General features: G+C 42.9%; 3 protein-coding genes across 4 annotated transcripts in view; all 3 read left to right on the forward strand.

Moving 5' to 3' along the window:
* Positions 1-16,974: 16,974 nt before the first annotated feature.
* Positions 16,975-47,245, forward strand: Vps4b (vacuolar protein sorting 4 homolog B). The gene is made up of 11 exons (XM_070028990.1): positions 16,975-17,228; positions 27,034-27,145; positions 28,655-28,811; positions 31,573-31,640; positions 34,186-34,305; positions 37,079-37,235; positions 37,592-37,740; positions 38,267-38,348; positions 39,899-40,118; positions 42,574-42,714; positions 45,810-47,245. The coding sequence occupies exons 1-11, from the start codon at positions 17,202-17,204 to the stop codon at positions 45,909-45,911; spliced, it is 1,335 nt and encodes a 444-aa protein (XP_069885091.1). The 5' UTR covers positions 16,975-17,201; the 3' UTR covers positions 45,912-47,245.
* Positions 47,246-49,727: 2,482 nt separating this feature from the next.
* Kdsr (3-ketodihydrosphingosine reductase) lies at positions 49,728-76,527 on the forward strand. Of its 2 annotated transcripts, none has more exons than XM_070028992.1 (10): positions 49,728-49,790; positions 54,759-54,848; positions 56,893-56,949; positions 60,833-60,898; positions 61,337-61,432; positions 63,806-63,997; positions 68,811-68,894; positions 71,407-71,490; positions 74,954-75,055; positions 76,340-76,527. In XM_070028992.1, exons 1-10 carry the CDS (start codon positions 49,755-49,757, stop codon positions 76,457-76,459), a joined length of 927 nt encoding a protein of 308 aa, XP_069885093.1. In that variant the 5' UTR covers positions 49,728-49,754; the 3' UTR covers positions 76,460-76,527. The 2 variants fall into 2 exon arrangements, with proteins under 2 accessions (XP_069885093.1, XP_069885092.1); XM_070028991.1 differs by lacking the exon at positions 49,728-49,790 and adding an exon at positions 50,530-50,875.
* A 12,625-nt stretch (positions 76,528-89,152) lies between these two features.
* Positions 89,153-144,179, forward strand: part of Bcl2 (BCL2 apoptosis regulator) — a 167,242-nt gene continuing 112,215 nt past the window's right edge. The window contains exon 1 of the mRNA XM_070028993.1: positions 89,153-89,744. Coding sequence (XP_069885094.1) covers positions 89,166-89,744 — 579 coding nt within the window. The 5' untranslated portion in view covers positions 89,153-89,165. The remainder of the gene's footprint in view (positions 89,745-144,179) is intronic.

The raw sequence follows: 144,179 nt of genomic DNA on the forward strand, positions 1-144,179 counted from the left end.
TTTTTAAATCTCATCAGCTGATGCCCAGCAACAATGATTATCAGGGAACTGTAGATCCAAACCACAATGAGATATCACCACTTACTCCTTGGATTGGCAGCCATAAAGCAGATGGACACATCCATTGCCGGCAAGGATATAGAGCAACTGGAACTCTCGTTCATTGATGATTGAAGTATATTTTTTTAATATTTAATTGGTTTGGAAAGCATTCTGGCAGTTTCTTGTAAAGGAAAACAAACATTAAGCATATGTTCCAACAATTCTGCCCAAGAGAAATGAAAACATATGTCCTATCTACAAAAATGTGTGTAACAGTTTTATGCATAATAGCCAAAGAGAAAAGGGAAACAGGCTAAATGTTTATCACAGATAAATTTTAATAGGTTCATGCAAGAGGAGAACAACTCTGAAGTTTAAAAATATGAACAACAAAAAACACAATCTCAAAACATACTAATCTGAAGGAGCTGGGCACAACAGAGTATATATTGCATAATTAATTTCATTTGCACAAAACTCTGAGTATGGTTGGAGGTTGGAAGAGACTTGATGTTTATGTTAGAAACATAGAATAAAAAGCCATTATGGTGAAAATGAGAAAAACATTCTTAGATACTGGAGGAAAACTGAATTTCATTACATGTAGTGTCAAAGATTTTGGCTGAAATGCGTTTGTGTTCTAGTGTTTTGTGGAAAGTAGAGCTAGGGAGTGATGAAATCAGACATTTAGCTGAGGAGATTTCTAAGTGACGCGTAAAAGGAGCAGTTTGGTTCTCCTTGACTCCTTACAGTAAAATGCAAGAAAAGAGAGGTGAACCAAGTAAGGAACTGTTAAAATTAATTAATTAATTAATTAATCAATTAATCAATCAAACACCAACAACTAAACCAAGAAAAAACCAGAACTTGATGATTTGGAAAACTGTCCATTGATTCATATTGCAGAAACTAAGATCATCTCTGGAAAGGATACCAAAGGTATAACCAAGTAGTCATCCAAGTAAAAGCTTACAGACATAGAGGGGTAAAAATGCTACTAGTTTGAATTGAAGGGGTAGATATAATGTGAAATGAAAAAAGTCTATTGAGGGTGTGGGTGGAAGGGAAAACTGGGAAAGAGCAAGGAAAGGGGTGACATTGTCCAAAAAGAAACATACTCACTACCTGACATATAACTGTATGCCCTGTGTATATAAATAGAATATAAACAGAATATAAATATAATAAAAGTAACAAAGAAGGCTACTGAACTCTTAAATCTGGTTAAACAAGACATAGAACTATTCGTCTCTGGAAGTGTGCTATTCTTCAAAAAGAGGGGAAATGATCCCAAAAGTGGTCCAGTGATGATCAGAAACACCATTCCAGTTTCAACAGCTCAGATACCTTTTTCCAGAAGACTTGGGGTTAAGACCAACCTGTCGAGCCCTGAGCTTTGGACTCTACATCCCATCAGATACAAAAAGTAAGTGAAGACACATAGGGTTTGACTCGATTTAGATATGACACCAGAATAGGCAGATTAGTAGGGACAGAAAGCAGATGAGTGGTTTCCTGGGTTAGAATGGATGGGAAGGTTTCTTTTAATGGACTTGGGAAAGTCCGAACTTGGATAACCGTGGTGTTGACTGCTCTGTGAATACATTTGGGGGGGAGGCGGTTATTTTGAAACAGTGTCTCACTCTGTAGCAGGCTATCTACAAGCTCCTGATCCTCCAGCCTCTGCCTCCCAAATGCAGGGGTTACAGATATGCACCACCATGCCTATCCGTGGGCATTGTTAAAATTGAAGTTGCATTTTATACTTTTAATAGGCAAATGTTATGATTACATAAATTACATCTCAATAAGGACAGAAAACTACAGGAAAAACCACACAAAGACTAGTAGCGACCTAGCTGCCAGTTGGAGGAAAACCGAGCTTGCTGGGCACTCGTTGACAGAATTGTGGGCTATTTGGAAGTTCTGGGAGAAAAGAAGAGATATGAATGGTGATGCAGCAGAATGGACACCCAGTGTCGGTGATGACGCAATAGCTTTAGGCCGTGGTGAGGGAGCACAGGAGGTCTCAAACCCAGCATAGAGACACATTTGTTACCCATCGAACCCCAAATTAAAGTGCACTGCTCAGTAGCATCCTATTTATCATTCTGGGATTCCATTAAAGAATCTAAAACCCAGCATTAGTTCCTCTGTCAAACTCAAATCTTACCTGCAAAATCAAAGTTGACGTGTTGTGACTGAGAACAAGGTACCCACCCACGCCTCATAGGACTGCAGAAAACATAGACGGTTCCTATATTTAACTGCAAAGAGACTTTGCTTGATCTGTGGTTTCCTGGAGCAGTGGGTGGGGCAGTTAATTACAGCGTCCAATCAGCCTGGCCATTGGGTGCAGGCAGTGAGTAAGCATGAGTCTGCCCAAAGTCACCGCCTCGCCCAAGACCAAGGAGTCACAGGCAAGGGAAAGGAAAAAAGGATGCGCTGGTGTCATCCCCTCAATAGAGGTTATGTTAAATGGGAAACATGGCATAGGAGAGGCCTGGGTGTGGGGATCAAACCCCCCACTTTCAATGCTGACTTATAACTGATGTTCACGGAGATGCGAGACAATGATTGAACTTGGGAATTACCTCTTGGTAATCTTTCCAGCTTCCCGGCTGGGTAGGAGGAATCAGGCTTTTATAAAGGAGTCTGGCCACAGCTAATGGAAGTCACTGGCATGACTGGGGGAAACAGAACTTCACTGCCTCTATCTGTCACCAACCTTCCTCGCAGATCAACAACACTTTTTAATCCGTTGACAAGGTTCATCTCAACTGCTTGATCCTTCATCCTGTGTTACAGGTGCAGGGTCTAAGCTTACAATGTTGAGCAATGTTTAAAGACACAGTTCAATGCATTTCTTTTTTCTTTCTCTTCAGTCATTTTGATGACCGCTTCATTGGAATTCTTACATTGAATCCAGAGACGTTGTTTTTCCAGAGGGGTACTCAGAGGAAGGAGCCATTAAACTATTCAGAGGAGATTGTTGGCTCCCCAAAACCAACAGTGCTTCCAACAGCAAGAAGATACGTGTCCTCAGATTACTGATACAACTTTTCTGGGCCACCGTTTTGGTCATCTGCAAAATGGGGATAGTAACACCGAACTCGGTGAATTGTCAGGTTTTACAAAATAGCTTTGATTGTGTAACAACACCACATGTACACTTGAATGTCTCCATTGCTTTACACTTTCCATTGTCTAGCAGAAATCGTCCTGTCCCACTGTGGGTGTGAACCACCTGAGAGCACTTAACAGGTACAGTTACTGAGCTACGCACCCACAGATTTTGTGTCATTGATCTGAGATGGAGTCCAGGGTCAATATATAAAAAAACAAACTTCCAAGAAATTCTAAAGAGAATAATTGAATAGGAGAATTGACTCCATTTCAGCAAAAGCACATGGATTGACCATAAAATAAGCATTCTAGGATTCTAGGATATAACAACTGTAACCTAGAATCCTAGGCTGTAGCAACTGTAACCTGCCCTATGCCAATGATTCTGAATATCTAGAAGAAACCCTAAAGTCTCCATGTTTAACAAATGCAGGGGAAATGTATACCAACATTTAAGACTAGGAAGGAAAGGAAAGGAAGGTGGGTACAAACCAATACTTCCTTTATCCAGTGGAAAAGAGAGTTCTTGAAACACATGTCCAGAAAGGATGCATAATTTTTATATCTCTTCTCAGACAAGTTGTTCCTATTTCTACCTTTGCCATTTTTCAAATGATACAGGTAGATTCATTCATTGGCACTCTGTGTGTGTGTGTGTGTGTGTGTGTGTGTGTGTGTGTGTGTGTGTGTGTGTGTGTGTGTGTGATATGACCCATAACAAACCAGCTAGCCTCTTCGGCAGGAATGTTAATGGTACATGTTGAGTTCTCCGCTTCCAATTTTGAACCTCTTCTTTGAGGAGAGAAAGGACAAATTTTGAAAGGTATGTTGTCATTGCAAAATAAAAAAGAATGGGGCTGGGAAGGTGGCTCAGTGGTAGAGCACTTGCCTTGCATGCCTGAGGCCCTGGGTTCGATTCCTCAGCACCACATAAGCAAAAAGAAAAAAGCCGGAAGTGGCGCTGTGGCTCAAGTGGTAGAGCGCTAGCCTTGAGCTGAAGAGTTGAGGGACAGCGCCCAGGCCCAGAGTACAGGCCCCATGACCGGACCCAAAAAAAAAAAAAAAAAAAAAAGAATACCTCAAGAGCTATATCCATATACTTGGAGGAAAGGATAAACTCAGGGAAGAGCTACCCTTGGAAATGAGGTATTTGGTTGAAATAACTACATAGCACATTACACAGAGTCGCTATTGCACCACACTTACGTTGTGGACTCTTTTCCTGAATTTGCTAAGCTTCCCCTTTCTCTACAATAGACCTTTGGGATACCTGCATTATTTTTGGTAGGGTAATGTTTTGTTTTGTAGCCCAAAAGCCAGCAAGGATATAGAACACAGGCCTTCATCCATTGCTACTGGAGGTGTAGAATGGTACAGCCATTCTGGACAATAATTTGCCAGATTTTTCAAGACAATAAATGTACATTCAGCATGAGATGTGAGAACTGAACTCCTTGGCTTTCACTTTGGATAAAAATAAAAAATATTTGTCTGCACAAACAAACTGTAGATGAGTAAATGACTTCACAATCCATCTGAATAGGAACCAGCCAAAATATTCTTCTGTGGGTGAATGACTAAACCAACCATGGTATGTCCATACTATGGGGTATTTCTCAGCAATAAAAAAGGAAGAAACTCTTGATGCTCCTAAAAACAAGCATGTATCTGCAGGGAAATGCACGCAGTGAAAAGAACTAATCTTGAAACATCCCATTCTGTCTGGTTTCTATTGGAAATATGTGCAAAATGACAAAATTACAGAGGTGAAAAGTAATTTGTAATGCCAGGACTTAAGAGACAGTGCTGTCTGTCCATGGGGAAGCATGCTTTGGAAGGGCGGTCTTGGGAGTAGATGGACCAGTTATGCATCTCTACTGTCATGGTGGTTCATGGATCTACACAGGTGCTAAGTAACTCAGAACTACACATCCATTGCTCCAGTGTCTATTACTCTGTACTGTGGTTTCTTAAGACAAAACCAACAGAAGAGACTGGATGAGCACTACTCCTCTGTACTATCTTTGCAACTTCCTCTAATCTGTGATTTCTCCAGTTCAGTAGTTTAAAAAAAGAGACCCAGTGGGACGTCTCTGAGAAGTGCTATGTGCACTGATCTGCACAGGTTATACACATACTAAGGTATATCTGAAGGTACTGCTAAAGGTTCTTAATCTTTAGGGATTAAATTCAGTACCTCACATTTGGAAGGCAAATCACTTGAGTGACACTTCTATTTTTTCTTTACTTTTCAGTTTTTTTGTTGTGGTTTTGTTTTGTTTTCTTTCAGATAGGGTTTTGTACAAACCTTGTTCTGGATTGGCCTTGAACTATGATCCTCCTATCTCTACCTGTCAAGCAGCCAAGATTATATAAGTACGTAACCTCACCAAGTACCCATGGCTCATCTGTAATCTTAGCTACTCAGAAAGCTGATAAGTAAATATTGTAGCTCAAAGCCAGCCCAGGCAGGAAAGTCCATGAGACTCATCTCCAATTAACCACCAAAAGGAAGCCACCACTGTGGCTCAAGTAGTAGAGTGCTAGCATTGAGCAAAACAGCTCAGGGACAGTGCCCAGGTCCTGAGTTCAAGCCTGAGGATCAGCACGCACGCACACACACACACACACACACACACACACACACACACACACACAAATAATAACAATAACAATTTACTGTTACTATTTCCACAACTTAGAATTTTCCTTTATCTAAAGTCACTCCCCATCCTCTACCCCTACCTCCCAAAAAAATCCTACTGTGTAGTTTCTCTCTTTCTCCAGCCCTGCCTTCTCAAACTCAGTCAAACCACCCCGTAAGTTCCTCTCATAAAATGTTTAAAGAGCTCATTCATTTCCTCATGAGACAAGATATTTGGCTTTAGGATACAAATGGGATGGGGCAGGTTCTCTGCCCAGGGTCTAGGCACAGTTCCAAGCGGGTTTGTCCCAACAGAGAATCACGCCAACAGGCCCCTACAAGCGGATTGCCAGACTCCAGTTTCTAGGAATGAATGCTCCTCTGTTACATGATAATACCCCATGCCCTGTCATCACCGAAGCTTGGCTCAAAAGGATGAACTCTCACTTTATAAAGGGTAGGGAAGGAATTCTTGGTTTTGGCAGTTAAAAAAAGACTCCCATGTTAGGTCTTTGGTGATCGCAGGAATCATATTACTGAATTGTACCTTTGAGGAATTAATGCTGAATGCTCAAATCTATCATCCTGACATGCACCGGCCTTCGGGATCCAATTTATGTGGTAGTAAGTAACTAAGTCTACGTACATGCATTTCCAGAGATATATTTCCCTCTCACAGGGCTGGAGGCAGAGCAACGCACTCCCCTGGGGACTCTTTCTAACTTCCTGTTGGTGATGGCTTCCCAAGTGTTTATTGTCCATGAGTGACATCATCTCTGCCAGGTTCTGACAGCACACTTGGAGGAGACACTTGGGTGGACCTATCAGACAGAGAGGGGGAGGAAGAAGAGGGAGCGACAGAGACAGAGAGGCAGAGGCATATTCCTGTAAGCTCCCACATGCTTTTATTTCAATGCTTTCTCAAGTGTCTAGGCATTTACTCAAAGTTACAATAAAGTTTTACTACCCAAGAAAGTAAATAAGTCATATGTTTCCAATGACAAACTCTTAACTGACTCATTGAAAAGAGGAAGGGGAAAAAGCAAGTTTTTAGATCAAATTATTCATTGCACAGAGGCAAAGTCCTACTTAGTCTGAATCCCCGCTTTGACACTGGTCTTTACTCAGCTTCCCTCAGTCCTGATTCCTATCAACCCAGCACTCCAGATGGAAAGCTCTGATCAAGATGGAGCCTTTCCCAGCTCCTGCCTCCATCCCCAGAGGCTGTAGCTATCTCTGGATTATCATTTTTATATGGATTGCGTGCCGAAATGGCAGTATTGTGGATATATTAAGTTAAATAAAACTATAGCAGCTTCACTAAAGTTATACGATTGTAATTCATTTCACTTTTCTTTCTTGTTTTCACAGTACTGGTGATGGGAACTCCAGACTACTCAAGTGTTAGGCACATTCTCTGTCCCTGAGCTACACCCCATCCTGGGCTGGGATGATCAGAATGAACACCATACCTGGATATTTTTATGCAAAATGTAGTCAGAACAAAGTTTTAAATTCTATACGTAGCTCACACTTTTTCTACTGAATAGCATGGTTCTGATGAGGAGCAATCTTTTATTTTTTTCCAATTCAGCCCAGAAAGCTGTGGGTCCAGATTTACTTAAGAATTGTTTCCTAACTTGCACCACTCAGAGCTCCTGCCCTAGTGCTACCAGCTCTGACAATTTTCAAGGGACCACAACAAACCACTTACTTTTGAATCCTGTGTCACATCAGTGGAGCAGGAACTACATCTGCAGTTTCTACTCTTCGCCGGTAGAGGGAGTATGTGCTACGTTTAAATTAGAAAACCTAGCGCACTAAAGGTTTGGAATTTCTTTTCAACGTCTGAAATATCATTTCTTTTTTAACCAGTTTAAGACTGTTAATTAACAGATACACTGATTGATCTAAGAAAACTAAGTTAATCCATATTGAGGGACGTAATGTCTTCAAAACTTTACAGATAGACCCAATATTAAGGAATTGTTTCCATAGCCAAAAAATATCATTAAATGGAATAAACTCCTCTTTAACTTTTTTCCTAGAATCCCCCAGATCACATTTTAAAATAATTAGAAATAAGTCAAGATAAATTGTTTGCAACTATGAAAATTGAAAAAGGAAATATGTTGAAATTATTTTGAGATGAGAAAAAAGGAGAAGGCAGAATGATCGAGAGGGTGAAATTGATTGGAATGTATTGCACACATGTGTGGAAATGTAATAACGAAATCACCTCTGATTAACTTGTCCTATATATGTATATGTATAATATACACATTATGTATAATATAGATATATAGATATACAGATATGGTTTTTGTCGGTTATGGGCCTGAACTCTGAGCCTGGGCGCTGTCCCTCAGCTCTTCAGCTCAAGGCTAGCGCTCTACCACTTGAGCCACAGCGCCACTTCTGGCGTTTTCTGCTTATGTGGTGCTGAGGAATCGAACCCAGGGCCTTATGCATGCAAGGCAAGAACTCTACCACTGAGCCATTGAGCCCTAGATATAATTTTTAAAAGAAAAATGATAGAATTTGCGCTCTCAGATCCCTAGACAGTGATGAGTTAAAATCTAGAATTTCCTGGTATACCTGCTGTGTTTATAAAGACTCTTCATCCTGCCATTTGTATAAAAGATTAACAACTAATTAGCAACTTGACAGTCAGTATTTAATGTCCCAACATAATTAATGTTCTTAATAGTTACACATCTGATGCAGATTTTTCCCAAGTTCTGCATTTCCTTGGCACCTTCTGGAAATATTTGGCTAAGGAGTGAAGTTAGTATTGCCATTACTCTGAGGTCTCTACTGCTATTACAAGATGAGGAAATCGGTAGAGAGGCCCAGACACATGGGGAGAACACAGCCTGACAGGGCAAGGGGTGCACAGCAGAGATTGCAGGAACCGGCACAAGAAAGGACCCTTCAGAAGCTTCCAAGGGAGTGTGGCCCAGCCCTCATTCTGACACTGGAATCCCAACCTCCAGAACTCAGCCTGTCGGAGCTGGCCTACACCTTGGGTCTTGCCTGTTAGAACTGACAGTAAGATCTGAATGACAGACAGCAGGCAACATCCAATGCCTGGTTAAGTACTGTGACTCTGTCACTAACTTTTCCTAAAATGTAATACCCAACCACTCACATTATGTGCCACGTCTCCTGTAGTGATGCCCTAAAAAACAATAGCTGCCAAGTCTCTCTTAGTTCCCCCCCCCGCAAAAAAAACACTAATGCTGCACCTTAACAAAGAGCAGCTCTCTGAGGGGAAACAAAAAGCACTCAGTGTGCACTAAGAACTAGACCTCACACCTCATATCTCTCATCTCTGCAGCAGCCTTGTAAAAGAGGTTTGAAAAAATAAGAAAACGAAGTTGCAGGGCTCACAAGCTCCTGTCTTTGGGTTTTACTTCAAAATCTCAAAGACTTACTTCTAAATCTCTGTGCCTGAAAGCCAAGTATAAAAATAAAGCATCCACGGGAATCTGAAGTGCAATTCCATTTTTCTTTGAGGATCTGGTTAAAAGCGACAAACGATTGGAAAGACAGGCAACACACTCAAGTTGCTAAAAGACAAGAGAAGCTAAGGGAGCTTCCCAAAATCAAAAGGCAAGGCTATAGCTGAGTATCGTAGCACACATCTTCAGGTCCAGCTACTCTGGAGGCTGAGGCAGGAGGATCATTTGAGCCTAGGAGTTCAAAGCTAGTCTGCACAACCAAGAAAAACCTTGTGTTCAAAACAAAAAAGACAAAAGAATCCAGGTAGCGTTGCAGCCGATTACAGATTTAGGGTCTTCTGATTGAATCCACATCAACTCTTTCCAACCCAGGTTCTAATTCCCTTGCAAAGGCACTAGAGCTCTTGAATGGACGTCTCCATTCCAGCATTGCACTTCCACACTCTAAGGCCAGAGGGAGCTCTTTCCACCACACCACAGTGTGCATATATCAAATACGCACACACATCACTGTTGGCACTTCCAAAATATATTTGTGTTATAAGACCCATGGGTTAGCCAGTGAATGCACAATGCTACTCTTTTTCGTTGGGGAAATTTAGAAGGACCTGGGCGGGTCAGATGCCTCTCACACAATCCTCAACTCAATTTAGATTTGTTGATTGACACATTGGCCACTTGGATCAATTACATGATACTTTACACTCTGGGGTCTTTGAAGAGCTCCAACTTCTAAATAAAGTAATTTCTCCATCTCCCTCCAAGGTATAGGTTTTCCCTGACCTAAATCTACCCCTTAGGGGCTCTTATAAATAGCCATTTGCTGGAGTTTTTCACTTGTTCCAGGCACAAAAGCACTACTTTGTGTGGAAGTATTTCTTGCCTTGGTAGGACTAGTGTACTTTCTCTTTTAAGAGGGAATTTGAACCTTTTGCTACGACCAAGTTCCACCACTGAAAAAGAAAAATAGGCCTTCCTTCCACCCTGAAGAGTAAAAGCTACACACTTCTGTATTCATATCTTAATTTGTAATGCTCCCATGTGTGAATCTCAATACAATAGCATTTTATATTTGACCAGAAGAATACAAATAAGTCATTTGTGATTAACAGTAGAACTGGCCACCTCCCCGTAGGATTTTTATATCTGTCTCTGTAATGGCATTTGTTATTCACTTGTTCTCGACTCTTTGCATGCTACTGTTTGATCCTAAGCTGTTTCTCCAGCTTAGGTAAGAATTCTCCATTCCTTTGGAGAGTGGGGGCGGGGGCGGGGGATGGAATTTTCCACTGGAAAACACAGCCATTTTGCAACTTTAAAAATATCGCTGGCCAGGAATTGCCCTTGGGAGTCGTTTCCCGGGCGTACAATAGCTTATTTTCCCAAGACGACCTTAGGATATAATTTGGTAATGAGATCATTTGGCAAACCTTGAGCTCTAGTACAGTAAAATTAAATGATTGACTTGGCTGTGATTTTTAAAAATGTATCCTTAAGTCTTCCAAGGTGGAGTTTGGCCGGAATCCACATTTGGATTTTGAAGACATCCATTTTGTAATGATGATTTGGATAATATGGAAAGACAACTCTCTTCAGCAGCACTGAAAGCCTTTATTCAAACAAGTGAGTTCTTTCTTGCATCTAATTTCCACACTATGTGGGGAGTTCAGGGCCTAACTTTTCTATGATTGCTAAAGCCAACAAATTCTTGCTATTGATTTCCCCTAAAGCATTCATTGTTATTGTCATTCCTTTTGACACAGATTGATTTTCTGTTTGTTTCTGCCTTATTTTCCAAGTTATGGATTTTCATAAAGAAGAAACCATGCTTGAGTTCTGTTGCAGATTCTTTTCTGCACATCCCATTCAAATGCTGCATAGCTGGTAGAGTCTCAATAAACACAGTTGATCGAGTGATAGAAATGTAGTATTATTGGCAACCTATGATTTCATCTTCCCTTGAGACCCAAGGATTGTACCAATTTTTTATGTGAATAATAATTTCACTCCACAAGCTGTGATTCCAAATCCAACACTGTGACAGCTAGAGTAGGGACAGGAGTAATGGACATCCAACCCAGTTCACGTATTGACTTTGCAGTGATCTCCAACAGCAGTAGCATTAGGGTCTGGCCATTTCTGGCTCTTTACCTTACCATTGAACTACATCATTTCTAACTGCAACTTTAAGTATTAAATAGAGGAACTTTCACCTCACAAAGCAGGAAGTTGCTAGCAAGGTTTCAATTAGGTTGATCTTTTTACTCAGGAGTCCCCCATGGACTCCCCAACACCCCTCCCCCCATCTAAAGTATTGTGTCCGCACAGAAATTGACCAATGGGCTAGTTGTTAAACAGCTAGTCAGTCAATCATGATCTTTTCTACACCAAAGTACAACCAACTGTGTGTGTGCATCTATGTGTATATCATGTGTATGTCTATAAATATACACGTATAAATAATTCTTTCATCACACTGGCAATGTGGACTATGAGGGCCGCCCCTGCCCTCCCTCACATGGGGGGCTGACATTGATGGCCTGATTACCAAGACCATGTCTCAGCTTAGAAACTCTCCGTGGCTGCCCCTGAATCCAACACAATCACAGCACTGAGTGGGAAAAGGCAGGGCCTGCCGGGTGACTGAGCACATTCACACAGGCATGCCACGCCCTCCCCCCACCCTCCTCATGGCTCAACAGGCTTTCAGCCTAACTCCCGGTGACTGTCAGACCTGTCAGCACTGGCCTGCCCCATGACGATGATTGTATTCCAGGTCACCAAGGAAATGGGGACACCACAAGCAGCAACTTGACTTTGGGTGCATGCAGACAGATGTGTAGGACACGGTGAGGACACTCCTAAAAAATGGTCTGTCAAACAGACAGATTGAGCCCTGGTTGCGTTGCATGACTGCCTCCCCCTCACCCCCCCAAGGCTGAATCCCCAAATACAACCTGTGAGTCTCCCGGAACCCCGACATTTCCAGAGTCCCTGACCTCAAGTGGGGAAGGAGCTTCTTTGTGTTAAAGTATCCTCGATTGCTTTTGCATTTGTTCTGTGGCTATAGCGGGGCGACAGAAGGGCAGAGGGAGCTACAAACATGAAACCGTGAAATCTTTGCCTTTGAGATTTTACCGCCTACCAGGGTAGAACACTCTGCAAGCGAGATCACCATTTTGAAACATCTGTTGTGCACTCGGCACTGCACCATCTTAGCTGCTCAGCAACACATTGTCTAAAGTCAAGACCCAAAGTGTGATGAACGTTCCGAGAGATGCCGGTGATTTCTTGAGGAAGTGACATTGGATCTGGCACTTGGAGAACAGGTGTTATTTCATTGAACAGAATTGTGAAGGCCACTGAGAGAGCTGATGTATTCGTCAAGCCCATGAGGCAAGAAAATAGAGGCCATGCTTCCTGAATGGGGAACATCTGCTTTTCCCCAAATGCAACAGTGTGGTGTTCACCCAAGTCTTGACTTTCTTGCCTACCTCCTCTCACTTCCTGACCCATTCTACAATCCATGGATAGATCATCTTTCCAAAACCCATATCCTACCAAATGACAACTCTACCAAGGAAGGAAGTTAAGAGGGTCAGAGACGGGGATCATAAGGCTAGGTGGTAGGGACTGGGGTCAATAAATACCATTGCTTACATAATAAAGTCCAAACGCCTTATTAGGCAAAGCTCTGAGCACCTCGCAGTGCCAGCTGGTTCATTTCTAGTTTCATCTCATGCTTCTCTGTCCCCGGAGTGCTCTTGCATATCAGTCTCACCTAAACATATTGTGTACTTTATTAGTCTGTGCCTTTGTTTCTCCTGCTCCTAATGCCAGAAATGGCCAGGTCTCATTGGAAATCCGTGTCATTTTTGAGATTCCATTTAAATGGCACCTTCACTAAGGCATGTCTAATCATTTGTCCAGAATGAAGTGCTTACTGCAAAGGCCATGAGGCACCCTTCCTCTATCCCAGCAATGGTCATCTGAGATAGGACCTGGAGTCACATGACCTGGTCCAATCTAACCCAGCTGCTATGCAAGAGCTGCAATGAGCTTCCTCATTTGTGAAAATGGAGATTTCCAATGTACCTTATGGAATCTTGTATGATAAAATGTAAGTGGAAATACTTTGTAAGCTATTACACAGGTAACCTCTTTCCATTTACATGTTAAACATATAAAATGTAAAGGCTCTCTTCCCCATTCACATAGAACAGGAATATTTAAAAAAACGTACTTAAAAATAATTACATTAGGGCTGGGAAGGTGGTTCAGTGGTAGAGTGCTTGCCTAGCATGCATGAGGCTCTGGGTTCAATTCCTAAGGACCACATAAACAGAAAAGGCCGGAAGTGGCACTGCGGCTCAAATGGTAGAGCAGTAACCTTGAGCTGAAGAGCGGAGGGACAGATAGTACCAGGCCCAGAGTTCAGACCCCACAACCGGCAAAAAAAAAAAAAAAAAAAAAAAAAAAAAAAAAAAAAAAAAATTAGAGTTGTAAAGGTTTACAGAGAATTCTCATGTACTTGCTACCCTACTTTTCTCACTGCCAATATCTTAAGTAACCATGCTACATTGATTAAAAGTAACAAATTCATAACCTAGTACAATACATTAGCTAACCTATAGATTTTATTCTCATTTTTTATCAGTGTTTCTACTGATGTCCTTTTTGGTCTGTTCCTGGATCCAATCTCAGCCAGCATTTAATTGGCATGTCTTTTGTTCCCCAATCTGGGACCGTTTCGTACTTGTTCCTTGTCTCTCAGAATCTTGATATTGCTGAAGAACTGTTTAGCTAAGTTGTAGAAGTAGAAAAGGCCCTCCATGTGAATTTTTTGTGCTATTTTCTTGTTCACGGAGGTTATAGATTTGGCATCAAATGGGACAGAGGAAATGCACGTTCTTTGTACTGCACATGGGGGTACCTCACATGAACATTCTTGGTGACAAGAAAGGGAGTTTGTTGTTGTTGTTGTTTTGCAGTACCAGGGATTAAATCCAGGGTGTCATGCATGCTAAACAACAGCCTTGCCACTCGAGCCATGTCCCTAACCCTTTCATTTTTGTATTATTTCTGAGATTGTCTCACTAACTGCTCACATTGACCTTGAACTCAGGATCCTTCTGTCCCCTCCACTCAAGTTACTGGGATTTCAGGTATGTGCATGGTAATGATTACAGGTACCTGTAATGCCTAGCTAAGAGAGAGAGTTTTTGAAGGGTTCATATCTGGCATTTGCAATAGATTTGACTCATGGTATACTCAATGAATCTCAATGAAATTGAATTATTCTGTCTCTTGCCAAGTATTACTTGTGGATTAGTTAGCACTTGTATTTATTTTCAGTAGTATATAGGGATTGAGGGGCTATAGTTCAATTGGTTCAATGGTAGAAGATAGCTCAGTAGTGGATATAGCTCGGTGGTAGAGTGAAAAAATGAAAATTAGCTTAGTGATTGAATAGAAAGATAAATTGGAGTTTGGCTGTATTTTATTCAATATAATTAGGGGCCCAGTGACTGGTTTTAAGCATTCAGTTGAACAGCTTAGTAATTATTGTTTTCACACTTTCATAGTGCTGTCAGCCCTTCTTTGCTTTAGTTAATTTTCAGGTAGGATCTTGAATTTTTTAAACAAGAAATCACTTTAAAAATAACAACAAAGAAAAACCTCTTATGTTCATGTCTTGGAGTTCATTTTGCTTAGCATCATCTTACATGGTCATATTTACATAGCTACTGAGCTATTCTGCTCATCTGTTAGGAATATCCTAGATATATACTAATTATTATGAATGAGGGAAACCATAGGACTTATATTTCTGTGGGTCTGGCTTACTTCACTTAATATGATGTGTTCCAAGTCTCTTCATTTCCTTACAAATGGAGCAGTGCCATTCTTTCTGATGGAAGCATTTTCTTGATCCATTCATCTACTGAGGGGCATCTGGTTTGGTTCCAAACTTTAGCTATGGTAAATAATGATGCAATGAACATAGTTGTGCTGGTAGCTTTAGTATGGCCTTGTTTGTGGTCATTTAGGTAAGTTCCCAGAAGTGGGATTGCTAGGTCATAGGGGAGCTCCATGTGTAGTCTTTTGAGGACACTCCATACTACTTTCCACAGTGGTTGAACAAGATTACTCTCTCACCAATAATGTAGTAGTATTCCCCTTTGGCCACATCCTCTCTAGCACCTGTTAATAGATTTCTTGATTATAGCCATTCTAACTGGGGTGAGATGGAATCTCAATGTTGTTTTGATTTGCATTTCTTTTATGATCAGAGATGTTGAGCATTTCTTTGTCTATTGGCCGTTTTTATTTCGTCTTCAGAGAAGTCTCTCTTTTAAGTGGTTAGCCCATTTATCAATGGGACAGTTGTTTCTTTGGGGATTTGTTTTTTGAGGGATTTAATTTTTTGAGTTCGAAGTATATTTTAGTTATGAGGCCCTTGTCGGTTGGTTGTATGCTAGTGAAGATCTTCTCCCAATCTGTGAGCTTTCTATTGATTTGATCCCCACCACCACCCCTGACGTAGGCCTCCCTCATAGCTAGAGTTACCGGCAGGTATCACCATGCCTGGCGGAGATCCCTATGACAATTGAGTGAAGAGAAGTGAGAAGAACTAAGATGCCAGTCGGAGAGACAGTTGTTTTTATTGTCTTGCTTTGAGTCCATTGCTACCGATTTGGCCATAGCATTATAAAAAGGAACACCTGGAGAAGAAAACTTGGGTAGAAGTCAATCAACTTGGGTTTGTAGATGCTGAATTTGTCTCCCACCAAAACACCCTGTGAAGGTGAGTGGGAGGCAGTCATAACGGCTGGGCAGAGGGGAGGTTGGCCTTGAGATCTCGATCTGAAAGCATTTCTAGTCAAGCTAAAGAAAGGGAGCCAATGGACGGGGCGGGCGTCACGGCGAGAGATGTCAGACACTTACAGATTGGTTAGAAGCGGGAGTCGGCCAAGGACAGGAGTAAAAACCCTCGGAAGCCCCACAAAGACGGAGGTCGAGAGCTGTCGGGTGGCCGTCGGGGGGCGGGGGAGGGAGAGCGCTTCACTACTTAGAGGATGCAGATGGAGGGGAGGCTTAGGGAGGGGTGGGAGACGAAATGACGGGGTGACGGACGCCCCTTTTGCCTCTTCAGTGCGAGGGCTCGCAGAAGCAGAGGCTGGGAAGCGGTGTCATTTCAGTGCGGCCACTCAGCCTGACCGCGGCCTGGCACAGAGCCCTCCAGCCTCGAACCGCTGACTCCCCGGCCACGGCCGCTCGCTCCGCACCGCAGCTTCAGGAGCCGGGCCGGAGCCCCGCGGCGCTGGCCACACAGACCGTATTTATAGCCACATTCCCAAACCTCCTAAGGCCACCACAGCCGTTGATCCAGACGGACAGCGCGAGAAGTAGGCGGCGCCGGCTGCCCTGACTCAGATCTGACTCCTCACCAAGAACAAGGCTAGACGAGGGGGGACACAAGGGCGCTACCCTTCTGCGCTTGCGCTCGGTGTGGCTCTCCACTGCGCCCCGCCCACTCGAGCCTAGTGCGCAGGCGTAAAAGGTAACTTCCGCCAGGCTTCGCTTAGCTTCACGATTTCCTCCGTCCCGTCTCGCCGAGAACCCGGCTGTGGCGCGGCGCGGCGTAGGTGAGTAAGTCGGGCGCGTACCGATGACGAAGCGGAAGCGTTCCGGAGGGAGGCGGTGGCAGCTCCGGCGGGTCTCGGGATTGCGGAAGTTTGTGTACGGAGGGGCCCAGGGCCGGCGGAGCTGTGGTGGTTTACAAGTTCCGGGACGGAGGCCGCGGCTCCGGGTCCGAGCGCCACGAGCCTCCAGAGGTGGGTCACACTGGGTGCGATTGGGCGTCGCGGCCTCGGGCTTCCTCCGTTCCTCGCTCGTCCCCGAGGAACCGCCTCATCTCCACCATGGCTTCCACCGGGCCCAACCTCCAGGTATGGCCGCTCGGTGCCCCTGCAGGCCGGGGCCGGGGCCGGGGGCGGGGGGAGGCGGGAAGTGAGGTGGGGGCGGGGAGGAGCGAGGAGGGGCCGCGCCCCGGAGGGCGGGGCCGCGGGCGGGAGCGGCGCGGGGAGGGACCCCGGGGAGGGACCCCGGGCTGGGCCCTGCGCGCCCGCTCCCCGCGCCCGCGGAGGGTCTGCGGCCCGGCCCGTGGATCTGCGACGGCACTGGGGTAGAGCCGCAGCCAGACCGCGCAGACCCCGCCACTCGCGGCCACCAAGGCAAGTTTTGCAAAGCACCGCCCTGAGCCAGTTACAAGCCGGGTGGGCTCAGTTCACTCCTTGTGCAAAGCTCTGCTCGTCTTGCTGCCAGGTACTTGCAAATAAGAGCCTTGGCGGCTGTGGTTAGAAAGCCGGACTACAGAGTCTGCCAGAATTCACTGAGTGTGTATGTGCTTCCGTACAGTCTCAAATTATATCAAATCAGAGACTGAAAACTCCTTTGTGACTCCACCCCCATCGCCATGAGCACGCCGGCCGTGGGGTGCATCAATCGTGTGGAACCCTAAGATGTTAGGCTTGGGAAAGGATCTGTAGTCCCTTGTGGAGTGGAATTCATTGGGTATGAAGAAATGTGTGTAACGGTGTTTCCTCGCCTCAACGTCTGGAGCTTTGGAGGGGGTTAAAATGTGAGTCGGTCGCCAAAATTCCCAGCCTACCGCGTCAGTTTGGGACCAAAGAGTAACGTGAAATGCCTGTCTATATTGAATTCTTATTTTGGACTTGGGGGAGTTTGTCAGACAGGTTCTTGTTGACAAGAACCTGGTACTTGTTATCAATGATAATGGCAGATTGCCTTATTGGGTTAATTGATCCTGAAGAAAGACCACTCAATGTAAACCTATTTAAACAGATCAGATAGTCGTTGTCCATCCCCATACCCCACCCACAAAATGAAATGATAGGCTTGTTTATGGTTCTTATCTCAAAAGAAAATCAACCTGTAGGTTGTAAAAATACATCTTTTTATCTTTCACAAAATGTTACAATGCAACTATGACACATTTCTTTAAAATGTTACATGTTGACTGGTATGTATATCTTTTCTACTTAGGTGGTATTAAACTAAGAACACTTCATTTAACCTCATAGCTTTTTGCAATACTATTTGGAAAAGTTTTTTCTTTCCTGTTTTATGTCTTGGTAAACTTATCTTGAAAGTATTTTTCAGTTTGTAAAGGTATTGTTGTGAATATTATAGGTGATTTCTTTTGACATGCCATCTTATCCTCTTCATTGGTTTGTCAGTTAGCTGATTTTGTTTCATTGCTTTATTTGTCAGACAGTGACTTTAGAGGGGACTTGGTCATTCTCCAACATAGTTTCAGTCCATTTCCTCGTATCTTTCTTCTTGTAGACTTGTGGTTGTTGTTCTATAACCAAAATGCATAAAGACTGAATTGGATTGCTGTATGTTCTTCAGTGAAATACCTAGAGGTTGATCAATGTTAAAAGTCATAGTCACAAATGATAGCAGGAGTAATGTTTATTGGTACTGGTTGGTTCAGGTGAGCTTTCTCATCCAGTCTTTTCAGCCTGCTGGCCTCTAGGAAATTTGGATGAATAGATAACGGATGACTGTCCCAGTGAACAAAGCAGAAGTCCCTGTTGCCAAATGCTAGTAATCTACTAAAAAACAGAATTACAACATAATTACATAAATGCTGTAATGGTATTAGAGGTTAATGTGAGGAAAGGCAGATCTTACTCTACCAAGGACAGGTGGGAAATGTATCACAGAGGAGATTATCTAATCTCAGGTAAAGAGGAGCACTATTAATTGCTCAGTCTTGGAAACAACTCTTCAAGGTGAATATTATTCCCATGTTATAGTTTTAGAAATCTAAGCTTATTAAGGTTATGGATATGGTATACCCAAAGACATGCAGTTAATTAGTGCTAAGGTTAGTTTTAAATCCAGATCTCTCTGTTTACAAATCCATGATTTCCTTCACTGCAAAAATTCTGTCTCCTTGAATAAGAAAATTGAGTGTTTACCAAGGAAGGAAAAAACAACTTAGGCTTTAGTCCCAAAGTGTAATTAACCTTATAGAAAATGTAGAAAACAGTAAGGAATAAAGTATGAAGAAGAACTTAAAGTTTACTCGGTCCTCAATAACATGACATGCATTATACTAGGTCTTAGGAAATAAAATTGCGTGCGCGCGCACGTGTGTGTGTGTGTGTGTGTGTGTGTGTGTGTGTGTGTATGTATTTCTTACTATAACCTCAGATGGCTTAGGTTCTTACATGAAAACAGACATATATAAAGTTACTAATATGATATAGAATGGACAGGAAACAATAGAAATCTAGAGGAAGCACAAGCTGGCTGCTCTAGTGGTGTTGAGGAGGTCTTGTGGCCACAGAGCTGTGACTATACTGAGTCCTGGGAGTTTTATGGAGAGATAGTGGCATGGTGCCTTTTCTGAACATACACACAGGGAACCTTCTCTGTGTACACTAACATAGCATAGCTATGTATACACACATAGCTGGTCTGGGGTGTGCCCAGAGTTTGGTATGACAGGAACTGAGTATACAAGGTGAGAGTACCCGTGTGCCACCCACAAATGATGGGTCCTCATTCTGCTGTAGTGGAGAGTTGGAGGGTTTTACACATGGAGTAACATGTTCACATGTTTGTTTTAGACCCAAATTCTCATTTGTCTGTATAGGGAGAAACCTGGTAGAAGAATACCAGTTAGAAAGCAGAGGCTTGTCTGATGGGAGATGGTAACTGTCCAAATTATTGTAGTAACAATTTGAATAAAGAATAAAAGTTTTGAAGAGTAATCAGATTCGTATTTGTGTTTCAGAATGGGGGAGGAGGAGTCTTGAGTTTTCTGCTATGTTTTTAGTTTGGATATCTGATTGATTCTAGGGATTCTCTCTCTCTCTCTCTCTCTCTCTCTCTCTCTCTCTCTCTCTCTCTCTCTCTCTCTCTCTCTCTCAATCTGTGAGCAAAATATTAGTTCTGCCCTTGAGTGTGAAATGCTTCTGGGTACCATCAGGTGGAAATGCACATGCAGAATGAGAGTGAGTGAGTGGTCCAGACTAGAAACACGGATTTAGGAGTTACTAGCATAACAGTGGTATAGAAATTAGAAGCCCTTCTGAGAGTTTACACAATGGAAAAAACAAGGACCATGGACCCTGTGGAGTATTAACATTTAAGGAAAGAAAGATACACTGGAAAAGGATTATTGGATAGTTGAGAGTAAAACCAGGAGCACATGATACATTGAATGCCTAGAAAGGAGACCATGTTAGGATATTGCTACGAGTGTTAAATGCTCCAGAGAGAGAATTAGGTAAGCAGGAGATCTGATAATCATGAGGCAGAACACAACACTGTGGGAGGAATAGGGGACCCAGAAAACATGATGAATTTGTGGACTCTTGATTTTACTGTGGTGATAAAGAGGGAAATGTGGAGCTAGAGAGAAACCCCGAGGTGGCTGGGGCGGCTGTTCTCCTGGCACAGGAAATGGTAGAATTTGCCATTCCCCAGGGCTTTCTAGGGTGGACACAGCATGCTCTTCCAATCTGTAAAGACACTCAGAATATTCCCAGCCTGTACTTCCACACTGATGACTAGTTCTTGCTTAGTCTGTGGTAAAGAATCCCTAGGTCTTGTGCCAGGGCAGCCAGGGTACTGACTCAGGGCCAATGTGCAGCCAACAGGAACAGCCCTGGTCCTTAGGGAGTTTACATTCTAATGGGAGAAATAGGCAGAAAACCAAGCCAAACCACCCCCCCTCCCCAGAACTGAAACCCACATCTGTTCACAATCTGGAAGGGTGTGTGTATGTGTGCAGGCGTGCATGCATGCGTGTTTGTGTGTGTGTGTGCACGCATACACGCACACGTGCACTCACACATGGTAAGGGGGATGAAACGTTCCTTGAACTTTGTAGGCAAGGCTCTTGCACTTGAGCCACACATGAGTCCATTTGCTTTTCAGATAGGGTTTTGTGCTAACTGCCCAGGCCAGCCTCCAACCATGATTCTCTTACCTCTGCTTCCTGAGTAGCAGGGATTATAGGCATGCATTTCCCTAGAAGTATTTTATACACAGGAGTAATGTGAACAGCTGTGTTTGAAAATGGAATCAGTTTGAGAGTCAGCAGACTAAAGATAGTTTAAATCATTGAAAACATCATGTGTGGGGAAGGAATTAACAGTGAAGTGAATCCCAGTCCAAACCTTGAGGAACATATTTCAGTGGGATATCCAACGGGAGAAATGAGCAAACCTACGGGGAAGGAGCTGCCTGAGACGTAAGACAGTAAGGAAAACGGTATTTGGGGCTCAGCAGAGGACAGCATCAAAAAGGAAATGATGGACTTTGTAGAAAATTGTCAGATCAACATGAAGGCAGAGCTGGTCTTTATATCCAGCATCATACAGAGCCTTGACATGAGCGTTTTTATTGATGTACTGTTGTCAGGGCAAGGCAGAGTGTGATCCACGGCAGTTTGGGCTCTGAGGAAGTTTATGTTAAGGGAGGCTTATCAGAATGACAGAAGTGGAATAACCAACCAGTAGGAGGAGGATTTTGATGTTATTGGAGATGTTTTTACCCCTGTGGTTTGATTGAGTACCCATTATATGCCAGCACCCTTCTAGTCAGGAGTGTCAGGGTAGGCCCTGTCCTCAGAGCTTTCTGTAGACAAGGAGATGGCCAGTGAGTGTAGATACAGGTAAACTTAATGATAATGATGGCCTGAGTGAGTGTAGGGGTGTTGCAAGAGCTGAAACAGGGATCACAGCAGACTAAGGATTTATTTGGGAACTTGCCATCTGGACCACGTCCTGAGTATTCTAGGGAGAGCTTTCCACAGTGCTTTCCACAGCCCGAGTGAACAAGGACTAGATGGTTTCAGGTGAGATCCAAACATAGCCATGCACAGGTCTTTCAAGGCCTGTGGAGATCATGCTCTGACATTTGGATCTTATCCTTTGCATAGGAAGCCATCCAAGATGGCTGTGCGTGCCCTGTGGTGGCAAAGGTCTGCCCACAAGACTAGGAAGTAGTTCTGGGAATTGGTAGTGGACTGAAGTAGGGTAGAGGTCATAAGCAGTGTATTCTGAAAGAAGAATCTGCTCTTCAGGACCAACAAGACATGTTTTGTTTCATTTCTGGTGAAGAATGCTAACAAGGATGAAATAACATTTGTTGGAGGAGAATTAGATTATGAGAGATTTAATGTGTCCCAGTGCTGTGTTTGGCTATTTAAATTTAAATAAAACCTCTGCACACACTGGCCACATGTCAAGTGCTCAACCATGTGAGACTGGGGGATTCGCTTTTGGACAGAGCAGATGCAACCACTGGAGAAAGGCCAGTTTAATCCTCGTAATTGGTACAGTGTTTGGAAACAGATGCTTAAATACTAAGTTTTACCTTAAGCATGGTTTGGTAGCAGGTGCCTAGAGTCCCAGCTACTCAAGAGCCTGAGGCTGGAGGATTGAGTGCATGAAAGGGTGACAAATTCAGACCTAATTTTTTTTTTTTTAAGGATACCAAGCCGGGGCTCTACCTTAGTGGTGGAGGCTTATCACCCAGCTTGTGCAAGGCTCAGCACAAAACAGTAACATGTATGTATGACATCACAAAAAGAGCCGACTGTCAATGAGAGGAATGAGCTACTAAAGCACAGCATTTCCAGATAATCTGTGAAGTAAAATAGAGTGGGAATAAGGGAAGACTTTTCTGCTGTGTGACTGAGCCGCTGAGTCTTCAGCATGCATTTTTCTATGACCAGGCTCAGCTAAGCATCAGTTGGCCTCATGCTGTGACCACTTTTCACTTCCTGCCTAGCCTGCACAACTTGAAAATTACTCTTTGCAGTCAGGCTGTTTATTTGAAACATGAAGGTAGTACTCCAGGATTTCAGTTCTACAACAGCACCATTTATCTTCCTTCCCTCGTGCTGCAGCAGAAGAATCTCAATCTCCAGTGGGACCTGTTCTTCCCACTTACAGATTTCCTCCCATTTACCTCCTGTCATGAGCATCTGCTCCCAAGCACAATGTGATTCCTTCATATGATTAATTTGAGGATTGTTGGACTGATTTTATCTTTATTATGTGCTTATTTTTTATTATGGCCTAACCATGATTGTTTACTTTTGTTGACTATTATTTTTGTTGAGTATGATTTCACTATCTCAGTTAACCCAGGTGGACTATCTTAATAAATCATGTTCTTTATTTGTATATGTTTGCATATATATTTTTAAGTCATTGTTATTAATGAAAATTTATATAGTCAGTTGTGGGGCTTGAACTCAGGATTTGGGCACTGCCCCTGAGCTCTTTTGTTCAACGCTAGAGCTCAACCACTTTGAACCACAGCCCCATTTCTGGTTTTCTGGTGATTAATTGGAGATAGAAAGTCTTGGGGGCTTTCTTGCCTGAGCTGACTTTGAACTGCCATCCTCAGATCTCAGCCTCCTGAGTAGCTATTATTGCAGGTGTGAACCACCAGCACCTGGCTTAATGAAAATTTTATTTTGAGATCATTGTAGATTCTTGTGCAATAAGAAATTAATACAGAGAGATCTGTTGTACCCTTCACCTATTTCATGTATCATCACACCAGGATGTTGACATTGAGACATTCTACAGCCTGACTCATACTTCCTCACCTGGCTTGCACTTGCTGGTATCGTGTGTATATGCTTCCGGATGGTTGCATTGCAGTGTACTCTGTATGTCCACCATTGGAGAATAGTTCTCCTGCACAAGGACCCCTCCCACCCTACATGGCCCTTCATGACCACGATCATCTTCATCCTGTCCTCTGGAAAATCTGATCTGTTCTCCATCTCTGATTTTGTCATTTTGAGAGCATTATATAATGAAACTATTATAGTATGTAACCTTGGTGACTGGCTTTTCAGTCAGCATAATTATCTGAAGATGGATCCAGGTTTTTTAGAACAGTAGTCCATTCCTTTTTTTGAGCAATACTACTCCATAGTAGTAATATAATATACTAATATACTACAGTTTGTTTGAGCAAAATCATTGAAGGCTGTCTTGGACATCCCATACAGATTTTCACATGAGCATAAATCTTTGTTTCTCTGGGATAAATGTCCAAGAGCTCAATTACTTGTTCGAATGGTGCATGTTTAGTTTTGTAAACAAAACAAAACTAGCCAGTTTTCCAACGTGGCAGGCCTGTTTCCCATCCCACCAGCAGTAGAGAGAGATCCAATCTCTGCATCCTCATGCCTGATATCACTTTTATTCTAGCCATTCTCCTAGTTGTGTAATTATAGCTCATTATGGTCTTAATTAACACTTCTCTAGTAGCTAATGATGTTAATTAAGCATCTTTTCATGTGCCTATTTGCCATCCACGTAGCCTTTTTGGTGAAATGTTTGTTCCTGTCCTTTGCTCTGCCAGTACTGGGGCTTGAACTTGGGACCTCACATTCTTGTTTATTTTTTTCTACTCAAGGCTGGAGCTTTACTTCTGAGGCACATCTCTATTTTTGTCTTTACCTTCTTTTCTAATTGGGTTGCGTTTAATTGTTTTTGGTCTTTTTCCAAATATGTTTTGAAAATACTTTTTCCAGTCTGTAGCTTGTCTTTTAATCCTTTTCTTTGTTTATGTGCCAGTTATAAGGCTTGAGCTCTGGGTCTGGGCACTGTCCCTCAGCTGATTTGCTCAAGGCTAGCACTCTACCACTTGACGCTTAGCTCCACTTCCAGCTCTTTGTGGTTAATTGTAGATAAGAGTCTCACCAACTTTTCCTGCCTGGGCTGGCTTCCAACTGCAATTCTCCTGAGTAGCTAGGATTGCAGGCATAAGCCACTAGCACCTGGCTTCTTTTCATCCTTTTTAAAAACAGGATCATTTTGAGATAAAAATTTTTAGTTTGACATGGTCCAGTTTATTTGGTTTTTCCTTTTATACTTTCGTGCTTTTGATGTAAAATCTAAGAATTTTCCCTAACCTTAGATCTTGAAGATTTCCCCTGCCTTTTCGTATTTGTCTTTATATTTGTCTTTATTCCACTTTTGAGTCAATTTTCACATAAAGTTTGAAGTTTTATTATTACCTACTTTTTTTAAACTTTGGATGGCCAGTTGATAACAGCACCATCTTTGACTTATTTTGTATCATTCTGAAATACCCTAGGATATATTTACATGGATTTATTTCTAAGAAGTAGTTTAATTTCAATTAGTTTATATCCATTATAACTGTTGTAGGAGACTGAAAAAGTTAAAAGTAAAAACCAGTGAAATCTTCCTTGTCAGAGGAAGGTCTGATAACTGTCCTTTACATCTTTTTTTTTTTTTCCTGTGCTGTTTTATTGGTTTGATTGTTTGCTAATAAAGCTGTACTCTTTCAGCACATCATCAGAAACACGTTCTATGTCATTGCAAAGTTTATCATTATTTTTAATGATCCTTGTAGTAGTCTGTTTAAGTTTCCAAGGTTTTTATTATTTAACAGACCTTTCTGGTTAAGGTCTTCTTAACCCAAATTAATTACTTGGTTAAAAGTTCTGTGTATTTTCCAGATTCTTGGTGTTCCATTTCCCATTGTTCCCGAGGCAGTTTCATTCCCATTAATATTTCTACTCTTCTACTGTTCTGCTATTTATATGCTTTTTCTTTAGCACTTTATGTGTGTGTGTGTGTGCACGTGTGTGTGTGTGCGCGCGTGTGTGTGTGTGTGCGCGCGTGTACGCATACACAAGTCCCAAGTCCCGAGGCGTGAACTCAGGGCTGGGTACTATCATTGAGCTTTTTTTTTTTCAGGTAAGGGGTAGGTTTATTCAGTAGACCTGCTGGGACCAGGCCAGGTTGGCATTCCACAAGGCTGGGAAAGGCCTAGGAAAGTCACTGAGCTTTTTTGCTCAAGGCTAGTGCTCTTCCACAACTCCACTTCTGGCTTTTTGGTGGTTAATTGGAGATAAAAGTCTCATGGACTTTACTGTTCAAGCTGGCTTTGAACTGTGATCCTTAGATCTCAGCCTCTTGCATTAGCTAGGATTACAGGTATAAGCCTCATGCACCAGCCCTGTACCTAATTTTTAAGAACTTCCCTAATTGCTTTTTACGTTTTGGTTTTCATATTATCCCATTAGTGTATTAGCACTGAATTTAGTTGAGTGAAATTATGTGAAAGTTTTAGTTCTTAAAGTAGAATTCAGATAACATCCATATAACAATGTTATTTGCATTTTATGAAATTGTGATTTACAATAAGTTGCAGATGTGATTTCTTTTTTTAAAAAATGGGACTAGGTGACACTAGCTCATGCCTGTAATTCTAGCTACTCTAGAGGTTGAGATCAGGTGCTGGTTAAGGAGGCTGAGAGCTGAGCATTGTGGTTTGAAGCCAGCTCCTGCAGAAAAGTACATGCGATTCTTATCTCCAATAAACCAGCAAAAATGGGGAAGTAGACTTATGGCTTAAATAGTAGAATGCTAGCTTTGAGCAAAAAAGCCAAGTGAGAGCATAAGGCTCTGAGTTCAACCCCCCCCCCCCAGCAAAAACAGGACTTGAGTTGTGTCTCACATGGTAGAATACCAGTCAACCCAACCAAGCAAGTTGAGCAAGCACTATGCCCTAAGTTCAAATCTTGGCACCTGAAGAGAAAAAAAAAGCTTTGTTTTAAGGTTTTTAAAAATATTTCAGTTTAATGATTTATTTCAAACGTGCTGTTACATTTGGTCTTAATATTATTATTTTGCCTCCCTCTCACAGAAAGCCATAGATCTTGCTAATAAAGCAGCACAGGAAGACAAAGCTGGCAACTATGAGGAGGCCCTGCAACTCTATCAACATGCCGTGCAGTATTTTCTTCATGTTATTAAATGTAAGGTCATAGTTTATTTAAAAGTAGTAGTTTCTGCCATTTCACTTATAAAAGTGGAAGTAAAAATCCAAGGAAATTCTAATTCATCCTTGCACACACACACACACACACACACACACACACACACACACACACACACACACAATCCTCTTTTCTTACAAATAATTTTTAAGTACTCCAACTTAACTAATAAAGGTGAAAGATATTATAGTTACAACTTTGTATGCCTAGCATCCTAAAATGTTTAAGTCAAGAAGAACTTGATTTTATGAGTGGTATTCCCAAATTGTGTAATCTGAACATACCTATATTCTACCCATATGCTTAGATGGGAGAGATTGGTGTCTTCTACCAACACGTATTGCTATTTGCCATGTGTCAGGTACTGTTCTGAGATAAAGTGAGAAAAGTAGATCTTAAGTTGGAGCAGTTGGTAGTTCAAGGTTTACTTTTGAGCTTTCCCATTTAAGAGGAAAGGGGAAGGTTCATGCCAAATGAAAGGGAAACTAAGAATAAGTTCTAACACATAAGATTCATGCACTAAACCCATGCATTGTATATGTTGCTAAATCCACTTAGTAACTGATGGAGACATTTAGGTAGTAAGATTATTGTATTAATGGTATGCATAACATCTGAGACTCTAACATATTTGAAGTAAAGCTTAAGAAAACATCGAAGTAATTTTGCTTTGCTCCGTTACTCCTCTTATTTTATTTTTATTAATATGTATTTTTCCTGTTGAGTTCAGTGTGGTATTTGACACATCGATATAGCATGCACTGTCTGGCTTCTTTTATTTGGCCTTTCCCCTTTCCCAGCTATAGAAAACCTGTTCTACATTCAGGTTTTCATGTAATTGGTTTCATGTTCAGTAGTCAGCTGTCAACTATCTACAAAATGGAAAGAAAAGTATGAAACTACAGCATATGGTGTTTAACATTAAAGTGCCTATGCCTTGCTCAGGTCACTTTTTTGCTCCAACCCACCTGTGATTTGGAAAGGACTAAGAAAGGGTTGAGGCTGGGCACAGTGACTCAAGCCTATAATCCTAGTTGTTTGAGAGGCAGAGGTTTGAGGGATAGTGATTGAGGCCAGGCCAAGCATAAAATTTTTTAAGACTTTACCTCATCTAGGAATGATGGCATGTACCTGCCATTTTAGTTACAAAGGGGAGCCCCCTGGCATAAAACAAGACTCTATCTCAAAAAATCACCAACAGTGGGCTGGGAAGGTGGCTCAGTGGTAGAGTGCTTGCCTTGCATGCATGAGGCCCAGGGTTTGATTCCTCAGCACTACATAAGCAGAAAAAAAAAGCTGGAAGTGGCGCTGTGGCTCAAGTGGTAGAGCGCTAGCCTTGAGCTGAAGAGCTGAGGGACAGTGCCCAGGCCCAGAGTTCAGGCCCCACAATTGGACCCCCCCCCCCCCACACACACACAAAATCACCAACAGTTATTAACTTTCTGTGTAGAAAACTAATGGAAAAGTCTTTTTCATTCTCATCAACAGATGAAGCACAAGGTGATAAAGCCAAACAGAGTATCAGGGCCAAGTGTACGGAGTATCTTGATAGGGCAGAAAAATTAAAAGAGTACCTGAAGAAAAAGGAGAAAAAGCCACAGAAGCCAGTAAAAGAGGGACAACCAAGCCCAGCTGATGAGAAGGGGTATGTATATAAAATGTTGATTGTAACTTTGCACTTGTTTACACCATTTGTTAGCAAACTATGAGTCATGGGTTAGAGTGAATTTGCTGCCTGGTTTTGGTCAGGATTTTTGTTGGAACAGAACCTCATCCATTTATTTGTTGTCAGGCCAGGCTGCTTTCATACTTTATCAGAATAGTTAGGGGTTGCTGTAAAAACCATATGGCCACAGTCCTCAACCTGAAATATTCATCGACGAGAATTTGCCTATCCATGTATGAAATACCTCAAGTAACTCAACTCCTTGCCTGCTTGCCTCTAATGGGGGAAGCATATGTTGGATGGTACTGATTTGCTGTCTGCCTGCTGTGTAGTATCAAGGGTTGAAGTTGTACAGTGATCTGTGAACTACTGACAGTGTGAAAAAAAGTAAAAAGTAATTCTAATATCGCAAATAATATTTTGTTTCGTTTATGCAAAAATTTTCAATATATCTTTGTATTATGTTGTCACTAAAAAAAAAGGACAGCAAAATTTGTACATATTGAAAGTAGGTTTTGGAATGTCTTTCTAGAAGAGATCTGTTTTGAAGGACATGAGGAATGTAAGAACTAGAGTTCACTGGTTGCTTCAAAGTACCTGGCAGAGTTTAAAGAAAATAACATAGTAAAGCTTTATATTCTCTGTTCAAGACATACTTAGGGAGCCAAGGAGTTTCTGGGACACCCCAAGAATATTTTATCTTCACCTACATCTCTGATGTAACATAACTCAAACCAGCGTTTGAGTTATGATCTTAGGGAAATGTTTCAGTTTAAAGTCTATTGTGAAAGTACATTTAATGTGGGACAGAAACTCAATTGAACTTCATGTTTTATCTATTTATTTTGTTGGTCATGGGGTTTGAACTCTGGGCCTGGGCGCAGTTCCTGTGCTCTTCAGCTCAAGGCGAGGGCTCTACTGCTCGAGCCACAGTGCCACTTCTGGTTTTCTAGTGGTTTATTAGAGATAAGAGTCTCATGGACTTTTCTGCCTGGGCTGGCTTTGAACCGTGATTCTCAGATCTCAGCCTTCTGAGTAGCTAGGATTACAGGCGCCCTCAGACTTCAAGTTTTAGAAATTACTTGACCTCAAGTGTCTGGGGCACTTCCCTCTGGCCCAGGCCTCATTGAGAAGCATCCATCTCCCCTGTCTGTGGAGACGGTGCAGTCTTGCATGGTGCCCTTAAACTTCCTTTGGTGCTTACCAGCAGTGCGGCAAGGGGATGCCACTTTTGATGCGCAGTCTTACGTGGTATTACTGTATTCCTTATCACTAGGAGAAGTGCCCAGTATGTCATATCCAAGAAGGGATTCCCTGCTGCCAAGCACTCCTAGTGAGCCCTCTGTCACAGCTCCTCTGCTGTCTCCACTCAGGCAGCCCCTACCTTCTTTGAGGAACCTATCCCCTGTGGAACCTACCTGCAAGAGGCCCTACAAAAGGCAGTTTTTTCCAGATGAGGAAAGCATGATAGGAAGTTGGATTCGGTGAATAAACTTCTCAGCATCCCTCTGATCCCTAAGCTAAGCATCCTTAGAGAAACAAAACCATCCTATTTGGGCATAAACTCTAAAACGTTTTATATCCTTTATATCTTACATACATATTTTTAATGATGTAATACTACTTTAAAAAAAAACATCAGTCTTCCACTCAGCGTTTTATCAGAAACACCTTACTCCTTTATTTCTTTACATCTGTACTTCTCTAACATGATATTTTTGTTGTTGTTGCGATACTGAGGTTTGAGCTTAGAGCCTTACACCAGACAGGCACTCTACCACTTGAATTGTGTCCCAGCCCATTTTGTTTGTTATTTTTTTTAATAGGGTGAAGCTGAACTGGACCTCAGTCCTCCTATTTTTCTTTCCCTCAAAGCTGAGAGTTATAGGCATACACCAGTGAACCTTGCTCTTCATTGGTTAGGATGAGAGAGGGATCTCAGGAGATTAAAAGTTTTGCTCAGGCCAGCCTCCACCCAAACTCCTCCTGATCTCAGCTTTCCAAGTAGCTAGGACTACAGGTGTGAACCACACCACACATGGCTTACAAGATAATTTTTATAAAGTTTGCAGTACATTCTGTCATAAGCTAAAGTTTTTATTTGCATAAAGATTATTTCTGAATTTTGCCATAGTCCAGTGTGAGTATTATTATCCTTGAAGTCAGAATCTTAAATTCACTTTGAATTATTTCCTCAGGATAATTCCTAGATAAATGCTAGAATGACCGTTGCTCTTTGAGTTCGCTTTCCTTTATTAGGAAGTTCATTTATCCTTTGGAACCTTCAGACTAGGTTGGTGTACTTTAGATAACAGACTTTGTACCTTATATGACAGTATGTGATATTTTTCCTTCTGGTATGAATCCTTGTTCTGAGTTATATTTTGTCTGGTCCTGATTGACTTATTTTGTTTAAAGTCTCCTGTAATTTTAAATTATTCATGGAACAATGTGTTGGACATAACTTTTTGAATTTGTATATGCATAAGTATGTCATGGCAATTTGGAGTTAGTTCCTGACTTACCGGTTTTTTTGGTCCTTTTCTAGAAATAATTCCCTATTGATTGATAATATGCCTGTTTCCTATTTTAATATATTCTTAAAAGTAACAAAATAAGCATAACTTCATACAAATGTCTTATTTTGCTACCTAAATTACAGATGTTTCAGGTTTATCTTTCATTTTTGCATGATTTTATACCAGTAAGGTGATTGAATATATTCAACTCTTTTTATTAGGAATGACAGTGATGGGGAAGGAGAATCTGATGATCCTGAAAAAAAGAAACTACAGAATCAACTTCAAGGTGGCTTTAGATTTCTTTTTTTCTTTTTTTGGTCAATTGTGGGGTTTGAACTCTGGGCCTGGGTGCTGTCCCTCAGCTCTTCAGCTCAAGGCTAGCACTCTACCACTTGAGCCAGAGAGCCACTTCCGGTTTTTCTGGTGGTTTACTGGAGATAAGAGTCTCGTGGACTTTCCACCCTGGACTGGCTTTGAACTGTGATCCTCAGATCTCAGCCTCCTGAATAGCTAGGATTACAGGCGTGAGCCACTGGTGCCTGGCTTAGATTTCATTTTTCAATTTCCTATCTCTGTTGAAAAGACTCAGGGTGAATTGTCTCTTCGAATTATTTTTTCTTACCCTCTGCATTTCAGTGAAGGTCAAAACTGACTTTGGTTCTCTTTGGTCACATGATGGCTTTGTTTAGAAGATTTCATGAAGTTTTTCCTCTAGGGTTTTTAATAGTTTGGTTTATTTATTTATTTATTAGCAGTAAAAATAGTGTTTTGTTTTTATACCTGCTTTTTTTTTTTTTTGGATCCGATTGTGGGGCCTGAACTCTGGGCCTAGGCACTGTCCCTCAGCTCTTTAGCTCAAGGCTAGCCCTCTACCACTTGAGCCACAGTGCCACTTCCGGCTTTTTTCTTTTTGCTTATATGGTGCTGAGGAATCGAACCCAGGGCCTCGTGCATGCAAGGTAATCGCTCTAACACTGAGCCACCTTCCCAGCCTCTATACCTGCCTTTAAAAGGCTTAAGACAGCTTGCTCTCTTTCATTTTATTTGTTTTGCCCCATGTAGAGAAGGTAGCTTTTATACTATTAGCACACTATAACATCTGATGGTTTTACAGTTGACTATAGCAAAATAGGCGAGGAGTTTACAGTTGGCCTTTACTGCCACTATTGTGGCTGGTTTTTTGATTCATGGCCACCTGCTCTTCCTTATCTGCTTTCTAATATTCCCACATATATTTCTGTCTTTACATTTTTTTTTCTCTTAGCTGTCTGTTTTACCCACCATACTTTAAAAGATTCTACTGACAAATCTAGAGAGTTGATAAATTATAGCTCTTTGTGTGGAAAAGGCATCTCTTCATGACTTTACTAAGATTGTTTATCATTAAATAACATCTAGTTCTTAATTCTAATTTTAGTTCCAGAATACCATATACACACATGCAAACACACACATGAAAGTACAAATTGACTTTTTCTTCATATTAGACTAACCTTTTAACATGCAAAATATTTATGCTTTTATTTGATTTTAAGAACAAAGGTTTTCATAACAGGTTATAATGACTTAAATTTCTAAAAATATAATTAGTCTTAGTTTAATAGGTGATACTTCCTAACAAAAAGAAATAATCTATAAAACTTAATTTTAGAACCACTAAATTATGTAAGTGGTGTTTTTATTATACCTAAAACAACTGCATGTCATCTTAGAAAGGCTGCTTTAGTAGTTGAGTAATTTCATGAAATATTACCAGAATATTTTTCATGAAAAGCTTTTTATGAAATATTAGAACATCTTTTAAAAAAATTACAGGAACTTTTTCTCAGACTGCTAATGCAACAGTTGTATGGCTTGTTGGATCTATGAGTAGCCTTTTGGCCAAAATTGTTACAAATGCATAGGGATGTGCTTCCTTTGTTCCTGACACCTGCTTCTGCTTCCATTTCTATCCCCTTTTCTTGCTTCTCCACCCTCTGCCTTCAGCTAAAGTTTTCTGGCATCTTCTCTCTGGTTAAGGAAAGCATTAGGTCACCTTTCCTGCTGGTAAACAGGAACAATAATAAATCTGCCCTTCTGAACAAGCACACTTGATCATCCAGAGTCAGTGTATTAAATATGGTAGCCACTTGTTTGGTGCTTATCTAAGCACACATGGTATTCATCATGCCCTATGAAGCTAGCCTAAGTAGTTTGGCCAGGTGATAGTATTTTTGTTTCACAGATGAAGAAGCATAAATGCAGACTCGGAGTTTTATCTGCCACCCAGCCAATTTCCTCACTCTCGTGACTAGTTCCCACAACAGCTTCCTCCTCCTGCTATTTCAAAAAGGTTTCTGGCTAAGGGAAGCTTTCCAGACAGTTTTATAATGCATTTCACTTAGCATCCTTATTTTATGTTGCTTTTTAACTTTGAAGAAAGTTAGTTTAGGTTGCAGTATCAGCTCCTGAGTCTGTGCTGTGGCCCTGGCTGGTCAGTGTAGGAACCTTCTCAATAAAGTTGCTTCTTTATTAACAAAAAAAAAAAAAAAGAAGAAGAAAGTTAGTTTAAAGATGTCATGATTTTTTTTCGGGGTGGAGCCAGGTCCTGGGGCTTGAACTCAGGGCCTGGGCACTGTCCCTGTGCTTCTTTTGTGCAAGAGTAGCACTCCACCACTTGAGCCACAGCTCCACTTCTGGCTTTTTCTGAGTAGTTTATTGTAGATAAGAGACTCTGGGACTTTTCTGCCCAGGATGGCTTCGAACCATGATCCTCAGAGCTCAGCCCCAGCATAGCTAGGCTTGCAGACATTTGCCACCACTGCCCTGCTGACATGATTTTTTTTTTGTAGGTGCCATTGTTATAGAGCGACCAAATGTGAAATGGAGTGATGTGGCTGGACTTGAAGGAGCCAAAGAAGCACTCAAAGAAGCTGTGATTCTGCCTATTAAGTTTCCTCATCTTTTTACGGGTGAGATAACTTTGAACTAGTTTTATATGATGACTTTTCTAAATTACATAAATGGCTAAGGTAAACATTGTGAGTTCTTGTCATATTATGAATTAACTTAAATTGTGACAGTTGTAGGTGGTAATATATCTTCACAAAAGAGGTTTTCTTTCCTATATCTGCATCTATATTTGCAATAGATACTAAAAAATCCATAAGAAATCCAACTGACATTCAGTAGGATATTATGGACTCATTAAAATACAGCATATATCAGTAATAATAAATTCACGTTCTATATTAAGAATGTCAAAATCTCTTGTAAAGACCAAAAATCAAATCATGAGTACAGAGAATGTGTATTAAATAAATGGGTCTACTGAGAATTAAGTATAAGGTCGGCTGACTTAAAAATATTAATATGGGCTGGGAAGGTGGCTTAGTGGTAGAGTGTTTGCCTAGCATGCATGAGGCCCTGGGTTCAGTTCCTCAGCACCACATAAGCAGAAAAAGCCAGAAGTGGCACTGTGGCTCAAGTGGTAGAGCACTAGCCTTGAGCCGAAGAGCTGAGGGACAGTGCCCAGGGCCAGAGTTCAAGCCCCATGACCGACAAGCCCCATGACCGACAATAAAATAAAATAAAATAAAAATTAATGTATGTTCAAAGAGTAAGACTTTAGATGATTTTAACTTTTGCCTTTCATTTGAATTGCTTGCACCAGTCACATTTGAGTATTCCTATTTCTAAATGAAAGAGGAGTCAGAATGATTTAATGGTTTCAGATGAAAAGCAGATGTCCTCTAGGGAGAACAGCTATCATCACTGTGAAGAGAATGTTACTGACCCACCATCGGGAGGTAGCTCAGGTTCTGATTCCAGCAGTAAGTGACCTATCAGTACAGAACCATTCCTTCCCATAGTGCTCTTGTGACTGACAGCCTGTGCCTGTGATGGGGCTATACCTAGCCTTTCAAGAACAAGTGGTCTATGTTGAAATTGACATTGGCCTCAAACTGAACAGATCCAGAAAGTAACGGAGAATAAAGAACTTCTGGGCTTCAGGTAGACTTACACCTAACTTCAGAAATATGAAACTCACAGTATAAAAGTTGACATAATTCTGTGAGGGCACAAAAATATAGTTGAGCCACTGTATTAATGTGCCAGTATTTCCCACATGTAAGTTTTTCTACATGTGTACCTTTTTTTTTTTTTTGGTTGGTTGTAGGACTTGAAATCTGGGCCTGGGCACTGTCACTGAGTTCTTCAGCTCAAGGCGAGTGCTCTACCACTTGAGCCACAGTGCCACTTCTACCCTTTTCTGTTGATGTGGCGCTGAGGAATCAAACCCAGGGCCTCATGCATACAAGGCAAGCATTCTACCACTGAGCCACCTTCCCAGCCCATGTGTACCATTTTTAAAGTACTTTTTCTTCAAATAAAAATGGCATAAATTCAGAGAGACATTTTGGAATCTGCAAGTGTTCAGCTTCCTTAATTTCCACAGAGTTGGTGAGCTTGTGTGTGTAACAGCCTCGAGCTAAGGAATGTGCTACCACCTGAGCCTGCCCATAGCCTCTTCCCGGTTCCTCCTGGTTGTCATCCCTCTGTTGACTTCCAACAGCATAGGTTAATTTGCTCATGGTTGACCTTCAGTCCATCTCATTTGTCTTCAAAGACTGCTTTCTGTCTACTATAAATGAAAAAAGTATTTTTCTAATACATATTAATGGCAATTATTTAAATATAAAGTGTTTGAATGCTACCTCAAAGTGCTTCATGTGGTGATAATACTGCTGTTCTGTTACCACCCTCTCAGAGACATTGACTTCAGTTGGTTAAACTTACATCTTGTGTTGTTGTTCCGTTTTGTTTTGGGGATAGAAATCCTCTGTGTAGCCTGGACTGCCCTCAGTCGCCTAATCCCTAATGCCTGTTTTCCAAGGGCTAGAATGACAAGTATGCCCTGCTCTCCCAGCAATCACATGCATTTAGAGGGGGACAATTCAAATACAAGTTGAGCTTTCATAGCAGTAATGATAGCAAGCCGTGCTTTGTTTTGCCACCAGTGGTTTGCTTAGCGTTTTGTTGAAAATACTGTGTACCATCCACATATACCCAGCACGTTTTAAAAATCTATATTTGATATTCCATTGCCACAACTTACTTTATTCCTCATTATAATTCCTCATTGGCAAAACTGAGCGTTTTCATGTCTTTACCCAACCAATGAGGTTGGTAACTGGGATATTAATTTGTACTTCCTATGAATCAAGAATTCAACAGAACTGGACAAGTTATCCAAAGTGTTAGGCTCATTCTTCCAAAGACAATCTCTCCAGCTGCCCTATCTTCATGTACAGTTTTTCTACAGGGCTTTGGTGTTGAGAAGTATAAAGAACAGACCATCTAGAAGGAACCTTTAATTGAACCCTGTCTCCTTCACTAACTAGACTATAAGCCCTGGAGGGAAGAGATCCTTTTGGATTGGCCTGCACATTATGGTCTCCATATATATTGTTTGAATGAACAAGTGAACAAGTAAATGAATTGCCTACCAGAAGGGCTACAATGATGTCTACTTACAAAGTGATCTTCATTTTTGACAGAGTAGTCTCTAGAAAGAGAAAATAAAGTATATGTAAAAAGTACTTACTTTTGACTTACTTAAAAAAATCTTATGGTGAGAGCTCCAAAGAGAAAACCTTCTCCTAGCATTCTTCACTGTGGATGATTAATGTCTACAGTGACTGATAGTAGTCTTCACATTCTTCTTTTATTATGCACCTGTAGGTAAAAGGACACCTTGGAGAGGAATCCTACTGTTTGGGCCACCTGGGACAGGAAAATCTTATTTAGCCAAAGCTGTAGCAACAGAAGCAAATAACTCAACATTCTTTTCAATATCTTCTTCTGATCTTGTTTCTAAGTGGCTGGGGGAAAGTGAAAAGTAAGTAGTAAATTGTTAATATTTTTAGTTCCTTCTTTGAGTAGATGTCACTGTATCAACTATAAAATAATTTGTTTTACATCATTAGTAATACTCAGAAAAGAGGTACAATATTGGTATTCATTTCCCTCAGTCCCTAATTTGGAATTTACTTTGTAGGGGAAAATAACAGCATACAAGTGTTTCTGTGTATGTGTAATTTAGTAAATTGTAAAATGAATTGTCTACTTGTAGCATTCTTAATTCCAGCTCCTGAAATATCTTAGGCTTTTAATCAATTCAGTTCTGGTAATGTCCATTTGTTGCCTTGTTTCAGTCTTACTTCTCTAGCAACTACAGGTTTTATTTACTTTTAGGTTGGTTAAGAACTTATTCCAGCTTGCAAGAGAGAACAAGCCTTCCATCATCTTCATTGATGAAATTGATTCTCTGTGTGGCTCCCGGAGTGAAAATGAGAGCGAGGCTGCTCGGAGAATTAAGACGGAGTTTCTCGTCCAGATGCAAGGTGGCATCGCTGCTGTGACTGTTTTAATAGAGTTTTTCTTTATTATGAAGCCAATAGTTTAACAGTGTAGAAAAATTAAACCCCATTTCTCCATTTTAACTGTCTCATTTATACCACATTTTCATCCATTTTTTTTTTTCATGTGAATGTGTGATTTTTTTATCCACTTGCAGTTACTTAACAGGGCTCAACTCACTGGTAAAAATAGTGAAGACTTTAATATGACCATCTATAAAATGCCAGGAGAAATAGCAATCAAAGGAATCTTTTGAAAAGGATAACAATAGTATTTTCCACAATCCAGGAGATTTGATTCTTGGGAATATTTACATGATCTTAGAGTAACATGAATACAAAGATTTAATTGAGAGGTTCAGAGTAATTGAAAAGTTCAAAATGTAGTTTCTCCAAGAGTCTCAAAATGAGGCACCTTAATGTTAATAAAGATTTACATTTCTGAACAGAACACAGATGAGTTTTAAAAACACTACAGTGACAAATTAAAGTATTGGCCATTTTAATACAGGGGTTGGTGTGGACAATGATGGAATTTTGGTTCTGGGAGCCACAAATATACCCTGGGTTCTGGATTCTGCTATTAGACGAAGGTAAGATGATAGAGTAAATACCTTGTTTCTAACTATATATGTCACAAGTGAATGATGACTTCCTTTTGCCTAGTGAGGAGGCATTCAGGGAACTGCCCTGTGGCCCTCTGCTTTGGGGGAAGAGGAAAGGCCTTTGCTATGTTTGTTTGCCTGCTGTGTTGCAGATACAAGCTTTCTTAAGTGCAGTCTTTTCACATTGAAAAATATATTGTCACAGGCTTACCTTTAATTTTGATTAAGCTTAGTGAGCATTGATGCTTCCAAAACTTATATAGTTCTGTATGCACATTGTATTTATAATTCTGGTGTGATTCTTTTACAAGGTAAATAAGGTAAGGACAATAGATTTTTAGTAAACAAAAGAAAATTGTGTCTGTATTGTATCTGCCTGTAGCTCATGCCTGTAATCCTAGCTCCTCAGGAGACTGGGATCTGAGGATGGTGATTTAAAGGAGAGGCTATGGGATTTTTATCTCCAATTAACCACCAAAAAGCGAGAAGTAGAGCTGTGGCTCAAGCATAGAACACCAGTCTTGAGCTAAAAAGGCAATGGATAGGCTCCAGTACCAGCATACAAAAAAAGAAAAGAAATGGTGTCTGCAACTTTTTTCCAAACCTCAGTTGTAGGAAAGTTGTGCAGATTCTACTTCTCACTGTAGGGCATGCATTTAGTCTTCCATGGTAAAACTTATAAGCACTTCCCTTTGAGCTACTCTTACTAAATTTACTTGTTGGTTTGCCAACAAGCTGCATTTCTATCCATTTACTAATAAAGGAAATGTGTGAAGAGTATTTCAAACCTGTGTTTAGAGGTAATAGAAACTAATTTCTTAAAATCTCCCAACCCCAGAGAGTTACTTGAAGGAGAACAGTCTGCAAAGACCACTTAAGTTGTCCTTCATTGCTTTCTCCCTACCTCCAAACACTGAAATCCTGAGAAGGTAAATAAGATCGTTAGTAAAACCCAGTACTTTATTATTTTTAGTGTGTGATAATTTGTTCTGAATAAAACTTGGGGCTTTACATAGTAGGTTTATTCTGTCACATTTTGAGTAATTTTACTAGTTTGAATTTAGAGAATTATTGTCATTTATTTTATATTACTGATCATTAACCCATTCATCCAGGATTCAGAGTACAAACTATGGCAAACTATAACCCTGTCAGACTTGCCCTTTTAAGTCATTTATTCCAAATAGAATAAACCCCAAATAAGCCAGAATAACTCCTATTTTGCTGTCATCTTTTATTTGTTTTTAATGTATCCCTAGATATTTGCCCCATATATAATGAATATATGTATTTGTCACATGTTTAGCTTATTTTGGTATCATTGAAAAATATCTAAATACCTGTTTCTTGAAAATGTCCTGATTGGTCTTAAGAGACAAGATCTCTACACATAGCCATAGCTGGTCTAGAACTCAAAATCCTTCTGTCTCAGTCTCTCATGTGCTGAGCTTACAGGTATGGACCACCATGCCTAACCTGAAGAAGTCCTAAGTATATATTTTAACATTCCTGACCTTACGTTATCTTTTTTTTTTAAGATTTGAGAAGCGAATTTATATTCCTTTGCCTGAAGCCCATGCCCGAGCAGCAATGTTTAAACTGCACTTGGGCAGCACACAGAACAGTCTAAAGGAAGCTGACTTCCAAGAACTTGGGAAGAAAACGGATGGCTATTCGGGTGCAGACATAAGCATCATTGTGCGAGATGCACTCATGCAGCCTGTTAGGAAAGTTCAGTCAGCCACTCATTTCAAAAAGGTAAGCAACTTTAGTCTGTCTTTCATATATCTTTTTATTTTTTCTGGTCAGTCTTGCGGCTTGAACTCAGGACCTGGGAGGTGTCTCTGAGCTCTTTTGCTCAAGGCTAGCATTCTGTCACTTTGAGCCATACCACCACTTCCAGTTTTCTGATGTTTCATTGGAGATAAGATGTTTCACAGACTTTCCTGCCCAGACTGGTTTCAAACTATGATCCTCAGATCTCAGCCTCCTGAGTAGCTGGGATTACAGATGTGAGCCCCCAGCGCATGGCCTGTTATTTTTAAGATCAAGTTTAAGAGCATTATTGGTTTGTCTTCAAAAGAGTTGGAATGGACATTTCTGTTTCACTGAAAATACTTCTCCAGTAAAGCTTAATAGTCTTTGTTAGTAGTGCTAAACTGTTTTAACTTTTTCTCTAGATGGTTTTTTAAGTATTCCTGCATTGTTTTGGGGTAAGCATAGAAATATAAATTACATAGTTGCAAAACTGCTTCTGATGTAGTTAGAACTATCCCAAGCAGAATCTGGTACATTAAACCTCTAGAACAAAGTCGAAATAAAACAAGCCTAGTGTCTTTCAGGTGAGCACACTGTCTGGCGCACTGTGCTGTATCCTGACTTGTTATTTTGAGTTCAATAACACCATGAGAAAGGCACGTGGTAACTTCTGGAATTTAATGTGGGACTTGGACACTAACAATTACCCCAGCATATTACAATGTGAAAGTGGTAGAAATGTCATTCATACTACAGAATCTGAATTCAGGTTATTCTTCTGACTTGCCTTCCTTGTGAATGAGTTTAGTATTTGATTGAGATACATTTTTGTTAAAAAAAATTTTTTTACAAGTCTCACCCTGTGGCCCAAACTGGCCTCAAACTCATAATCTTCCTGCCTCAGCCTCCCAAATGCTGAGATTATAACTTTGCCATGGTATGATTATAACTTAAATTACAGTGGATTGCTACTTGGGATCACCCACTGGACAGCAGTGTCTACCATTTCTTAAGGTAATACATGTGAAATTGTAAAAAAACAAAAACAAAAACATAAACCTAATCCCATAGCATGACAAAACTAAAAGATTAGGACTGTTAACATTTATATAACTGTCATATGCCATAATGAAGTTGTGTAAGTTACGAGATTTAATTAAAACAGGAATGAATCATAATTAGGTATCTTCAAGCAGACATAGTACCTGTTTAAGGCTCATTTTTGTCTCTAATGAAGATAACACTACTTTCAAGTGATGTCATAAATAATCATAATAGTCATGGTACCAAAATTTGCCTGCCTTTACTGCTTTTCAACCATTTTATTTCTGAGAGCAGAATGGTCTCAGATTAACTTTAATACCCAAGTCATTACATTTCCTCTTAAATTTTCTTAGCTGTTCACTACAAATTCTTAGGAATTGAATCTTATCCTATGCAGAATTAATTATTCAGTTCTAGATATTATTGCTAGGATTGCCTTAAATGACTGTGAAGCCAGATTCTAGTTACTAACATAAAGGTAACACAACCAGATCAATTTTTGAAATTACAATTATTAATGAATAAATTGTGCAAAACATTAGGCTTCACTGTGGCATTCCCTTATATACATATGGTTTGTGATCAGAACAGTTCCAGCACTAGGACTTTTATAACCAACTTTACTAACCATTGCTACAACTCTTATTCTTGTCTTTGTTTGCATGGCTAATTACTTCAATTAGCATATTTGCCTGTTAATTTTGTTTACTGTATTTTGAAATATTTAAAGTTCTAATCCAGGTTTAAAGTTAAACGAGGAAGTAAACAGCTAAGAATGACAAAGGTATCTGGCCCTGTGTAGCTGAAATTTTGAGGAGGAAAGACAGATGTTCACATAATAAGTAAACGGTATATGTATTTCTTCATCCCTATGCCAACCCCAAAGTAGATCATTGTAAAACATGAAAGCAGTCCCAACCTGAGACACATCTAAATACTTGCACATGACTTTATATCACAGAGGTTCTTTTCCAGTTAATGTTAGAACTTTTTTATTTTAAATAAGTTAGCCGTCATAAGATGGTATGGAGATTATTTGTTGTGTAATTAAATTTAAAAGGGACATAAAGATTTTAGACTAGCACATCCATATATCTCAAGTTTTTCAGCCAAGTAAAACAGCACAACTTAGGATATTTGAATATATTTCCTTTTGGTCCCCAAGATTGCTATACCAAATAAGCTGTAGAGGATAAAAAAGGAACAGATAACTGTTTCCTCTTTTATTTACTCAAATTCAATCAACCAAAATCTATTCACTTACCCAGCGGTACTTATTTTTGTTGCGTATTCTTTTGCAGAAGTAAGCATTTTAATACGTGTAACAGTTAATATATTTTTCGATTTTCTTTAAGAGCCTACATTCTTAGGCCATTTTTCTTATGCTTACTTAAGTTCGTGTTTGCTACAGGTGCGAGGACCTTCCCGAGCTGACCCGAACACCATTGTGGATGATTTGCTGACACCCTGCTCTCCAGGGGACCCTGGAGCCATTGAAATGACGTGGATGGATGTCCCTGGAGATAAGCTTCTGGAGCCAGTGGTTTCCATGGTAAAGCACTATACTTCGTAATTTGCCAAATAGATGAAATCGTAACATTTTTAAACAATTGCTGGGAAGTGTTCCTTTGTTTATTTAGTACTATTGACTCATTCTTAAAGTAGTAAAGGTTAATTGAACTTAAAACACGAAAACTATTATCTTTATTATTTGAGGGAGGTGTTAAATGTTTATTAAACCAGGCATTTAAATTCTATATACACTTAAAGACTGTAAACAAATACAATGTATTTGTAATTACTGTCTTTAAAGTGTTTTTTTTAGGCTGCAAGACGTTTTTGTGTGTATGTGTGCCAGTCCTGGGACTTGAACTGGGTACTGTCCCTGAGTTCTTTTGCTCAAAGCTGCTCTACTCCTTGAGCCCCAGCTCCACTTACAGCTTTTTGGTGGTAAATTGGATATAAGAATCTTAACAGACATTCCTGCTTGAACTGGCTTTGAACCTAGATCCTCAGAGCTCAGCCTCTTGAGTAGCTAGGATTACCGGTGTGACCCCTGGTACCTGGCTTAGGCTGCAAGACTTTTTAAGAGAAAGAATATTTATCTTTTAAAGCACAGTGTTCTGACCTCATATGTTTTAAAGCTAGAATAGCATTCTCCAAATGCTTACGTACGTTCACAAATTATTGCCAAGACTTAACTGAAAAGTAGGATTGGTATGGAGTTCTTCCTCTGAATCTCAGTTTTCAAAGCCACCAGAAACAGTGATTCTGGTGTCATGGGGTTCAAAGTGGTCCTTTCTAGCTGTTTTTCTCCAGGCTCCACAGAAAGTTTCAGCAGTTGAGGTTTTAAATTGTTCCTTGAAAAATAACTTACTTTTTTCTTTTAAAAAATGTAACTGAATTTTATAGCATTTTTGCTGTAAAATGTATTTCTAAGATGGGTGCTTACAACTGTAATCTTAGTTATTTGGGAGGCTGTTAAGGATCACAGTTTGAGACTAACTGAGGCAGAAAAGTGAGACCCCTTTCTCAACCCAAAGCTGGGTACAGTAGTATTCACCGTCATCCCAAGCTACCTTAGAAGTTGGAATTGGGAGGTGGGAGGTTCTTGGATCCAGGCAGTCCAGGAAAGAAGTGCAGGACCTAGTGGTGTACACCTGTCCTCCCAGGAACAAGAAGCTCAAAGTAGAAGAATCACAGCTCAGGTATTTGCCTAGGCAAGGAGCAAGAGCCTTCTTCAAAAATAACGATTAAAAACCTAGGCAGGAGCCAGGCACCAGTGGCTCATGCCTGTAATCCTAGCTACTCAGGAGGCTAAGATCTGAGGATTATGGTTAGAAGCCACCTGGGGCAGGAAAGTCCATGAGACTCACCTCTAATAAACTACCAAAAATAAAAGCCAGAAGGGGAGCTGTGGTGCAAGTGGTAGAACACTAGCTTTGAGCAAAAGAAGCTTAAGGATCATGCCCAAGCCCTGAGTTCAAGCCCCACGACCAGGAAAAAGATATGTGGTCTAGAGGCTTGGCTCAAGGGATAGAACAGCAGCCTAGCAAGCATAAGTCCCTGATTTCAAACCTCAGTACTGCTTAAAAGATAAAAAGGAATATATTTCTTATATTAGAGGAGTAAAATAATTTGTAAAATTTTATTTTGTAACTATTACTTTTAGGATATTTAAAGTTTTCTTCTTGGTGAACACTTTAAGTTTTCAAAATTTCTTCAGCACATCTTTGTATGTGCTATGTATATTGATAGACGGGCACAGATATATGTATGTGTGTATGTGTGTATATACACACACAGTGGTCTTATGTTTATGTGTTAACTATGGTTATTTGAGAAATTATTCAGGAATCTCTCTTGATTTTAACCCTTTACAGATGGTCTCTTTTAAGTGTTTGTATTCTGTCCAGCGCTGAAGAACAACAGTAGTGTAGGAGTGTTCCTTCTCAGTACCTGGCATACAGTTTTGCAAGACATATTCTCTCTTGGTTGCTGTTGTTGCTAAGGTTTTTGTTTTGTATGTATGGTTTAGATTTTTGAGTCTGGGACTCGCTAGGTAACCCACAGTCCTCCCTCCTCTTCCTCCTAAGTGCTGGAACTACCATTCCACAATAATTTTTTTAATGAATCTTAGTGTTTGAGTCATCTATTGTTTTCCTCTGGCTAATTGATTTAAAAATTGTATTCTGCTTCATTTAATTACAAGTGATTTACTTAATTATAAGTGTGCTACTGAGAAGGCAGAGATCACAAGAATCTCAGTTAGAGAGCAGCCGGGCAAAAAGTTTTTGAGGAACAGCCCCCACTATAGGAACCACTATAAAGTTGTTAATATGGTACAAGTATCTGTCATCCAGCTATGTAGGAAGTGTAAGGACCTTATCCCCAAAGAGCCAAGGCAAAAAAGATGGGCTCTAGTTTGAGTGATAGAGTACCTGCCTAACAGTCATAAGGCCCCGAGTTCCAACTAGATCAGCCAAAAAAAAAAAGTTAAATTTATTGTGTTTATTCTTCCTGTCCTGAATATTTGATTTTCAAAATTTTCTGCTTTGCCAGACACGAATGGCTCATGCCTGTAATCCTATCTCCTCAGAAGGCAGAGACCTTTGGATCGCAATTCAAAGCCAGCCCTGGCAGGAAACTACTCAGAAATAGCCCGAAGTGGCACTGTGGTTCAAGTGGTAGAGCGCTAGCCTTGAACACCAAAGCTCAGGAACAGTGCTCAGGCCTGAGTTCAAGCCCACAACCAGTAAAAAAAGAAAAAATTCTGCTTCATAGATTTTTGAACACTTCTGTAGCAAATAACCAATTTTTTGTAGTACTATTAGTGTATTAATTTTGAACTACACTTAGGAAAACTGATCTTATATTTAATGAAAACAGGTAAGACCAGAAATTAGATTGTAACCTTATTGTAGTGGTATTTGTGGTAAGGTAATGAGAAGCCCACTGGAAGGTTTTGATCAGCACAAGGGAAGAAATGGAAGATTTCTACACAAAGGAATGATATGGTCAAAGATACCCATTGGAAAGCATAAGGGAATTTATTGCATTGTTTGTATTTAGCCTTGTTTGTCATAAGAATGCAGTGGCTTATATTTTATTTCATCTATTAACACTCCTCCCCCTCTTTTCTGATAGTGGGATATGTTGCGGTCACTATCAAATACAAAACCCACCGTCAATGAACATGACTTGTTGAAATTAAAGAAGTTTACAGAAGATTTTGGCCAAGAAGGCTAAACCAAAGACAGCAAGGAAGATGTTTACCACATGCCTTTCTTTCTTCCATAGATACGTTTTCTGCCTTTCGGGGATGGCACTGACATTATTTCCAGTGACTCTTACCAGTCTACAAACATCTCACTTCAGAGTTCCTTTTAGTTTGTATTGTACTTTTCCTCCATAACCTACCTTTTAAGTGTTCCCATAGACAAAGATGGTACAATAATGGATTATAAGGAAATAAGCAATATGTGAATGGCGCATAAACAGAATTATCCAGCAAAAAGAGTATTAAAAATTGACAAATACTTAAAATTTTTATGAGTAATGTTCTTTGCCAAGAGCATTTTTCATTTTTTTTTTTTAGTAAAATGAAATAAGGCTTTATATTTTGACAAAAAATGTCTTAAACATTCTTATCAACGTGAATTTTACTTACTTTATTAAAAATGATAGAGTCTTTACTCAGGGATAGGCAATAAAACAATAAAGAGCATTGATTGGTATTGGGAAGATTTTGAATTGTGTCACGGTCAGTGCTCTTACTTTTTAATAGGTTGTTGTTTTGTTTTCCTGTGGAGATTTAATTCTTTTTAAGGTAGAAAGCTTTTATAATTAAATGATACCTTTCACTGTGCAATCTCAAGAGAAAGACTTTCTAAATTAGATGTTGAATTTACCTTGAAGATGAAAAGTCTATTTCAATGTCTTTCGTAGCAAGATTGACCAAAACAGGTGGTAAAGAAATATGAATTTTTTTAAATAACTGTCATGAGATATTGTAATGGGAACCTTTGCTAATAAGAAAATGGCCTCCCTTTGGATTATGGGATGTTTTCCAGTGTGTGAAATGGGTGTGTGTATTGTACATATGTATGTATATATAATTTTTTAAGATACAGAATATAACAAAGGTCTTGCTTTCCACCTTTTAAGTTCAGGGAACAGTTGGTCCTGTCCACACATGTGTTATCAGTGTGACACTTCATGAGGCTTTAAAAATGAACTTATCTCATTGGATAATAAAACCTAAACATGTTATTTTAGTGTTTAAATAAATGATCTGAGGATGTGTTACACACTTTAGCATCGACACTAAGTTGTGCCTTGTACATTTGCATTGACTATATATGCAAAGACTAAGTTAGAATGAGGTAGAGTCCTTAATTACTATAAAGTTCTACCTTACAAATTCTATACAGTAACTTACATTTTAAACTATATTTGCACATTCTACATACTATGCTATATGGTTGCCTTGGGGTTTTCTGTACAGATTGTTGATATTCAATGGAAATCATAGGCCTAAAACATGATGTTCTCATGTGAAGTAAATTGATAATAACCTACAATGGTTGTATGCTTTGTATGCTTTTTTTATTTGGAGTCTTGGTGTGTGGGTACGAAGAAATAACATGAAATTTTTGGACGTATACATGAGAAGACTGGGTATGGTTTAATGTGAAACTCTTTGGCCAATAAGCCAGATTGCTTGGTTACAGGCAATTTAGTGGAGAGAGAAATAATTACACAAGGAGGCAATCAGCCAAAAGAGAATGTAAAATATTTTACAAGACAACTGACCTGGTTTCCTCAAAAACTCAGTTATTTTGAAAACTAATGGTTAAAGGACTCTTCTACTCATCTTGATTAAATGAAATAGAAGACACATAGAATAATTGAACCTTGATTAAATCCTGGTTTGGAAAAATTATAAAACATTTTATGAAACAAAGACATGACTGTGGACTAAGATTATGGAATCGTTGTGAATTGTCTTAGACATGGTAATGCATTCCCTGGGGTTATGTTTATATATGTTTAATTCTACCTCTAGTTGTGCTTCAGATCATGTAGTGTGTCATAAGGATGAGAGGAAAATTACTACGGTGTTCTTAGCTCACACTGTCAGAAAAGTACCTCATACACTCACACACCTACATGAAAAGTACATTTGGTTACGTAAGATTATGAGATGAAGTAAAGTGTCTGGAAGAGGTGAAGCTTGGAGTCAGTTTTTTGTTTTTTTTTTTAAAGCATGTAGCTGTCTCCAGGCACTGGAGGCTCACAACTAATCCTTGCTAATCTTGAGGCTGAGGTCTTAGGATCACAGTTTGAAGCCAGCCTTAACAGCAAAATCTATTAAGATTCTTTATCTCCAACTAACTACCAAAAGGCAGGAAGTAGATTTGTGGAATGTTTGCCTTCCTTGAGGGAAAAAGCTAGGGATAGCTTCTAGCCTCATGAGTTCAGGTCTCTGTACCAGCACCAAAAAAAAAAACAGTTGTAGATTCATAACTGACATCTTGATGTTTCCCACATAACACAGACCTATGAACAATCCTTGAAGGTCATGAAAGTATCCATTACAACTGGACACTACCATTCTGGGCTGTATGCTAAGGCATTTGAATATACATAGGATATGGTGTCTGTGTGTGTAAACAGAGTCTTGTTCCAGAGTGGATGGCCTGGAACTGATCCTGCATCACTTCCAAAATGGTGAGTTGCAGGTGTGTGCCACTATCATGCCCAGCTGGCCAGTATACCCTTAAAGGCTCAAGACCTTATACTCATAAAGTTTAAAACTACATAGGGCACGAAAAGGTACCAAGGTACCTAGGTACTCTTAAGATCTAGATTGCTAAAAAGTATTTGAGCTGAACATGGCAGGTTGTAAGTATGTGAGACTAGGAAGAGTGATGTTAGAAATAACAAGAGATGTAGTGTGGACATAGTACCAGCCAATTAGCTAGCAGTAGCCTTAATTTCCAAGGTGATGTGTTACAATCTTTGTAAAAGCACAAGTGCACCCTTCTTAGCTTAAGTGTGCCAGGTACTGAAAAAATAACAATTCCTGGTTTGAAAACTGGTAGGTAGGGTGGTGAGGACAGGGACGGTTCCCTTCTGTCATCTGAAGTTTCACTGGGATGAACTGGCAAAGGTTAAAAGAAGAAAAGGCATCTAGGGTTAAAAGATGGAACCACAGCATGGGAGTTAATCACAGGTTACCCTCTAGCTCAGCAACCTCTAAGAGGCTTATACACGCTTTTCTACAGAAAAGCTATTAGGGGAATGTAGACAGTTTTGAGGCGTTTCAAATGATTAGCGAGAATGAAACAGCTTGTAAAAGTATCCCTCTGCTGGGGCAAGTGTGTGGGAAGGGTTGGAGCTCACAAGGAAGGTGCATAGGGTGAATATGGTCAGAATAATGGTTTACACCAATGAAGATGCCACAACGAAACCTGCTGCAATTGTTTCAGGAAGGGAAAAGCCAGACCTGGAGAGTAATAGAGTGAGACTGATTGGAAGGCATCATATACATGAAAAAAGTCCAGCTCCCCTGCGTAATTGATATGTGCCCGGGTTTTTCTGTTTGTTGTTCTGAGCCCAAGGGACAGACATCATCTTGTACTGGAGGTCAGTCCACGTGTGGTTATGCATTTTCCATCTTCTAAGGTAAGTGGTGGTATTTTGGATGGAGAGGGTGCTCTGTCTGTGGAAGGAGATAGCTGGTTTTTCTCTTTGTCATCTGGTTTGAATGCAGGGAATTGCAGTGATTCTTGTCATTTCTAAGTGGGCAGAATCAAAACAAGGATTCCCTGGGGTCAGATGCTTACCAGGCCCCCCAAATACCTCTTCTCTCTCTCTCTCTCTCTTTGAGGTATCATCCTGAGCTCCAATTAGGTCAAATTGAAATCTGCCAGGCTGAATAGTGCCATTGTTTTGGTCACGTGACAAGGACGGTGAACTGGACCCTTATTGACTCCAGTTTGGAGATTAGGCTTACCTCTGTACAGTGTCACCCTGGCAGTGCTGGCGAGAGGACAAAGTACCCATTGACATCAAACGTGTTGGGAAATGGAGTTCGAAGCCTGGCCTTTGCCCGACTGCAAGGTAGGTGATGGGTGGTAAAGGGAAGAATTGGCCCTTGTCCGGAGAGATCTAGTCTTTGTCTCCGGCTTGGGGGGGAGGGGGCAGAGCGCCTGTGGTTAGACAGGCTGCTTCAAGTGGAGGTTGAGGGCAGGACCAGCCATTTCCGGGGGGGGGAATGCTTGGTGTCCAGTAGTCCCAATTGACGAAGATCAACCGCTTGAACTCCGTCCAACCTCCTGGGCCGACCCCACAGACGGCGCCTCCAACACCCCCCACCCCGAGGCGCAGGCTGCGCTCCCGGCCCGGCCTGCGGCTCTGACCCCAGCGCTGGTGACACCGGGCTCTGAAAGCCCGGAGGCCGTAATTCGGTGATTGGTTTTCGCAAGTCCCTGTGCGGGTTTTCCGGGTCCATGGAAATAAAGGAGCATTGTGTTCTAGGATCGCGGGGAAAACGCGAAGTGGAACGTGGGCGGGGGGGTGTCTGAATCCCCGGCTCAGGGAGCCGAGATCGGGACGAGATCCGCAGATCCGGACTCCGGAGTTCCCCTCCGCCCTACGCGGCAGCCGGGCCTCCGGGCCGGGCTGGCGGGATCCGGCTCGGGGAGGGGCGGCGCTGGAAACCGGCTCCGCGGGGTCCTAACACCGCCGCAGCAGCCGTCACCCCGCGTCCTGCCGGGCCTGGGCCTGGACGGGGCGCGCGGGGGGCCAAGCCCAGGCTCCGCCGCCGCCGCTCGGCTGCGGGGTACCCTGAGGTTCGGCGGAGCGAGAGTGACGGGCCAAGCTGGTCCGCCCGGGCCCCGCCCCGGCCCCGCCCTGCCGGCCCCGCCCTGCCCGGCTCCGCCTCTTCCCCTCGCCGCCGCCAACCCTCGGAACCCAAACACCCCGGGATCGCTCGGGCTGCGGCCGTGCGCGTGATCGCCCCGCCGCCTGCCCGCGCCCCGCCGCCTGCCTGCGCCCCGCCGCCTTCTCCCCGGCCCCCTCCGGCGCCCGGCCCCGCGATGCTGCTCCTGGCCGCCGCCTGCCTCGTGGCCTTCGTGCTGCTGCTCTACATGGTGTCTCCGCTCATCAGCCCCAAGCCCCTCGCCCTGCCCGGCGCGCACGTCGTGGTAAGCGGCCTCCTGTTGCTGCGGCCCGGCCCGGAGCGAGGGAGAGGGTCGCGGGGGACCTCCGGGGCCCGGGCCGAGGGGGAGGGTCGAGGGGAACCGCCAGGGTCCGGGCCGAGGGAGAGGATCGAGCGGGACCTCCGGGGCCAGGGCCGAGGGGGAGGGTCGCGGGGAACCGCCGGGGTCCGGGCCCGCGGTGTGGGCGGGGGTGGGGGCCCACGGCCTCTGTCCAGCCTGGCGCTGCCCCTCCGGGCCCGGCGTCCGACCTCGGGGACCCGCCGCCCCCCCCGCACTTCTCGCTCCTCCTGATGTGTCCCCCCCCCACTCCCCATGGCACCTGCCGGCCGAGTTCCTGGGGATGCTCCTTAACCCCCGAGCACCCACATGTTGGGGAAATTTGGGTCCTCAGTTTACCCATGCGACCACAGGCAGGCTGAGAAAGTTCGGGGAGCTCGCCGCCGGCTGTGTGTTTGCGGGGAGCAGGTGTGAACACAGGGGAATTGGGGCACAGCGGGAAACGGGGCTCCGGGCGTCCAGGGCAGCCCCGGGACCCCGAGAGTGACCGAGGACCGCGCGCCCGCCGTGCGGGGCCGCTCCGGGCTGTGGTCTGCGTCCCCGCCGCGCCCGCCGGCCTCACACCGCGCGTGCAGGACCCGGGGAACCAGCGTGTAGGGGACAGGCCGGTCCTTGAGCGCAGCTCTCTCTGGTAGAGTTACTGGTGTGCTTCCCACGACTGCCACTGGAGATGTGGAGGAAGGTGAGCACTGTAGGTTCACCACCCCGGGAGAGGAAGACAAGGAACGTTGGGCAGGCATCCTGAGTGCTGCACGATTCGCATCCACAGGAGGACTTCTGCCCCAAAGCAGGGCTTTAAACACTTGAGTTACTTAGAGCCCGGAGCTGATGGCTGGTTCATGTAATCCTAGCTACCCAGGAGGCTGAGATCTGAGGCTGGTGATTCAAGCCAGTACAGGCTGACAGATCTGAGAGCCTCCAGTTGACCAGCAAAAAGCTGGAAGTGGAGGTGTGGCTCAAGTGGTAAAATGCTAGTCTTGGGGGAAAAAGCTCAGGGACGGTGTCCAGGCCCTGAGTTGAAGCTCCAGTACACACACACACACACACACACACACTGCACACTGAATTCTTTAAGAACTTGCATGTGCAAAGTATAACATGGGAAATCAAATAGTTAAAGGCAAAGGCAGAATAAACTCTTTTTTGGCTAGTCCTGGGGCTTGAACTCAGGGCCTGGGCACTGTCTCTGAGCTTCTTTTGCTCAAGGTCAGCATTCTACCACTTGAGCCACAGCACCACTTCCTGCCTTTTCTGTGTGTGTGGTACTGAGGAGTCGAGCCCAGGGCCTCATGCATGCGAGGCAGGCACTCTACCACTAAGCCACATTCCCAGCCCCAGAATGAACAACTTTTGACTCAATTTATGACTGTTCTAACTGACCTGCACACATCTAGCTGTCTCCATCGAGCTCCAGGTCATGGGTATAGAAGTCTGGATCACATTAAATAGGACGGACAGAGGTTTTTTTTTTTATTATTTCCACTTAATACTGTAAATGATGCATCTATGACCAATGATATGTACTGTACACACCTCTGAGTGATGGGGCACGGCAAGAATAGCTCACACAGTGTGCCCATCTCTTTGAACTCCCCCCAAGGAGAGTGAAGTGCAGTACACTTGAGATTTGTCAATAGTGTGTGGCACAGGAGAGAAAGTGCCCTTCCTTCCACCCACTGTGTGGCAGGAAAAACCACTTGGGGCTGTCTCCTGCTTGGTTTGTAGGACAGTTCTGTGCTCCTACTGTCTGCCTACATGCACCAGCGAAGCTTTGCTGCACATCTCACACGCTGGATGCTGCTGATTTCAAGCCTCCCTTTTTTGGATTGACTGGGACCAGCTCTCCTGGCAGGAAGCCAGCTCAGGGTGCCCTTAACAAGAGCTATATGGTGTAGTTAAAGAGACAGTGATATTTGAACAGTATTGCAATGAAGAAGTGGGAAGTGACTTAGAAAAGGAAAAAAAAAAAAAAGGAAAGGAGTGTCACCAGCCTGGTTTCAGCTTATTACTTGTCAGACAGATTGTCATACAATTGCATTGTTTTTTCACCACCATGACCATCTCTGATATTTCTTAAACAACATTTGGAATAACAGCCCAGAGCTAGTCTAATTCTTTGCTGCCTTGTAAGTCTTAGGTAGCTTGATTAGAAAGGAGTTTCATGTGAACCTTGGCCCAGAAGCTCAAGATAACTCCTGTTATGGAGAGCTTTTCAACCTTATGGGACTGTAAACCTTGTTTTCTGTTTTTCAGTAAGTCTTCACTGCCAGTTTTCCCTACATACCCTTTAGGAAAAAAAAGAACAGCAATAATGTCTTTTATCCATATAATACTTTGGATCATACCAGTTTTCTCAGTCATCCCATAACTTCATTAATTCATGGCCTAATATAGAAATTTTAGTTTGGGGCATCAGATTGTTTTTTCAGGGAAATGTGTGTCATAATAGATCATTCTGCAATTTAATATAGACATGTTATTTAGCAACTGCTTATGCAAGGTTGTGTGCTAGGAACGGATGAGATTGGTGGGACTTAGTGTTTGCCCTTAAAGAATGGGCAGTCTGGCCAGGGAGCCACGACATGCCTGTAAGTAACGGATAGACCATGACAGGTGAGGATAGGGCGGCAACAGATTGAGGAGGTTTATGGAGAAGGGTGTGTGGAGCTAGCCTGTGGGGTGAGTCTGGTTTGGAAGTGTGGCTGTGGGGTGCTGTGGGGTGGAGAGAAAGCTGAGGGGTAGTCATGTTATAAACCTTGCAGGGACATTGCTGGGAACCCTTCTGGGTGCTATGGAACTGTAATATCTAGTGAAATCTAATAAACCAAAACAGCCCACGAAATGCTCAGATCTCAGAGACAGCATTTATTCTGGGCAACTAATCTTTAGGAGATACTTGATTAATTATCCACCAAATAAAATCTCTCCATTGACGACAGATTGAAGTTAAAAAGAAAGGAGGGATAACTGCAAGTTAACCTATACACCTTTGTGTAGGAGTGGCTTTATGACATATTATTAAAGTTGTAGAATAGAGGACGTTTCTTACAGCATGAGTTATACGTAATTAGAACATATTTGAAGTAGTCCAAACATCTGCCTAAAGGGAAATGATTTAAGTTTTGATACGGTTCTTTAATGCAATATTGTGAAGCCTTATAGATCTTCCACATAATATCCACTCTTCCCCCTACCCCCTAAACACACATCTGGAGTCACAAATCTGTGGAGATCACTCCCTGGCCCTTGCATGTGCTAGACTGGACCTTTCCCACTGACCTACATCCCTAGCCCTGTAACTTAAGTTTTTAAGATCTAGTCTTGCATAGATGTGCACTAAGAAAATGAGATCTGCTTGTATTTAGAGTGAGATGGAATACTTCCTAGCTATAGTTATGAGGCTCTTTCCCTCTAGGGAACTCAGAAAATTATTTTAGGCCTGTGATTTGTTTATCGCTCAGGATTGGCTTATCATCAGGCCCTGCTGACAGCATAAACTTTCAGAACTGTCCTTATTCCAAACATTGTGTTTGATATAAAGAAGTGATGAGGGCTGGAGGCATGGCTCAGTTGAGCAAGTTGAGCAGGCATGAGGCCCTGATTCAAATCCCAGTATCTCAAAAAAAAAAAAGTATGTTTTTCTTAGGTGTGTTTTTAGAGCATGATATCATTACATTATGTTACTTTCTGGTGCTGTAGCATCCTGGGTAAGGCTCACCACTGAGCTAGACCTCCCGTCGCCTCACTGTTAAATAAACTTACTGCAGAGGAGAAATTGCAACTGCTAAGATCTAATCACTTTCATTCCTAGGTTACAGGTGGGTCTAGCGGCATTGGGAAGTGTATAGCTATCGAGTGCTATAAGCAAGGAGCATTTATAACTCTGGTGGCACGAAATGAGGTAAGTCCTTCTGACTTACTTGGTGTGGGTGGGAGAGACTTGTGCTGTCTCCACATTCACACTTGGGCTGCAAAGGGCTTGCTTCCCTGATGGGAGGGGTGATTCCTGAATTACTGGTTCTTGCTTGTATTGATAGGCCAAGGACTTCTCTGTTGAAGGTAGAGCAGCTTAGCAGCCATTTACTTAGTGTTATTCACTCATCAGGTAATATCACCATAGATAGCACAGGTTTTGAAACAGAGAAAGAGCTGCTTTCTTAGCCATAGGAACTCACGGGTGCTGGCAGCTCAACAAACCTGAGAGTGTGTAGGTGTTCCTGCTTCTGGAGCTGATACCCCAGGTGTGTAGGGCTTTATAAATTTTCTGCAGACTTTGCTAATGAAATGTTGTACCAGTGAAACCAGACTCTCACAGGGCAGTTTCATTCCAACACATTTAGCAGGATGGGTTTTCTTGTCACGTTGATGAAGGGTCTGTTTTTCTTAAATCTGTATCCCTTTTCCCCTTCCTTCCTTCCTTCCTTCCTTCCTCTCTCCTTCCTCTCTCCTTCCGTTCCTCCCTCTCTTTCTCCTTCCTTCCTCTTTCTTTCTTCCTTTTTCTTTTTTCTTCCTTTCTTTCCCTTCCTTCATGTGTTTCCCTCCCTCCCTCCCTCTTTCCCTCCCTCCCTCCCTTCCTCCCTCCCTCCCTTCCTCCCTCCCTCCCTTCCTTCCTTCCTTCCTTCCTTTCTTCCTTCCTTCCTTCCTTCCTTCCTTCCTTCCTTCCTTACTTCCTTCCTTCCTTCCTTCCTTCCTTCCTTCCTTTCTTCCTTCCTTGCTTCCCAGTTATTGGGACATGAACTCAAGGCCTAGCCAATGTCCCATAGTTTTTTTTTTTTTGTTCAAAGTCAACACTCTATTAGAGCCCTAACTCTACTTCCAGCCTTTTGGTGGTTAATTGGAGATAGTAGTCTCACAGATTTCCCTGCAGTCCTCAGCCTCCTAAGTATCTGGGATCACAGGTGTGAGCCACCAGCACTTGACATTCAGGGTCTGTATTTTTGGTTCAGCCTTGTTTTTAGAAATGGAGTCTTGAGGACTCCTAGGGTAGCTTTGAACCTCTGTCTTCCAGGTCTTGGCCTCCTAAGTAGCTAGGATATTAGGTGTGAACCACTGGCTCTTGGCATCGTTTTGTGAGTTTTTAATAAGGCTGATATTTGACATTAGAGCAGTGAAAAAGTAGATGGGGACCAGGGGCACAGGTGGCTGGAGCTGACAATTGGGGCCCATGCCCATCATCTCCACAGGTGCAGAAGAACCTTCTGGAATGGAGAAACTCTAGTTTCAAATTTGGCAGTCACAGGAGTGTATCTTTATTAAATAGAACAATATAATTTTGTTACAGACATATTCATGTTTGGAGAAGAATTCTCCTTTGTTCTTTGCAATAGTATAGTTAATTTATTTCTAAGACATGAGTATTCTGTAAACTGATACCTTAACAATAAGCAAAACAGACCTGAGACTGGAAAAGTTATTTAATTGCATGGGTTGGTTTGCTGATCTTAACAGTATTGTTTTGAAAGTTGCCAGACATAGGTTTGCCCATCTCAGTTACATGAGAGTCATGGGTAGGAGAATCACTCTCTGAGGCCAGGCAAAAGCATGAGATTCTAGCTGAGACAGAAGCTAAATAAAAAAGGGCTGTAGGTATGGTCCAAGTGGTAGAATATGAACGGGAAGCTTAGAGTTCCAACCTCAGTCTCTTCAAAAGAAAAAATATTGGATCAATAAGTTGGCCATCAGCATTATTACTGTTATTAGGATTTTGGAAATCATTTGTTTTTCTGTTACCTTTCCTTGTGACCAGTATAAAATCCATTGTTATTACTTATTCGTAGCTTAACACATTTTACTTTGTTCTTTCATAGTCTGTAACCCATAGTTACTCAGTGTAGGGCTGTTAGGTGCATTATAGAATAAATGTTTGTTGCTTTTTGCCCTTTACCACAAGCAAGCACACAGCCGTGTGGATAGTCACAGGTCTAAAGGCTCTGTTTTGCTTCCAGGACAAGTTGCTGCAGGCAAAGAAAGAAATTGAGAAGCACTCCATTAATGATAAACAGGTAAGGCACTGTTTTCCGTCATACTTTCCATACCTATCCATATAGTTGCAGAAAGGAAGAAAGTTTTACTTTACTAAGAAAGCAGCTGTGCTTTTCCTGATTAAAATACATAGTGATAGGCCGGAGGCATGACTCAGCAGAGCAGTGCAGCCTGGCAAGCACGAGGCCCTGAGTTCAAACCCCAGTACTGCCAAGAAAAACGAAATAAGTAAAAATAAAATACATATTGAACTCTTTTTCAGAAGGCCATGTTTTTTTAATTGGCTAGGAGCTTAGACTGTTACCTAAAAAAAAAAAAAAATGTATAGACCTCACACAAATGTATAGATAGACCTCCACAAATGATCAGATAACAGTGTTTTATTTGAAAATGATGTCATCTCAATTATTTACTTAATTCCCCTTACATAAAATGCTTAAGAATTAAGGGCATGGGGCTGGGAAGGTGGCTCAGTGGTAGAGTGCTTGCCTTGCATGCATGAGGCCCTGGGTTCAATTCCTCAGCACCACATAAGCAGAAAAGGCCGGAAGTGGGGCTGACACTCAAGTGGTAGAGCGCTAGCCTTCAGCTGAAGATCTGAGGGGACAGCACCCAGGCCCAGAGTTCAGGCCCCACGACCGACCAAAAAAAAAAACAAAAAAAAAAAATAAAAAAAGAATTAAGGGCATTTAATTTTTCTGGTTGTGGAACTTTTCATGAATAAAATTATAAACATAATGTATACTTAAGTATAAAACATGATGATAAATTAATAAGTACATTGTGTGTATACATTGTGTGTGTGTATACATTGTGTGTGTGTGTGTACATTGTGTGTGTGTGTGTGTGTGTGTGTGTGTGTGTGTGTGTGTGTGTATGTGTTTTGATACTGGGCTTGAACTCAGTGCCTGGGCCCTACCTGTTAGCTCTTTCCCTCAAGACTAGTGCTCTACCACTTGAGCCATAATTCCACTTCCAGCTCTTTGTTGGTTAATTATAGGTAAAAGTCTCACAGATTGGGGCTGGGAAGGTGGCTCAGTGGTAGAGTGCTTGCCTTGCATGCATGAGGCCCTGGGTTTGATTTCTCAGCACCACATAAGCAAAAAGAAAAAAGCCGGAAGTGGCGCTGTGGCTCAAGTGGTAGAGTGCTAGTCTTGAGCTGTAGAGCTGAGGGACAGCGCCCAGGCCCAGAGTTCAGGCCCCACGACTGGACCCCCCTTCCCCCCCCCCCAAAAAAAAGTCTCACAGATTTCCTTCCTAGGCTGGCTTTGCACTTCAGTCCTCAGATTGAAGTAGTTAGGATCACAGGCATGAACCACCCATACCTGACATAATTACATTTTCTTCTCCCATACCAAAGTGGTCATATTCCCACCCATGTAGATGGTAGAGCCTGTTGCTCCACAACCTTGCTAACTGTTGAGTTTAGCAGCTTTTTAATTTTAACTTTCTGATGAGTGTGTGTGTGTGTGTGTGTGTGTGTGTGTGTGTGTGTCTGTGTGTGTGTGTTTGTGTGTGTGTGTGCTTGTGCACGTGTGCATATGCGTGTGTACCATTCCAGGGGCTTGAACTTAGGGCCTGGCACTATGCCTGAGCTTTTTCATCAAGGCTAGCCCTTTACCACTTAGAGCAAGCTCCTCTTCTGGCCTTTTGGTGGTTAATTATAGATAAGAGTTTCATGAACTTTCCTGCCTGGCCAGGCTTTGAACCATGATCCTCAGCTCTAGTCTCTTGAGTTGCTAGGATTATAGGCATGAACCATTGGCACCTGGCATTGGGTAAGTTTTAAATAGGATTTCACTGTAGTTTTTGAATAGCCTCCTTCCTCCACTCCAAAATAGGTTAGAGATTTTTTCCATGTCAACTTAGATAAATCTGCATCATGTTTTCATGTAATCCACTGTTGGCTATCCCAGAGTTTCTCTGTTGTTGCATATTTGCATTCTTTTTCTGCCTTTGCAATGAGTGCTGCAGGAAAAATTCCTGTCCACATTTCCTTATATAGGAAAGCTTTGAGAGTTTTTCTTCAGGACTGTGTCTCTGCCTGTACCATGTCTCTGAAGCCGATGACAGGGAAGGATGCTATCTGTATGAACTTGCCCACTTTCCACATACCCACGTAGCCTGTGATGGAAAGGGAGGGTGGGGTACAGCTCTGGGCTTCAGGGCCTGCCACTGTTTGCTGCTATGGTGTCTCTGCTGACTTTGCCCGGTGATGGCTGGTCCTCTTCATCTGTCCGGAGCTTTACGGTCACGTGATAGAGTGGGAGAGCTTGTCTTCCAGGTCAGGGAAGGGGAAGAAGGCAGGGCTGGTGGGCTACAGTGAGCCAGACCCTTCTGCCTGGACAGACTTGCAGCTACCTACAAGACAAGGCAGCACCTTGGGCGATTTTTATCCTGGTAATTTCATAACGTTCTTCCTTGAAATTGTGCTTGTCTGTGGTACAGATTTACAGTAAGACTCTCAGGAAAATGTATAAAAAGTCGTATTTTAAAGTTAATCTTAGCCCTTTCTGAGAAAGTTTTTCTGAACAATAATGTGGGAATAAAATCCATTTCGGGTATTACTACGGCAGAAGGTAAACCCTCCAATCCAGAATGTTCTGTATCTTGTTATGAAGGAGACTGTTTTGTTTTTTGAGTAATTAAGGAACTTGATAGGGTTTCTGTGTGTGTGTGTGTGCGCGTGCGCATGCGCCAGTCCTAAGACTTGAGCTCAGGGCTGGGGCACTGTCCCTGAGTTATCATGCTTTCTTGCTCAAGGCTAGCACTTGAGCCACAGCTTCACTTCCAGCTTTTTGGTGGTTAGTTGGAGATAAGAGTCTCAGACTTACCTGCCTGGGCTGGCTTTGAACCACAATCCTCACATCTCAGCCTCCTGAGTAGCTAAGATTGGTGGCATGAACCACCAGTGTACAGCTTGGGGTTCCTTTTAAGTGACAAAATGTCTACATGTTACATTAAATCTGAAGGCAGTGTATTCCTTCCCTTCCTCCTTTCCTCCTCGTCCTCTTTCTCTTCCTCAGTCTATCCTCTCTGTCCCTGTCTCTCTCTCTCTCTCTTTCTGTTCCTCTTTTCCCTCCCCTGCCCTTCCCTCTTGTCTTCTCTTTTCCCTCCCCTGCCCTTCCCTCTTGTCTTCTCTTTTCCCTCCCCTGCCCTTCCCTCTTGTCTTCTCTTTTCTTCCCTGACATGGCCCTCACTATGATACTCAGGCTGATCCCACACTTCTAGGCTCAGGAAATTCTATCCTCCTGCCTGAAGTTCCCAAGTAGCTGGAACTGCTGGCATCCAGTACATTGAATCAGTCCTTCAGTGTGGCTTTTTGGATCTGGAGAGAATGCTGGTCATCACTGGCTTCTGGTTACCCTTATTTTTGGCTAAGGTTTCAGTCCGTGGTCACTTGTCTCTGTTGCTTTTGGGCCTGTGGAAAGATGGGGAGTGCTTGCAAGAGAAAAACTGCTTAACCCATGGTGGTCAGGAAGCAAAGAGAGATAGGAAGGGACCAGGACCCCAATATCTCCTTCAAGGGCACGTTCCCAGAGACCAAAGTCCTCCTATTAAGCCCTCTGTATAAGTTTCATCATCTCCCAGGTGCACTGCAGGCTGGTGGCCAAGCCTTCGATACTTGGCAACCCTTATCCTATCTGTAACACCAGATTCCCAGATGTGTATCTGTGCTTTCCAGCACCTAGCTCACACTCCAACCCCAAGACATACTGTCATGTGCATCTCTGCCTACTGATCATATAGTCAGCAGATTTCAAGCACTGTAATCCGTACATCTAAACACCAGCCTTTTCCTTTCCATAGGAATGAATTGGTTTTAATTTTTTTTTAAAAAAAGCAACCTTCAAACTATTTCAACACCTGCATGCCTCTGATTATGTAATTGTCTTTTAACAGGTGGTGCTGTGTATCTCAGTTGATGTGTCTCAAAACTATAACCAAGTAGAGAATGTCATAAAACAGGTAAGAGCCTGAGTTGATTGCACTTTATTGCTGTTTTTGGTGGATTCTTAACATTTTGCTACATGCCTTGGAACTGGTAACTCTTCCCAACTGATTTAATAGTTTCATTGAGTTTATTTATTAGTCTTGATTTGCTGCTAAGTAATTCTTCTCTTTTTTATTTATTTTTATTTGCCAGTCCTAGGGCTTGAATTCAGGGCCTGGGACACTGTCCTTGAGCTTTTGTGCTCAAGGATACTGCTCTACCACTTGAGCCACAATGCCACTTCTGGCTTTTTTCTGAGTAGTTTATTGGAGATAAGAATCTCACACTTTCCTGCATGGACTGGCTTTGAACCATGATCCTCAGATTTCAGCCTCCTGAGTAGTTATGATTTTGGGTGTGAGCCGCTGGTACCCAGCTCTTTTTTGATATCTTCTTTGATATATGCTTTCCAGGCACAGGAGAAGCTAGGACCAGTAGACATGCTTGTGAACTGTGCAGGAATGTCGCTGTCAGGAAAATTTGAAGAACTTGAAGTTAGCACCTTTGAAGTAAGTATAACTGTTTTCTTGCTGGGGTAACCATGCTGAAAAGTAGAATGAGCCTTGGGTAAAAGGCTTCAAGAATGAAGTTTCCCAGAGCTGATAGCTCAGGCCTGTAATCCTAGCTGCTCAGGAGTAGGAGTCTGCAATCTGAAGGTCACAATTAGAAGCTAGTCTGGAAGGGAAGGCCCAGGCCCTGAGTTCAAACCTCAGGACTGACTTGAAAGTAAAAAGAATGAAATAGATGAATGTATTTGGGTATTTGTAGAAGCTTAAGAAAACTAGCAGAACTCAAAATAAGGTTTTGCTGTCTAAGCCCAAAACGTTGAACCATAAAAGTTTACACAAATCTCTAAATCTTGGTTTTGTCAGTTGGACAATGAAAATAAAATACCAGATATGACAGATTATTACAAGGATTCAATAAAAAGAATCCTTGCAAACCAGCTGACACTGAATGCTCCTGTCAAGTATCAGCATTATTACAAATAACTAATGTTAACAACTTTCTGGTCTTCAGAAAAGTTGTAGAACAGTCATGCTAGAGTCAAGATAAAATGATGCATCCTCTTATTTATCTATTTTTTGTCCATTGTAGGGCTTGAACTCAGGGCCTGGCTGCTGTTCCTGAGTTCTCTTGCTCAAGGCTGGTGCTCTTCCACTTTGAGCCACAGCTCTATTTCTGGTGGTTAATTGGAGATTTAATGACCTCATGGGGACTTTTCTGCCCTGGCTGGCTTTGAACTGCAGTCCTTAGATCTCAGCCTTCTGAGTAGCTAGGATTACAGGCTTGAGCCACCAACACCTGGCCTCTTACTTATATTTTAAGATGAGTTTAGCAAGGAACCTCCATTAGCAATATTTTTCAGCACCAAAAAAAGTGAGTGTTAGAGCTAAACATTTTCTTAAGGGCAAACATTTTGTGGCCCAACCATTTCTTCTTTGTGTTTTATTGGTAATGGGTTTTAAATGCTTGACTCTTTGGAGCTAATTACCTTCCTTATAAAAAGACAAACACTGGGCCAGTTGTCTTTTTTTTTTTTTTTTGTCAGTCATGGGGCTTGGACTCTGGGCCTGAATGCTGTCCCTCAGCTCTTCAGCTTAAAGCTAGTGCTCTACCACTTGAGCCACTACACCACTTCCAATTTTCTGAGTGGTTTATTGGAGATAAGAATCTCACAGCCTTTTCTTCTCGAGCTGGCTTTGAACCATGATCCTGAGATCTCAGCCTCCTGAGTAGCTAGGATTACAGGCATGAGCCACCAGTGCCGGGCTTTGTTTTTTCTTTTTGTAGGCCATGGGAAAGCATCCTGCATTCTGCAGTCTACTGAAGGCACGTAGGAGAGTCTGGGTGTAGCTCGATAAAAACAAGAGTGATGAGGGCCCGAGTGTCTTCTGGGGCTTTTATCAGCTTGATTTTATCAGCATGCAGGAAATGTCTAGACTTGTATACCTTCATCTGGAATGATGCTTTGGAAGATGAAGTCAACAGCTCTGTAAATCAATTTGGTAGTTAAAATTAGGAAACAAAACACCAGTTAAACTTTCCTCCATTCAAGTGCTAGGTTTCTGGTACTAGGAGACTAAAGAGACTAACTAGCTAAAACTGCCCTTTCCTTTGAAATGGAAAAATCTTGGCGATGCTCCATACATGGGCAGAGCCCATATGAAGAAGCTTCTCTGAGGAAAGGAAGCTCACCTGTTTTCCCTATGTGTGCACACCCCAATATTGTACAATAATAAGTAACATCCTTCTTGGCTACTCAGAACCTTTACCTGAAGGTTGAGTGCTCAATGATCACATATATTCCCCCAGCTCAGAAAGAATATAGGCAGCAGATAACAGCTACCATCTTTCAATCTTTAACTCCCATTTCCTGCATAAGGAACAGGAAATGCTTCTCTCGTGCTTGTAATCCTAGATCCTCAGGAAGCAGAGATCTGAGGATCTCAGTTCAAAGCAGGAACTGGGCAGGAAAGTTCCATGAGTCTCTCATCTCCAGTTAATCAACAGAAAAAGGAGGGAGGGTAGAGAGGAAAGGAGGGGAGATGAAGTTGGACAGAGACAAACAGAATGAGTATGTGTGTGGGGGGAGGGTAATTGAGTTTATGTGCATGTATGCGCGCATGTTAAAATGCTGCCGAGTGAGACCATACAGTAGAAAACTAATTTTGACCCGATTAAGCACAGATTTCATTGTGGAATGTCAGACTACATTGAAGTAGGCTACAGACAGTAGGTCCTGAGCATCACTTCTTATTTGCATAGTCATTCATTCATTCATTCACTCAACACATGGAGAAGAGACAGAATTCTTGTCCAACAGGGCTAGAGGTTTTTGCCCTTGTTCTCACCTCATGTGTCCTCTGTGCTCTCTGCAGAGATTAATGAGCATCAATTACCTGGGCAGCGTGTACCCCAGCCGGGCTGTGATCACGACCATGAAGGAGCGCCGGGTGGGCAGGATTGTGTTTGTGTCTTCTCAGGCAGGCCAGTTGGGTCTGTTTGGTTTCACAGCCTATTCTTCATCCAAGTTTGCTATACGGGGATTGGCTGAGGCTCTGCAGATGGAGGTAAGTTGTATTTGTGTCTTATTAACTCCTCTCAGCAGCATATGGATTACTTTATTGTGTTACGTTAGAGATTTATATAGTTGATTTTAATGAAAGAGTATTAGCTCAGCCCTAAGTTTCACAGTTAACATGTTTTACTGCATGATGATATTTATGACAAGGGGAAAATAATTATGAAGATGTAGCCTATTGCATATGCCAAGTGCTGGTAGTATCTTCATGGTACTTCTGGTCTAATACTTCCTGAGTAATATTTAAGTTAACTTGATATTATATTATACAGAAATCTTTCACAAAAGGTCTGTCCTGATGATTGAATAATAGAATGAATAAATGTTACTCATTTGCAGTGGAACACACCTATGTAACGGCAGCCCTCAGGAGGCTGAGAGGTGAGGATTGTGAGTTCAAAGCTAGCCCAAGTGCTACATTATGAATTTAGGGCTGGCTTGAGCTCTACAGCAAGATCCTGTAGCAGGGAAGAACTTGAGTCAGGTACTAATTCTTAACTGTTAGCGAATTCACTAAACTTGGATTTGGTTTCCTTATCTGTAAGAATGAGAGAGAGAATTTTCTGAAAAATCATCTCTCCTAATGTTTGTATTTCCATGTCTTAAATGGTGAAGGAAGTGAGTTACCTTTTGTCAGTTACTAAAACATTTTTTGGAAGTAAGGATTAGCTTTAAAGTAAGGGTAGGTCAGTATGTAAACACCCCTATGCCTCAGCTGTGGAAGGTTGACTTCTGTGTGATTGCCATGTGGAATTGCCTTATGTGTATGTCTACCCAGAATCACATGCTGAAGGGCAGGGTAAAAGTCTTCCTGTTGTAGCATGTAGTCAAGTAGAATCCAATTCATATTCAGCCTGGATGGGAATTTGCTGTAGCCAGCCCTCTTATAAGGTATGACTTTGGGAATTCTAGTTAAGAGTTTTGATCCAGGGTAAGCAAAATCATTTTCTGTAAAGGGCCAGATAGTAAATATTTTAGGCCTCTGAGTACCAGATGGTATCTTGTCACACTACTGAATTTGCTGTTGAAACAAGAAAGCAGCTATAGTAGACAATATGTAAATGACTGCATGCAATAAAAGTTTATACAAGCAGGCAGAGGACTGGATTTAGCTAACAAGCTATGATCTGCTGACTTGTGTTTACAAGATCTCCTTGATAGTGTGTGCTAGATATTGGGCAAGTTGTCTGGCTAGTGACTGAGTCCTCCATCACTTAGAGATTGATAGACTGTCCTGGTCTCTAATCAAATGATCCAGCCAAAGGTTTCACCGTCAATAATAGGTCACTAAAATATGCTGAGCTTAATATGACTTGTATGGTGGTGAAATTTCAAATAAAAATACTGGTCTTTCTTGTGCATTTATGACTTTGCAAAGTTCCTTTGTGAATAGCCCTTTTATTTTTATGATAGTTTTGGGAGGTATGTGAGGCCAAAGTGGTTTAGCCACCAGATGGAAAGAAAGCTTGGGTTTCCAGTAAATTCAGGAGTTGCTCAAAGCCACGTGCTACACACTGACAGAAATAATAAGACTCAAGCCTTTGGCAATTGGTTGATTGGTCTTTATTGCAGAGAAAGCATCTGTAATTTAGGTTGACATTGCCCTGTTCATCTGGCTGTTGCTTCAGTCCTTTACGTTCATCTTAGAGTCCATCTTGGTGAATATGATTTGATGAAAAAATAGGCTCATCAGGGCTTTTTCTCCTCAGTCCTGTCTTGCAGAATGACATCAGGATTCAGTTATTTAGGGCAAAGTATATAATCTGGGTGGCCTGGTTTCACTCCAGGTGGAATTAGAATACTAATTCAAAAGAAAAGAGCCCAGCAGTGACCCAATACCAAGTTCTCTCAGCCTCTGGATGACAGTGTGATTTGCACACTGCTCATAGCTGGCCTAGACTTGGACTTCCGTCCATTAATAAACCCAAAACTTAAACCCAAAACCAAAATAAATGTATACCATGAAAGAGCCTGCTGTTTGGGGGAGGAGGGTTGTGGGTGGAAGTTTAATTTGATCTTTAAAAACCTGTTAGAACTTGGATCAAACCTATTATTTTCCTAACATAGTGTTAGCAGTATATTGTGGATACTTGATTAGTTTGGCCAGTTTCTGTGAAGAAAACTGGGTTAATTGCTCAAACTCTGAATGCTTTTCATAATCCTTTTGGTGTAATTAACTTTTAGTCTTTGGGTCTACCAAACTAAGGTGGAACCCTAGAACTATAGATACAGGGGGTAAATTTGAAAGAATACTCTGTTGCTCTTAACTTCTGAGTCTGGCCCTTTTGATGCCATTTAAAAAATATATCTTGCCTGTCTTTTCATTTGTCTATTCGCCCATAATTCCCCCCTAGATGATTTTGGTTCCTTTTAATCATAAAAAGGGCTTAGAGGGTGAATAGTCCATTCAGTAGCTGTTGAAAGTGGACTATTGGTCCTGCCTAGAAAAAGGGAACCAGGGCTGGGAAGGTGGCTCAGTGGTAGAGCGCTTGCCTTGCAAGCTTGAGGCCCTGGGTTCGATTCCTCAGCACCATATAAGCAAAAAATAAAAAGCCGGAAGTGGCGCTGTGGCTCAAGTGGTAGAGCGCTAGCCTTGAGCTGAAGAGCTGAGGGACAGCGCCCAAGCCCAGAGTTCAAGCCCCACAACCGGACCCAAAAAAAAAAAAATAGAAAAAGGGAACCAGAAAGACATTTTCCTGTTTAATTTATGAGATGACATGGGAAATTTTGTTGATAAGAAATTTGCTTGATAGACTGCTATGATCAAGACCAGAAGATAATCTGGATCAGAAGACTTCAAGTTACTCTTTTAACTAAAAGAGAAATTAGTGAAAGCAGTCCTTTCAAAGTAAAGTGTTCCTGATACAGATAATTCAACAGTTTTTTTTTTTTAAGGAATCATACAAATGTTAAGGAAATGGAATTGAATATACCTGTGTCCACAGAAACAGCATATTGGGTTGCTAAATGACCTTCATCTTTATATGAGCTCTCAGTGACCACTTACTTTTTTTTTCTTTTCTTTCTTTCTTTTTTTTTTTTTCTTTTTGTTGGTCATAGGCTTGAACACATGGCCTGGACACTGTCCTTGAGCTTTTTCTACTTTAAGCCACAGCTCCACTTCCAGCTTTCTGATAGTTAATTGGAGATAAGAGTCTCATGGACTTTCCTGCAATCCTTAGACCTCAGCCTCCTGAGTAACTAGAATTAACAGGCATGAGCCACCAGCACCCAGAACTTACGAACTTTTTTATTCCTTTTTGTTTTCCTTTTCTGGACCATCCATGCACAGCAGAGGACAAGGCAGTCAGAGACAAGTTTTATTAACTCACTGTCTCAAAAACAAGTGTGGGAGAAAAGGCTCCTTTATCTCTCTGCCGTATCTTACCCAGATCCACTTATTAGCATAACTTGACTGGCTAGGAGGTGCACACCTTGCTGGTGTCAGGCTGGTGCGTCATGCCCCGTCTGTGCTGAAACAAAACCGACAGAGACACCCCCATTCCTCATTCACTTCCCAGGATGGCTGGCCAGGACTTTGTGATCACTTCTCCTGAATCTTGTACTTCCCCAGTTGAATTTTGGACCTATGCTCTCCTGAGCAAACCTAGGAGGGGGAAAAAAGGACTAGGAAAAGACTCTTAAAGTCTGTTATATGAAGCAGTTTTTAGCCTGTTGGCAACTTCACCCTCCTCAAAATTGACAGGCCAATCTTGCTGTCAGCTGCCTTTGCTTCTAAATCCCCTCCATGGCTTCAAGAGGGCTGAAAAGTGAGCAAATTGCAAATACAAATCATGGCAAAGAGCTTCTGATGGTCTGAACCATAGCTTTGAGTTGCTCATTATTGGGGTGAGAGCAGGGTTGGCTGGGAAGTCTTTGCGGGGGCGTGTCTCTCCTAGAGAAGAACCTACTGGGGTTGCAGGGGTGTGCTCATGAGCCAGGGCGGTGGGATGGGGAGTTTGGGGGCCAGGCAGAGGCACTTCCCAAGAAGGCAGGGGAAGGAGCTGCTTTGTGTAAATATGGGTTGAGGTTGTGTTCAGGGGGCTTTGCTGGGTTCCATCAAGGATGAGGAAGAGGGCTGGGAAGGTGGCTCAGTGGTAGAGCGCTTGCCTCACATGCACGAAGCCCTGGGTTCAATTCTTCAGCACCATATAAGCAGAAAAAACCCGAAGTGGTGCTGTGGCTCAAGTGGTAGAGTGTTCCCCTTGACCTGAAGAGCTGAAGGACAACTCCCAGGCCCAGAGTTCAGGCCCCACGACTGACAAAAATTAAAAAAAAAAAAAGATGAGGATGCATTTTTCAAGTCCCGTGGGAGGAAGGCCTCCCTTCTGATGGGCCGGGGCTGCTGATACAGGAACTTCTCTGGGAGTGGATAGAGTGCTTGCCTTGAGTTTGGACACACAAGATGGGCAGAAGGGAAGGGATTTGAATGATCCTAGCACAGCAAGAATATCAGAAGCAAACTGAAGGAAGACAGATTTTCAGTCTGATGGGCCAAGCATCGAATCCACACTCACATTGTAACAGAGGCTGGGAGAACTGAAGCACGGTCGGCTATTGTCATTGGACAGCTCCGGGCCTCTTAGTAAGAGACAATTTGCCATACTTTAGGGCCAGCTATTTTCTGGTTGGGAGATCAGGGAATAGATCCCTTAGGCTGCCTTTCCATAAATCATTTTCTTGTGTGTGGAGAATCACTCTGGCCACCTGCTGGGAATCGGGGCAGCACAGGTAGGTTTGTGAGGTTGGACATGGCTTGCGTCTTGTCTACTGGTGATGTAAGCCTTGCTTCTGCCCTGCAGGTGAAGCCCTATAATGTGTACGTGACCGTGGCCTACCCACCAGACACCGACACGCCCGGTTTGGCTGAAGAAAACAAAACAAAGGTCAGGATTTAAAATCATGAATGTTATCAACCCCTTTCTGCTTTTCAGCTTTCCACTTACGCTCCCTGTCCCTCAGCGCTAGTCAGCAGCGTGAGGACTGAGTGCGTGGCGTGAGGACTCTGTGGTGGGTCCTTCAGGAAAAGTGTCCTCTCTTTGCTCTCTTTCCTAGTCCCCTTCTCTTGACACTTAAATTTTTTGTTAAAGGTTTATCAAGGTGATATATTTTCATTGTCCATCATCAATCTGCACTAGCATTTCTTCCAGTCTTGATTCCTGTGCCTACAGGCAGCATTTGTTTGTTTATATTTTATTCTTTTTTTGTGTGTGTGTGCTGGTTCTGGGACTTGAATTCAGGACTTGGGCACTGTTCCTGAACTTCTTTTGCTCAAGGTTAGCATCTACCACTTGAGCCAGAGCTCCACTTCTGGCTTTGGGGAGGTTATTTATTGGAGGATCAGAGTTGCACAGCCTTTCATGCATAGGCTAGCTCTGAGCCACAATCCTCAGATCTCTGTCTTCTGAATAGCTAGAATTTTAAGTATGAGCCAACAGCCTGGCAAAAGCAGCATTTATTAAAAACCCACATGCTGATTTTTTTTTTTTTTAGATTTAGGAATTATTTATTGATTTATGTAGTAGAAGAGAAAAAATTTTACATTTTAATTTATTCCCTATTCCCTGCGTTCTTCCCATATAATCTTGTTTTAAGTCAGTCAGTGGGTTTTTTTTGTTTTTTTTTTTTTGGTCTGGTCGTGGGGCCTGAACTCTGGGCCTGGGCGTTGTCCCTCAGCTCTTCAGCTCAAGGCTAGCGCTCTACCACTTGAGCCATAGCGCCACTTCTGGCTTTTTTCTTTCTGCTTATGTGGTGCTGAGGAATCGAACCCAGGGCCTCATGCATGCAAGGTGAGTGCTGTACCACTGAGCCACCTTCCAGCCCTTCAGTGAGTGTTTATAAATAATTTTATTAGATGCTTGAATTTCCCCTTTTTGGCCTTTCCATGTATTAAACTTCATACATATCTTTCACTTATTCCATCCCACGTCAGACAGAACCAAACATTTCCTTCTGACTCATTTGAACACATGAGGCTTTCTGACTCATTTGAACACATCAGGCTTTATGGCAGTTTCATTCTCTTTTCACTGGAAGAATTTCTCCAGGACCTTCTACTTCCTGGTCTATCCTAGACTTCACTGCTCACGAGTGGTTTGGGTATTTCTCTCCTGTCATACTATAGGTCCCTTTTCCATTTCCTTTTCTTGGTGAAAGTGTCTCCACTCTTATCATTTACCCATTTTGATGGATTTGGTAATTTCCTAAGAAATGGCACCTCAGAAGTAACATTTAAGAGGTTGAGCCTGATATCCCATCTCTGTGGGAAGATCACAGACTAAGTCTGGCTCAGGTAGAAAGTGTAAGACCTTATCTGAAGTTTCCAAAGTGACAAAGGCGGGGCCATAGCCGAAGTGACAGAGTACCTGCCTAGAAAGCACCAGGCTCTGAGTTCAAACCCCACTCCTGCCAAAAAGAGAAAAGGAAGGAATCACATTTTTTAGAACACGAGTGCCTAAAAGTCCCTTTATTTTCCCATTATGTCCAATAGTCTGTGCCTTTTGGGGGCCCAATCCTTTGTTCAGGATGTATTTTTGTTGTTGTTATTTTTGGAAGCTTTTTGATCCCTTTTTATCTTTAATTATTTTGATGTTCTCATTTCATATACTGCACAATCAATGAGCCCTTTTGTTCTGTCAGTTCACAAACTTCAGTTCTAGAACATCTGTGTTACTTTGTTCTTTGTTTTTATGGGGGGTGGGAGGTGGGGAGAGGAATGGTGAGGGGGGGTAAGGGAAGGAAAAGACAGAGAGAAATAAATATTCCGGAAAGGCATTTTGAGCTAAGTAAGGGTTGAGGTAGGTCTTTTTAACCACCTTGAGCAGAACCAAAGTCTAAGATTAGGGGTTGAGTCTCAGCCCTATAACTAATGCCCTGTCAGACTAGGGACCACTCAGTGCTTTGCTCTTTCAGCATCTTCTTGGTTGCCTGTACAACTCCGTTAAGAAACAATACAGTACTTGAATAGAGATTGGACTGAGATTCTTTCTGTTCAGAGAGTTGGATCAGAATGGAGGTGTCGGCCTGGGAGGACATTTGCTCGGGACAGAGGGTCCAGCCTTGGCATAGGCACCATCACTCAGGGGTCTGGCCAGGAGGGAGAGTCCCTCAGCCCTTGCGTGCAGTGCTGTGTTCTCACTCCGACGTTGAAGGCCCTGCTTGGAGCTGAGGCCACACTTTCCCAACAAGAACACCACGGGCTTCTTGCTTCAGCAACTGGCTTAATGTTCTGTGGTAATTGGCTAGAAACTGGCTCAGAATCCAGATAGGCCTTGTTCTAAAAATAGGTAGAAAAATCAGAATTAGGTATTAATCGGGCCAGGGGCAGGGGACATGCTTATTTTTAACCTAATGGGCAATATGGCATTGATGTATATGTCTTTGTTTTTCCACTTTCAGCCTTTGGAGACTCGCCTTATTTCTGAGACCACAGGTGTTTGCAAACCAGAACAAGTGGCCAAACAAATAGTTAAAGATGCTATAGTAAGTTACAGTCTCATTTCGTTTCCTGTACTGTGTGTCTATATTACTGTATTTCTGAACAGACATCTACACAAGGACTTATTTAAGAGAAAAAATTGTTGTAATATTTTGGCCAGATTCATCAGAACTACTATCACACTCTAGTTCCATATTAATACTAAACTCCTGAAAGCTAAATGTATGCCTTAATATCAGGAACAGAATTTATCAGCAAGGATGTCTGTATCTTTAGCTATTAAAAAAGAAAAATTAGCCAGGCACCAGTAGCCCACACCTGTAATCCTAGCTACTCAGGAGGCTGAGCTGTGAGGATGGTGGTTTGAAGCCAGCCCAGGGAGGAAAGTCCATGAAACTCTTACCTCTAATAAACTACTCAAAAAAAAAAAAAGCCAGAAGTGGAGCTGTGCCTCAAGCAGCTAGCCTAGAGAAAAAGCATCTCAGTGACAGCGCTCAGGCCCTGAGTTCAAGCCTCACAACCAACACAAAAAGAAAAAGGAAATGAGGCTTATAAATGGAGTACAAACAATATGTAAGACTTGGGCTTATATGTTCCCTTTCTTCCTCTCCACAGTTTAGACTATTGTATTTAGGTGTCTTCTTTGGCCAGGCGCCCTGGTGAAAGGTCTTTGTTTTCTTTTCTCTCCCCACCCTTTGTTATCATTCCCCCCAAAGTTAACTCATAAGTGAAGCCAACCTCCTGGGCCCCTCATCCTGTCAGCTCAGCTGATGCACATTTTCAGCTACTGAGTTTTCTGGGCTTCAGAAATGGTATCCTTAGAAACTGTGTGCTGTTTTGAAAAGCTGCATACATGTGCCACAGCATTCTTATGAACCCACATGAAGAAAAATGTGCATTTCTGAGCATTGTCTCCGAGCCCCTCCCACACTGACCAAACGCTCCTTGGGACCACTAGAACCTGAAGCATCCACTACACGATGGTAGTGTAAGGACTGGTGAGTAGGCTGGCCTGAGCAGAATAAAAGAAATAGCACCCTCTATAAAATACACACAGCAGTTGTTCAACTTTGCCCTGATTGACTTTACAACACAGGCCCAAGGCCCAAGTGGTAGAGGAAGGAGTTTGTTTTTCCTGCATAGTTTTAGTCAAAGCAAACACACTCAGGGTTTTCTGTGTTCTTAAATAGCTCTTCCAATTTTGGCCAGATTCATTCATTTCATATTCCTTCTCTTGTAAATTATTGACAACCCCAGGAAACTTTTGCTTACATATATTTATCCATGTCTGCTGTTTTAGAAATTGAAATCATAATTTTAAAAACTTTTGTTGTTTTTAATAAGAATAAATCAATTTGACTTTTTTTTGTATGTATGTTGCCAATGCCGGGGCTGCACTCAGGGCCTTGTTCTCTTTGTTTTTTTCACTGTACCGTTAGCACCCTACCGCTTGAACCACAGCTCCATTTCTGGCTTTTGCTGGTAAATTGGAGATAAGAATCTCATAGATTTTTATGCCTGGCTGGTTTAAAGCCACAATTCTCAGATCTCAGCCTCCTGTATAGTTAGAATTACAGGAGTGAGCCACCAGCACTCAGCTCTGTCAAATTTTAATGTGAAAGGTTTGACAAAAATATTCTTCCAAACAAAAATTCAGTGAAAAAAGGGATATCATTTCATCTTTTTACTAGTTTTTCCATAGTCTTTATTAATAGAAGTTGGCTGGATCTTCAGGGAAGCTTCTGGGGTTAATCTGTTGTAATATGCAGTTACATATTATTTTAATTGCAGCCTTCGAAGAAAACCTGACATGACACAGGTAGGTACATCAGTGGAAGAGGAAAGAACATTTTACTAGGTTTTCACATCATGGGAGCATAATTTTCTTTTTTGAGTTTTGTAAACCCAAACTTGACAAGTGGTAGTGTCTCAAAGGTTAGTTACAGTGTGAAAATGGAAACCACATCAGTGAACTTTTCTATGTGACATTAAAACCCATCAGTCGGCCCTGTATGCTTACCCATTTATGATTTTGTAACATGCATTAGTCATTTGGAAAATATGGATTCAAAAAAATCACATTCATCAGTATCACTGCTGATCTTATCCTAAAAGTATGCATTGGGAAGCCAGCAATCCCACGATGTAGATGCAGCTTTTCAGAAATCTTACTTTTTTTTCCCCCCTTCAAAGCTCAGATCCAACAGCCCACAAACAGAGCAGGTTCTTTTCCTAAAAGCAACAGGCGCACTTCATTCGTATCATTCCAACCAAGAACCTAGCTCTAAATGTCTCTGGGTTGCCTGCAGTGTTTTTTTTTTCCCCATAGGGAATGGTGTCAGCTCTTAAACAGCTGCAAAAAGAGCCTTTCTTCAAGACAGCTATCCTCCTTTGGTATTCAGAAATACGCAGAAGCAGTGCAAATTTCTCATTGGTCACATGAATACAGGCTCCCTACCGCATCCAGAGATTGAAAGCTCTCTATAGAACGTGGATCAGACTGAATCTGACTAACACTGAGTTTTTCCTTACACTTTTCCTATGAAAAGTTTCTATGCCAAGTATCAGATACTCTGGACCAAGAGATGATTCATGTCCTGGATGGGACAAACCTGGAAAAAAAAAATGAGTTTTCAGCATAATATTAAAATCACCTACATGCCAGGCGTCAGATCTCAACTCTCAGAAGGCTGAGATCTGAGAATCTTGTTTTATACTGGGCCAGCCTGGACCTTGATCCTCCTATTTACATATGCCTTACAGGTGGGATGACAGGTACTAAGTACCATCAGGGTTGAGATGGAGTCTTATGATGCCCCCTGCTTTGTATTGGTTAAGATGGAGTCTCAGTTATGTTTTGCCTGGGCTGGCCACAAACCAAGATTCTCCTGATTTCTATTTCCTGAGTAGCCAGGATTACAGATGGAGTCCACTGCAATGAGCAGATTTTTAAAAACTCTCTATAGGTGGTATTTTCTTTTCTTTTTTTTTTTTTTGCCAGTCTTGGAGCTTGAACTCAGGGCCTGGACATCGTCCTTGAGCCTCTGGGCTCAAGGCTATCACTCTACCTCTTGAGCCATAGTGCCACTTCTGGCTTTTTTTTCCCCCCTTCTCATTATGCGGTACTGAGGAATTGAACTCAGGGCTTCATGCATGCTAGGCAAACACTCTACCACTAAGACACATTCACAGCCCTATAGGTGGTATTTTCTTTGTGTGTTTATTTTGCATGTACTGTGGCAGTGACTCCCAGCCCTTTGGAGACACTGAGTTGTTTTACACCCCGCAGCACTGCCCATCAGTGCACGTCACTGGTAGACAAAAATGATGTCATAGTATATGATGTCACTGAACGGCCCCTGAACTAGAGAACTGCCCATCTGCTAAGGCCATTTGTCCATTTGTAAAGTCTCATCAGTGCTTTGTTACCATCCTGCCCCATCTGAAGCAAATGAATACATCCATTGCTTAAAACTTCCTACAGATCAGTCTCTTCTCCTCTTTTAGCAAGGAAATTTTAACAGCTCCATTGGCTCAGATGGATACATGCTCTCCTCCCTAACGTGTGGGATGGCGCCAGTAACGTCTATCACTGAAGGACTCCAGCAGGTGAGCTCTGTCTGCATCTGCAAATGGATGGATGGATGGATGGATGGATGGATGGATGGATTGATGATGGATGGGTAGATTGGTGGATGGGTGGGTGGATAGGTGGGTGGCTGGGACAAACATGCTCAAGTCTAGATTTCAGCTTTTTCTTGGAAAATTGGGAAGTCTAGCCACACAGGAGCTGCATTGTCAGCAGGCAGTAATCAATAGGGACAAGTGTCAGCTGCTCCCACAGCTCCTTTCTCAATCCCTTGGTCTATAATCTCCTCACCTGCTCTTGCAGATACATCTGATTCACATTTTCCACTCTGTTTCTAAATTGCAAACCTGCCTTGCATAAAACCGGCAGTGGCTACCCACTGCTACTAAGCTTAACATGGTACAAGCCCTCCCACCTGCTAGCCTGGGAACCTGAAAATATTCTTGGCTGCTTTCTCTTTATTATTTCTGAGTATTATTAGGTCTTCAGTTCTCCACTGACAGTTGTAGTCTCCTCTTGAGATCCTGAGCAATACCAGATCTTGGATCAGGGCCATCCTCAGGGAGGTATTCCTGCTGGGAGGAGCATGGGATCTTCCAGTCATGCCCCATGCATAGCAGATGCCTGGCTGCCCACTTCCATTTCCTGGTGGCCCTGGCACCCCTCTGCCATCTTCTGACTGGGCTTCATGATTCTGATAGCCCATGCTAGTGTCTTTCTGTGATCCTTTCTCTCATTTGCTTCGTGTAGTAGCTTTCTGAAAACAAGACAGGTGGGAAGGAAATTTGGGGAGTCCCTAGCTATTATAAAGTTGCCTATTTTGAATAGTACAAAATACTGTCAGTACTAAGAATACCTATTTTTGTTGTTGTTTTGATGTGTGTGTGTGTGTGTGTGTGTGTGTGTGTGTGTGTGCCACTAGTAGGACTTGAACTTAGGGCCTGGGCACTGTGCTGTCCCTTAGCTTTTTCACCCAAGGTTGGCACTCTGCCACACAGATCTCAGCCTTCTGTGTCGCTAGGATTACAGGCGTGAGGCACTGGTACCCAGTGGTACCCTTATGGCTGGAGTTTATCTGTTGGAAGAGCATTCTGTCTCTGGCAGCTTCCAGTTATACAATCACACACAGTAGAAGTGTTGTGTTCTTGGGACTTAGCTGATACTTGTGGGGTTTTTATTATCCTTCTCCATGGAGCAGATTAGAAGCATGTCCTAGAAACTATTTCCCAGAGACCTAAATACCTCAAAACCAACAATTGTACTGTTCTGTCCAATGAGCTAAAAGGTCTATCTGTGTCTTGCAGGTGGTCACCATGGGCCTTTTCCGCACGATTGCTTTGTTTTACCTTGGAAGTTTCGACAATATAGTCCGTCGCTGCATGGCTCAGAGAGCAAAATCGGAAATTGCAGACAAAACTGCCTGATTATTTACCCCTCTGGCAAAAGACTGTTTGCAAATAATTTGAACAGCTTGCTGCTACATGAGACTCGACTTTTTGGCCAACAGACTCCTCTGTCTTGTTTTTTACTATGTTTAACTGGACCGGTGCTCTTCAGAAAACCGGTGCCAAACAAAGGGATAGGAATTTAACTCCAGACAATATGATTGACACTATGCAAATGCAGGTTGGGAGACGTGGGTTTTCTGGGCTCTGAGGTGGGACCATTATAGTGTGAGGACAATAGCAGGTGAACAGGGTAAAGAATAGAAGGGTAATTTAGATTTTTCCTATTTATTCTTCTTTTTTGTTTTTAAGCTCCATAGAGATCAAGTCTAGCCATACTTGATTCCCCACTAGAAGGTCTGAAGGTTTTATTATAGTAGTTGTTGAGCTTTCCCTAGAAGCTGGTTTTTGTTGTGTTTTGAACTTTATGTATTTGTGTGTGTGTGTGTGTGTGTGTGTGTGTGTGTGTGTGTGTGTGTGTGTGTATGTGTGTGTGTTTGCACCGGTGTGCCAATTCTGGAGTTTAAACTCGGCCTGGGGGACAGCTTGTTTTTTTGCTCAAGACTAATGCTCTACACTTGAGCTACAGCTCCACTTTTAGCTTTTTGGTGGTTACTTAGAGATGAGTCTCATGGACTGTTGTGCCAAGACTGGCCTCAAACTGTGATCCTCAGATCTCAGCCTCCTGAATCGCTAGGATTACACACACGATTGGCGCCCAGCTTGAACTTGATGTATTTTGGTCAAGATGAGTTTTGGGTGTTGCCAGGGAGGCTGAGGGTCACCGACGTCACTGTGTCATGTTGTGTTTGGGATGCGCGTCCCCGGCTGCCAGTGGAGATGAGTTTCCCTTTTTTTGATCCCATTGAGCTGAGCTGTAGGGGTGAGGGGAGAGGGCAGTGCAGAAGGAAGGGCAGGCTTTGCTTCTCTCCTTCAGACCCTCATAGCAACTCTTTTTCTTTTTTTTTTTTAATTCAAGGGGAAACACAACCAACCTTAAATATTTTCTGAAGAGAAATAAAATCTTAGAATCTTAAAAGTTTACAGTTTCTTCAATAGCCATGATGACCGAAATCCACTTCTGTTCCATTCCGTTCTGTGGTAGCACCTGTGTGCTCGTCCTCTCTCCTCCTTTCCATTTTGCTTATATTGCTGAGATATTTTTGTAAAACAAACAAAAAGAGACCAGCCAAGATTTATTTGACTTCACTTTTTAAATTAATTCATGCAGTCATTAAAACAGACCAAAAAAAAAAAACCAATGAAAAGTGTGTAATTCTTATCTTTGTAGCATACGTATAGCTTTTAGGAAAGGTTGGTTATAGATTTCATTAGAGAAAGATGTCTGATTCTGAAAAATCTGTGTGTGTGTGTGTGTGTGCGAGTGCGCGTGTGCGCGTGCCAGTACTGGGGCTTGAACTCGGGCTCTAGGAGCTTCCCCTTAGCTTTATCGCTCAAGGCTGACACTCTTACCACTTGAGCCACAGCTTTTTTCTCTGGGTACCTGGAGATAAGAGTTTTATAGACTTTCCTGCTCCTGCTGGCTTCAAATGATGATACTGAGAGCCTGGTGATACTGAGTCGCTAGGACTCCAGGTGAGAGCCACTGGTGCCTGGCTCGTCCTGGCGTTTAGTAGGATGATTGACTATTCTCTGTGACTCTCCACTGACGCCGAGAGCAGTGTGGTCTTGCCAGGTGTTAGGTATGTGTCAGGGAATCCTCTGTTCCTTCTGGAAACCCTCTGCACCCAGCAGTGTACTTTCTGGGATGCAGGACTCTTGTTCCCTTCGTGGATTTCTACAGCAAGTGCCTCACCTCTTCCATCCTGTTCCTTCTCCAGTGTGCCCCGACCTAGGGGAATGTTCCTTCGCCTCCTTATTACTTCTCCTTGCATCCATAGCCATGCTTTCTAAATCACTTTGGAGGGAAAAGACCTCTACTTTTAGAGAAGAAACTTTTCTATGGTAAAAATCAATAAAAACAAAAATGATAAAAAGCCTAGAAGTTATAGATAGGCTTGTTTTTGTGCTTCAGTTTTTGTAGTTCTTGACTTTCAAGTGGCTTCCACAGTACCTTCATCAAGATCTAAGAATGGTATATATTAATCATTCTTTCAGAAAACATTATTTAATATAAATGGCTTTGAATAACTGCAACCATTTACCAGGGGTTGGTTGCACCAAAATGGTTCTGTGGCCAAGAGGAAATTTGTTTTTGTTAGCAAAGCTTGAATGTGAAGTGCTATACTTTTTATTTATGCCACATCAGGAGCCTGCTTAATAATTTTACCTGAGAAAAATAACGATTTGATTATAGGTCTTGCCCAAATTTGATAGACATGTTTTGCAATATTTACTGTATTACCTTTTGTAAATCCAACAAATGATGAATCCTGAAATAGGTCTGGCCTAGAAATTTTTGGATAAGGGATTGTATTCATTTAGTGCCTGACTACCCAGAAATGCAAAATGAAAATGTTACAAGGAATGTTGGTTTATTAGTATTTTAAGTAGCTATATAAAGGGGTTATTCCACAGGTCTATTTATGAGTACAAAGCATCTTGCTTAATGTTCAAGGAAAGTTCTTTATCTGTTTGTGCTTCATTCTTGGACTACTTGTTTTCCTTTTGTTCAAGGAGAGAAGGGTTAGGGGGCAAAGAAACGAGTTTTCTAGATCACTTTGGTGGGAAAAGACCTAGATAGAAAACTCACTTTAAAAAAAAAAAAAGGATCAGATTAATTCAACACTTACTATACCCAAAAGTAAATCAATCTAGAGGATGATTTTCACCGGGCCATGTTTACAATGTATCCCAATCAATCTCAGCTTCTCAGTCACCTCCTTTCCCTATTCTTTCCCCAAACAACTTCAACAGGTTTCATTGCTCTGTTTTCATAGTTGCAAATGATATAGACCATTTTCAACCTCCTTCATCCTTCTTGTTTGCCCAGCCCCCTCCCACTAATACCTGTTCTCTGCCCCAGTCTATACTTTTTCCTGACTCCCAGTACCCTACTGAGCCAACAGCTTTCATTCAGGATTTTCATCTATATTTCGAATATGTTAGAAAAGTATGTACCCTCCATTTTGCCCTACCCCTTTTTTCCTTTGTCTTAGAGTCGTTTTATGTTTATCCACATGTATAATTATGTAAATGGAGTGTTGTGTGTGCACACTTGTGCGTGTATGTCCATGACTATGTCTTTTAGATGTAGTTTGCACATAGGAGAGAACACAGATATGTTCGTCTTTTAAGCTTGCTTCTTTAAAAACGAACTCTTTCAGCTGTATAAATTCTAAGCTATGTCCAAAGGACTTCCAAAATTGAAAATGGATTACAAAACAATCCTCATTTCTTTTTTTTTTTTACAAAAAAAAAACAATAATCATGGGTTGGGAATGTGGCTCTGTGGTAGAGTGCTTGCCTAGCATTCAAGAGGTCCTGGGATCCCCAATACAGGAAAGAAAAAAAAAGCATTGTGAGGGTGTGATCTGTATTTTTTAAATTGAAAAGAAAAAAAGTAATCTACTTGGACTTAAAAATAGGAAGATAGCAGTTTGAAGCCAATCTAGGCCAAAAAAAAAAAGTGAAATTCTATTTCATAGAACAAGTAGTTATGGTAGTACATGCTTGTAATCCCAACTACTCAGGAAATGGAGGAAGATCATAGTTCAAGGTCAGCTCAGGCAAGGGTGAGAGACAAATGTATAAAATAAGCTAAAGCTCAAAGGCTGGCAGTGTGGCTCCAGCCTGAAGCTCTGGGTTTGAACTCATTCAAACAAAATAAAGGGATGAATTTGGAAAGAGAAAGAGAAAAAGGAAATTTACAATGCTGTTGTGGTCGTCTTTCACACTAATACTTGTCTATATTTAATTATAAATATCTGGATTCTTGCAAATGGAACCTGGAGAGACATTTAGATATATTTAGATGTAGAAGATATTTGTGTAATAGATGCATTGTATAATTTTCTCTTTCTAGAAGAAAGCAGTACCATAATTTTGTTCTGAATTATGTCACCACATTTGTTTTATATGACATGTTCTCATTTAAGCCTGGGGAACTCATTTGAGCCCACTTACAAATATTCATACTTTAGATGTCAGTTGCTTTGTATCTTTCTCATCCCCAGTGTCTTGGTAACTCAGCTTGACAAAGCATGGCTACCCTAACCTCCACTGCTGACCGAATCTTCCTGTGAGACTGCAAGGCTGCTCTGTGGCGCGGATATGCTACTTTACAGAGCAAATAGTTGCCAGTGTAGTTGACACTTGCTTGATGTGACAAGTCAAATTGTTTTTTAAATAGAAAAATGAAAGGATAAATGGCTATTTTGATACAATTTAGAACTTTCTAGAGGTTTTTGTGGGAGAACTATCCAATTTTCATACCTTATATTTCTGAATTATAACAAAAAATAAACTAAAAGGAATAAGCCTTCCAGATCTGAGAACTTTTCTTTCTACAAACTTGTGTGTTTTACCGGGCTATTTGAACAAAATACAAAGTTTTCTATAAAGTTACCTTGATTTAGCATTACCTTGATTTAGCCTGACCTTGGTCCTTTTAAAGAGGTAATATTTTCACAGTATATCCTCTCTAAACATCTCTAATTTCAAGTACGTTCTGTTTGTGGGACTCACATGTGATAGCCGAATAGAAGTTTAAGAAATGTGGAATTCAATAAAAATTTCTTAATTATATTTCATATACAAGTGAATGATAGATTTCTCATAGTTCACATGCAAATGTTTTCTCAATGAACTATTTCCTGACTGCGAAGGGAAACAAATTCTACAGGACTGCTAGGTAAGAGAACATGCTTTGATGGTCATGAGTCGCGTGTGCGTGCGCGCACGCATGCACGCACGCTCGAACTCAGAGCCTCTTGCTTTTGCTTTTTTTGTTTTTGTTTTCGTTTTTCACTCAAGGCGTGGCTGTGCCACTCGAGCCACACCTCCACATCGGGCTTTCTGCTGGTTAACTGAAGATAAGAGTCTCTGGGATTTGTCTTCCTCAGATTCCAACGTCCTGAATAGTCAGGATCACAGCTGGCTTCACCAGCTCATACACAGCGAAGAGACTTTTCAAACATTCTGATTTATAAGTTTAGGCTTCCTTCAGATTTGCACACTTTATATTCATAAGTAGCATATAATCTCACTTCTGTAATTCTTATGTTTGGATGTTAAAAAGAAACAGTTATTTCTTGGTTTTTATTCCACTTCTGACTTTACAACTTCCATTTTCCTCATTCAGCATGTATTTGTGGAGAACCAGTGGTCAACTTGCTATGCAGACACTGGAGATACAGTTCTGTATAAGCGAGTTGTCCCCTGCAGAGATTACATTTCTTCCAGCCATCCTTCTGTGGGTCTTCTACAGTCTCACAAACTTCCTGGAGAAAGAGGAATGGACTTCCCATTCCTGTCTTTGGCATTGAGGTTCTTTTTTTCTTTTTTTTGTCGGTCGTGGGGCTTGAACTCTGGGCTTGGGCGCTGTCCCTCAGCTCTTCAGCTCAAGGCGAGCGCTCTACCACTTGAGCCACAGCGCCACTTCCGGTTTTCTGGTGGTTTATTGGAGATAGGAGTCTCACGGTCTCTCCTGCCCGGGCTGGCTTTGAACCGCGATCCTCAGATCTCAGCCTCCTGAGTAGCTAGGATTACAGGCATGAGCCACCAGCGCCTGGCTGGCATTGAGGTTCTTCAATGTAAAACCACGAAGACAAATCTTTGTCTTTGCAAGCACTCTTCTAGGCTAAGTGGACCAAGGAAAAATGTGGTCGCTACCTTCAAATTTAGTCAATAAGCTACTGTGGAGAATATGCCAGAAACTGCACTGTGATTGGCGCTAGATAAGGTTAAGATATCATACCTAGCACTGGGAAGTTAATAGGTGGTACAAGTCAATGTTGAATTTTCTACAAGTTTAAACTTGAAAGCCCACACTAGCCCTACCTGTTGTCTAATGAATACCTCTGCATTCTGATACGAGAGCAGGAGCAGAGATTTCCTCATGACTGGCCCAAGGTGACAGCTGCCAAAGCAATGGAGCCAGAATTCCAATCCAGATTCCTGGTTTTTAAATTCCTAGCCTCTGTACCAAACTGTAGCTAGCAACACTCATGAAAGTGTTAGCACTGCTTTCTCAGAGGAAGAAACTCTTGAGCTGAAACTTAAGGTCTGTGTTTGCATTTGCCAGGTAAAATAGTGGGGTGCATTCTTCAAAGGCAAAAAGAGAGGTTAGGGCATAGTTCAAAGACCCCCAGAAGTTAACAGCCGCAAGAAGGGAAAGGAAGGGCAGGGTGAGTAGACTCGGTTACTGAACTCCATGCAAAGGAATAGGATTCTAGCCTTTGAAGAATTTCTGAGCAAAAATAGGAAGTAGCTAGATCTTAGTTTTAGAAAGACCATAAGTACCTCTTTTTTTTTTTTTTTTTTGGTACTGGAGATTGAACCCAGGACATTGCACTTGCTTGGTAAGTGCTTTGCCACTGAGCTACATCGCAGCCCCATACATACCTCTGGAACTTCTGCTTTGATGAAGTTCTTGGGCACTGGAGTAGAGTCCTTACTAATTTGAAAGACACTCCATTGGGTACATGTTATAGGTTCAGCTGTCACTCCCAAAGATTTGAAGAGTCTGCACAGGTATAATCAAGTTGATACGGTTATAGGGCTAAGTCCTAATGCAGTATGACAGATGATCTTAAAAGAAAAACAGATGTCCTATCATGGCCCAGGCAGAGACTGAGGACTGAATCTTCCAGCCAAGGAACATCAAGGACTGCTTGCTAGTCTCTGCCAGAGTTAGGAAGAGACAAAGAAAGTGGCCACCCAAAGTCACAAAGGGAACAGGGATTGCTGGCCTTCTTGATTTTGTACTTTAACCTCCAGAACAATGACAGTATGGATTTCAGCTGTTGCAAGCCATCCACACTTTGTGGTACATTGTCACAGAGGTCCTAGGAAACACATTCAACTTGATTTTTCTTTCTAATCATGTTCAGTTGCAACTAAAATCTGGGAGATCCTGTGCTCTGTGCCAAATAACATAGAACAAAAGTTATTGCACATAAGAAAGGAAACTTTTGGAATAGGATGGTGTTACATGTTGTTTGATTCTAAGATTGCAGTTTCAACCCAAGGAGAGCAGGTATGCATTTGAAAAATGAAAGACTTGAGCCAGGAGCCTGTGAGTCACACCTGTAATCCTAACTAGATAGGAAGCTGAGATGTGAGGATTACAGTTTAAAGCCAGCCTGAGCAGACCAATCTGAGAGACATATCTTGCATGTAACCAGCACAAACAGGCCGAACTGGAGGTGTGGCTTAAGTGATAGAGCTCCAGCCTTGAGCTATAAAGCTAAGCATGAGCAGGAGGCCATGAGTTCATGGCCCAGAAATGGCCAAAGAAAAACAAGGAAGACAATATCTAACCCTTGGTCTATTTCACCTTAAATGACAAATCACTAAGCTGGCCCCAGCCAAATTTCCCATGCTAAAAGTAACTTTTTATTTTTTAGCCGTTAAAAGTTGCACAACAGTGTGATTTGTTTATGGTTCATTGTCTAATTTTAAAAGTTGTTGCTTAATTATTCTAAGTTTTTGATGTCTAGGACCTATCATAATTAGTGAGGTTTCTGAGTGAAATTAAGGCTTATTGGCTAAGATTTGACTAAAGTGTTACCCTGATTATTAGTGATTTGAGAATACAAGGTGCTTGCAAAAAAAGGCAGAGGGGATCTGAGCCTGGATGAACTGACACATATTCAAGGCCTTTCAACCAAGAATTCAAGCCACTTAAAGGAATGTGACAACATTCAGTATGAGGATTATAAAATGTACAAGGTTTGAAAATTCAAATGATCATTTTTGGATTGCTTATCAAGTGTGTGAGATATTATTTCAAGTAATTCAATTTTCATGTAGGCAGGCTATTTGGAAAGTGTTTATCCTTCTAGTAAATCCATTTTTTGGTGGAGTTTATTTAAGAGGGTCATAATTTTTTCATTTAAAACAACCTAAATGGTTCTATTTTTAACTTTCATCTTACTGTTAACTACCAATTCCATCTCAGTTAATGGCTTCTTTCTTCATATAGAATAAGAGGTTAAGAGCTGGAGAGATTTAATGCACATGTCTATTAGTTTGTGTTAGAACAATGTTCTTTTTTAAAAATTTATATATTTAGGAAGAATCTATATTCAGGATGGATGAAACTTTCCGAATTATGCAATTCAAGGAAGCAACCGGCAGGTGGCGCAGTCTGGCAATAAAAATCTAACAGACTGGAGACTGCAGGAAAACATAGGCCTCAAAGATTCAGTTACTATTTCCATTCTCTTCATCTCTTCCTGCTACCATCCTCTTCATCTCTTCCTGCTACTGTTCTATTGGTATAATCCAACCAACCAGGGCTGGCAAGAGGTGGTCCCTTGGCTTCTTTTGTTTTGTGCAATATTGTGCTTTGAATTCGGATTGCTAGAGGGGTTCTACTGCTCAGTCATGTTTACATATGCCTGGACCAAGATCTGCCTAGTTATTTCCCACAGTTGTTGCTTGGGTGATAGGTACAGCACACTGCACCCAGCTTCTTTTATTTAGATGGAGTCCTATGGACATATCTTGGGGGGGGGAGCAGGACTAACCTGGAAGTACAGTAATACTGACTTCAGCCTCGCATCTAGCTTGGATGGCAGGCACATACCATCATACCTGTCTATGGGGATTCCTGAAACGGTTCTGCCAGTTGGCTTTGAACTGCCATCCTCCCAGCTCAGTGTCCCTAGCTACTAGGGACACTGACACATGTCACGTGCCCAGTGGTCTCTGCTCTGAGGAAGTAGATGCCATCTTCAAAGTGCAGTCTATGTGCTTTGTCTGGAAGGTCTGAGAAACAGATGTAGCCAAGGTCTGTAGAACAGACATCATGAGGTTGGCTGGTAGTTGAAGTCAAGATGCTGCCACATAAAGAACTAGGCTGGGGAAAGTCATAAAGGTAGGCTAGAGGAGCCTAAGGAAAGGCAGGAAGCTTCTCCTTCTGGCTGCCTGCTAGGCCAATGTACAATTCCTTTTCTAGCTGTTCTCTGGTTTCCTTACCCAAACTCTGGATATTAGACATGCAAAGGCTTTCCATTCCTCATGAGTAATCTTATGGATTTAAGACAAGGTTCCAAGAAAATAGTAAGCCATGATGTTATGAAACCAGTACAATTTCTATGAGTACACATTTTCTCAGGTCAACCTATACTAACCCCCCTTCCCCAGCCCAGGCAAGACCATCATCCCACTACTGACCATGAGTAGAGGCCATTTGTCACAGCCATCAGAAGGGCAGGAAGGAATCTCTCTCCCTTCTTCCCCTTTGGCTGGATAAGAGCTTTGTACCAGGACAACAATTCCTGTGTGAGTATGACTGGCATGGTGGCTGACTGAATATGGTAGATGAAGTAAAGATGTGTGTCTCCTCCCTTAAGAATAAATACTTTTAGCTAGGTGCGGCGTTTCAAGCCTGTAATCCCAGCTTCTTGGGAAGTGTCGATCCAGGATCATGATTCCAGGCCAGCCTTCACATACAGCAAACTCCATCTCAGCCGGTGGCTGGCTACGTGGGAGGCACAGGTAGGAGGGCTGCAACCCAGGCTAATCTGGGTGCAGAGGAAGACCTTACCTGAAATGATCCACACAAGAAGGGGCCACAGGCATGGCTCAAGCAGTAGAGTGTGTGGCTAGAGTCCAATCCTCAGAACAGAAAGAGAAAGAGAAGGAAGGAAGAAAGGGACGAGAGAAAAGAACGGGGGGAGGGAAGAAAGAGAGGGCAGGAGGGAAGGAAAAAAAACAGAATGCTTGGAATAAGGAGAAAGCCTCAGATGGTGTCAGAATGCTTTCCTGTGTATTACAGTCCTTACCTGTCTCGTTTCTACAACAATCCAGCGTCCTTATGTCTTCCTGCCTGAGGCCTGTGAAGCAAAACGGCTTTGTTTTTAGTGAACACTTTCCCCCCCCCCTTGATGCTTTACTTGTCAGAGACTCTGGAAGATAAAAATAGTGAGACACGTGCACCTTGTTTGTCCTCGTGTGCTTTTCTCGCAGGAGGAATTCATACCGGTGACTGAAAGGCCACCCGCTCGTGCCCACCCTGATCTGCGTGTGCGCAGCGCGGCGTTGGAGAAGGGGAGCCGACACACCTGCCACCCCGGGAAGACTGCGGGCTCCAAGCCCCCCACCCCCATGCAGACTCCGGGGTCCAGCCCACAATGCTATGGCCGGAGGAAACCCATCCACTAAAGGATTTTAACGCCCCATCCACCCTCTCCAGGCCCCGCTTCAGCTTCACTGAGCACCAAAGGTGGGCGTTCAGGTTGAAACGACCTGGGGGGGGGGCACGCGTGTCGTGCGTGCACACCTACGGAGCAACCGGAAAGTAAACAGGAGCAGCGGGCATGCCTTGCTCAAGGAAGGGCCGAGTGGCCGACGTGGGGGGGGGGTTCCCCGGGGGGTGGGTCCCCGCTCTCTGGTAACATACCGGATGTGTGCGCGCACAAATGCACACAACACACAAACGCAAGAAGTGCACGCCAATGCGCACACAATTGCAAATGCACGCGCAAACACGGCCGGAGAGGGGGTGTAGCGGTTCTACGGCGCTGGCCCATCCAGCCCTTGTGTGCACGCTCCCCCCCCCCCCCCCCCGCCTGCGCGGCCCGACCACGTGCGACCCCGGGGTCTCCTCCCCCCCAACACCGCAGGCCCGGGGAAACCCTCCCTCCCCGACCCGTGCGCGCCGGGCCCTCCGCAGGCCCGAGCAGGCCCCTCGCATGCCCACCGGCCGGGCCCCGCGGGCGGCGCGGAGCCGGCGGCGGCCGTCCCGGGCGCCCCTCCCCGCCCCGCGGGCCTGCGCCGCGCGTGCGTGCGCGGCCGGCCGCGGCGCCTTTAACCGGGCGAGGGGGGGGGGTGGGGGGAGGCACCCGGGCGGAGGGCGGGCGGCTGGGAGGAGGGAGGGCTCTTTCTTTCTTCTTCTTTTTTTTTTGAATGAACAGTGACGTACGCACAGGAAACCAGGCGGTTTGTGCGGAGAATGAAGTCAGAGCCCAGACCCCGCTCCCGCCCGCGCCCCCGCCCCCTTCCTCCCTCCCCCCCTCCCTCCCTGCGCCCGCCCGCCCGCCCGCGCCCGCGCACCCGCGCCCGCCCGCCCGCCCGCCCGCCCGCCGCTCCCGGGCTCCCCGGCCCCGCCGCCGCCGCCGCCGTCACCGCGCCCGGGACGCGAGGAGGAGAGAAGGGGTGCGCAGCCCGGAGGCGGGGTGCGCCGGTAGGGGGTGCAGCGGAAGAGGGGGTCCGGCGGGGGCGGGAGAGGGGGGCAGAACTTCGCAGTCATCCTTTTTAGGACAAGAAGGGAGGGGAGGGGGGGCAGAAAAATCCAACCCCGCCCTCCGCACCGCCCCCCCGCACCGCACCACCCAGGGCGCGCGGGCTCCGCGTCCCCGCGCCCGCGTCCGGCCTCCGCGGCCCCGAGCCGCCGCGCTCGGACCATCGCTGTCCGCCGGCCCCGGGCCGGGTCCGCGCGCGTGTGTGGCGGGTGTCAGTTGCCAAGGAGGGAGGAGAGCGAGCGAGCGAGAGAGAGGGAGAGAGGGAGAGAGAGGGAGAAATCACAGGAGTTCCACGGAGCGCCGGACTGGACGTTGTAATTCATCAGCCGCCGCCGCCTCGCGCTCCCCGGCCGGGATTCCTCCCGATTGACATTTCTGGGGGGCAGAAGTCGGGGGGTCAGCCCCCGGGGGGGGGATCGGCTCCGTTCCCCCCCTCTCTTTTTAACATCCCTCCCCTCCCCAACTCCAGATTCCTCGGGAAGTTTCGGAGCCGCTCCGCCCAGCCCGGAGTCCCGGAGCCCCGAGTGCCCCGCGCCGTGGGCAGCGGCGGCGGCGGCGGCGCAAAAAGCAAAAAGAAAAAGAAAGCAAAGGCGACCGGACCACCCGGCCCCGGCCGCCCCGACGGCCCGCGCGCCGCGCGCCTCGCGTGGACCCCTGCCACGCACACGTCGTCGGCCAACCTGTGACTGGAGTGCGTCCGGCTGAGTTTCCATCTCCAGGCAGTTTACGCACCTCTCTCTCTCTCTCTCTCTCTCTCTCTCTCTCTCTCTCTCTCTCTCTCTCTCTCTCGTGAAGCCGCCGGGCCGCCTCTCATTCCGCGCGTGGAGGATGCACCTGACCGTGACTCCCTAGAGCGCTGCCCCCCGCCGACCTCGGGGCCTCGCCGGAGCAAGCGGACGGAGAGTCACCACGGTGGCTAGCCATGCGCCTCGTGGAATAGAGCCGCGGGAGGGATCGGAAGAGACATTCCCTGCAGCTCGCGCCAACACGGGTGGGGGGGAGGACGAGGAGGAGGAGGAGGAGGCGGCGGAGGAACCCCACACCGCCATCCAGGGTTCCGCGTGACTGCAGACACCCCCTCCTCCAAGCATGCCCGGCGCACGCCCCTCGAGATCGACATTATAACTCGTCCTCTCTCTCCGGCTCTCCGCGCGTGTGCGCGAGGGTGGGGGCGGGGGGTGGGGAACCCCGCGCTCGCGCGCGCGCGGGGCGGCAGCGAGGGAGCCCCCGCCGGGGGGCGCTGCTCCGGGTCCCCGCGGGGTCGCGGTGGGGGGGAGGGGAGAGGGGTGGGCACGGGGAGGGGAGGAAGAAGGATGGCGCACGCGGGGAGAACCGGCTATGACAACCGGGAGATCGTGATGAAGTACATCCACTATAAACTGTCGCAGAGGGGCTACGAGTGGGACGCCGCAGGCCCGGAGGCCGCCCCCACGCGTGGCATCTTCTCCTCCCAGCCCGGGAGCCGCCTCCCCCCGCCCGCGGCGCCCCGGGACCCCGCAGCCAGGACCTCGCCGCCGCCGCCCGCCACGCACCCCGCCGCCGCCGCCGCCCCGGCCCCGGCGCTCAGCCCCGTGCCACCTGTGGTCCACCTGACGCTGCGCCAGGCCGGCGACGACTTCTCCCGCCGGTACCGCCGGGACTTCGCCGAGATGTCCAGCCAGCTGCACCTGACGCCCTTCACCGCCAGGGGGCGCTTCGCCACGGTGGTGGAGGAGCTGTTCAGGGACGGGGTGAACTGGGGCCGCATCGTGGCCTTCTTCGAGTTCGGTGGGGTCATGTGCGTGGAGAGCGTGAACCGGGAGATGTCGCCCCTGGTGGACAACATCGCCCTGTGGATGACCGAGTACCTGAACCGACACCTGCACACCTGGATCCAGGATAACGGAGGCTGGGTAGGTGTGAGGGGGTGCGTGCGCGCGCGCGTGCGCGAGTGCGCTCGGGTGGGTCTGGGTTCGAGATCTCGGGTGTGAGTGGCTGTGGTTAGAGGGTGCGTGCCGGGAGGGGGGAGATGGAGTCGGGATTGGGTCCCAGGTCCTCCCCTTGGGTCTGGGGCAGGCTGGTTGAGCTGGAGAGTAAGATGGGCCTTTCCTGCGGCCCCGGCCGGCGCTTCCTGGCCCCAGGTGTTGCCCATCTCGTGGGACGCGAGGGCTCGGAGATCTAGCGTCCGCTCCAACGTGGTCCCAGTTAGCCGGTGGACGTGGGAGATGTCGGGGACCGCTCAGGCGCCAGCCCGCGGGGTCCGAGGCCCCCCTGGTGGACAGTGCCGTGGCCTCCACGTAGGTGTCCTCCCATGAGATGGACAGACCCCCCCAGTGGACCGAGACCAGGCCTCTGCTGGCTCACTCCGAACGCTTGCCCACACGAGAAGCGCAGGCGTAGCGGTTTCCCTGGAGCACGGAGCTGTGTGGGTGAAGAGGCAGGGTAGGCCTCGGCCCCTGGGCACATTCCCGGGGAGCGTGGCCCCCGGGCCCTCGGGGCCGTGGGCGCCTCCCCGGGAATCCTCAGCGAGGGGATTTGCTCTGCGAGCCTTCTTTGCATCCCACATCCCATGCAAGACTTAAACCTTCGCTGGCATCTTGGCGTCTTACTATCCCCCCACCTAGATCCGCAGCATTTGGCCACCTTCCCTGCTGAAAACTTGCACCCAGGTTATCTGTGTGAGGAGAGGTGGTTCTTAGCTTGGGATTTTCTTGAGCGCTGACTGCAGTTGAAGTAGCTAATCCCTATAGCTTCGCAGACTGTCTGTGAGGTGGTGGTTCTCTGGTCCGGTGCTACATAGAGCTCTCGTCATTCTACCACCCAGCAGTACTTTTTCATGAAAAGGGGTGGAGAGCAGGTCCTAAGAGTTGGGGTGTCTCGTCAAGATCTACACCTCATATGTAAGACAATCAAGTCATTCTTATCTGGTTTCTTTTTTTTTTAAAGACCACTTTGTTTTAATTTGAAGAGTTATCTTCCAAAGCACTTGCCTTTTCTAGTTTTGGGGGGAGAATGATTAATATTGTGTTATAGAACCTATCAGGTGCCAAGAGTCTAGAATTGACTGCACGTGGAGTTCAAACGCGTATTACTTGTTTTTACTACATCTCACAACATGAGCTGATGTTCAGAGCCCCAAAAGAGGGGGGGGGGGAAACCCCAAACAAACTGGATGCTTGAGTGAACATCTGATGTTATTTGATCAAAGGTGACAAAATATTGATGTTGCTATTCCATCATTAAAAGTAAAATTAACTAGGCTATCCACATTTAAGCCTCTACACTTCGAATGCTCTTTATGAATTGCCTGTTTGTTGGGAACCCACATTATCAGAATCTTTAGTAATTCCAGAAGAATTTGCTAAAGGATGAAAAACGTTTTTGTTAAGAGTTTCATTAAGTAGGTGGTTTGATTTTTAGTCACTGTATCCAGACTCCAGAAGGATCATTTTAAAATCAAAAGAAAAACTAATACTTTTACTACTTACATTTTTATGAAATTTTAAAACATTTTGCCTTCTAGTTGAAAGAAATCCAAGGTAATAACTGCCATCTATTAAGTTAATAAAAGGTGGGAAGCCAGGCCATATGTTTAGGATAGAAATTTAGATATAGCCCTGGCCTTGAGTTGAATTGCAGTATGTTAAGATCTTATACAACTGAGTTTCTTTTTAAATGAAGCATCACTTTTTTTTTCTGTTTCCCATTGGGTTTTCCTTGTCAAGCCTATCTTTGTGGTCAACAGGTATCTGGGGTTGATAAATGTACAGACTACATTTTAACGATGCCAAACCACAATGACATACTGTAGAACATGATAAAACACTTTTTTTTTTTGACAACTCCTATAGTAAAAATAAATCATATAGAACCACAAGTGACTCAGGGTAAAATGTGTAATAGTTTTCAGAACAACACATAGATGGTTGGCTATCTAGCAAAACAAAGGAATTTGGCACACAAAAAAGTATGTATCAGGAAATACATTCATATGTGAACATTTCGGAATATAAGTTGGAGTATTTGCAAGTTATTAATGATTCAACCATCAATTCAAATGTGTGGTTTTCATCTTAAGTTTTCTTTTTTAAAGGCATCTGGCATGCAGACAGCTTTTCCTCCAGATTTGCACCAGTCACAGTTGCATCTGTAATAATAGCTTGGATCGTACGGTGTTGGGTTGGTAACAGTGAGGCAGGTTCAGGAGAGGGCTAGCATAGTTCCTTGCCCTGAGACCACAATGTGGCATTTCTAGGGCTCTGTAGATCACCTTGATCTCTAGAACACTTTACGGTATTCTTGATGTCATCTTTTCTGTTCCTTGCTTTTCTTTTGCAAAGTCCAGACCCTTCCTTGGCTGAGGGGAGTTCTTCATATCCTAGGCTGTATAACATGGAGAAAGCATTCCTTGTAATGATCAGCTTCTGATAAGTGGTCCCTGAAGCCTTCAAATTAATAAAAGACTAAAGAAGTAATTGGGTGTAGAATGGGGTGTGGCTTCATTCCTAAGTCTGAATAAGGCTTTGTGTGGCATGCAGAGAAAGAGGAAAGAGAGAGCATTAGCTTTAAAACTGCCTAAGACCTTGGCACTGAAGTGTGGCTCCCCGACCAGCAGTCTGAGTGTTATTGAGAGCTTCTTACAGCTGCAGAATCTAAGACTCACCCCAGTGCTACTGTGATTTGTGTGCATGTTGAAGTGCCGTGTGCTCCCTACTAAGTTGACTCCTAGGAGTCTATTTGTTGTTGTTATTGTTTTTGGTGGTACCAGCTACTGAACTCAAGGCTTCACTCTTGCTTTGCTTTCTTGCTTGGATGGTGCCCGGCCACTTAAACCATGCGTCTGGGCTTTTTTTGGAGATGGAATCTCAGGAACATTTCTCTCTGGGTTGGTCTTTGAACTTTACTCTTCCAGACTTCAGCCTTATGAGAAGCTAGAATTACAAGGTTTAAGCTACCAGTGCCTGGCTTCTGAGGGACATCTTATTTATTTATTTATTTTTTAGGAAGAATCACATCCTGGAATGGATTGTGTAGGGCCTCTTTTTTCCTCTTTCCTGGAATACCAACTTTCTCAGATGGTCACTAGACCGGTGGGACCCTGTGAAGTAGAGTGGAGAGAGGGAGGGATAGGTGAGCAGTCTTCTAAGAATGTCATTTTGATGTACACCTTTTGTTTCTTACAGTATTTTTAGTATGAGTGTGTTTGTGTATTTATTATATGAAGTAGACCTACATGGTCAAGGGAAGGAAAAAAGTATCTGGATTCTTAAAAGGAAAATTCAAGAGCATTTTCCATGGTAGTTTTGTAACTGTTTTTGTAATTGATTATCAGTGGTCCATTAAACTAAGATGATTTTCCTACTGCAATTAAAAGGCAAGAAATTTGCTCCTTTAATGGATGTATTAGTATTTTGGGGGGGTGGGGGGGAGTCAATCATGGAGCTTGAACTCAGGGCCTGGGTGCTGAGCCTGAGCTCTTTCACTCAAGGCTAATGCTCTACCACTTTGAGCCACACACCACTTCTGGTATTCTAGTGGTTAATTGGAGGTAAAAGTCTCAATTGACTTTCCTGCCCAGGCTGACTTTGAACTTGATCCTCAGATCTGAGCCTCCTGAGTAGCTAGGCTTATAGGTATGAACCATCAACACCCAGCTCTGTTAGTACTTTATCTCCTTACAGCACAGTTTAAGTTCTGTTAAAGAGTTTTTGGTGGCCTTGCAGTTGTTTTGAGACTAGGGACTCTTGCTTGTAAAGAGCAGAAGCATGAAGGGTAAGCTGATGGTAAAGGAAAATTGTGAACCTTTCATGCTATAAACCAAGAAGTAGGACTGTCCAACTGATGTTGAGGAGTGATTCATATATTTTAAACAAGAACATGCAGGAGATTGACTTCATTCAGTTGATGAGGGAGTAGTCAGATTTTTGTGTCTCTTTTCTGAATATAGTTCACATGTATGCATCCATCCAGCTAAATTATTATTAACTGGGAATTGGTACCATGCTCATGCCAGTGTTCACTGTTCGTGAAAAAGCCTCATTTTTCTATTGGTTGAGTATCAGCTGCTTACGGCCCAGTTTTGGCAGTGAAATGATGGGATTAAAAATAACATTACAAAGATACAGTCTTAAATAATCCATTTAATGATGAACTTTTCCTTGGGAAAGTGCATCTTTCTGCTGGCTAAGAATCACATGGCCCCTTTTAATAATTTATTTTGTAGGAAAAGAATGCATTATTGCTCTTGGAGTTTTCAGTCATGTGCTCTTGAGTGATTATATTTCTGGACCTTCATACATTTTTTTTTTTTTTTTTAGTTCACTGAGTTTTCTTCCGTGTTAGGGCTTTTGGTTGCTATTTAATGTGCGCTGAGAACATTCTTTCATGCATCTTACTTTGAGTTGTGCTGTCTAGTGAGAACAGACTGTTCTTTCTTGTGAGCCTTGATGGAATTGGTACATGTCGTATTGCTTAAATGTCATTAGGCCACAAAGAGCATACCAGGTAACAGAAAGCCACAGATTAAAAATAAATAAGAGCCTGCTTCTCACCATTTTCTCCCTTCTTCTCGCTTCCTTTTCTTCCTTTCTGCTCCTTGTCCTACTCCATGTTTTGGGAGGGATGAGAAACCCACTCCTGAAGCAGCATGTGGGTGCTTTGCGCGTGGATGGGCCCGTCTCCCCACCCACTCTGAGAGCCTCTCCGCGTGTCTCTGCAGTCCGTTAGCCAAGTGGTATTCAGCAGGAGGGCATTTGTGCTAGAAAACAACACTCTCTTTGTAGCCTGCAAGGAGAAAGTGTTCTTTTCCCCCAGAGCTATAATGTATTGGAGGATCAGAGGTTCTCTTAAACCTTTTGGAGGTAATGCGATATCACCTTATTCAGGTATGACAGTCGCCTTCCAATCTGGTTACCGAGTCCCCTGGCTACATCTAGAGATCACCCAGTCTGTTTACTTCTGTGGGAAGTGTCTCCTTCCTTCCTTGTGGTTTGATGTCTGCACAGAATTTGTGATGAAAAATCACTCAAGAACTGAGACAGTTACTCACAGACTAGGTGGCAAGGCCTATGTGTGTCCTGGGTTAGACTGAAGACACGGGAAGGAGAGGTTGTTCCTGGCCTAGATGAACCGAAAGGCCAGGATTTTCAGTGTCTTCATCAACTCATTGGTACCACACAGCCCCACAAGCCAGATTCCTGGACTACAGCATTTAGAAAGAAAAAGCAAATAACCCAACAGATGCGATTTTACTTCTGTTTTTATCTAGAAAAGTTATTTCTAACCTTAAAGCTGTTCATGTGTGCATTAGGCCTAATTTAAATAAGGGGCAAAAATGCAGATAACTTAAAAACTACTGTCCTCACAGAAGGAGGCCTAACAGAACTGAAAGGCAAGGGGGGAGTTCCCTTTTTAGATAGTAACCCACTAAATATTATTTATGCACATTAGGAAGACTTAATAAACACCAGTCTACACTTTGTGAAGAATTGCATTAGTGCTTCTTAAGTAAAAAAACAATGAAGGCTCTGATTAGGATGATTAGAGCTGGGTAATTTGAAGAGCTTTCTTAAATAACGCATTCTTGTCTCTGGAAGGTTTTGAACCAGAGCAGAGCTGCTTGCTTTGGGAGAGAAGAAAAAGCTGCTATTTCAAGCCTGCGTCACTCTACTCTCAAACGCTTCTCTTCTGAAATGTGACTTCCATTTTTCGGAAAGTCTTGGTCCACTGTGATACCATTTTCCTCAGGAGCAGGTGAACGTGTTGCTTACAGTGCTTACAGTCCTCTTTTTGAAACTTACATAGCTTTTTTCCCTTTTTGCAGTATTCCTGTGGTTTTGGTGTTGTTTGTTTGTTTGTTTTTGATGTGCCCAGAGCTTTGTCCGCATGTCACCCGCCTGTCCTCCCGAGAGAATTGAGGATGTGACTTCTGTTTCTCCAAAAGAAGTTGGGTTTTCTCATAGAGCCTATACTTGCTGTCACCCCCTACCTGCCTGCTCACTGAGCACAAGCTGACCCTCCGTGCAGCACCTTGCTACTATTCAACTGGTAGAATTTGCCTGGAGAATAGCAATATGTCTAGATTTTAGCATGAGAGGGCAGAAATGGGGGTGTAGCCATAGGTGTAGTATACCCCCATCTAATCTTGTCATAAGCAGCAGCACAGGTAAAAATGCTGCCAACGGAAGCTAGCCAGAGCTTATAAATCCCAGGGCAGAGCAGATAAAAGGTGGTGTCTTAGTGGCAGCGTTTTCACGTCTTCCCATCTCTGTAGTACAAAATGATGGTGTGTAAGACATAACTTGAGTCTTCCATACATTTTGACTGAACTAAAATCACTTGTAGTGAGAACTACTTCCCTAAACAGTCTCCCAAACGTGCTACAAAGAGAACATCTCCCCGACGTGCTGGGGTGGCTAGTTTGCTTTGGCTCCTTGGGAGATTTTCTTGGGCGATGGAACACATTCCATGAAGAGATGAAGGATGGAACACACCTCTGTTTACACACTGTCCGTGGGGCATGTGCCTCCGTGGGAAACTCCTCCATGGGAATATTCGCATTTCCATTTGGCCACCGTTTTGCCTTCAGAATTTCAGAACAGGGCCATATTCCCTTTTAAATTAATAATCAGCTGTCTGAGGCGTTGGTGTAATGAGTCAGAAGCTTATGACTGACTCTACTCTGTTCTTTATTATGTATGTCTCCCCCAAAACAAGCCCGGAACCCACTGTGTCAAGCGAAGCCTTAATTCTTCAAAGGAGATTTTCTGTTTCCCATTGAGACCAATACATCTCTTCTTGTGACAGTTGCAATGACAATATTTCTCTATTTTTAACTGTCGAGTAGACAGTTAAGTTGCAAAAGAGTAATGCAGTGTATACTCATTTTAATGCTTGGAGCCCCAAACAAGGAATCAATGTTGCAGCTTGTCTTTTCTTGACTTTTTCCAGTTCTCTTAAGCAGATAACTAAGGCTTCTTTATGACTCGAGTCTAGGTTATTGACTCTGAAATTGAAATGCAGCCAACTCTCCCTCTCAACTGCATTACAATTGTCTAAGAGCATTTGGAGCACAGACTTAGTCCTACAAGTTTAGTGCCTATCTAGTATATAATATTTATCCTCACTACAATTAGGGTAGGAATAAAACTATTTAAAATTATATCATCAGCTCTAGATATTGATTGTGTCTTTGGAAAAGAATGTTGGTCCATTAAAGCACCTCTATGTTTGAAATTGCAGGGCTGTATCCTAGCCATTTCTTTCATGGGTTCCTATCAGCTTTAAATACACACACACACACACACACACACACACACACACACACACACACTCACTCACACACCACTGAGAACCTAAGAAGAGTTTTAAAGTATTTTATAACAAAATTAAAATAAGTACAATGAGGTAGAGCCACTTACTAAACATTAAAGCGATAGTATAAGGAGAAAATGATCTGAGGAAGTTTCTGTGTGTGTGTGTGTGTGTGTGTGTATGCGCATATGCACATAGGTGCCAATACTGGGTCTTGAACTCAGGGCCTGAGTTCTATCCCTTAACTTTGTCTCTAAAACCTGATGCTTTACCATTTGAGCTACATGTCTACTCACTGCTTTTTGGTGGTTAACTAGAGTCTTATGAACTTTTCTACCTAGGCTGGCTTTGAAGCTCCGTCCTGATGTGAGAAAGAGTTAATTAAGGAAAATGAACAGTTGTCCACAAAACTTAGCGCTGAGTAATTAGGGTAATGATGGGTATAGAAAGATCTGGTGACTGAGAAAAGTATGCACATTGTTATATTGATTTTACAAAAACAGGAAAAAATATTGGAGGCCTATTGTTTGCAAAGCTTTGGGCTACTTGTTTCCATTAAATAAAAATGTGTAGGACAGTGATTTCTTGGGAGAGCTTGTCAAGCAGTGAAGGCTGAGTAGTGTATAAGCCTTGACAATCTTTACTGGACAGAGAGGTCTGGTTTAGCCTGAAGGCATTTTGGAAGAGTTGCACATGGGCGATGACTTTGAGGCAAACTGTGGGGAACAGATAGTGGTGTCGGCAGAGGATTCCAGAGCAGTCAAGGTAGGCAGGGCTGGGTGATATCTGTTTTGGGAGCTGTGGAGTCTCATTTGACTAGAGCATCAAGAGCACTTGGAGATTCTACTTAGTGAATGTATCATTTGGTCCTAACTTGATAGATGTTGGAAGGATCCCAAAACAAGACAATAAGTGGGTGTGAGGAAGATGGATGAGGCAGGCTGGATGGGGAGGCTGCAGAAGGAAACAGCCGAGTCATGTGAGTTGGGTGGAGAATGACAGGGTAGTCGTGGAGGTGGTACACAAGGTGAACCAAAGGACAAAATGTCAGGAGTGAGGGAAGAAAACCATCAGAGGATTCAGGGAGTGTACAAAGCCAACAGTATCTTCAAGAGAGAAAGCAAAGACAAGAGAAGTTACGACTTGGTGATTTAAATGTGATGAATATAATTTTGAACATTTTAAACTTCAACTTCTGTGAGGATGCCCAAGTCAAATGCTCAGTAAGAAGCTGGATGGATGGATTAGTTCTAATTAGTGTCTTCCCATTTGTGGCTCTAGGACTGACAAAATCAAGGCTCTCTCAATCACTGGGACTTCTTTATGAAATACTTCTCGTATTAAATTCAGGGTCATGGGCTGGGAAGGTGGCTCAGTGGTAGAGCGCTTGCCTTGCATGCATGAGGCCCTGGGTTCGATTCCTCAGCACCACATAAGCAAAAAGAAAAAAGCCAGAAGTGGTGCTGTGGCTCAAGTGGTAGAGCGCTAGCCTTGAGCTGAAGAGCTGAAGGCTAGCCCAGGCCCAGAGTTCAGGCCCCACGACCAGACCCCCCCCAAAATAAATAAATAAATAAATTCAGGGTCTCACCTAGCATCGTGGGTAGTGGATGGATAACTGCATATTGATGGGATTAAGAAAATTGCAGTTTAGAGGCACTTTGGGTATCTAAGCCATGGTAACTAGTGAATGCTCCCCATTCTCTTACTACAGAGTGTGTTGGCCAAACGTTACCTCCTATTGGTGCATTAATATTTAACAGAAACAAAACCAAAAAAAGACCTATTAATTTATCTTTTTCATTATATTGCCAAGGTACGTTGTTCCTCCCTAAAAGTAAATCTGGATTTCACTTAATAATAGACATACAAGAATAATGAGTCCTTAAAATCAACATTAGACACCAAACTGCTAGTGGTCACATATCTGTTTAATTAGCATCAGTTCATTGTTCAAGGGGGCTTTCATTTTGACATGTCCATGTATGTGTACAATATACTTTGATCAGACTCATTCCCACATATTTTTGTTTATATGAAGTTGAACACACACAAAGACTATACATATATGCTTCCCTCTCCTCTTTCCTTGAATTTCATGTTACCTAAACTGTGAAGGTCTTGATGATTGAGATTGATTATTCATCACTTTATCATTAAAGAATGAAAAGCTTGCCAGGCACCAGTGGCTCATGCCTAGCTAGCTGCTCAGGAGGCTGAGATTTGAGGACTGTGATTCGAAGCCAGCCTCTGGAGGAAAGTCTGTGAGACTCTTCTCTCCAACTCACCACCAAAAAGTCAGCACTGGAGCTGTGGTCCCAGTGGTAGAGCACCAGCGCGAGCAAAAGAATTAAGGGACAAAGGGACAGTGCCCAAACCCTGAGTTCAAGCCCAGAACTAGCACACACTCATGTGTGTGCACATACACACACACACACACACACACACTATACAAGGCTTGTGTAAGATTCTCATGGTAGGGAGCAAGGTAAATGTTAACTCTGAACAGACATGAAAAGAACAGCATGGAAGTCACCAAGATGAGTGGGCCTCCAGTCCTCCTAGAAAAGCGAGCAGCCAACTGAAGCTAGAAGTCGTTATAGCTTAGCATCCCCAGAGGTGAGAGAACCAGGAGTTCATTTCTGAAGACGTGCAGTATAGGCTGTCAGTGCTGCTACAGATCCAGCTGTCGGCCTGGTCACTTTACCCACGTTCTCCACTCTGGTTCAGGAAAGCCTCCCAGCCAGTCTGTGGTTTTGAGAACTGGGGGAATTTGTATTTTGAGAATCTTCTGGGTTTAGCACAAAGGACACTCCAAACCTTGTTGCTCATCATTTGTCATCTGTTCGAGAGAAAGACTGTATGACTTGTTTACTCGTAATGAAGCCTCGTCATACTTCTCCAAGGGCTTTTAAAAGAAGGATTTGTCCCCTTGCAGACGTCCCCATGAATGAAACCACCAGCAAATTCTCTTTCCCTTTCCCCTCCCCCTCCCCTTCCTCCCTCGCTTTTGAGGCCATCTGTGCCTTGCCTTCCCACTGCCAGCCCCTCTTCAAGTGGCTTATCTTTGAGTGAATTCAGAAACTTCAAATTATAAAGGACACACAGATAATTGGCCTGGTCTCCAAACTATCTGTCCCCTGCGCTGCTGCCAGATCCTTCTAATGAATACATCCAGTGACAGTGGGGTTCTTGAGCCTGTCCGGGTCCGTGAGAAAATGAGCCCCTCCGCTTTGTAACAGCTTGTGGCTCAGGGGGAGACGTGACAGCCACTGCCCAAGTTTTCTTTGAATGTAGTTTTCTTTCCCATAAATGATACTTTGAGAATCCAGTGGAGGGGTTATTAGTTTTCTATTTCATGCTTGGCCTGTGTGTGGGAATAACACAAGCTGTCACTGCAAATCAGTAGCTTAAACAAGCTTTGTCTGGTTCATGTGAACATTTAATATTTGGCTCGATTAAAAATTAACTGATGAAAAGTACATGTCGTTGGAATTTGAAAATACCTTTTGTACGGAATATTTCAAAGGCATGACCAATGAATAAATGGGTGGTTTTTAAAACACAAAGCCTTGTGGGGGTGTGGGTGGGGCTAATCTGAGCAGACAATCATTTTAAGGCCTCTCTACCTGTTTGGTCTGGCATGTGAAAAGCAATGTCCTGTTTGTGGTTGCTAAGTTACTCAAAAATGAGCGAATAACTTTTTTTTTAATTGTTGTTGTTAGTTTTAAATTGGTCACAGGTTTAAAACACATAGGACAAAAGATCGGCTATTCATTTATCCAGCACATTTACACCCTTTACCTATAGCACGAGGTCAAGCGTGTAGGCCCACGGTCAGGGGTGGGGTGGCCACAGATCATAAAAATCCAGTGCTGCGGACTGTCCTGATGCTAGAAGAGGATGTTCAGCAGCAGGAGACATTTGTTAGAACAAGGAGGTCTTCCCCGGAAGAGCAGCAAAACCTCCAGGGGGAGCAGGGCAGAGCCTAGTGGGTGGAGGACCAGGGAGAGCAAAATGTGTCCACAGAAAACTTCTTCCACAACAAGCTTTGTAGAGATGGAAGAGTAGATCTGGGGTGATGCAGGAGCGTGGGTCACTGGGGTGGTGCTGTGGGGATCAGAACAGCTGGGGATGGAGAGCTTGGCTGTAAGTGAGATATATATATTATATGTGTGTGTATACACATATATACACGCACACACATCTATGTGTATGTATATATATATGTATATATATCTTTTTGTTGTTGTTCAGTCATGCGGCTTGAACTCTGGGCCTGGTCACTGTCCCTCAGCTCTTGAGCTCAAGGCGAGAGCTCTACCGCTTGAGCCACAGCACCGCTTCTGGTTTTCTAGTGGCTTATTGGAGATAAAAGTCTCATGAGTTTTCCTGCCCAGATTGGCTTTGAACCGCAATCCTCAGATCTCAGCCTCCTGAGTAACTAGGATTACAGGTAGGGAGCCACCAGCACCCGACATGTGTGTGTGTGTATATATATATATATATATATATATCTTTAAAGGAGGATGCTGTCAGTGATAGTCTGAATATTTCAAAGCAGCTCTCATTTCTTTTCAACTACAATAGTCTTTTTTTCTATAATCATTTTCAAAAACAGTGTGGTCATTGTGCTGCTTAGGTAGAAACACCTCCCTCCCCTCCTCTCCAGCCTAGTTTTATGTTTTTTTAAATTAACATGGTCTGCTTGAAAACTTGATGTTGTTAGCATCAACGTTGCAATAAAACTTCATTTAGGATCCGTTAATAAAAGGGCATTGGAAGAATTCATTCACAAATGCAAGGCAGTGTGCATAGAATTTTTCTCCCAAGTTTGAAAAAGAAAAGCGCAATAGTGGTCGGTAGGATTTTAGATTTTCCCAAGGAATTCCATATCTGTTGGTCCATTTGGTCTTTCCAACATCCCTAAGTCAGGGAGGGATTAAATTCCAACTTTTCCCTGCTGGGGATTCTCTAGCTTGTTACCTGTTTATTCCCAAGGGAAGAGAAGATTTTGTAAGAAAGCAGTGTAAGTGCCCCGCATTGCAGGGCCGGTTTCAAGGAGAGACCAATAGCTCCTGCTATCATCCTGCTTCTCTGGGGATGGCAGAAGACCTGAGATTGCTTAATCAAATAGGTTTCATTTGCAAGCAGAGTATCCTTGACTGCGTTCTGTCTGAACAGTATCAGCAAAATTAAAATTCAGTCTTTTTGTTTCTGGTTGTTTTCCTTCTTTTGGTTTGACTTCTGAAGTGTTTTTTTTTTCTTTTTCTTTTTCTGAACTGGGCAACCCCTGGCTAGTGCCTATAATCCTCGTTACTCAGGGGCTGGGATCGGAAGAGTGTGGTACAGACAAAGCCTGTGAGACTCTTTATCTCTAATTAACCACCAAAAAAGCTGGAAGTAGAACTGTGGCTCAAGTGGTACAGTGCCAGCCCTGAGTGAAAAAGCTCAGGGACAGCACCCAGGAACTGAGTTCAAGCCCCAGTATGGTCATAAAAATTACCAAACGAAGAACGATTTTGCTGGAGATGGGCATCTAGTTGCCTGCCACCATAGATGAACTAGCAACCCTTGTAAAAAGAGAGTAGCAGAGTTAGTGAGAAACTTCTCCAAGCCCCACAAGTGTCTCTTCCAATAGAGCAAAAGTGGAATTTGATCAACATACATGATGCTTCTTGATTGTCCCTCTTTAATAAAGGTGTTACTTACTTTTTAAATTGGGCTCCCCTCTTTGAGTGTACAGGAAAAAAAAACCCTATCAAGCGCTCATTGAACTTACCATATGGCAGGGCCCTCCTGTTAGGGCTTAGCCACAGCACTTAAAGGGCACGTCCGTTTCCACTTCACTCATTCAACAGATGTTTTTGAAGAGTTTACTTTGTGCCAAGCACTCGTCTAAGGTGCTGAAGCTGGCACAGAAAACATGAAAGTCAAGAACTGTCTTTTATTTGTCTCTTGAATGCAATCCTGTAGACACATCAGACAGCAAATAGCTGCAGACGAATGGAGAGAGGAGAGTGGGTGAATTCAGTTGTAATGTTCAAAGTACACATGTAAAAATGGAACTTGGGATGAATGGGGTTGGGAGCTGTGAAGGATGACATTGGACTCATAACCTGATGTATTAAATTGAAATAATGAATTAACAGCTCAATAGAAAGTCTACCTGGCAAAGCAGAGGCGAGGGATGGGAGGGAGGGATACAGGGAGGCCTGTGCCACTGCACGCTCTTGGCACAGCGGAGCTAATGGCTTTTCTTCATTAGCAGCTGAAGATGGTGTTCTACTCGAAGATTAATGCTATTCGTAGAATCTGGCTCTGAACATCAGTTTCAAACGAGTTCCCATTCACAACCTGGCATTAAAAGCCGTGGCTTCTATTTGGGGTGCAGGTGTTTGAAGCATGTTTTCCCTTGCCAGTCAGTCACGCTTCAGATTTCCATTTATCACAGCATCGGTCATCGACCTCGGCACCACTAGTCAGGAAGGAAGGAAGCGAAGCATTTATGGAGTCCCCTTGGGTGTCAGAATGGCAAGTTTGACCCTTTTTTGGATAGGAGATGATTTAACCTCAGTAACCTCCTCCGGAGAGAAGGAAGTGGACTAGATAGAAGATGAGGAAACTCCAGTATCTTCTCCTAGAAAGAGGCAAAGCCAGGGTCCTGTAGACAGACCAGCTGACAAAGAAGGTCCTCTGGAACTTAAAGAGAAGTTTAAACATTTGAAAGAGAGACCTATTAGTAAAAAAAAAAAAAAAGGCAGATGTTGCAAGGGAAGCTTTGGTTTCTTTAAAAATCCAATTAGCCCTTGTTCTTTAAGTAAGGAAGAGGTGAAGGAACTCTTTTCTCACAGCACGAATTCTTCCTAGAGGAAAAAAAAAAAAAGGAAAGTTAAATGAAACTTTGCTTGCTTCCCTTGGATTCCATGAGTCTGTATAAATACCTGTTTTTTTTTTAAAAAGTAGGGGTCAGGGATGTGGCTCCCTTGGCAGAGTGCTGGTCTATGAGTCCAAGTGGCAGGTACTGAGTTTGAGTCCAGGTCTCAGTCCTTAAAAAAAAAAAAAAAAAAGTAGCTGCCTCATTTTCAAGACTAGATTCCTGTTTCCAAGGCCTTCAGGGAAGGGCACTGGTGAAAGTAACAGAGCTGGACCTAACCGCTGGAACCCGTGATCTCACTGTCCACCGTAACCTGCCTAATGTCTTAATAAAAAGCCGGGCAAGGCTGCGGTTTCCCTCAGCTCTGAGCCTCCTCCCTAGGCTGGTCTTATTTTAGGCATAACCTTAGTATGGTTTTTATTGCCCCGCGATGGAATGACATGTGACTCAAGTCTACAAGATGATGATATATCTGTTTTTAGACTTAGCTGTAAATTTTATTCTACTTGTAAACAAACCCACCTGTAGAGCCCTGCCTTTATCCAGTTAGGGTTGTTTCCATCCCCTGCATGCTAATTTGGATACTTTGGCCTAGAACAACAAAGTGTTTCCAGAATAACTGTTGAACAGGATGCAGTGTATTGACTTGTGGAACTCAGGGAGGTCCAGCTTGGGCCAGTAAACTCTTATACTTAAAAGCTAGCTTTGGACAAGATAGTAATCTCTTCCTCCCTCCTTAGGAAGCCCATCTCTACTCCTACTTTCTCATGAACGGTATATCTCTTTGTTATGAAGCAGATACAAATCGAATATTAAGATAAGTTGAAGTTCACATGCAGAATGCGAAACTCAAAAGAAGAAGAAGCTCTGAAGTGTTAAGACATTTGGTTAATATAGATACATTCTTAAAAATTAAAATTCTCCCCCAGGCACTGGTATGCCTTTTTAAAGTAGAACTATGTGATATTTCACAAGGAAGCGAAAAAGGAAGGGAAATTATTATTCAAGCAGAGGGACGATAGTAACCTTTCATTAGGCGAGACCAAGAGTTCAACAGGAACCTCCCCAAGCCCCCAAACCCAGGACTCCTCATTAGTTGAACTAAACAAGTCACCAGCTCTTTCTTCCCTGTCTCTCTCTCTTGTTTAATGAACCACACGGGTTGTTTTTTAAGTTGACCCAATATAATCCAGAATGTTTAATTTATAAGCTATAAACCAACAGCATAATATTTAAAAGGCTGCCTGTGTGTGTGTGTGTGTGTGTGTGTGTGTGTGTGTGTGTGTGTGTGTGTGTGTATGTTGTTCTTTAACAGGTTGTGTGTGACCTCTTAGTGACAAACTTGTGCTGTCAGGAAGAGGAAAGCGTAGGCTGGATTCTGGGCTTCTGGTTTCCAGTGTGAAAAGGAGATGGTTGGGATTCTTTTCAATGTCCTTAGAGAAATAAGGAGTGCCTGTTTGTTTCCGGTTCTGGAATTTGTGAGTAGAAAAAACCTTTATGACGGCGAAGTGTAGTAATATTTTCAGAGATCTCTGTTTAAGGATAATTACCCTCCACACAAGTAGAGCAGGAAGTAATTTCACCCCTCTGTGCAGAAGGAGGTTAGAAAGTTTTCATGCGAAGTTCACGCGCAGCTCCCGAGAGCTAATCAGTGATTGCCAACCAGTCGTCTTCAACAGAGTGACGGTGGTGCTGCTGGTGGTGGTAGTGGTGATGATGATGGTGATAATGCTGGTGGTGGTGGTATTTGTGTATATTAAAGCATATATAACATGTTGGGGATTGTTAGCGACAACACACTGCTCAGCTTTTGGAGTTTTCAGGAAGCTTCTCTCTACCAAGGCCCCCAGAAGTGATGACTTGGGGCAAGCCTCCCCAGTGGCAGGCAGGATGCGGAGAAGCCTGTTTAGGAAACCATTTATCTCGAGTAGACATAGCATCTGCAATGACCTGAGCAGAAACAACAATGGCAGTGACATCAGCCTCACAGCCTTTTTTCCCTGGCATAAGAAACCAGTTATGTAAGGAAAAAGGAATTTCTCTGGGGAAGAGTCCTAGAAAGAAAGCAGCAGTTGAGATAAAAATAACAAAGATATAACATAGGATCCGAATGTTTTCTGTGTTTTCCCATCCACGCTCGAGGCCTTGCGCGACTGACTGCTCATTGCCACCCATCTGGGCTGGATGGCCCTGTCCATTTGACTGGTATACACCCGAGTCCAGTGGAATTGCTGGGTACCGTGGAGTTAGTGGAACTGTACTTTAGATTTGTCCTCAGCATACCTAGCTGGAAGAAGGGATCTTTCAGGGGAAGCTTGCTGTAAAAATGGAAGCCCAGGGCTTTCTGGAAGGAAGGGTGGTGAGTTTGGTCTCTCATCTAGGACCAGAATCTGAGCTGTCCTGGTTCAGGTATCTGCACCCGCCATCATGGATCATTACAACCTCCTCTGAAGCTGTGTTCTCACGCTACAGGTCAGGGTCTTGTAAAATAAGTTCTTGTCACAGTAAAGCATGTGGCTGCCAGATTACACCTCAGAGGCCCTCCCCCCTGCTTCATCCGGAAGACTTCCAGGTACTGTGGAGAAAAGATGCTGTTTCTATGCTGAGTCTGATTCAGGGGGTGGGGTGGAGGGGTCATGCTGATAAATGGTGATAAATAGTAGTGGCCACCACCGTGTGAAGAAAGAGGAGGAAACCCAGCCAAACTCTCTTGGCTCCAATTTTATGCAAATTGGCTTAACAGAATGCAAATGATTTCTCAGTAATTCAAGGCCCAAGGACACAGGCTCAGCTGTTTACGGTAGTGTCTCTGGGCTTTAGATCCAGCCGCTTTTGAGGCAGGGCAGGGCTCCAGCAGGACAGGTTACAGATGGCTTGGGAAGGAATGGCCGCCTGCAGCAACAGACACCACGCCTGGAATTGCATCCACGGAGCTGCAGCTTTTCCTCTGGCAGAAAACAGTACAAGATTGATGTGTCTGGGGACCAGGAGAATGTCAACGCAACTCATGCTTTCCAAAGGCCCGTATTTCTCGTATCCCCCAATGTTTCTATGATCATGGTATATATGAAACACTTCCTTCTCCCGTATATGATGATTGGTTATTTACCTGCTGCAGGCACTTGAACTATATATTGAGAAAAGGCTACTATGTACCACCTAAGTGTGGAGCTATGACCCTGTATCTAAATGTACTCTACCCTTAGGTTGCCAGAATGAATGCAATACTATTTCATCAGTACATTTTATATTAATTACATGTTAAGGCAGTGTTTTTGGATATACTGATTTAAATAAAAAATATCAAATGTGGTCACTAGGAAATATAAATTTTGTTTCAATTGGACAGTACTGGTCCAGACTTGTAACAATTCATTACAGGATGTGAACACTATTCCCACACTTGGGTGTTATTCTATGCATTCTGGTTCTGGGATCACATTTTTGTTGATTTCCATATTTGCATATTATTATGCAGGAAGTTGAAAAGCCTTTTTTTCCTCTGAAATTGGGGTACAGTGGAGATCATTTGCAGTATCCTGTATAGCCCTGTTTAATGTGTTTGTTTCCAGGCTGTGGTTAGTCCCACTGACTGTCTCTTATAGGAAGGCAAGCCTTGCATGCCTTCGCATGAGAAAAGAAGGGGGAAACTGCCAGCCTGCAGTTAGAGCTGGGTTGGGAATAGAATTTCAGCCTTTGACTTGCAGCCCAATGCCCATTAAAATAGGCTAAAACTTGCTCGTGGAAATATTTTCTTGTAATATTTCTTCCAAAAGTAATAGAACATAGTCAATTTAGAGATATTTATGTGTACATGTGTAAGGCAGATATGTTTGTGTACATATCCCACAGCCAGCTAACATGATGTCACCCAAGGTCGCATTGGATATTCATTGTCAATGTGCAACTCCCGTTGGGATTTTCCCATCCACTTGAGGGAAGGGTAGGGTCAGGGTGGCAGGCGTGTTGTCACAACCAGGGCTGTTTTCTTCTGTTGGAAGTCAGACAGTTATGTTGAGCTCCTGGCAATGTGATGCAAGGTTGGAGAGTCTTGAGATTGAGTGTTAGTCATCAATGGTATAGAAACACAAGGCAGGTTCCCTGGACCATTGAGGGTGGGGATTACATCTGACATAGGAGATGGCTTAGGACTGGGATAGAAAGGTGAAAATTCCTAGGAAGAAGAAAGAGGCTGTGAAGGCCAAGGCGTGGCGGCAGGAGCGGCAGGTGGGAGCTGTGTAGCCTCCAGAGGCCTGGAGGGGCCGCGGCCTTGGGCGTGCCTTGCTGGCCCTGCTAGGTACTTGCTGTTCTGGCATGTCACATACTTTCCTGAATATGTGTTTCTTCGTCTTCAAGTGCAAGAATTGAGTAAGAATCCCAGTACCATTTTGAAGATACAGCAATTGGCAAAGACTGTATCAACCAGGTCTGAGTTTCTATTGCCATTCCTTCTGCTGCCTAACACATTCAAGGTCACCACGATCATAAGTGTGGTCATTGGCTGAACCCTTCACCTGGCCCTGAATTCTAATTACCCTCTAACTGTGGCCAAATACCTACATATACTTAAATAAATACCTACCTCCCGACATAGGTGCATAGCTATTGTAGAATGAGATCTAAAAGTGCTTATTTCCTCTTGTCGTTCTGGGCTCTTTCTGTTCTCTTCATCCCAATGCTTTCTGAATTCTAATTATTTCTTACCATATGTCTTCAGAGTGTGGTATTAAACAGGTACTCCTTCCCTCACATTGATCACAAATTTTACCAAATCTTCTTTTTAATCTTAAACGATTTCCTCATCTTTTATACCTCCTGTGAGTTAAACAAGCTTCCAGGCTAGAGATGAATGACAGAAGGACCTAACTACTTTTTCTCCCCAGGACTGTATTTTAACCGCAGGGAGACAAAGCCCCCCCCCACCGGCCCCCCATCTTGGAGCAGCTTTGTAGAATCCTCTCAGGAGCACATTCCCTCACTCCAGCTTCCAGCCACCTCTTCCGCCTCATTATACTTTGCTTAGCACTGAGAAGCCTGGCATGGTTTCTGTTGGAATGAAAAGTTTGGCAGGGCTGCCCTAGACAACAGCACCACAAAACACTGTGGCAGAAGGTTTGGTCTACATACCAAGGCAGCCAAAGTATTAATTGCATTCTCTGTGATCACACAAAAAAAGGCGCTGAATTATTCTCTTCATGTTTTAAGAATGACAGGCCTTCGCACTTCAGACTCAAAGCATAGTGCATCACATGGCAAGGAGAAGCTAGATTTGAGGACAAAAATTAAAAAAAAAAACAACCCAAAAGCATAGAAATGAAATGGATTGGTTGCCAGATACTCCTTACAAAGATGGACAGGTAGCCTGTGTCATGATTGATACTGTAAAATGGATATCAGGGAAAGGCCAACGAAGAGTTTTCATACATTTACATGATCTAACTTCACAATCTGAGATCTTATTTCAGACATTGAAATGGGACTTTCTGTAATTGCTTCATTATTTCTTTATTTTTTAAAATAGTTGTACAAAGAGGTCTCGATTGAACATATCAGTAGATGAGTACAATGCACCTTGATTAATATCTCCCCTTCCATTGTACAACGGAACCCCATACATCCCCTCACCTTGCCTGCTTTCTGAAATGGGATTTGTCCACTTGCCTGCTACAAGTTGACCCCCTTTTCTTTCATGTAGGTATATGAAAAAAATTGAGAAATCTGGATGTGGTATCTCTGTGTGTTCTTTGCTTCCTTGGACCCTGATTTTCCTCATGTCCTCATGTCCGGTGTCCTTCAGTCTCTTCCTGCTGCTTTTCCTTGGAGCCTGCTGTTCCGCCTTCCAGAAATGCGCCCCTTCACCACGCACCCCCACAGACACCCACCTGCAGGCTTGCTGATCCTATCTCCAGTCTCTGTGCACCTGTGGAGATTATTTCGCAAAGAGCTGTTTGTGATTCTTTGACTTGGTTGGGAGGACAGATAAAGCAGGTGTCAGCCTGTGTTTGGGGGAATTTTCCTATGCTACCCATTGTTATTCTGTTGGTACCCCACCCTCTCCTCACAACCCCCAAAAAAGAGAAGTACAGCTGCTGCTAATGTTCAGAGTTTGAGGAGGTTTTGGTTTAAAATGTTTGTTTGGATCTGAGGGAATTTTGTGCTGTACAGTGCCTGGGGGCAGGACGTGCAGTGTGATCCTTCTATGATTAGACTCCATTTCTCCTCCTTAGTCTTCTCTGTGTGGCACAGAGACGCTGGCTGGGAGTTCTGCCTGGGGGCTGAGTCTAGGCTAGGGTGGCATTGACTTGGTTATCATCTCATAGGCTGTGTGAGGGCTTGGCCCAGGTGATGTTTCTGAACCGGCTCTGTCAGAGAGAAGACCCTTCAGCTCAGAGAGTCAGGGTCCTCAGGTCAGGCTGTGCAAGCTTTTGCTAAGATGACTTGTCTCCAGCAGTGGGAAGCAGAGTGCCTAGACCCCTAACACCCTTCTGTCTTTGGGCCTGTTTGTCTATTGTATCCGGCAGAGAGCCTCTAAGCTCCTCTCCCCATTGAGTGTGAGGGCGCCTTCTGCTCAGTGAATTTGCTGCAGTAGGCACCTTGTCCAACACTTTTGGATCATACCTGGCATGCTCACAGACTCAAGGAGAACTGATAGCCCACCCCTGGGTGCTCTCATGGCTGAAAAACTGTGCCACACAGCAGTGAAAATGGCTCTTTGGTTGCTCTCTGTCAACTTCATTGGCTGTCCATTTCCCAAGCCATCTGGCTGGTCATGCACTCAACCTTTTCTGTCTGCGTGCAAGCCTCCCACGTTAGGCTCAGAAGCAGCTTCCAAGCTACCATTGTTTGTGTCCGTTCAGGCTAGAAGAGTCATGAACCATATGGGAAAGCTTTCCTACAAAGTATTTTGTTTTGGTTTTTCAGCTCAATCTGGAGAGACTGCTAATCGTTCATATCTAGGATGGCCAGAACTTTAGTTTCCCAGCTGGAATCCTTGCACGAGGAAGGAGGGGTGTGTGAGTCATTATGCTGGGATGTCAAGGTAAATCAGGATGTTCCCAGGCAAACTGGCACCTGCAGTTCTAACCCTGAACATGTCGGTCTTCATTACTGGGGGTTGTGCTAGTCCTTCCAGGACTTGTCCAAAGGCTAATGAAGAATTCTGTAGATTTCTATGCATTATAAACACATCCACTAGCAACCCTCCTGTTGACTATGTATTTACATACTCGACTCCTTGAGCTCACCACGCGTGAAAATGCATTCTAGTCATCTTGGACTCTCATGGAATAATAGCCTTTTCGTGGAATTCTTCAGGGCCCTACACCATTTTATAGGCAATCATTGTTCCTTCCCCGCCCCGCCCCCTCCATGGTACTGGCCTCAAACTTGCTAGATCAACCTTGGATCAGGCTCCTCAGTCCTGCTTTTGTTCCTCAGTTAGGGTCTTGCGCATTAGCCTGGACCAGCTTTGGACTATGATCCTTTGCGGGTATGTACCACCACAACTGGCACCCAGGTGTTGTTCTTTTCTTTGTTTGGGATTCTAAGACTAGGAAGAAGAGACACACCTCAGTGCCACCCCTGGCCCAGTAAAGATTGCCTTCTACCCTTTTGATGAAAGAAATGAAAGAATCTAAAACATGACTATTCCAAAACCGTGTTTGATAATGTGACAATAGTTACAACTAGACCAAGTGATTCAAGGCCATTTGCTTTTACCTCTTCACTCTTCAGTGTGTTACTGGGTATACTTTTACAGATTACCTTCATGCTTCTTGGTTTAAATTGCAAACTGCCAAAGGAAAGGAACTCTGTGGCTTAAGTTTGTCCAAATGATCCACAAGCATAGCTGTGGACAAGTTGATACTCGATACTTCTTCAGTCTTGTGTTTTTCAGTACTAGATGCTGTATTGATTAGCAAAAGGCTATTTTTTGTGAGGGTAGATATCCAAGTACGTGCTTTGCCCCTTATATACTATCTTGGAAATCTTTGGTAAGACAAATGATAATTATAATATAACTATATAAATAAATAAATAAATAAATATATATATATATAAAACTATATATATATAACTATATATATATATAGTTATATATATATATAACTATATATATATATATATAGTTATATATATATATAAAGAAAGAGAGTTTTCTTTTTAACAATGAACTTTAGGCACCCCAGTAAAAAGACTAAGCCATTTAGGGAACCCAATTTAGAGACCCAACAAATATAGAAGACTGAAAATTCAGCGCGCATACCTCAAGAATGTGACATTGGGAGAAAATCAACTTCCTCTTGCTAAGTGAACTCTGTGATACCCCTTATCCATTTTCGCTTTTTGTGCACTTTTCGATCTGCAGCTAAATTAGGCCACAGGAAAAGGATGGTGTACCTTCAAAGAACCAGTGAGGGTGGGCTGTGTTCTTTCTATTCGTGGAAAACAGCTGTGGGTGCAGAGTGTAGAAGACAAGCTTTTTGTTCCATGCAAAGGTTTGGTGTTGAGATGCTAGCTGTGCTGTGGAGGAGGAGTTGGCAGATGTCGAGGGGGCATTATCTACATCTCGGGGCTTTGAAATGTGTTGATAATAACCTGGGAAAGAGCTGGTGGGATGAGGAAACATTCCTCCCACACATCAAGCCTCTACCTCTCTCTTGTGTTTGTCTCTGTGACCACTGCAGGTGAAATGAATTAGGTTATCTTTTCCATTGCCTTCGACCAAATAGAAGGCCTTCTTGAAGTCCCCGAGTTGTTCGTTCCTCTTATGGGAACCATGAACTCTACTGAAGTAAGGAGAGCTGTACCAAGCCTGGCTCTTGGTCCCTCCTTCCATCTCATCTCATCTCTCGAGTGACAGTCCCACAGGGAAGCTTGTTAGAAAGCATCACTGCCAGTTCCTTATGCATGAGCTGTTAGGGTCTTCCTCTACCTCCAGTTAAAATCCAGGTTGAGGAATTATCATGGCAATAAAATACATCATTGCTAGGCACTGATGGCCCACGCCTATAATCCTAGATGCTCAGGAGGCTGAGATCTGAGAATCATAGTTTGAATCCAGACCTAGTAGAAGAGTCCCCGTGAGACTCTTATTTCCAGTTAACCACCAGAAAACCAGAAGTGGTGTTGTGGTTCAAAGTGGTAGAGTGCTAGCCTTGAGCCAGAAAACTCAGGCATAGTGCTCAGGCCCTGAGTTCAGGCCCTGTGACCAACAAAAAAAAATAAATAAAAATAACATGTCATGATCTTCATTTTCATAAGACTTGAGTGTGTGATTTGGAAGGTCCTAGAGGCCTGTAGATGTAGACTCATTCTTCTCCCTCTTCCAAGTGACCTCTCTCCTCACAGCTTCCCTCTAGGCAGCGCCATGAATGTCCAGTCCTGCTTCTATGCTAGTTCCTAAAGACTCTCTTTCACTGGGGCTCTTGTTGGCAGCTCAGATTGAGCATGTAATAAAAATATTTAGTTCAGGACAGCGCTCACCACCAGCTCTCCAGAGCCTTTCTTGGACTTGCTCGTTTCCCTTCCTATTACTGTGATCACCCTCATTGCTCAGGTTCAGAACCTCGGTATGTTTTCCCAGCTTCCTGCGTTGGGAGTTCTGAGGCGCTAGCAGATAGCCCTTGGTACGACTCACTGTCTGGATGCCCCCATCCTCACCGACTTTGTTCACTGGCTCCATTTTCCCTCCATTTTAGTTTCCTTTAGGCTGTTAACAGATTTACTTATTTAAAATTCTTCTCTGACCACAAACAAGAATCCTTTCATACATGGAAATGTCTCCATTTCCTGTACCAGCTGTTCAAGCTCCCTTCCATCCAACTCCTCTCTACCTGTAGGAGCTGCAACTAGCATTGTTCCTGTTACCGCAGCAGGAATGCTATTCCTCAGACCCACTGTGTCTTCTCTGCTCTGAGGAACGTTTGGCTACTAGTTTCACATTCCCTGAGCTTGGGGAAATTCTCCCTCCCTCCATGATCTCACCTCTGGAAAAAAGGATGAGAATGGTCCTGCTGACCTCTGTCCGTTTTATGCTATTCTGCCAAACTCGGTCCTGTGCCCTCTGACACTGCTTTGGTGACAAATGCTTATTATGCTTTCCTTGCTTCCTGTTGTAGGTATAAAAGTGTTGAGGCCCAGGACTGACTTCTGCATTTGTATCTCTACCATCACACCTAATCAAAGCAGATCTTATATTAATTAGTGCTCAGAATTTGATGCATGAATAGAGTTGCTTTGCCATCTCTTTAAGTCCACTTGTCTCCTTGATAGCTTCATTCATTATTCAGTAATTATATATGGGAAGTCTACAAGTACTGGACATATGAATTCATTAGCCTGTGAAGCAGGATCCCTGGCTAAGGTTAGATACATTTTTTTGAGTTGTTACTTCTTGTAGTGATAAGATCTGAACTCAGGCTCCTGTTCTTACTTGGCAAGCACACGACCACTTGAGCCACACTTCCAGCCTTTTTTCTTTTAGTTATTTTCCAGTAAAGATCTTGTGCTTCTTGCCCATGCTGGTCTTGAACGGCAGTCTTCCTACTTCTGCCTCTGATATAGTCAGAATTTCTAGTGTGCAACATCACATCCAGCTTTTTTTTTTTTTTAAATAATGTAAAGGTCATGTACAGAGGGATTACAGTTACATAATACATCCAGCTTGTTTACTGAGATGTACCTCATGAACTTTTGTTTTTTGCCTGGGCTGGCCTTGATCCTCTCAAGTAGCTGGGATTACAGGTGTAAGCCAACATCCCTGGCCTTTAAGATGCATGTATGATTGTGCCTTCTCAAGAACCACCATTTTTCCATTCACATCGCTCAGCTCTTGGAGAAGCGATTTGCAGCTATTTAAATTGTATTAGGCTTATGATTTTTTATTCTGTGATTAAACTTATTTTGCTGCTTCTTGGTAGTTTGTAACTTTGAAGTTCTGGTTCACAAAATTGTTTATATATCCTAGTGGCCAAGGATGATGAGAACTACTCCTTTTCCATCTCTTAACTTCTAAACAAGATTATTTTCCAGGTTGCTCTGAAATATTGACAAAGTCTCCTTTGATTTCAACCAAGTAGGCAACAGTGGAAATTTAACTAACAGTCAGTCAGTATATATCTTCCCTTGGTTATTTGCTACATATTATAAAATCAAAACAAGCCGGCAGTGGATGACAACTGGCTTCAGTGAGAATGAAAACAACCAGTTTCCAGTTTGGTTTATAGTTTTTGTGAGAAAGAAGAAAAGGCTTTGTTGTATAGACACACAAGAATATGGAAGAGTGGATGGCAAGCACATTAATGGAGAAGATGCCTGAAGTCTGGATTGGAGCAGTACCATCCCTTGTGAGTTTTTTGAGTACTGTCAGTCTCAAAGCCAAAGCAACTCAGAATAAGCCAATGTGCCATCTTCCCGTATGAATCTATAGTCTGGGGTTCTTTTTTTATTGAAGCTGCAGCGAAACTATGTTTGTGGAAAGATACTGCTCACAATGCCAAAACCCAACGATTTTGTTTTCATTTTCCTGAATGCTAAAAAAAGAAATCTTGGTGACATGAATGTTCCAAATTCAAAATATCCAAAAGTGAACTCATCAACTTCCCCCTTCAGCCTGCTTTTCTGACTCTTCTGTCTGGCTAATGACATCACCGTCCACCCAGACAAAGCTGAAACCCTGAACTCAATCCCAACTCAGTTTTCTGTGAGATAGAGTGGTCGCACTTGGTATGTAAGGTCCCATCTGAGAATCGGGGGCTCTGCAGTTCTTCACCCTTCTCCCTTAGCTGCTGAAATCTCCCTCCGCTGGCTCACACACTTTTAGGATTTTTTTGCTTTGCTACTTCTCTAATTCAAACTCTAATTACTTCTTGACTTTTCTGTGTCTTCCACACCCCCAACAAACTAGTCTCCTGGTCCTCTTTTAAACATCATTTCAAAATTTACACCCAGCTGGGCACAGGTGGCTTAGTGTAATTACGCCTGTCCCTGTAATCGTAGCTACTCAGTAGGTTGAGACCTGAGGATCACTGTTCGAAGGCAGCCTGGGCAGGAAAGTCCATGAGACTCTTATTTACAATTAACACCCAGAAAACCAGAAGTAGACCTGTGGCTCAGAGTGGTTGAGCACTAGCCTTGAGCAGAAGAGCTCAGGGACAGCACCCAGGTCCTGAGTTCAAGCCTCATGATCAACCAAAAAAATGTACATCCAGTAAAATTCATTTCTCTTGTGTACTGCTTTGTGAATTTTGATAGCTACCTTGAGAAATAACCACCACTCTAGTCAAAATACAGGCCATATTCCTTATCCATCAGGAAATCTCTACTGCAGTCCCTTCAGACTCAGTTCCTGGCCCAACCTCAGCCTCTGGCAGTGGCTGATCTCTTCTCCATCCGCAAAGTTTTGTATTTTCCAGTATGTCGTAAATTAGCCTCTCTCTCTCCTGGAGCATCTGTTCCCTGCCCATCCATTGCTTGTCAGTGTTATAGAATGATCCTAAAACACATCTCTGTTTTATAATTTCTCCAAGCTTCAACTTCTTTCTTAGTATGTGACCAACCCAACAAAATAGGAAATGAGTAGAAAGCATTCAGGAGCCTCCATACTGCTTTCCAGAGTGGTTGAACAAGTTTCCACTCCCACCAATAGTGCAGTAAGGTTCCCTTATGGCCACATCCCCTCCAGCGTCTGTTGTTTAATATTAGAGTTCTTGATTGTAGCCATTCTACCTGGGGGGAGGTGGAATCTCAATGTGGCTTTGATTTGCATTTATTTTATGGCTAGAGAAGTTGAGCATTTCTTCATGTGTCTATTGGCCATTCTCATTTTAAGTCTATAGCCCACTTATTAGTGGGGCTGTTGTTTCTGTGAGGAGTTGTTTTGGGGGGATTTCGCTTTCTAAGAAGTAGGTTCCAGAGGCAGGCAGACCATGTGTTTGGCTAATTGGGTTGACTGATGTAGAGACCAGGAAAGCAGTCAGCGACTCAGTTAAGAAATGGTAGTTGGAGCTATATTGAAGAAAAAAGTTCCAAGAAATGGGCTGGGAGAGAACATAGACAGAGACTCAGAGAAAGAGAGAGAGAGAGAGAGAGAGAGAGAGAGAGAGAGAGAGAGAGAGAGAGAGAGAGAGAGAGAGAGAGAGAGAGAAACAGATGTCTGGGAGTGACTGGTTCCTGGGTAAACCTGCAGTAGAGACCTATGTTGCATGGATGTCTTTTCAGTGGTCTTCATATTGAGAAGGGAGTCAGACCAATAGCAGGAGGTAGTGGGGGTATTAATATCTCCTCCATAGGCTGTTGAGATGGCATGTGGGCAAGCTGGTTTCAGGCCTGGAGGAGCTGGGCATGAAAGGAGGCAATTCATTCATTTCCTTTCATCTTGTCTCACCTTCATCTTCTTTCTGATGGTCTCCTCAAGGTCTAACTCTTGAGCTTGGCATAGAAGGCCCTTCTGGAGTGATCCTCCAAGCTGGTTACTAACTCTTACTTCCTGACTTACCTCCCACCTGGCGTGCTGTCCTCTCCACTTCTTGCTTCCACCTCCCACCTCAATCTCATCTTCCCTCTACATCCAGTCCCCCTCCAGCCAAGATGAACTTGTTCTTTGTCTTTACAGAAGGCACAGTAGGTTTTAGTGTCCTAATTATTCATGTGTGTTTCTGTCCTTTTCCCTAACAGTGTCAAAGGTGCTCAGCTCCTGTCTGGTAAGGCGAGATAACCACAGCAAGTCTAAGAATCGTGGAGGGAAAAGGCAAAGTTAGAGAATGCCCCGCTCTGCCTGGTCCTCCAGCACCATCTGAACCACTGGTTTTCATGCTGTCACATTTAGGTTGCCAGGTTCCAGAAGGCTGGGGACACAAAGGCACGCTTTGCTAAGCAAGTTGAAGGAAATGCACTTCCAGTGATTTCCACACCCATGTGGAGATGGAGAGCTCCTCTCCCCCCAACACATATGCCCTGCATGCCAACTTGTGCCACCTTCACACAACTCCGTCTTCCTGTACATGTGCTGAGACGAGAGCAGATGGGCCTGTTTGTGACTCCGAGCTCAGCATTCCGTTTTTGTGTCAGAGCCCTGCCACATGGCTGACATATGTTCAGTCTGTGGCCTATGTACAAGCCTCTAGAACACATCTCCCATCCAGTATCTCACCAGCATGTTGCCCATCTTGTATTTGCATATGTTCCCCTTTCCCAAGATTGTGAGGACCAGGAGCAACTCCAAGGATAGCTGTCCATCCCAAGGCCCCCTTCCACCCCATCAGCACCGCACCTCAAGTCAGCCAGAGAAAGCAGCAGATAGGCCAAGAGCCTGCAGCTGACAGCCGCTTCCCACCCCTACCCACCTCCAGGGAGGTTGGACTCACCTGGGAGCAATCACTGCACCTTCTTTACCAGGGGTTCCAACTACTCGATGAGTGAGAGATTCCCCCAAGGAGGTAAACAGAATCTTAGTTCCAGTTCCCCTCCCTCCCACTGCTTCCTGTCAGTTGTCTGTGTCCCTGAGCCCCTCCAGGTGAGCCCCGGTGGGGGGGCCTCTTCCCCACCTTGCTCTGCTTATGTGAGGAACTTTCCCTTTATTTTTCTTTTCCTGGCATCTATACTTGCTGGAAGGGAGCTGGGTGTTTTCTAGCCCCAAGGGCCTTCCAAGACCCTCTCCATCTGGAGCTAGGGTTGTGGAAGCCTGACCAAGGCTTTAGTTAGTATCAGGACCACGGGCTCTACCCCCATTCATGACAACCAGACCTATACCCAAGATGTCCACCTGCCATTTTACCACAAGAGGCTCCAACAAGGGGCAGGAAACTTGCTACCCTTCTCTGAAGCTTTATGTGCTTTAGCCATGAAAAAACATGAAGAACAGGTACCTGTTGCCGCCACCTCCCCCTTTAGATTTTAAATTTCCAAGTAATAAACTTGTTCGAAGTTCTCCATGGAGTCCTGAGAATGCTTCAGTATTGGCGAGTATGTATTTCGGAAGCTGTGTGGGGTACCCACATTTCAGGCCTTGCACATGGAGTTGTTTGGGCCTCGCTCCCGTCCCACCAAAGGCCACCGTATTTGGGGCAACCCAGATCTTGGGAGTATGGGTTTGTAGAGGCCAATCTCAGGCCTCCCAGGGAAGGATGTGTTCCAAATCCATCGCGTCTTCCTTCTTCTACGTCCTCAGATCTCACTTAAATTCACTCAAGCAGTGGGTACAAATCTCAGTGCCCTGAACAGTTTGATCAGGATATTTGGGGAAAGGGAGACTCAGAAATCAATCTTTTTAAAAGTTCCCCCAGGACATATTGATCAGTGTTCAGTGACGTATTGGTGCCCTGTGTTTACCCCAGGTAGTTGGAACACACCTAAACTGGATTCTGGCTGCCCAAAAAAGTCCTCTCTGCTGTCAACTGTTGAGTCGATAGTCAGATTTTCCATGGGAAAAGGAAGCAGATGCCAAGTTTGTTTTAAAAGTCCTCTCTCTGAATGTACCTAGAAGTAGGCAGTATAAAGAATTCTTAGGAGTTCTTTTCTTTTTTATTTCTTCCCCACTCATATTTGAATGATTTTGCATCTCTGAACCAAACTTTACAATTTTACTCAATACCAAAAAACACCCTGTGATTTAGGAGAAATATAATTGACCTGAAAGTTCTAGAGTGAGTCTAAGAGTGAGCTAACACTCTTTCTATCCACATGGTGAAAATGAATTTGTAGATAGGACAGATTTCCATAAGATACCTTCACTGGTAAAATTTCGAACTCAGGGACAAAGGGTTATTTCTGGCTGATTAAGTCGTGTTTATTTATTTAAAACTTCGAACGAAGAGTAAGTAGAGTGCCTTTGTACTTAGTTAACCACACAAACATTTTTAGGTTAAGAAAGCAAGCAACTAAATTGTTGGTTTGTTTTATCCCCAGACTAGTTCACAGGCAGGGAAAGGTTGAAAAGGTTAAGTGATTCTGTCTAGGATGAGTTAAAAACTTCAAACACCTTTGCTATTTGTTGAGTTTTATTGAAGTCAAAAAGTAACCCATTTACAAAGGGAAATTTGTGGGGATGAGTGAGGTTGGGTTCGGGTAACAGTCGAGATGCATTGTGCTCATAAACTGGCATGTGGAAATGAAAACCTTCTGTTCAATTACTTAAAAAATTATAAAAGAGGAAAGCGACCCATTTGGCAACTAGTGGTCATGACACCTTAGAAGTGACAGTGAAGGTCTTTAACTCTGAGAGATGGGCTTCGCAAAAGCTCTACATAGAACATTTGTTTAGGCATCTCCTTTGACTTTTCTGCTCCTAATTACCCAAAAGACAAGAAAAAATAACTTGAAATTAAAAAAAAAGAAAAGGAAATATGACTTGAAAGTTTCATTAATTGCAAAATGATGTGAAGTGGGCCATTCAATAAAAGCACTTCTCAGAATTGACGGAGGACTTCTCAGAAAGGAGCCATTAAAGCTGAGTTTTCTAAAGCAGTGGAAATCCCAGGAACAAAAGCCAAATGCCTGGGAATTGAGTTTCAGAAGAATTTTTGAATTGGTCTTGCTCAGTAATTTACAAAATGGGATGGAACCACTGAGTATTCTGAAATCTGCTCAGCTGAAATGGAGGAAGGAGTAAATTTAGCTTGTGTGGACTACACACAGGCAATTCGTGCCATTATTGTTATTTGTTAGTACCATTTATTAAGCATTTTCCACAAGCCAGGGCCTGTGTTTTGACATTCCTGATCTCACTTTGGATGAATACAAAGATTCTGTTCCTTTCACAGAAGTCATTAGTAGATTACAGAAGGATCATAATGCTGACTGGTGTTTCGAATTACTGAAGTCTGTAATGGCACTGGAAATATTGAGATGTATTCAAAAGCTAATCTTGAAAATAAGATTTCCATCCCATTGGCATGCTGCTTTACAATTTGGACCTTTACTCTGTAGAAGTGGAAGTGTTTATTTAAAATGCTAAGGAGGGGGAGAAAAAGAAAATAAATGAAACCAACTTTCTTTACTACCTGGACCATGGGGTCACCTGTGCCCGGGCAGTCCATTTTCAAATAGGCTATTACATGCAAATAAGAGTTTCTGAATCTGGAAAGTATTTCTGATAAACCACTGGGGTAAATTCTAACCCGTGATTAGACAAAAGAGAGAAATAACGAGCTGCAACTCATTGATTGGAATTATAGTTCAAAGATAATCAGAATTTCAGCTTGAATGGCATCAAACGTGACCCCTACTTTCTTAATTATATGTGTCAATAATTTGAGGTAATGGCCCTAACTAAAATGAATGATTGAGTCAAGTAATATTAGTTGACTATTGAATCAACTATAATCCTTAATTTACCTAATGAGCAATAAGCTTATATTAGGTGTGGGCTACAGTCAAACCATAAACGGAATTCTTAGTAAAGCTGATAGTGTTGGTTATTTCTATGGACTAAGTTTAGTCATTAATATAAAATCCATGTTGATATTGAAATAACTTAGGGAAATTGTTGATATCCTGAAAGTCATCATAATAAACCTATCAGCATCCAAACATCTGATTGCCTTGTAGTGTGCATATTCTGAACTTGTTAGAATGACCTCATCTGACAGTTGCATCCATTGTTAAAGAATTTTCTTTGACTTGTGATGGAATATATGTGATATCAAATTTAACATTACCATCATTTTTGTGCGTGTAACACACTGGCATTAAGTACACACAGTGTTGTTTACCATCACCATCATCCATCTGCAGATATTTTTAAAATCATCTTTTCAAACAAAAACTCAGTCCCTATGAAACAGTTCAGCTCCCCAGTCTCCTTACCTCTAGCCTCTGGCAAACATCATGCTGTTTTCTATCTCTGTTAGTGGAATCACCAAGTGACTGGCTTGTTTCACTTAGAACAAGGTGTTCAAGGTCCATCCACATTGTAATGTGTGTCAGAATTAGCTTCCTTTTTAGGGGTAAATGATATTCCATTGTACAGATATGCCAGTGCTTATCTACTCATTAATTTGTGGACACTTGACTTTCTTCCTCCATTTGCCATTAATGGTAGATGAAATCTGTTTGAATCTCTGTCTCTTTACTTCTTTTGCTTAGAACCCAGAAGTGGGATTTCTGGATCATATGGTCACTTTATTTTTTAACCTTTTGAGGACCTCCCATACTGTTTTCCATAGTAGCAGCTGTATTGTTTGTAACTGCCAGCTTCTAGAGGAAACTGAAAATAGGTGGATTGTTGTCCAGGCTTCATGCCAGAGCTGGAAGGGAGACCCTACCTCAAAAACTAACCTGCACGCAAAAAGACTAGGGGTGTGTCTCAAGTAGTACAGTGCCCACCTAGCAAGCACGAAGCCAAGTTCAAACCACAAACTGCTAAAAACAATGTACAATAAACAAGATAAAATTACAAGTAATAAATAACCTCCCATACAGATCACTTTAAAGTCAGATTCTCTTGCCATCCGCCAAGTCACATGGAGTATTGCTAGCTTCTCGAAGCCATTCACATGGCTCTCATCAGATAGAAAATTAGAGTAACCTTTATGGTAGTCAGTTTCTCACTTTTCTATATATCCTTCTGCCTCTCATTATGTACCCCTAAGCCATCTACATTAGATCTGTTTATGATTTAACTGTCTAAATGAAATGAGAATATGTGAATATGTATCTTTTATGTATTCAACTTTCTTTTACTCCTGGGTTGATGAGATTTGGTGAAGCTCGGTTTTTCTTTCATTTTCCTTGTTGAAGTCTGTTGCATAATTTAACCCCCTCTAAGTTATTAATCTACCCTGCTGTTTCATGCTCCTGGGAACATGATTGTACTTGCCCTTTGCTGCTTAATGCATATATTTGGGTTGATTTCATGCAAAGGAGTTCTGTTTATGGTAGATGTAAGGCCCAACAGTTTTTCCAAACAACTTGACTCAGTTTACACTCTGGCCAGCAGTGTGCAAAGTTTCTGTTCTTTGGCATAGTCTCCAGACTTGGCATTGTCATTCTCTTTTCATGGTAACCACTCTATTGTGTTCATACCAATATCACATTGTAAACTTAATTTGCATCTCTTTGGCTACTAGTTACTGATACGAATAGCCTTTTCGCACATTTATTGGTTTACGTTTCATACGACATGCCTGTTCAGGGATCTGGCCCACTTTTAAATTGTGTTGGCTTTTTGTACATGGATTTGGAGGAGTTCTTTAGTTTTTGCGTATAAACTCTTCAGGAGGTATATATGTTGCAAATTATTACTTTTCCCCCTCTATTGACTTGCCTTTTTAACTCTCTTCAGAAGAATCTTTTGATGTTTTCTGTATCTTTGATGTTTTCTAAAGGTTTTTAGATTTAATTTTAATGTAGTCTGATTTATCACTCTTCGTTAGTGCTGGTTGTCTTGTGTTTAGAAATGTTTCCTCCCCCAAGGTCATGAACATTTTCTGTTATATCAGTGTCTAAAAGGCTTACATTTGCCTTCATGTTTTTATGCATATAATGCACCTGGAGTTGGGTTTGGTGACATGCTTTGAACTGGGGGAAGGGAATCAGATTTTCCTCTTTTGCACAGGGGTATCCCACCATATTTATTGGGAGTAAACATTTTTTTAACCTAGTTTTCTCTTGTGTTAGGTGTGGGGGTGGGGGATTTAGTGTCTGTGTGGAGCCTTCACCGGCTCTCTAGTCTACCCGATTCATCCCTTTGCTTATATGTGTCCCATTGCCACTCTACCTTACAGTTTTATAGGCGGTCAGTGGTGTCAGAGAAAATGAATCATGAATAATAGGAAAAATGGCAGGGAAGATTTTAAGTGGGAAAACATTGATGGCAAAGGGTTAGGGCTGCTGCCGTGCAGTCTCGCAGTGAGAGGAGAGAGATCGAGTTTGATTTTGAGTTCAACAAAGACAAATGGGATTCATAGCCAAGAAACAAGGTGCAGGTCAGTGGATAGGATTGCTAAGAAACATCTTGTTACCCTGACTCAACCAAATTCTTGCAAAAGGTAGAAGATACTGAAGGATGAGAAGATATTGAAGATGGGGGATGATGACAGATTGTAATAAGGGTGAGAGATTTTTCACTAGATTGGCATAGTGGAATTCTTGCTCAAACTGGGTTTTACAAGGACATAGGAGTCATCTAAAGTCAGAGAGAATGCTCAGAACACCATGATTTAAGTATAGCCAAGGGAGAGCATCTCTATCAGTGTCTACTAGAGGTAAGCCCTTGCTTCCTTGACTGATCAGGGTGTCTTGGCCATAGTTAGCCTTTAGGCTTCTGTAGAGTCAGTTTGGCAAGATCTACACAAATACCTATTGGGATTTCAATGAATAGCATTTCTTCTTCATGGCTGATGAATAAAACTCTTATCTTGGAAGCAGTGGGGGCTGTAATGTGATACAAATGAAAATAGATACACTGGCCATCAGAAGTCAGTGTTTGGTGATTTCAAAGTCCTTGTCCTTTTTTTGTTAACTTGTATTTTTCATGGCATTGGTTGAATTATAGAAGTTGTTCATGGTTTGAAGCCTGTGCCTTCTTGAGTTGGTGATCTGTCTCCACAGTGCGGCCTGTAGAGACCGCAGAGAGGATGGGCCGGAGTTCCAAGACGAGAGGCCCAGGCTTGCTAGAGGGTGTCATACCGCTGGTTCTAAAAATGACAATTCTATCTATATATATATATCCCTCTCCTGCTTTTCCTCCCCTGTGCCCTGCTCTACCCCTAGGCAAACAGTGTTACTTTCAGTGCTACAGGATGTCCCTCACATGTCAGCTTGGCAGTGTGAGGCTGGCCTCACCCATACCTGCCTTTCTCTACCTTAGACTTTCCTGAATTCTAGCTGTCTCTCCCTAGAGTGAGCTGAGTCACCCATTGCAGGGACTTCCTTGGGATGTCTTTGCCTGTGCCCCGCACCCTTTGTGAGTTCAGATACTGTCACTCAGACAGCACCCCATCCCCCAGGCCCTTCCCCATCTGTTTTTCCTCCCCTTCTCAGCCCCATGCAGAATGGTTGGAAGCAGTTAGGAAGGTCAGCTTCATGCTCAGGTTCTTTCACCAGGCGGCCTCCTCCTCGGAACGGAACCGAGCCCCTTCCAGCACCCATGGCGCCTGGGTTAGATGTGCTGCCATCTGCTCCCAGCGTGGCTCATGCCTGCGGGCCTGTATGGCAAAAGCATTTCCTGTAACCGGAATCCGCCTTGCCTGGCCTTCCAGAGAATCAACAGATAATTGGATAGATCCTAACGTGGACACTGCAAACAGTAAAGAAGTAAACTATGCGTCATAGACCGCGTGAGGCGCTCTGAAGTGGGGTGGTTTCCATGTGAAACTCCTTAAGCAAGTCCTTTATGTTTTTGACAATGAAGCTCATTGGGCCACAGTCCAACTGTGCTTCCAGATCAGGAGGGTGAAGTATTTAGAACCCAGCACCTTCCAACCTCTTTTCCAACTCTGTGGCACTGGTAGGTTTAGAGGTGTTCAGGACACAAATGAGGGTGCCGTTGATGCTTGTCATTGCAGGGTTGTTTTCTGTTTTTTGTTTTTTTTTAATTTTTTTGGGGTCCGGTCATGGGACCTGAACTCTGGGCCTGGGCGCTGTCCCTCAGTTCTTCAGCTCAAGGCTAGCGCTCTACCACTTGAGCCACAGCGCCACTTCCGGCTTTTTTCTTTTTGCCTATGTGGTGCTGGGGAATTGAACCCAGGGCCTCACGCATGCAAGGCAAGTGCTCTACCACTGAGCCACCTTCCCAGCCCTCATTGCAGGGTTTTTAAGGCACTATTGTTATCAATATATATGTTATTGGTATATATATTATTATTGGTATATATAATGAAACCTAGCCTTACCTGGGTGTTTAAAAAATGATTTCTGAGCCGGGTACAGTGGCACACCTGTAATCCCAGCAGCCTGAGAAGAGAGATCCAGAGAATCACAGTCCCAGGTCAACAAAAAGTTTATGAGACCCCATGTCTTAATCAATAAAAACTGGGTATGGTGATGTGTTCTTGTCACCCTAGATACATGGGAAGCTTACATAGGAGGGTCATGGTCCAGGCTTACCTAGGTAAAAATGCAAAACTCTACTAAAAAAACAAGCGTAAAAACAGGACTGAGTATGGGCTCAAATGGTAGAGCACCTGCCTGGAGCGCACAAAGCTCTGGGGTGCTGCAAAAGTGTTTTTCCCCCAATTTTTCTACATAAAAAGTTATTAGAGCAAAATGGAGACTATGCATATTATAGTAGCCAAAGAAATACTTCCTCGGGGAGCAACACAAAATTATGAAGGTGGAACCCACTGCTGTCCTTACCGATGCTCAGTGAAATGACAGCAGCATTGTTCTAGAATTTTCTGACTTAAAACTTAAGCTGCCAGAGTTGATGGTGTGGCTCCAGTGGCTGAGCATTTGCCCAGCAAGTGTTCTTCAAGTCCCCATATTGGCATAAATTAACTTTTTTAAAAGACACTTAAGAAATAAGGGTGAGAGACCTTCCCAAGACCTCATATTCAGTGTGGTGAGAGTCTTAAAGGTCAGCTCCCATGGTCCAAGGGCTTAAAATCACTTTAGCAGGAATTCTCATAAAGGGTTTTATGAAACTGTAAGTATGTATGAATGATCCAAATGTGGAATCAGAGAGAAAAAAATATCCTTTCCCTTTCCAATCTCAAGGGAGATGGGAACAAGACTCAGAGCCTCAAGAATGAGGACTCAGGCTATTGAGTATAAAAATGGCTTTCTAGGTCCCTCATGGAAAAAAAATCTCTGAGCTTCTTTAAAAAGATGCTTTTCTTCCTTGTTGAACATTCTCATCATTAACACTCGGTTCATTCTTCCATTGCTGTCTTTACTGTGTGATTTGCAGGAGGTGCTTACACCACCAGCAGAGAGCACATTGGCAGAAAAGGTTTCATGTCTGCATTTGAGGTCCTCACCTGCTAGGTCAGAAAACCTAGGGTAGATTGAGTCTCTGGAAGGTGAGTGAGGTTGGAGTCTGGGGCAGGGCTGGGTGTGGCCACAGTCTCCCATCCTAGGCTGCTGTGAACACGAAGCACAGAGCGGGAAGGAGCTTCTGAGTCACTGCAATCAACTTCCTCATCCCCTAAACCAGAAAAGGAAGGGCTGAAGAGGCGAAAGAGCCCACTACAGGTTGTACAGCTATTGGGTGGCTGAGGTAACAGTGGACATGAAGGTTTTTAACACGGACTTTATGAAATTCTTCACATCTTACCTAACTGACACAAGGACAGTAGAAGGAAGGTGAGCTGTTTCTTTTTCTTTTTCTTTTCCCTAAAGCAATATACTATTTTTAAATTTTTTTAATTTTTTTTGCTGGTCCTAGGTCTTGAACACAGAGCCTGGGTGCTGTCTCTGAGCTTCTTGGTGCTCAAGGTGCTCACTTGAGCCACAGCGCCACTTCCAGCTTTTTCTGTGTAGTTTATTGGAGATGAGAGTCCATGGATTTTTCTACTTCTGCTGGCTTTGAATGGCAACCCTCAGATCTCAGCCCCCTGAGTACCTAGGATTACAGGCGTGAGCCACCAGGGAGGCTGGAATACAGTAATTTTCTTCTTTTATTTATATTTCTTTTGGGTGGTACTGGAGGTGGTTTGAACTCAAGGCCTTGAGCTTCCTAATAGCAGGTACTCTTACTGCAGAACTGTGACTCCAGCCCTGATTGTTGCTGGTTATTTTGCAATAAGGTCTTCCTTCCTGGCTAGGCATGTGCCTGTGTGTGATCCTTACACAAGGCGTCCTGATAGCTAGGATACTAGGCATAGCCACTGCCTCTTCATTGAGTGGAGAAATAGGGCCTCTTGAACTTGTTACCTGCCCAGGCTGGCCTTGGACTGCAAACCCAGCCATCTCAGCCTCCCAAATCATTAGGATCATAAGTGTGAGCCACTGGCACCTGGCTTGTTTTTACTGGGTAAGTACTTATCATGCATATTTATGGGATACAGTATGATCTTTTGATTTACCTATACATTATAGGAAATATTCAATCAAGCTGAGTAAATGTGTCCATCACCTCACCATTTATTTTGTGTGTGGCAGGTAGAGAGAGAAGAATGCTTTAAAAAATCTGTTCTTTTAGTAATAGTGAAATATAATACATTTCTGTAACTGTGGTCACCATGCAGTAGATTGCTAGAACTCCTCCCTCCAGCCTGAGACATTATACCCGTTGTTCGACAATGGCCCTGCTACTGTTTCTAGAGTAAGGTGAGATTATTATATATGGGTTTCTGTTCTGTATTTTACAACATATAATGCCTTACAAATCCATTTATGCTGTCACGATAAAATCTCTTTTTTAAACATTGTAGAGTATACTGTTTTAATATCCATTTTTTTTCTGTGTTCACTTAGCTGTTGAGAGTAAAGCAGAACTGAGTTGAAATCGCAGGTATGTTGATGGGTTCCAGTTCCATAGGAAATATGCTCAGAGTTAGATTGGTGGATCATATAGCAATGCATGTTCAGGTTTCTGAAGGATGTTCATATCATCATTCCAAAATGACCACACTAATTTCTGGGCCCACATCTCTAGAGTGGTTCCTTTTTCTCCACCTGGCTAGTCCGGGCTTGCTGCCATCCATCTTTGTTATGATCATCGGGCTAATACATGTGCGGTGATAGCATGCTATGGTTTTAATTTGCATGTCCCCGATAATGAGACACTGAGCATTCTTCCACTTGCCTGCTGGCCATTCATACATTTTTCTTTTGAGAAATGTCTGTTCAAGTGCTTTGACTTAGTTGCTTTATTGCCACTGAATTGTGTGATCCCTTATGTATTTCTGAGATTCTCTCTTATCAGAAGTACGTTTGAGAATATTTATCATTGTCAGTTTACCTTGTTTTGCCTCTGACCTTCACCACCCCCAGCTGGTAAGCATAAAGTGTAGTCAGTGATTTGCTTTTCTTGACATGTTTGTGAAGGCTTCTCCTTTAAAAAGTTAGAGTCCTTGGGGTTTAGAAGGGAGGAGCTCGCCTTCCTCATTGTGTGCAGCACTCCCCAGAGCCAATCCAGCCTGGCCTTGGGAGTTCTTAGAAGGCTGACAGAGGCAAGGCCCAGGCTTTGATCTGAACATTTGTGTAATGTAATTTCCACATGCACTGGTTAATAGGCTTTACTGGAAAGTCTAACCAAAAGAAAGCAGTCTGTCTTTGGAATTAGCTTCTGTGCACCTTATACTGCCTACATTTTGTTTACAAAATTTGCAACTTAAGAGTTATTCTCCCATACATAGTGGTCTTGCTTTTTATGGGTGCTGCTTTACCAAATCCTTCTAGAGTGTGTGCACGCTTAGTCTTATTTGGTTTCTGCCTTTCTGCTTTTAGACTAGGCTGTAAACAAGCCATAATGCAAGAGGACTACCAAGAGATACATAACAGAAGCAGCCTCAGAAATAGAAATTGAATTTATAGGCAGTGAGATAGGATGTAATTGGTTTTTATATTTAAAAATATCCTCCATCTAGAGGAGCCTGCTGTCTCCAGTAGAGAATAGAATTAAGTTTGAATCTTAATACCTGGAATAAAGTAGTGAAAAATGCTAGCATTGTATAAAATATATACATAAATCTTCTCTTTGTGTGAACATACATAAAACATACATATGCATAGCACACACATATACATATATTATTCTCTAAACACATGAATTGAAGGACCAGATTAAATGGAAAAATTCAAATTGAACTAATAATTTCTACTTGGAATTCTTGGCCTGAATTAGAGCTGAGACAGCTTAGAGATAATTGCATTGGCCCTCTGTCTGCTTTGTTTCTTTGAGTCAAGTTGCTTTTTGTTTTGTTTCTTTAGTTCAAATGGCAAAATACCTTGCTCCTTTTTTACACAGGAAGCAACAACTATCTAGTTTTTGTTTTGATTTAAAACACTTTGTAGGTAAAAGTAAAACATCAACAACAACAACACAGGAACATTGTCTGGTGATGTTAAATATGTGCGAACTCAGCTTGCCCTCTCTAGTCGCCAGTGCTTTAGCTCTTAATCCTGGCCTTTTGAACTAGCAGAAACCAGATCCTGGTTCTGAATCTCAAACTGATTTTTGTTTTCTGAGTTGCATCACGACCCTTGGGAAAGCATCTTGTCTGATATGTACTGTCTGGGAGAGAGAGGGAAGGAAAGAGAGAGAGAGAGACAGAGAGAGAGAGAGAGAGACAGACAGAGAGAGAGAGAGAGAGAGAGAGAGAGAGGTCTGCCAGCTGTGTTGACGCTTCCACTTGTAGAATCAGCCACTGGTTCCTTGCCCAGGGATCAGCAAATGAAATCACCACTTCCTGTGGCATCCTTGGTTTCCAGGGAAAACCCTAAGCATAAAATGGTCCTGAAAACAAGAGGAAGAAATGTGTGGCTCTAGTTGGCCACAAGTGAGAAGGAGCCAGAGGCGTCCTTGGTCCCCGCTTGGTAGAGCAGAGGATGGTTTCATCAACCCTGGGATGGTGGCCTCTCTCTCTGTCTTCTGTCATAAGTCTCTGTGTTGAAGGGAAGAAAAGGGCTACTTGTTAAACCATAAATGGTACAAGTCAGCTCTTGCTACATCAAACTACAAGGGATGTCTACAAAATCTTTTGTTGCACTGAGATGCTAGATTGGGTTGGAGTAGCCAAGCCATTCGTTGCCTAGGGATAGGAAAACTTGGTTGATGGGTTGGGTGGCTTGTGTGTGGGAGTGTTTGCCTCTGTAAAAACTGGGGAGGTTGCTTTGTGGGGACTGAATACAAAATACAAAATAGAGCAAATCCCAACACACCTAAGCACCAGAAGAAGTTGTGTGGGGAAGGTCATCCTTGCTCTTAGATTTGCCATTTTAGTGCGGGTACAGTGTCTGCTACTGGACATTTTCAGGGTTCAGTCCAGTTTTCTTGCTTGCTTCCCAATACCCCATCTGCTTGTTTGCCACCTGTTCATTCCCATTGCTAACTGTTCCTTCGACAACATGACTCAGTGCTAATTAGAACATGTCTCTCTTTGTCCTTCATCTGGGGGAGGGGTTAGTGATGATTTATGTCCCTTTAATGGGTTTTCCTCCAAGCTGTTATATTTAATTTATTAATTTCTGAGAACTCCCAAGAGATAAGGAAAGAGGAGGAGTCCCTCAACTTTGGTTTTTTTTATAGCTTTAATCATGTCTTAAAATAATGTTGGCCTAAATATTGAGTATTTAAAAATATGATCTTCCAACTTCTAGTTAAAAGGAAATAGACACAAATCTGTTGTTTATCCATGGAAAAATTGTCAGTCATATTTGTTAACGTTTTTTAAGCTGTCAAGTTTATATTGTTAAAATTCTAAAACTCTGAGCATGGTGACATGTGCCTGTACTCCCAGATCCCAGGCAGCCAACGCAGGAAGATCTTGAATTTGAAGCCAAGCTGAGCTACGCAGAGAACAGTTTTGCAAAAATAATAATAATAATAATAAAGTTTTTGAAAGTCCCCAAAAGTATACAGTGAGTAGTTTTCATTTTACTACCACTGTCTCCAGACACCTGTTTTACTCGCCTAGAATCTATATTTTCAGAATCCTGTTTGTGTATATTTAGTTAGGTATGTAAGGTGTATGTGGATGGGTTTGTGAATGTGGATGTGTATGTACTTTTTCCCCCCTTTTGCAAAGTGTGGAAACCTATATGCTATGCATGTGTCTTTTCAATACATTGAAGTCAGTGCTTATCAGTAAGACCTGCTTGTTGTTTTGGCAAGGCTAGGTGGTAGTAATGTTCTATGACTTATAATGAGCCCCTTACTAATGGATATTCTGATGTTCTCAGTTTGGGCTAGGATGAACAGTGGTTCAGAAAGCAGCTTTGTATTATATTAGTTTGTGTGTGTGTGTGTGTGTGTGTGTGTGTGTGTGTGTGTGTGTGTGTGTGTGTGTGTGTGTGTGTGTGTGTGTGTGTGTGTGTGTGTGTGTGTGTGTGTGTGTGTGTGTGTGTGTGTGTGTGTGTGTGAAGGAAAAAGACCCTAGACACAGAATGTGTGCATCATTTTGACAGATTCTGTCAGATTGCCCTGGATAGAAGATAACAGTTTGCAGTTCCGCCCACTGCCTGTTTTACATTTGTGGAAATGACAGGTGAAATGTAGTTATTTTAGTGTGGGGCTTAATTTGTCCTTTCTCTTATTTTGAGTGATGCTGAATATAATCAACATGTTTAATAAAAATAATTTTGTGTAGTATATGCAGAGAATTTATATGTTGAAACTGCATGTAAAATTTATATATAGAAAATTTACATTAAAATATATAAACTACATATAGAACTTATATTTATATATTTCAGCAATGGAAGCTTATTTGTATTTTGTGCTATACTCCTTCAGAACACTGGTAAATTACATCTAGCTTCTAGTAAATTAGATAGCTAATTTCCACATTGCTATTTTACTAGCAATAAATACACTGTAGACATTGGAAGATACCTGATATTCTCCCTCATATGATTACCTAAAACATATTGCTGAAATCTGATTTTAACCTAAATTGTTTCCCCAAATATGGCATTTCAAATTAATCTAATCAGATTTTCATTTGTAAGGGTCCATTACATGATATCTTTTGAGATTCAATAACCCCATTAAACACTGACATTTGTTGCCTTTACCTGAAAATACACAGTTTCTAGAGAAATCACAATTTGATTAACATGACAGGAAAAAATATTCTCTTAGATCAAAATGACCGCCTTTCCCCTGGATATTGTCCTTTGTTGAACTTTAGATGAGAATCCCTTATGGCTTTTTTTTTTAAATGACTTAAGCCTTGCTGTGTACTTGAATTTATCTGGAAGATTCCATGGGCCTTTTTATACAGGAAGTCAGAGGGCCTAACACTTGTATTGAATGTGTTCAGAGTCCCTTGCTTGCTCTGAGAGAAGTCATACAAGAAAATACACTGCACTTTCTACCTTGTATTCTTACAATCTCAGCATTGCACTTCTGTAACGAAAGATGGAATAACAACTTTGTGGTTTGATTGCCTTTTTCTTTCTTCTGAACGTCCCCACCTGTGAGCAGAAACAGGACATTTGAACACTGAGCGTCTGTGCATAGTAGAGATTTCCCTTTGGGGTAACTATTCTAGCCTTGCAACAACTTCATGACTAATAGAATGATACTATTTCTCATCACCCAGTGCAGAAATCAACCAGTTTCCAAAACAAAATTCTCTTGAATTCTTCATAATAGTGTTGACTTGTTGAAATATCCCACGTTGTTATGAAACCAATTAAAATCCTTTCCCGAAAGTAGACTCACAAAATCGTAGAGCCAGAAGGATATTTGGAAGTGGCCCAGCAGTTAATTCCAATTTTATAGGTGAGGAAGCTGACGCTGGGAGAAGGTTAGGGTCATGCAGTGAATCTGAAAACTGGCCTTCTTCAGCCTTGGCTTCAGACCTTACTTACCTAAATTGTTCCAGAAACCTTGCTTACACATGATTTTTTTTTTTCTGGAAGAGAGCATATGCTCTTTAAGAAATCAGTTCTAAGGTCTCTTAGTATAACCTTATGGTAGCTAGTGCTCAGGAATGCTTTTACAGAAGAACCTAAGCAGAAGAAAAAAAAAAACCACAGAATGTTCCTTCTAAGAACTCCTGTCCCGTGCACTTGAGGTGAGCCAAGGATCCACCCCGCTGCACCCCCCCCCCAGCTGCTAGGCTGTAAATCATTGTGTATTGGAAAAATAAGGGCTTTGGACACTCACTGTGGTGTGGAGAAGTGTATGTGCAACTGTGATGACCCTCTGGTGACTGTGCCATATGGAAAGCGAGATACAAAAAGAATACAAGGCCTTTCGTCAGTGATTCGTTGGAACTGTCAGAAATGGATTGCTTCCCATGAAGTCTTAAAGGAAACCTTATGTATGGACTTGCATTATAGTTTTAGAAGGCAGGGGGAAGGAGAGAGAGGGAAGAAAAGAAGAAAGGACAGGAAAGCAGAGAAGTACAAGAGGAAGAAGCAGGGGTTACAAGTATCACAAGTAATAAATACCTTCTTCAATGTCTTGTTTGGACCAACTTCATTCAGTGTTAATGACTTGCTGGTCACTGGTGGCTCACGTCTGTAGTCTTCGCTACTCAGGAGGTTGAGATATGAGAATCTTGGGTCAAAGCCAACTGGGTCAAAGCAGAAAAGTTTGTGAGATCTTACCTCCAATTAACCACCAAAAAGTTGCAAGTGGAACTCAAGTGGCAGAGCACCAACCTTGAGTAAAGAAGCTAGTCAAAGAGTGAGTTCATGCCCTAGTACCAGCCCAGGGAGCTGTACTTCTAGCTTGGGTCCTTCATGTGAAATTTAGATACCTACAGCTCACTGCAGATCACCAGGAGACATTTAGGCCCAAACAAATCCAGGACTTAACCCCTCATCTTAATCTTTACTCCAGCTGTTTCCTTTCCCTAAATTCCTTTCAGTGAATTACCTTGCAGTCCCCAAAGTAACCCAACAGCACCCTTGATTCCATGTCAGTCCTGCCTCCAATCTCTATCCAAGTGTACAAGCCGGGTTGATTCTTCTCCTTGGAGGGTCCCATTATCTTTCCTCTTATATTTGCTGCTGACCTCATCTTGATTCATACCTCCTCATATCTTCCTCGAGTTCCTGCCTTGATCTCCAACTGACCTTTGCCACCCAGTTTTTCCTCTTCTCCAAACTGTCCTTCAGACTGGAGCCACTACTTCTTTCTAAAACAGCCTGCCCAATCATGGAACCTCCTGCCTAAAGTGCTCCATTGTTTATGTCATGACAGACAGTCGCTGTGATTGGTCCTTGCTTACTTCCTTGGCCGTGTCTTATCTCTCACCCCTGCCTCATAGCTCTGCTACAGTTATTTCATGTTGTCCACCTCCTTCCCTTTTTCAGATGTGCTCGTCCTGCGTAACATTCTTGCTTCCCTCTTTTTGTCTAGCTTTCTGACCTCACCTTAAATGGCTCTTTTTAGAGACATCATCCTTGGCCAACTCAGTATACTTACTTACTTAGCAAGCGCTCCCATCAATTCCCTGTGTCAAGCACTAATTTAAGGATTTTGCATACAGTCATTTATTTACTTATTCCTCAAAACTTTGGAAGGGCTAAGCACTGGAAAGTCCATGAGACTCTAATCTCCAGTTAACCATCAGAAAACCGGGAGCAGAGCTGTCACTCAAAGTGGTGGAACTCTAGTCTTGAGCAAAAAGAACTCAGGGACAACTCTTAGTCCCTGAGTTTAAGCCCCATGACTGACAAAAAAACCAAACCAAACCAAAACAAAAAAACCTTTGAAGGAAGGAAGGATTATTTCTTCTAGTCTACAGATGAAGAAATTGTCCCTGAACTTTCATACTCAAGGCCAGCATTCTACCACTTGAACCACAGCTCTACTTTCAGCTTTTTGGTGGTTAATTGGAGATAAATGCCTCAGAGACTTCCTGCTGAGCCTGGCTTTGAACCATGATCCTCAGATCTCAACCTCTTGAGTAGCTAAGATTACAGATGTGACCTACTAGTGCCAGGCTTGAGACTTTTTAAAATTGGCACACTTGTACAACGCCAGGCAGCCTGGAGGGCCAGAAGCCACTTTTGCCACAGTTTGACTCTTGATTTGTTTTGTATAAAGTGTGTACTTTTATGGGTATATATGTGTGTATGCAATACTCATATTAAATATATATATATATATAAACATAATTTTGGTCAGTATTCAGAGCCTTAAACTGGTTAGGCAAGTGCTCTATCATTTGAGCTATGTTCTTACTCCTTTTGCTCTTAACCTGTTTTTCAGATAAGATCTTGCACTTGTGGCTGGGATTATTGGTATCACCACCATGCCCAGCCTGTGTAATTTTTTTGAATAACTAATAGAAGCACATGTTGTAAAAGTGTATATATAATACAGTGACAAGAAATTCCCCCTTTTATCCTTGAATCTCAGCCACTTGCTTCTCCCTAGAGCAACAACTGGTTACCTACCAGTCCTTTGTATCTCTTTCTAGGACAGTGTACAAATATATACCTAAACATGACAGGATTTCACTTTTCCACTGATAACATTCTACTCAACATTTTCAATTTGCTTTGTTTGCTTAACACTATACCTTGGGGCTTGTTCCGTATCAATATATTAAGAGCTTCCTCTTGTCTTTTGTGCCTAAATAATAGGCCATTATAGAGATGTACCATAATTTATTTATTAGTGCCCTTCTGTTGAATATTCAAGTTGTTCTCAAACATTTTGTGCAGATAAACAGGACAAAGGTAAACTCCCAACAGACATAATTTTGCACACTTTTGGTGTTTCTGCAGAATCAAACTGCAGTACTAGAATTTTGCATGAAAGCATATAAGTACATGTATTATTTTGATAGATAGTGCTTGACTATTCTTCCTAGCATCTGAGATGGATGCATGCCTTTATTCCTTTGTGAGTAATCTAGGACTACTTCTTTTCCTCTCAGCCCTACCACTGTATGTATACTAAAATGTTTGGATGTTTGATGTATTAGTATGCTTAATTTATAATTCACTTAATGTTTCTTAATGTCTTAATGTTTCTGAATTATTTTGATTTTCTCCCTATTCATTGTTTGTTTGGATTTGTTGGGTGGGTCTTTTCAGTTTTATTTGTTTGTTCTCTTTAAATAGTTGTACCAAGGGATTTCAATTCAACATGTCAACATACATGGAGAATTCCTTTTTTTTTTTTTTTGTCGGTCCTGGGCCTGAACTCCTGGCCTGGGCGCTGTCCCTCAGCTCTTCAGCTCAAGGCTAGCACTCTACCACTTGAGCCACAGCACCACTTCTGGCTTTTTCTGCTTATGTGGTGCTGAGGAATCGAACCCAGGACCTCATACATGCAAGGCAAGCACTGTACCACTGAGCCACCTTTCCAGCCCAGAGAACGAATCTTGATGTCAGTGTCACCCCTTCCATTCTCCTCCATTGCCTCTAATTTCCTAATTCCATTTTCACATGTGGACACTGAGGATTGTGAGTGTATCCATCCACCCCTCCTCTCCTACTGATTTGTAGTCATTCCTTATAAAGTAATTAGGCCTTTGTCAGTGATTTATGTTCTAAATAGTTCTTCAGTTTGTCATTTGTCGTTCGTCTTTGTTTATGGTGTTTTCCTCCGAGCAGAAAATTTTTATTTTCATGTAATCAGATTTATCAGTTTCTTTTTCTTTTATGGCCTCTGGGATTTGAGTCATAGTTAGACTGACCTTCCCCACGCCTACACTATAAAACCCTCTCTATGGTGCATGGCTCTCTGCCTTTAGTTGGTTCAGATAGAGATGCAGCGAGCTGTTTTGAGAAAACCAATGGCAGAGTCATCATGACCCAGCTGACCTGGCTTCGTCTCTAGCAGGCTCTTGTCATCTTGGATGATGTTTTAAAATGAGTTAGTATTAGCTACATTCTAAGTTTACAGGTTAGTATGAAAATCCAATGTGACGAAGTAGGGAGGTGTCCGGTATTCTGCTGTGTTAGTATTTCTCTCTCAATTCTGTAATAGTTCCACGAGAACAGAGCCCTTGCTTTCACTTCTTTTGTGTTCACCTTCCCACCTTGGTCTTCTTAGTACTGCTCAGCATGGTGCCCGGCTGGCACAAGTACTTGAGTGCTCATTTTGAGTGCTTCACTGTTTATTCCAAGTGGAAAAGGAAAGGCTGTTGCTCTGGCTGGGTCCATCTGTAGAGTTGCAGGCCTTCTCTGATCAGTAGGTAGCTGTGCCTTTCAGGGACCCTGGTGCCATGGGACATCTCGATTGCTTTGTTTCCTTCCTGGGACCATTAGCAGGACTCCGTGGTCCATCCTCCGTGGCCCTCCCTGAAGGTCCCCACTCTGGAGACAATGTTTCTCTTGTCCTGAAAACAGGGGCATCCTCTCCCATCTCTGAGTCTCTGCAGGCTGCTGTCTGACCTTGTTCCCGTTCACATTCTGAGAGCTCAAGACCATGTGCTCCACATGTAAATATTCTTCCCCAAAGAGATTTGATGGTGAAAACCCTAAATCCATTGGCTTTGCCTCCTTTTCCCTTGGCCACAGCAGAAGGAGTTATCCAAATGAATATATATTTTTAGTGATGATCACCCTAAAAAAATCCTGTGTCAGCGTCTGTTCATACTTAGTAAGCATTTAGTTGCCAGAATTTTAACTCCTTAAACATGGTTCATCAACAGTAGTAATTTGGAGACAGAGCTGAGATTTTGGCCTTAATTTCCTCGACTTTTATCTCTGTGGCTCCTTCCTCAGGTCCATGGACTCCTGAAGTATTTTCTTTGTATACTTCATCTTAACAGAGACCCTTGAAATTCCAGGGGGAGGAGTGGGGGAGGAGCAGTGCAGCAGGCCATCTCAGTTTTAATTTTACCTCTGTTCTCGCCATTAATTAAAATAACACTTGGGGCATGAATGTCACGTTTACAAAGAGGCATATGTAAAGCTAATCATGGCGAATCTGAACCACACTGTCACGGCATGGGAGAGTCAGGGGGCATGTTATCAGAAAGGAAAAACCAGAGGAAATCAAACATTTACTATTTTATGAAATGTAACTTGAGCCCCTAGTATGGGCAGGGACCATAGAAGGGGCCAGGTTGAATAAGGCATCGTTCCTGAACGCGAAGCTGGACTGGCTGCTCCTGAGAATTTTGCTTAGATGGTTATGCTTATAGGATTTGCAAGGAATCATGGTGGGCAACGTTGCTTCATTGTTCTGGAAGAGAGAACAGATTGAAGAGTTGAGTAACTGGACATTGATCCTACCATGTTGTGGGACTCGGATTAGACAAAAGGAAACTTATTTCAAAGCCTGGGATCCCCAGCCATATTGTATTTCCTTCTAGAAACTTCAAAGTCTAGTAAAGGGGAGAGGAGAGAAGGAAAGTGATGTGACTATTATCAATGGGAAAGCAAAAACTCTAAGAAATACAAAGAAGACATATTGATAGCCTTGTATTTTCTTTCTAGATAGAGATTTTGGTTCTTCATTCTGTATCACAATTTGATATGATGGGCCGGCCACATTCAAGAGAGAGCTGGGAGGCTGAGATTGGGAAGATTGTATTAAGAGGCCAGTCTGGGCAGAAAAATTCATGACACCGCCTCCTCACCCCAAAGCTCGGCGCAGTCATCCCAGGCTGCTTGGGAGGCTGAGATTGGTAAGTCACTAGGCTAGGCAGAAAAAAGCCCATTGGACTCCCATCTCCACCAAGGGAAGCTGAGCGAGGTGGCCTGTGCTGTAATCCTAGCAACTACAGGAGGCCTAAAATTGGCTGATTGCAGTCTAGGTGCATGCATGGCTGGGCAGGAAGTGACCCTAGCTCAGAAATAACCACTGGCGAAACAAGAATGGAGGCATGGCTTAAAGGTAGAGTGCCAACCTCGCAAGTTTGAGGCCTCAAGTTCCAAACTTCAATACCTTATCCCCGCCCCCCCCCAAAAAAAGAAAAACAGCAAAGAGAAGAAAGAACACAGTCACTCATCAGCCACCTTGCTCTCCCTGCCTCCACCTTGATTAAAGATGTCTCCTTAGGCTCTGATGCACCTGCAGGCTACTAAACAGGTTTTCCAAATATGTGGTAAAGGGGCACAGTGTGTTCCGCTCTGGCAGTGATCCCAGTGGAGGTCAGGCTGCACAGGACTGCCTGGAGCTCTTGGCCCAAGAGGTTAATGTTTTCTTTAAAGTGCTTAAACTTCTGCATTTGTCAAGCCATGTCACTGGAGTGTTCTGTGGACTTAAAAGCTCTCAGGCCACATTTCCTCCCAGTCTGCACCTCTTCCCCACATTTAGGAAAGGCTCGGCTCAGCATCCATGCTGGCTGCCTCCAAATGGTGATACTTGGGAATGTTGATTTTTGGGGGGGCAGGGGAAGCTTGGGGGGTGAGGATGGATTTCTGCTCCATCAATGACAGATTTCAGTTATCTTTCTCTTGTTTCTCCAAAGTAGCTTTGTTACTTAGACTTCAAGTCTTGCTGTAGCCTTAGTGTTTTGGAAACAACACGAGCAGTGGGAGAATTCTGGCTTTGTGAATATTAGATCACTTTGTTCTCTGGTGCAACAATCTCTCCTTTGTATTAAACGTCTGAGAACAGACGTCCTAAATAACATTTTTCTATTCCCTGTTGATAGTAGTCTTCTTATTTGGGGAACCACAGTTGGGTACTTGTTCCTCCACTAAATTCAGATGCACTTTCTTGGATGACAGAGTACCAATGACCCACAGCCTGGCACTACCCTTACATAGTGGTGGTGAGTGTTTTCTACCCCCCCCCTTCCCCCGGGACTTTCTTGTTGTGTTCTTCAGGCTACAGTGAATGGCTTGTGTCCTAGTGAGATAGCCAGCTGGTCAGAGTGACAGTGCCTAAGCCACTGCCTGACCATGGGCCTGGTGACTGAACAAGCCAGCCACAAAGAGCCCAGATGGGCTGACAGACCAAAATAGCCACTTACCCACCTCCTTTCTGGAAAGGGCTGTTCTGGAGGCCCCAAAAGACCTAATTTGGTCAGAAATTTAGCATTTACTCTCAACAGGAGGTTGAGTCTTGACCCTGGAATGAGTTCCACACTTCCAATCTTTTTAAAAAAGATTTTCACCAACCACATTTACCCATGATGGAGAGACAGCTAGACCCACAACCAGTCTGTTAACAAATACCTTATACGTGGAAGCATTTGTGATAGTTTCCCTTTATTTTGTATTTGTACTCTGTGTGTGTGTGTGTGTGTGTGTGTGTGTGTGTGTGTGTGTGTATGTGTGTGTGTGTGTGTGTACTGGACTGTATAGGACTAGAACTAAGACCCTCTCAGGCTTTCCTGCCTAGGCAGGCTTTGAACCATGATCTTTAAAACCTCCTGAGAAGCGAAGATACAGGCATGAGCTACCAGTGCCTGGCTTCATACTTGTATTTTTATCTCAGAGAAAGTAAGTGGATATGTTCTCATCTCTAGGCAAACCTAGTATTTAAAAAATCTGAAGAAGGCTTTTTCCCTTTTTGGAAAATTTATCACCACATTCCTTAGCTGGCACAGGTAGTATAATAAAAATATAATTTATCCCCTAAGAATGTTTTTGTATGTTTTAAAACGATCCATTTTTCCTGTTGTCGTGTTGCTCTAGAACAGGCAAGGCTGCCCTTCTCTGGATCTGAATTGATTTTTGTGTTTTTAACACTTTTTAAACTTTTTCTTTTGGTAGAGAAAAAAGATTTGTAGAACAAAGTGGCTTTGCATGTTATGCATTATGTAATACCATTCTTATCAAAAGATTGTTTTTGCTTGGGTTTGCCATGTTTTTTTCTGATCTAGTTAATGTTCATTTTAATTTTTCATTTGATTTCTTCTTGATTAGGCAATGATTTCTTCTTGTGAAGGCATTTACTGTCCCTCTTATTTCTCTTTCTTTACTTAGGAGAATGAGAGGAGATATAAGCACTTTTTTACTTTTTATTAAAAATTTTATTATAGAAAACTGGGCACCGCTGGCTACTCAAGAGGCTACCTTTGAGGATCATGGTTCAAAGCCAGCCTGGGCAGGAAAAGTCCGTGAAACGCTTATCTCCAATTAATCACCAGAAAAAAAAATATATATATATATATATAGTACATGTGATGTATAGAGAGGTTACAATTACATAAATCAGGTAATAAATTAATTTTTGTACAGTGCTACCCCTCTCTCATTTTCTCCCATTTTCCCTCTTCCTACTCCCCCCGCAAGTTGTACAGTTCATTTCCAATGTAGTGTCTAGTGAGTATCACTGCTGTATTGGTTCACCCTTTGTTCCCTATCTGTGATTCCCCTTCTCTTCCCCAAGTCAGCAAGACAAAGGTACGGAAATCAAAAACAGTGACAACTGAGAATAAATCAAGTGGCGGGGGAGGGGGAAGAAATAACTGCAAACAGTGCAATAAAGATATCCTCTTGCTTCCATTTCTTGGAGTTCATTTTGATAGGCATCATTTTATATCTTCATATCCACGTTGCTATTGAGCCACTGTGATCCTCTGCTGAGAATATTCTAGACACATTTTTTTTTTAAAGAACAATGAGCTGGACATCTCTATAATCACCTTTTTTCTAGTGAGATTTTGTTTTGTTTTGTTACTGTTATTATACAATGAATACCATCATTCATTGTAAGTCAAGAAATTATGTGAGTGCCTTAGGATTAAAGAGCCATCCTGGCCTGGTGGTTGTTTGTGGTCTGTGCTCCTGTCTAGCACTGCTGAGCAAGGGGAGCTCACCTCCTGACTGGCAGCTCCTGACAGAGGGGCTCTGTGGTGAAGACAGTTCTATAGATGAGTAGCTACTGGAACCTTCTTTGGTCAAAGGAAATCTTCAAGCCTTAAATTATGTGCCTCTTAAACAATTTGCATAATAAATCTGGTACTTGGAGATCCAAAGGGTATTGGCCTGTTTTGGGTTACATTGCTAGGGAACTCTACCTCTGACTTTAAATGAAACATTGCTTTGAGAGTGCACGCATTCACGTTGCTCTAGTGTGTATTTAATGTGAAGAGTTAGATCTTTTATAATTATGAAGTATATGAAAGGCTGGCTAGGCTTATACAATGGATACCTTAGTCTCAAATCAGAATTTATTTACAGCAGTGTTAATGCGACACAGAAAACACACGCATGCATGTGCACGTGCATACACACACGAGTAGAAGTAGCCAGGAAGGTACAAAGCACAACTAATATATCAGGTTTCTGGAACATCTACGTCTCGGGGTTTGGTCTTCATCACAATATGCTGAGAGGTGATGTTTTAAAAGCAAGAAAGGAGGAGGCCAGCTGTGGAGAAGAGTCACTGAGACAATCAACCAGCAGATGTGTGCAGCGAACACAGCCAGCTTCGAATGGGTCCACGCTGTCCTCGGTTAGCGGCGCCAGGAGGGAAAGTTCTGTGAAAGGTCACATAATAAAACTGGAGTCCTTTTATTCTTTCTGCTCAGTAGACATTCTGACATGCAATGGATTTTCGAATTAGGACTTTCTCATTGCTACCTGGCTTCTATGTCCCATTTCAGGATAACCTTGCCCCATGCAACCTGGAATGGGAAAGCCTGGCTGAGTGTAAACATCTGATAGCAGGCAGGCAGGTAGGTAAGGTAGTCACCTGGGTGGCTGGAAGTCATGACCCAGGGAAAGAGAAGGCCAGGATGAAAAATAAAAGTGAAGGGTTTCAAAGAGTTTCCCTTTGGGCTCCAGCTACAGTGGGATCTGAGCTGATAAAACGCTGCTCCTTTGTTCCACTTCCTGTGTGTTCATCCAGATGATAGCTGTTAGGCATTTCATTCAGGTGTCACCCACCTGGCATCACGTCTGTACCAACAAACAGCAAGGTACATGCCAGCTGCTGCGGGGGCTGGGTGCCAACAGACTCCAGCAGAGCCCTTCCCAGCCTCTTATTTGTCTTGCGCATGCTGGTTCTCTCTCCAGGCTATACTAGTCACACCAGCTCACTGCCTGCTCTTCCCCAACAGGCTGTGGGGCTCTTGTGCTACATCCCGCCGTCTTGATTAGGCCTGTTCACAGGGGAGGTACCAACAACATTCTACCCTGGCATTAGGAGACGCTGGCCTCTAGGTGAGCATTCTTCTTAGAATAAGCAAAAGCGATGGAACCTGCTCAGAGCCAGCATAGCCACAGCCCGTGCCTCACACTGAAGACCCTTGACACAGACGTCGGGGAGCTCTTCAGATTTCCTTTTGTGCGTTCAGGATGTGTAATGAGCAAACGTTTGTGGTGAAGAGCTGTGGTGAGGTTTTTCTACTTATGGATAACCAAATGGCTGGAATCTTTGTTGGGCACTGTTTTGCTTTTTTGTTTGTTTGGCTACAAAGGAAATGAGTGATGAACGCTCTTCCTCTCTCAGTGTTTCTTTCTAGTCAATTCTTAATTATCCACGTCAATAGGGAACATGGATACAACCCACAGAAAGTCCTGATTGTGAGCTGAAGCCAGCCGGATGTGAGCAGATATGTGTCCAGCCACTAGCTGACTTTAGTGTTGCCTGATACCCTCCCAACCAAGACAACAACGGTGCTTGGAAAGCAAATAGGTGGGGGAGAGGTAGGGAGACTGGTGGAGGAGCTGGCTGTTAATCTCAGAGGACGCCCTTAGCTAGAAAGAGACCTGACCAGTTTTTGTTCTGATA

The sequence above is a fragment of the Dipodomys merriami genome, unplaced genomic scaffold, assembly GCF_024711535.1.
Source record: "Dipodomys merriami isolate MVZ:Mamm:240054 unplaced genomic scaffold, mDipMer1.0.p SCAF_2, whole genome shotgun sequence".
Lineage (NCBI taxonomy): Eukaryota > Metazoa > Chordata > Mammalia > Rodentia > Heteromyidae > Dipodomys > Dipodomys merriami.

Excerpts from the sequence above, each read along its gene's own strand:
- Vps4b (XM_070028990.1), top strand. The coding sequence starts at position 17,202 with ATGGCTTCCACCGGGCCCAACCTCCAG. Across the intron at positions 28,812-31,572 it reads AGCCCAGCTGATGAGAAGGG|GAATGACAGTGATGGGGAAG; the intron begins GTATGTATATAA and ends TCTTTTTATTAG. Across the intron at positions 31,641-34,185 it reads ACTACAGAATCAACTTCAAG|GTGCCATTGTTATAGAGCGA; the intron begins GTGGCTTTAGAT and ends TTTTTTTTGTAG.
- Kdsr (XM_070028991.1), top strand. The coding sequence starts at position 50,768 with ATGCTGCTCCTGGCCGCCGCCTGCCTCGTGGCCTTCGTGCTGCTGCTC. Across the intron at positions 56,950-60,832 it reads ACTCCATTAATGATAAACAG|GTGGTGCTGTGTATCTCAGT; the intron begins GTAAGGCACTGT and ends GTCTTTTAACAG. Across the intron at positions 61,433-63,805 it reads TTGAAGTTAGCACCTTTGAA|AGATTAATGAGCATCAATTA; the intron begins GTAAGTATAACT and ends TGCTCTCTGCAG.